A 144,179-nucleotide genomic window follows, 5' to 3' on the forward strand; every position below is an offset into this window, starting at 1 on the left:
CCCACCCACCCAAAGCTCGTGTTCTGTCCTCGCTCATGTTCCCAGCATGCCTGTAAAATCCCTTTCGCAGGATGAGACACCCCATGTCCCTGTAGGTTGACCCAATAACTCATTGCCAGCTGCTGTCTCCTAATCTGCAATGGCATATCCCCCATCTCCACCTGTAGTGCAGCCACTGGGGAGGTCCAAAACGCCCCACTACATATTCTGAGTCTTTGCCCCTGTATGACATCTAGTCTTTCCAATGAGGTCCGGGCTGCCGAACCATATGCTATACTTCCATAGTCTATTACAGATCGGATCAATGCAACATACATGGCCCTCAATGAGGAATGCCCAGCCCCCCACTCCTTCCTCGTCAGACAGTGCATCACATTGAGCACCTTCTTACACTTTCCCACCACTCTCTCAATGTGTTCTGCCCAGGTCAGTCTAGTGTCAAAGTATACCCCAAGGAACCTGAAGGCCCCCACCCTCTCCAAGTTTCTCTCATATAACCTCAAGCATACCTCATCTCCCACCTTCATCCTGGTAAAGAACACTGTCTGAGTTCTCTACAGAGAACCTGAATCCCCACATTAATGCCCACCGCTCTACCTCATCAATTGCTTCCTGTACCTTCCTGACTATGTATGGCACATTTCTTCCCCTCTTCCATAAGGCCCCATCATCTGAAAATAACGACCTCCCAATATCCGGCAGTACCTGAGAGTAAACATCATTGATCATGATTGAGAACAACAGAGGACTAATCACGCTCCATTGCGGTGTACCGTTATCCACCAGGTAGCTGACTGATAGACTTCCCCACCCTCACCTGGATAGACCTTCCAAACAGGAAATCCTTTATCCAGTTGTACGTTCTTCCTCCTAACCCCATAATATCAAGCTTGATTAACAACCCCTCCTTCCACTTCATATCATATGCCTTCGCCACATCAAAAAAGACAGCTACAACAGTCTCCTTGTTCACCTGAGCCTTCCTGACCTCCGCTTCTAAGCAAAGCACTGGGTCCATAGTTCCCCTACCCTTCCTGAACCCACTCTGATGTGGCGATACTAGCCCCCTGCTCTCCAGGAAGTAAGTTAGCCTCCCTGTAATCATACGTTCCATAATCTTACATACATGTGATGTTAAAGCTATTGGCCTTGTTGGGTCCTTCCCTGGCATCCGGATTGGTACCACTACTGCCTCCATCCAGCTGCCTGGTAGTTTCCCCTCCTCCCACACTCTGTTGTACATAACATAGCACACCTCATCTTTCCCATGTGAAGTTAACCCAGCCTTACCTATTGCCCTTTTCACCTCTGCCATGGTAAATGGTGTATTCAACGCATCATTTACATCCTCCCTCCTATCCAGCACTCCACTTCTCTCTCTCCCCCTCTGCCCCTCTGACAAATTTGCTGAGCTATGCACTTGGACAAACACTTTGGCCATCATCTCTGCCTCCTCATCTGTTACTGCCACATCCTCCCCACTCGTCAACACTGGATAATCCCACTCCCTTCTGATCCCACTCATCCTCTTAATCATCCCCCACACTTCTCCCACAGGTGTCGCCCTTCCAATGGTGTCACAGAACCGACGGCAACATGGCCTCTTTGCCTGACGGATAGTTCTCCTCACCAGGGCCTGGGCCTGCTTATACTGAATCAGATGTTGGAAGTTATGTGTCCTTTTCAGTACTCTAAATGCCCTGTTTCTACTCCTCACCATTGCCCCACACTCCTCCGTCCATCATGGGACTGCTTTCCTCCTCCTCCTCCCTGAACTCTTAGGTATAGCCTCAGTAGCTGCCCCCACTAAGGCTGTTCTCACCCAGTTATTCATACTATCCACATCCCCTCTCATATCCACCCGAGCCATCACCTGCTCACTCAGCTCCTGAAACTGATCTCACTTTGCCCTTCCAAACACCCACCTGCCTACTCCATCCACTGACACCTCATCCTCCCTCCGGCCTACTGTACATACTATGGGGCAATGACCACTTCCTACTGTCGACTCCTCCCATACCTCCCACTCACATATTCCTGCCATCGCACTAGATACCAGAGTGAGGTCCAAGGCAGACTCTTTCCCTGTGGCTACATCATTCCTGGTCCCTCGGCCATCATTCAGGCCCCCCGCAGAGCGTGTTGTGGGCATTAAAATCCCCTTACTTCTATGCTGGCCCTCCACCCTCTCCAGCACTTCCAGGTCCAATATCTGACAAGGATTCTAGTAGTTGGTGGTATGTAATAGTGGTATATTGGTGTAGGGTTAGTTGGTGGTATGTAATAGTGGTATATTGGTGTAGGGTTAGTTGGTGGTGCAACATTTTTCCCTTTCCCCCTTCCTTTTTATTTTTATATCACAAAATGGAATCTGTCCCTACGAACCACTACATATCCCTGTATGAAAAACTCCACAGTCGGTTTGAGCCATGTTTCCTGCACACAAATCACATCAGGCTTAGCTGGCATATCCACAATGAACTGCTTGAACTCCTGCCCATTAGCCAACAGGCTTCGAGCATTCCATTGTAGTACTACCACCATAACTTAGATCCAGTAATACATGACTCCACCCTCGGCTGATGGAGGTAATCTCGAACCTCTTCCCATGTCAACGCTGTCATACTCAGATGTCTCCCAGCCGCTTTCACTATTAGCTGAATCCTCTCTGTTTTAGACTCTACTTATAGCTCCTGCTATGAACGTCACCAGCTTTCTCTTTTCTATGTATACCATATCGCCGCCCACCTGTCCCGTAATCCCCGGGCTAGATGCTCCTACCCATCTCTCCCTTGAACCTGTATCTCCCTGGACCTGGACCACCCTCACTGCCCCAGCATATGACACCCTTCTCTCCACTCTCACTTGTTGCACCTCCACTGCCTGCTTCATTTCCTCACACCCACTGTATGCCACACTTTGAGCACCTCCACAGTTACAGCACTTTGGTTGTACACCATCTCCACACTTCCCATACTCATGCTCTCCTCCACACCTGGCACACCTCTTTTTCTCTTTACAGACTGTTGCCACATGCCCAAACCTCTGGCATTTATAACATCTTAAAGGCTTTGGTACATACAGTAAGCCCTCACATAATAACTCATATATCCTATGGTTACTTTATTTGGCAGTACCCGGTCCTTGAAGTGTAACAGAATAGACAGGTTATCTACCCTAACTCCACCCCTTGTTGCTTGCAATCTTTGAACATTCACCAGAACGGCTCCTCTCAAGTTGTAGCTTACCTCTTTAGTGCTAACACTCACAGGCACTCCAATTATCACCCCTTTAATCCACTGCTTCCCTGCTTGATCAGTCCAGCTGCTCAACTCCACCTTACACTTCCCTATTTGCTTCACTCTGAGAGTTTTTTCCCTCTGTGCCATGTCCTTACAGAACACCAACAAGCTCCCATCTCTTAACACTTTAGCGTTGACAACTTCCCCAATCAACTATGTTATCAAAGCCGTTAACCTTATCGGACTCATGCCATGTCCTTACAGAACACCAACAAGCTCCCATCTCTTAAGACTTTAGCATTGACAACTTCCCCAATCAACTATGTTATCAAAGCCGTTAACCTTATTGGACTCATCGCCCCAACTCTCCCTTCCTTCCTCCCTCAACTTCAGAATCACTTTATGCCCCTCCTCCCTTTCTCTCAAACCCCTCCACCCTTTCTCTCAAACCCCTCCACCCTTTCTCTCAAACCCCTCCTCCCTTTCTCTCAAACCCCTCCACCCTTTCTCTCAAACCCCTCCACCCTTTCTCTCAAAACCCTCCTCCCTTTCTCTCAAACCCCTCCTCCCTTTCTCTCAAACCCCTCCTCCCTTTCTCTCAAACCCCTCCACCCTTTCTCTCAAACCCCTCCTCCCTTCCTCTCAAACCCCTCCACCCTTTCTCTTTCTCTTTCTCTTCCACTTTCTTTTTCTTTTTCTCTTTCCTACTCCCCCCTGCATTTGTACCACTATGCTCCATACTTGCTTCACTTTCTTCTCCATCACTATCTCCTACCATCTCTGACCCAGTCACAGCACAGCCGCACCGAGTAAAAATTATTATAATATAAAAAAATGAACCACCCTTTTTCTCCCCAATTTCGATCTTGTCTCATCGCTGCAACTCCCCAATGGGCTCGGGAGAGGTGAATGTGGAGTCACGCGTCCTTAACACCCGCCAGCTTAACCTGGAAGCCAGCCGCACCAATGTGTTGGAGGAAACACCGTTCAACTGGCGACCGGGGTCAGCCTGCAGGCCCCCGGCCCGCCACAAGGAGTCGCTAGAGCGTGATGAGCCAAGTAAAGCCCCCCCGGTCAAACCCTCCCCTAATCCGGACGACGCTGGGCCAATTGTGCGCCGTCCTATGGTTGTGGCACAGCCCGGGAATGAACCCGGGTCTGTAGTAACGCCTCTAGCACTGCTATGCAGTGCCTTAGACCGCTGCGCCACTCCACACCAAGTAAAATTTGATTGGTTGTTTATCAACGATTGACACCGGAACTCCGATCAACCCACGTCCAAACAACCTGTTCGTTCCGGCCACCCTAACCCGCAACCTTCTTTTTCTTCTTTGGTATCATGGCTTTCGCACATTTTGTTTGTGCATGCCGCCAGCTACTGTGCGGGAGAGTGTGGTCGATCACGTTCCATTTTGTGATATAAAAATAAAAAGGAAGGGGGAAAGGGAAAAATGTTGCACCACCAACTAACCCTACACCAATATACCACTATTACATACCACCAACTAACCCTACACCAATATACCACTATTACATACCACCAACTAACCCTACACCAATATACCACTATTACATACTACCAACTAACCCTACACCAATATACCACTATTACATACCACCAACTAACCCTACACCAATATACCACAATTTTGTACATAAAAAAAAAAATGACACCACCCCATTCCACTATATTAACCCTAACTGATCCTACACCAGGCCGACGGCCTGGGGGACGGGACTCTTTCGTTCAACACACCTTGTAACTCTTCTGGTAAAACCTTGTACACCCAAGTACTTCTCTGCAGCTGCCACCACAATATCTATTGTCTGTGATTTATGTTCAATTTCTGCAGTACAGTTGATAACCATGGCAATAAATGCTAAGAAACCAATTCGTATCACTCTGTATTGGCCTAGGCCTACTACTCACCCTTAACCCATCATCCTCTACTCTCTTCACTGCCTCAGCATACAACACCTTCTGTTCTACTCTGACCCTGGCAACCTCAACCTGTCTCTCTCGCACCGGGCACTTCTGATCCCCAGAAACATGGGTACCCCCACAATTGACACACACAAGTTTTTCCACCGATACTACAAGTTCCTTTGTCCCATACCCTCCTGCACACTTCTCACATCTAGGAATCTCCCTCTGGGCGGAAGAAACACCGAAAATCATCACAAGTCCATTTCGAGCTACCTACACCAATTTAACAGTGAGACTACATATGGGTCAGCCAAAAGGAAGACCTCCACTTTCTCCAAAAATGTCACTCCCACTGGGCCAGAATCATCCTTTGCATGACCATCGGGCGAGGCTCGGACTCTGAGGTCTTTACAACACCTGCACCCTCACTTTCGTCAGGTTCAATTTCTGAGCCATCCGCTGTATTGTTTGGACAACCCACACTGATGGCCTTTCTCCAATACCCAATTTCTGTTCCTTAGCCCAATTTACTAGTCTGGCTATCTCTGGCCTCTCCATGCTCGTAAAACGTGGGCTATTCTGCATCTGAGAGTAGCATCCATAAGCATTCCAGTTTCCTGGAAGTGACATCAGCCAGTCCTGCCAACCCGCAACCTTTCGCGTGGAAAGATAAGTCTACCTTATCTGCTTTTTTCCTCAGGTGAAGTGCATATAGTAGTTAAGTAAATAATGTAATAGCAAAAAATATGATAAGGTATTAAACATTTATTAAGATAGGACATAAGGAAAGGAAGCAAGACTTTGTGTCACTTTGGTTGTATCTCAATCATATACGATACCTCAGTGAGCTCAATCAATAGTCTGAAAGGGCTCTTCTCCTTGTATTTTTAAAAAAATATATATTTTTTATTTAGCCTTTATTTAACTAGGCAAGTCAGTTAAGAACAAATTCTTATTTACAATGATGGCCTACCCCCGGCCAAACCCGGACGACGCTGGGCCAATTGTGCGCCGCCCAATGGGACTCCCAATCACGGCCGGATTATGATACAGCCTGGAAGCGAACCAGGGTCTGTAGTGACGCCTCTAGCACTGAGATGCAGTGCCTTAGACAGCTGTATCCTTCATCTGCAATTCAACACTGATCTGTAAGTGTTTGACAGGTTTAAGCGTACCTTTAGTAGGTCCCCCCCCGTAATGCAGATCAGTACAGATAAGGAGAGGAGGAAAAAAGGCAAGAGGTTATGTAGCTTACATGGTCAAATGCCCTCTGTAGACCTCTCTCTCTCTCTCTCTCTCTCTCTCTCTCTCTCTCTCTCTCTCTCTCTCTCTCTCTCTCTCTCTCTCTCTCTCTCTCTCTCTCTCTCTCTCTCTCTCTCTCTCTCTCTCTCTCTCTCTCTCTCTCTCTCTGCCTCTCCCTTGCTATCTCTCTTTGCTTCTCCCCTGTTCCTTCCAGTTCGCTTCTCCCCTGTTCCTTCCAGTTCCTACCTCCCTTCTATCTAGCTCAGTGATGAAGGAAAGGAGACAAGGAAGACATTTTCCAGTACTGAGACACAGCTCTGCCAGTGAGCCTGCCAAGTAGGCCACAATTCCAAGCGGTTGGCCAGGGGGGTTGAGGAGAGCAGCCGGAGCATATGCTGGAGGGATCAGTTGAATCCAAGGAAATTGGCTATATGGCAGAGCTTGGCTGTGGAAGATTTATGTAATAGCAAGCCACAGGCAGGGAGGGAGGGAAGTAGTGGTAGTTGGGAATTGCGTGCCACGCCATCGACTGTGAAGTCAGGCACCAGATTGCTATAACACATTATGTGGTTAGCTGATACGTCAAATACCTTTCCAGGCGTTGTAAGATCTGGCATGCATCAGCAACGTCTGAGCAGGGTAACACGACACTTGTCAGTCTCACAAGTCAATCCCCCAGACCAGGCAATTAGCCTACCACTTTTTGTGAATGTCAACAACCTTCTTTGACCCGGCTGTGAAAAAAGTTCCAAAAGGGCAAAAAAACGGGGAAACGTTGTACCAGCATGTGTGTAGATATTAATATTTTCTAAGGAATGATAAATCACTCTGGGTCCCGGTTCTGGTAAAAAGCCAAGGTTAAAACCTGTTGCCCAACATGACTTATGCTCTTTAAACCACAGCCAAGAGGCACACCTGTGTTCAGAAATGCTGCTTGACTAGTTCATAATGCTAGACACACCATAAGGCCTCATTATCAGTGAGACATCCCTGAACTTCACATCTCTGGATGCACCGTGCTCTGTGTGACCACTGTATGTGTATGTGTGTAGATGTGTTTAACTATACTTGTGGGGACCAGAAGTCCCCACATGAATAGTAAACAAACAAAAATTTGACCAACTGGGGACATTTTGTTAGTCCCCACAAGGTCAAATGCTATTTCTATGGGGTTTAGGAGCTTGGGTTAGTTTTAGGGTTAGGAGCTAGGGTTAGGGTTAGTGTTAAGGTTAGGTTTTAGGGTTAAAGTTAGGGTTAGGTTTAGGGAAAATATGATTTTGAATGGGACTGAATTTTGTGTCCCCACAAGGTTAGTTGTACAAGACAGTGTGTGTGTGTTTGTGTGCGCGCGCAAGGGAAGCTTTATCAAACACAAATTGATGTCTGCTAACGATTTGCTGTCATCTGCTGGACAGTCTGATTTAAAGCTGCAAAAAAACACGTGCCTACTGTTCCCATCAGCTATTTTACCGGAAGAAATCGGCTAGCTCGACCTTACACTTCCTCTTTCCGTCATCGGGGTTTAGGTAGGAGAATGGTGATTTTATTCTCTTCACAGAATCCGAGTTAAATCTTGTATAATATACTATCATCCACTCGGAAATACCCGTAGAAAACGTATAATAAACACTGCTAACTATAGTCTTTGTATCATTGAAGCGACAAGAAGTGATTTTTAATGCGTTTTAAATCTTTGATGATTGTGGTGTGTATCCGTATAGATCTGAAGTGACATGGGCTTCGTCTCGGTGTAGCAGTAATCACTAGCTGCCGGTAGCTCGGTTTTCTGGTTCTGTTATTTGTTCAGACGTTCCGTATTTATTATCCACGAGCGTAGAACCGTCGGCCAGTTTATTGTATAATTTAAAAAATATATATATATTCATGGTTAGTTTCTAGTTGCGTAGTGTAGCGAGTCAGCACTGAACTTTAATAGGTAACATTAGCTAGCTAGCGTTGTTGGCATGCTAGGAAAATCCGCATGTTGGCTAGCTAGTTGGCTGACAACTTTACAACTACATGCAAGTGTGATGTCCATTTTAATATTAATTTGTTAGTTAACAATTCACGCTTCTTGCAGAGCAGGATCCTTATTTGACATCATAGTTGGTTAGTTAGGTAGCTAACGTAGCTAAGTAACTAACGTTAGGTGTCTAGCTAAACGTCATCAATAGCTAACTGCTGCCAGTGGCAGGTATATGTAGCGAAATTCTGTGTACTTAACGTTACACACGCATTTATGAATGTAGCCTAGATTACTATCACGGCTTGTCAGTGCCTTTCTTGAACCGTTGAACTCGATATACTTTGAACCTGGCTGTAACTGAATTCTCATATTTTGTTTGCAGTCACGATGGGGCGTGTTATCAGGGGACAGAGAAAAGGTGCCGGCTCCGTGTTCAAAGCCCACGTGAAGCACAGAAAAGGTGCCGCTAAACTCCGACACATTGACTTTGCTGAACGTCATGGTTACATCAAGGGAATTGTGAAGGTAATGCTCTCACAATGGCTATTTTTCACGCTGTTGAACTATACAGTTTTCTACATTGTCCCAAGTTGGAGTTTGCCATGCATTGTTTTAAGTAGTCTGTGTAAAACTATCTGCTTTGGACCTGACTTGACCTTTATCTCCCTCAGGATATCATCCATGACCCCGGCCGTGGTGCTCCCCTGGCCAAGGTGGCTTTCCGTGACCCCTACCGATTCAAGAAGAGGACCGAGCTGTTTATTGCTGCAGAGGGCATCCACACCGGACAGTTCATCTACTGTGGCAAGAAGGGTGAGGAATGGAAATGGTCATGGGGTTGTTTACCTGTAGGCTGCTTAGTATGTGTCCAACACAGCAGTTGTCACCTCTTCTAGGATATTTTCCCCAACTAACTACAATACCTTAACCCCCTAACGTCGATATCCGTGCCCCCACAGATATCGAATTGGCATAATAATACAAATTCCCATCAAAATCCATCAGTTTGTCAGACCATGAGACATCCCAAAAATCTGTCTTCTCACGAAAACGTCTGAAGCTTCTGTAACGGTTTGGCCTCTATGACCCCCACAAGCGTCACGGGACTTGTCTGAGGTCGGTACTGCTGATCTGCCAACTTCTGTCTGTAGTGTCCAAACAGTTTGACGCTACACATTTACATTTTAGTCATTTAGCAGACGCTCTTATCCAGAGCGACTTACAGGAGCAATTAGGGTTAAGTGCCTTGCTCAAGGGCACATCGACAGATTTTTCACCTAGTCGGCTCGGGGATTAGAACCAGCGACCTTTCGGTTACTGGCACAACGCTCTTAACCACTAAGCCACCTGCCGCCCACATTATGATCCCTCTAAAGGTAACTCTCACAAACACGTCAGTTGTTATGCTCTAGGACGGTCACAACTTGTCTGAAGGTAGCCTGGTACCAGTTGTAAATGAATGGAAGTAGTTTAGTGCACAACATTTGTTAAATATGGGTTAAAATAAAAAATAATTTCCAGATCTTATCTCTATAGGAAAGATAAAACAAACTTCATTTTGATGTATTTTTTCTATGGTTTAATAGCAGTAAGGCCAAATTCAATGTTTCATCAAATCTTTTTACATAGAGATCCTAAAATTCAACATCTAATTGCTAAATGTTGGTGACTATCTTAAAATAATTCCATATGTTAGCATAGACTCTTAAGGATTAATAACAATATCCTCTCTCAGCTCAGCTGAATATCGGTAATGTCCTGCCCGTGGGCACCATGCCTGAGGGAACCATCATCTGCTGTCTGGAGGAGAAGCCTGGCGACAGGGGCAAGCTAGCCAGGGCGTCAGGGAACTACGCCACGGTCATCTCCCACAACCCAGATACCAAGAAGTCCAGGGTCAAGCTGCCCTCTGGCTCCAAGAAGGTCATCGCCTCTGCAAACAGAGCCGTTGTTGGTAAGAACATAAGATATGTTTCTCTTTGTGTATGTTAGTTAGCTGAAGGTTTCAGAGATGTTTTCTAATTAATGGTGGACTCATTTCGTACATTTTGTATCTTTGACCACAAACCTTTTTGACAGTGATGCTTTGGCGCAATCAGTGGGACATTGTTATTCTGTAGGTGGTATCTGTGTCCGATCTGGCTTGCCAACTAATCATACTACATACTATTTAGTACCCACAGTTTAGTAAAAATGAAGGCAGTTAGCAACATATTGGCATACTAGGCTCATTCTACTGAATGTCATCTAATGCGCAATTGCTTGATTCCCTCCATTTGTTCATTTTGGTACGTCGCGTCAGCGATTCTATGCGTCAGTGTGCAACGAATTCTACTAGAAGAAGACCCGGAATGAGTATGACATCCTGGCATTTAAAGCATACTCAATTTTCAAAATATCACATACAAAACTTTCTCCTTACTCAAAATGTATTTTTAGAATGCAAGTATGGGTATTTGGACACTGCCACTTTCTCATAAGCTGGGTCTAATGTCAAGTTTGTTCTGTCAAATTAACCCCCATGTCTTGAATCGATGAAATGGAGGGGATCTGCTCTGATTCCAGCTGCACTGTGCACAATATTTTGGATCGACGTGATAAGACTAATCATTTGTTCGCCAAGTTTGTAGGCAGATAGTTTTGCCAGAGACCAGGAAAACCAAAAAGTGGTTACTGTTCCAATTGCCATGTGACATGGTTGCTTTCAGAGCATATTGGCTGGTTAGGGAATCCTGTGCTACTGTTCACCGGAGTAATGGCTCTCTCTGGTCATCAGGTGTGGTTGCTGGAGGTGGACGTATTGACAAGCCCATCCTGAAGGCCGGTCGTGCCTACCACAAGTACAAGGCCAAGAGGAACTCATGGCCACGTGTCCGTGGTGTGGCCATGAACGTAAGTGGACATCTCTTCTGCATATTAGTTTCTTTTGGGTAGGTTCAGGTAAAACATTAAGGTTAGATTTGGATCTTAAAGTTATACCTCAAGCAGTTATTTTCCAGAGATATTGTGTGTTTCTCTGCACCTGATGTACCTTATTAGGTTTGTAGATGGTCTTACTAGGCTTGGGCGGTATCCAGGTTGTCATACCGACCTTGTGCCGTCATGAAATTCGGTAATACCAGCACTGAACACAAGGGATGCTATTTTCAAACCCCACTGTGCCTCTGTAATCCGAAGGTTAGCAATGCTAACAGGTACATGTAAAATCCAATAGCAAATGCAGGCTAAATGCTAAGGAGAGCATTGCAAACATTTTATAGTCTGACAAACTATTTGCATGAGACATCCCTGCTCAAAGTTATACAAGTAACTCAAATGCTAGTTTGCTGCACTCACAAAACAAATAAACAGCAAGGCTCTTGATCCATGAGGGGATTCTCACCACATAGCTAGATAACTAAATTAACAAACAAATGCACAACTGCAGCGCTTTTAGCACATTTTAGACGGTTAACTTAACGCGGCAATCGGCAGTAGAAACAACGGCCTCCCCACCCCTGGTTCGGTAAAAAGCTGAGGGATGGGGCTTGAGATTTACTCACTCTCAAACTGCTGTTGGTTACATTTTTTCATATTGCTCTTTTAAGTTTGCCAAAAAGGGGGGGAAACCAAACCAGTCAAGGGTTCAGAGGATGTTGGGGCGTAGGATCCATGATCAGTTATTAGAACGGCTTTGCTGACATTTTTCTTTCCCCCTCTAGCCTGTTGAGCATCCCTTCGGTGGTGGTAACCACCAGCATATTGGCAAACCCTCAACTATCAGGAGGGATGCACCCGCTGGTCGCAAGGTCGGTCTCATTGCTGCCCGTCGTACAGGCAGACTGCGTGGAACAAAGACCGTCTCGGAGAAGGAGAACTAGCCGTCTTTACAATAAAATGTTCCAAGGAAGCTGACCTGTGTTGACTCCTTTTGTTAGGTTAGTGCACCAGTGGAGTTGGACCCAAGAGGACTTGCTAACTGGTGAAATTATGTTGGTCCAGACTAATCAACAAATGCTGTGGATTTCAGTGTTGTACTTTCTTCCATATTTTGTTGCACTCACCTGAGGGATGTAATGAGTTTCATGGATGTGTAATAGATTTGACATTGTGGTTCAAATGGGGCCGCATCACCATAACAATTTGGCTGGTTACTGAAGTTAAATCTGTAGTATTGACTAATATTTACACATCTATAAATACAATTTTCTGAAGTGGTAAGTCAATCCTCCGACGTAGAGATCCATACATGGTTCATCAGTATGGCCAGTAGAGGAGCCTTAGTATGCAACCTGGAGTTGAATAGCAGAAGAGGATGACTGCATCACTAGGGCACAGAACTGAAATGTACTAGCGACCTATAGACTGCCTTTTAAAGGCCTGTGGAGGTGATCGTAACCCATGTAAAGCATGGAATCAGGATGAGTATGATCCTTTGACTTCAAGCTACCCATAGGTATTGGCACATTTACAGACCAAGTCTGTTTGCGCACCATCTTCAGTCCCAAGCAGTAGCCTACATATTTTCTCCTTGAGATAATACAGAAAGTAAATGTACATAGACATTTTTTTTTTACCAAGTTGGTTACATGAATACAATATTTCATGTTCTTTATTTGCTAAGGGCGCAATGCTTTTGTTATATTTCTGTGCACAAAAAACCTCAGTAAAAGTTCACATCGTGACTGTAGCTCCAGAATTCAACGTCACACCATGGCCAAAACAGGGTGCCGAACTCTGTACAGTCAATACCTTTAAAAATAAGACAAGGGACAAATGTTCTTAAATCAAATTCTATTCTTTGTGTGAAATACAAAATAAATTCTATAAAATAAGAGCAAAATATTACGATGGGCAGAATATTTGGTATTTTAGACAATCCCCAAAATACACACATTCAAGTTACCAATTAAATCGTTTTACTGATGTTTACCTTTTTAAATCTTAAAGAATTACACACTTTTACTTAACCATGTTGCAACATGACATGCCCCTTCTCCTGTCTGACACTGCGGCCCAGGATCAGTGACTTTCCCAGGCTGGTCCATAGAGTGGACAAACCTGGTGAGCTCCATGGAATAGGTCAGCCGTTTGTCCAAGACTCTACCAAAGAGAGACGGAAGCAAACCACACGCCTGGCAGAGAAAATCAGGTTTCACACATGGTGTTTTCTTTCTCAAAATTCCTATAGATGAAAACTAAGCACCCTATCCCACCAAAAATTGACTTGTGAAGTTGGAGGATTATAATGTGCAATTGAAAAACCACTTTTTTGCATTGGTTCAAAATACCGCCCTCAATGTACAAGGTGGATGAGCAAGAAAGAAAAGAGCCAAAAGTAATTGTCCTCTGTAGCTGTGGATTAAGGACAGCTGTCGAATCATATCACATATCTTCCCTTGAGCTACGCTATTCTGGTGAGAAGCCATGCTAAATGTTACAGCATATTAACTAGAGCTTCCGAAAGGTTTGAATTAAATTACCAGAACAAACAAAGGCAATGAGTTCCAGAACAATGTTGCATCACCGTTTTTTCACATCAACCAAAACACCATAAAAGTTCACCCAACCATTCCACGTCTCACACTAAAACCAACCGCAGCTCGTGAGTTGATTTGGCATGGGTCAAGAGGTTGCCAAGGAGCTCACTAATAATGTGTCCTCCTAAAGGTGAATGACCAGTAACCGTCCGATGGCAGACCAAATCTCACTGCTGAGCGGTGAAGGTGATAAAACAAAAAACGGTGTTGCTTTTTTCTTATTTTTTTCTTATGTCATCCATTTTTGTTTTTCGCAAGATCTCTCTCCCAACAGCAAACCTGACAAAGTTACGCTATTAGGGGGGGATTCATTTTTTGAACAGTCAAAACATTAACACACTATGTACACCTTTTCGTCATGTAGACAAGCGCATCAGCATCGTCAGGCCTGGGTAATATGTTTATTATAACACTATCCACTCCCCCTCTGCAGTCGACAGCAACCAGGCTCCAGTATGCAGGGCAGAAGAACCGAGGGGAGAGCCCCCCCCCCACCCCCCAGGCAGGCAGCACAGTAGCAGGAGAGATTCAGGGGGGCCTGGAGAGGAGCTGTGAAGCCTGGCCCTGCCCTGGAGACCCCAGAGAGAGAGTGTCCCGATCAGTTGCTTGGTCGGTCACCTGGAGGGGAGAGGAAAGAGAGAGCAGGAGGCTGGAGGCACAGCAGAGGGGAGGGCTGGTGTTACTCCTTAGGCGAGGTAGGGGCCTGGGTGGTGGAGGCGGGCGGGACCTCCTCAGTGCTCTCCCAGTTTTCTTGTGCTCTTGGGCCTGGGCCTGTGCCTGTGCTGGGGTCAGGGCCTGGGGTAGAGGAAGGGGCAGGGCCAAGGTGATGGGGGTTGTTCATGAGCTGGGCAGCGGGGCCTGTGTATGGCTGTCCGTGGGGGTGGTTGTTCTGCGGAGGAATGAGAAAACAATTAGGTTTTTAGTAAAACTACTGATGTAATATGGAACTTCTGACAAAATGTCTGTCATGACCTGTATTAGGTCCTTCATTAGTTTAGAAGCCTCCGTTTCCAGGGATAGTAAATAGTTGCAGGATAACGCTGCCTCTACAGTATCGTGTGTGTGTACCTGCTGAAACTGTGTGGTCGTCCCAGGAGATGAGTGTGGGTAGAGGGAGGTGTCCTCTGGAGGGGAGGTGTCCTGATCTTCAGAGGCTTCCTGGTCATCGGGCTCCTGGGAAATGAAGTCAAAAGATTTGCACCATTTTATTCCCAATGCATTTTTCAACCTAACATTCATACACAACTCAAGCCTATGGGCCCAATAGCAGACCAAAGTCTCTTAATATGAATATGCCTTTGCACTGGATGGGAACGTTGTCCTATTTTTGCCTATTTGAACTGAATGAGAAGGAAGTGAGTGACACGCTGTGTAGGAGTGTGTGACAGCTTTGGATGTTGTAATATCAACTGAGGGAGGTATAAATCTAAAATGTACTTTATTATGCGAGTGGGTGTTATTCTCCACAGCGTGGTGGGAGACATGCTCTAATGAGATCACGTTTCCATGTACACTACATGACCAAAAGTATGTGGACACCTGCTCATCGAACATCTCATTCCAAAATCATGGGCATTAATATGGAGTTGGTCCACCCTTTGCTGCTATAACAGCCTCCACTCTTCTGGGAAGGCTTTCCACTAGATGTTGGAACATTGCTGCGGGGACTTGCTTCCATTCAGCCACAAGAGCATTAGTGAGGTCGGGCACTGATGTTGGGCGATTAGGCCTGGCTCGCAGTCGACGTTCCAATTAATCCCAAAGTAGTTCGATGAGGTTGAGGTCAGGGCTCTGTGCAGGCCAGTCAATTTCTTCCACACCGATCTTGACAAAGCATTTCTGTATGGGCCTCGCTTTATGCACGGGGGCATTGTCATGCTGAAACAGGAAAGGGCCTTCCCCAAACTGTTGCCACAAAGTTGGAAACACAGAATCGCCTAGAATGTAATTGTATTCTGTAGCGTTAAGAGTTCCCTTCACTGGAACTAAGGGGCCTAGCCCGAACCATGAAAAACAACCCCAGACCATTAGTCCTCCTCCACCAAACTTTACAGTTGGCACTAGCCATTCGGGCAGGTAGCATTCGCCTGGCATCCACCAAAACCAGATTAGTCCGTCGGACTGCCAGATGGTGAAGCGTGATTCATCACTCCAGCCAATGGCGGCGAGTTTTACACCACTCCAGCCGACGCTTGGCATTGCACATGGTGATCTTAGGCTTGTGTGCGGCTGCTCTGCCATGGAAACCCATTTCATGAACCTCCTGACTAACAGTTATTGTGCTGACGTTGCTTCCAGAGGCAGTTTGGAACTCGGTAGTGAGTGTTGCAACCAAGGAGAGACGATTTTTACGCGCTTCAGCACTCGGCGGTCCAGTTCTGTGAGCTTGTGTGGCTTACCACTTTGCGGCTGAGCCATTGATGCTCCTAGATGTTTCCACTTCACAATAACAGCACTTACAATTGACCGGGGCAGCGCTGGCAGGGCAGAAATTTGACGAACTGACTTGTTGGAAAGGTGGCATCCTATGTCGTTGAAAGTCACTGAGCTCTTCAGTAAGGCCATTCTACTGCCAATGTTTGACTATGGAGGTTGCATGGCTGTGTGCTCGATTTTATACACCTGTCAGTAACGAGTGTGGCTGAAATAGCCAATTCCACTAATTTGAAGGGGTGTCCACATACTTTTGTATATATAGTGTAACATCTAAGGGACGGGGGCCAGAGACTTTCTCCCGAGTGGCGCAGTGGTCTAAGGCTGTGCCACTAGAGGCTCTGTCGTAGCCGGCCGCGACCGGGAGACCCATGGGGCGGCGCACAATTGGCCCAGCGTCGTCCAGGGTAGGGGAGGGAATGGCCGGCAGGGATGTAGCTCAGTTGGTAGAGCATGCCGTTTGCAACGCCAGGGTTGTGGGTTCGATTCCCACGGGGGGCCAGTATGAAAAATAAAATATAAATCATGTATGCACTCACTAACTGTAAGTCACTCTGGATAAGAGTGTCTGCTAAATGACTAAAATGTAAAATGTAAATAATGTTGATATGGGTTAATTTGCCGGGGCAAACACTAGATGGAAATGCACTGGATCCTCTGTTCAGAGAAAAACAGAGGGATTTCTACTTTCAGTGTGTTCCATCCATGAGAGTTCCGTGGCGGTTATGCCAGCGTTACCATCTTAGCATCTTTGTGCTGGGACCAATCAGATCAACTGGCCGTTTGTCTGTATGATTCAGTCTGCTCATAAAGACAGACTGACAACATCTAGAACACATTACAACATCTGAACAGACCAACTAGAGAACAGCCTGTGTGTTAGTCTGTGGAGGGGCTAGATTCATGATAACACAAGCCTATCGTAAACCTACAATAACCTGTGGGTAAAGTAGGTGCTGCCTGTCGTCAATTAGCGTTGTGGTCCTAAGACATCTAGCCCTTCTTTCTCTCCAGATAGTTATAAAATTGGTTTTACGGGTAGTTACAATTAACTATTCAAGGTGATGTTTCTGATTGAAACGATCAATAATAAGATGTGAACTAGTCCTGTTGACTAGAAACATTATGAACACATGCAATTTAAATGGCTGACACACAAACCACAGGTTTCCCCTATGTACCGACCTAGTCTCAACAGAACAACATCATAGGGGCGGCAGGTAGCTTAGTGGTTAAGAGCGTTGTGCCAGTAACCGAAAGGTCGCTGGTTCTAATCCCCGAGCCGACTAGGTGAAAAACCTGTCGATGTGCCCTTAAGCAAGGCACTTAACCCTAATTGCTCCTGTAAGTCGCTCTGGATAAGAGCGTCTGCTAAATGACCAATTTATTTTAATTTATCATCACTTGAACACATACCAATAAGTACACTACAAATACAACCCTAGGCTAGCACTTCATCATCCACGATAGCCATGGCTAAGAGTTTTAGATCAGTTGTGTCGCCATAGTTTCAGTTTGCTTTGGGGAGGTGGAACAAACAGCTTGATTGGATAAACAGTGTTACATTAAAGATGGAGGACCAACTGAACTAAAGGGAAGCCAGGAATTCCGTGTTGCTTTAGGTAACCAGTGGGACACTGCTACTGGACTGTAAAGAGGAAATGTTTGCGGCTCACAGTTTGATTTTTATTGTAATGTTTGGCGATGGTTCAACGTTACAATTGACATGTTGGATTTAGGTGGGGTTGGCTCTATATTATGGATAATCATAGGGATCTTTAATTCTCTATACTAGGATGCCCTCAGCTCTATCTATCCTGCCTATTAGGAACCTGGAGTTGGCTGCTTTGTCAGTCACTGGATACTGAGAATGGGCTATAGGTTTCCCAAAGACCATGACGGTCAAAACATTTGCACTATCACCAACTTTCATCACAAAATCACTGTTGTGAGCAGCACGCAAAACAGCCGAGCGGACGGATATCTGACCAGCTTGTCACTGCTATCTGTTATTGTCCAGCTCCTATGCTCCAGACTGTCTGTCTGTGTTGGTCCTACTGCCCAGGCTATTCTCACAGTGTCACTGTGCTAGTGGACAGACACCACTAACATAGCCCTGTATAGACACCTAGAGAGGACAGACACCACTAACATAGCCCTGTATGGAACACCTAGAGAGGACAGACACCACTAACATAGCCCTGTATGGAACACCTAGAGAGAGGACAGACACCACTAACATAGCCCTGTATGGAACACCTAGAGAGAGGACAGACACCACTAACATAGCCCTGTATAGACACCTAGAGAGGACAGACACCACTAACATAGCCCTGTATGGAACACCTAGAGAGAGGACAGACACCACTAACATAGCCCTGTATGGAACACCTAGAGAGGACAGACACCACTAACATAGCCCTGTATGGAACACCTAGAGAGGACAGACACCACTAACATAGCCCTGTATGGAACACCTAGAGAGAGGACAGACACCACTAACATAGCCCTGTATGGAACACCTAGAGAGAGGACAGACACCACTAACATAGCCCTGTATGGAACACCTAGAGAGAGGACAGACACCACTAACATAGCCCTGTATGGAACACCTAGAGAGGACAGACACCAGTAACATAGCCCTGTATGGAACACCTAGAGAGGACAGACACCACTAACATAGCCCTGTATGGAACACCTAGAGAGGACAGACACCACTAACATAGCCCTGTATGGAACACCTAGAGAGAGGACAGACACCACTAACATAGCCCTGTATAGACACCTAGAGAGGACATACACCACTAACATAGCCCTGTATAGACACCTAGAGAGGACAGACACCACTAACATAGCCCTGTATAGAACACCTAGAGAGGACAGACACCACTAACATAGCCCTGTACAGACACCTAGAGAGGACAGACACCACTAACATAGCCCTGTATGGAACACCTAGAGAGGACAGACACCACTAACATAGCCCTGTATAGAACACCTAGAGAGAGGACAGACACCACTAACATAGCCCTGTATGGAACACCTAGAGAGGACAGACACCACTAACATAGCCCTGTATAGACACCTAGAGAGGACAGACACCACTAACATAGCCCTGTATGGAACACCTAGAGAGGACAGACACCACTAACATAGCCCTGTATAGAACACCTAGAGAGAGGACAGACACCACTAACATAGCCCTGTATGGAACACCTAGAGAGGACAGACACCACTAACATAGCCCTGTATGGAACACCTAGAGAGGACAGACACCACTAACATAGCCCTGTATAGACACCTAGAGAGGACAGACACCACTAACATAGCCCTGTATAGATACCTAGAGAGGACAGACACCACTAACATAGCCCTGTATAGAACACCTAGAGAGGACAGACACCACTAACATAGCCCTGTATGGAACACCTAGAGAGGACAGACACCACTAACATAGCCCTGTATGGAACACCTAGAGAGGACAGACACCACTAACATAGCCCTGTATAGAACACCTAGAGAGGACAGACACCACTAACATAGCCCTGTATGGAACACCTAGAGAGGACAGACACCACTAACATAGCCCTGTATGGAACACCTAGAGAGGACAGACACCACTAACATAGCCCTGTATAGACACCTAGAGAGGGGACAGAGTGGAGGGGGAGGTTGCCAGGGGCTTGTGGCAGAGGTTGCCAGGGGCTTGTGAGGGCTTACAGTGTGTTGCTGAGGTCCTGTCCCTTCCCCTGGCAAAAGCTGCTGTGGCGAGGATGATTTCCGCATGGCAGCGTCGTCTTCAGACTCGGCCTCACCGGGCTTCGTTAAGTGACACTAGTTTGAAATGGCATAATTGATATCATTGCATAATATATACAAGTGTCAATAAACTATGCTTTAAGGTGGATTTTTTTTCTTTTAAGTAACGTTAGCATATATAATTTCTATCATATCGCCATTTATGGTAAGGATTAATACGGCTAAACATTGTAATGTACACTGAGCTTCAGCAAAGGAGACTAACACAAATAAGGGAATTAATAGGAAAAAGTAATATATAATATGTATCAACATGTTAGCTTAAAATGTGTATACACCATGGGGTGTGTAAACTGGAAATTAACATTTTCAAAAACTCAAAAAGCCCTACCTACAGTAAAAACACGCACAAATTCTGAAGATTCCAAAAATAACTAAGAAATCATATTCCAGCAGATAACGGCTTTCTAAAAGAACCTTAGCGTTAGCTTGGAACTCTCAACTTGAGCTTTAAAAGCATTCAGTTCCAGTATATTTGATAGTACAACTACAACACCTAACACTTGAAGAACTTGAAACACGAGAAGAGTGGAAGACCAGATGGTTATCATCAACATGTTAACCCCACATCACGAGGAAGAAAATAGTATAGTTTATGTATTGCTGCATGAGATTCAATATAACCAACACTACTCTGTTTAACAAATTCATTAAAACTAGTATTACAGGCAAGCTCCTTGTTTCCACATTACTTTGACTCTGTAGGTAAAAACCACCAATATTGAAATGGTGCATCCTTCCCAAAAGACATTCTCTGAGACTATCAATACTGACCTTTCACTACTACCATTTCAGTCACGCATCCATGTTAGATATTAGTGTATTACCTTTGGGTTGTATGCATGTGTGTCGTATTGTGCGTGTGTGTGTGCGCATCATTTGGTGCGAGTGTTACCTCCTCGGGGCAGAGTTCGCAGGCCTTGGCCAGGGTCATGCGTGCAGAGTGCGAGCGCTCCAGGAAGTACCCGTTGGAGGTCTCGTTGCTCTGGACGGGGGGAGACCAGTTGTTGTAGGTGTACTGGGGGTTCCCTGTGTAGGGCCTCCTCTCCAGCTCATCCCCCAGCCACTCCACCGCCCACGTCCACTTACGCTTCAGGTCCCCGTTACTCTACAGAGAGAGAGAGACACACACCATTAGTAAGAGTGCTTATGAATGACTTTTTCCTTGCATTGCAATTATGAATCCTGAAATGTGGATTTCATTTTTTCAAAAACATGTTTACTAAAACCACCTGCGGGCCAGATTTAATCGTCTCTTGGGTCGGATCGGACTTGAGTTTGACATGTGGTCTAGTGCATAGTGTCGTCACTGGTTTACCTGTAGTATCTGGTATGCCACAGAGCAGCTGCTGAAGAGGGCCACCATGCACTTGATACACTGGTAGGCCCGTTTCTGGTAGTGGTTCTTGGAGCGCTGGATGGTGTCAAACAGGCCGTCCCTGTCGTCTGGTATACCCTTCAGCACGTTGTGGATCCTACGCAGACAGACAGGGAGGTCAGTTACACATCAGATATAACAGGGATGAGGTTGGCTCACAACAACATAGAAAAAATAAGCCAGAGAGGAAACACCAACCAGGGAAACCGGCCATTCCTAGTCCTAGAGGGCCACAGTGTGTGCAGGGTTTTGTCCCAGCCCAGCACTAAGAGACCTGAAGCAGTCTGATGAGTCGAATCAGATGTGTTGGCACTAGATTGGGACAAAACCCTGCGTCCACTGTGTGACCTTTCCCAGACCAAAGTGAGGAGCAAAGATATGATAATGTACCCGTGTGTCTGCCAGGAGTCTGTCTCCTGAGTATGACGTACCCGTGTGTCTGCCAGGAGTCTGTCTCCTGAGTATGACGTACCCGTGTGTCTGCCAGGAGTCTGTCTCCTGAGTATGACGTACCTGTGTGTCTGCCAGGAATCCTCGATGAGCAGGATTTGCAGCAGCAGGTCCAGGTAAGGCCTCAGCTCGTAGGTGTAGGAATACGCCACCTGGGGGATAACAAAACACACACTATCAATAAGATCTAACACAGAAATATGAAAAACACCACTTGGGAGTTAGAGGACGAGACCAAGGGCTTCTGAGATGTAGTTTTCTAGTAGTGTTGGCTGCACACTGGGGTATATGGGGTCTGAGGTTGTTATTACCTGTCAGAGCAACTCAACTGAGTTAAAATGGCTGCCTTGCTTCTAGCTCTTAGGAAACTTTGCAGTATTTTGTTTTTTTTATGTATTATTTCCACAAGCATTTCGCTACACCCGCAATAACATATGCTAAACAATTGTATGTGACCAATACAAATCTGATTTGAGTATGTTGAAGATTACTGGGGGTTTATATATATATATATACAGTGGGGAGAACAAGTATTTGATACACTGCCGATTTTGCAGGTTTTCCTACTTACAAAGCATGTAGAGGTCTGTAATTTGTATCATAGGTACACTTCAACTGTGAGAGACGGAATCTAAAATCCAGAAAATCACATTGTATGATTTTAAAGTAATTAATTTGCATTTTATTGCATGACATAAGTATTTGATACATCAGAAAAGCAGAACTTAATATTTGGTACATAAACCTTTGTTTGCATTTACAGAGATCATACGTTTCCTGTAGGTCTTGACCAGGTTTGCACACACTGCAGCAGGGATTTTGGCCCACTCCTCCATACAGACCTTCTCCAGATCCTTCAGGTTTCAGGGCTGTCGCTGGGCAATACGGACTTTCAGCTCCCTCCAAAGATTTTCTATTGGGTTCAGGTCTGGAGACTGGCTAGGCCACTCCAGGACCTTGAGATGCTTCTTACGGAGCCACTCCTTAGTTGCCCTGGCTGTGTGTGTCGGGTCGTTGTCATGCTGGAAGACCCAGCCACAACCCATCTTCAATGCTCTTACTGAGGGAAGGAGGTTGTTGGCCAAGATCTCGCGATACATGGCCCCATCCATCCTCCCCTCAATACGGTGCAGTCGTCCTGTCCCCTTTGCAGAAAAGCATCCCCAAAGAATGATGTTTCCACCTCCATGCTTCACGGTTGGGATGGTGTTCTTGGGGTTGTACTCATCCTTCTTCTTCCTCCAAACACGGCGAGTGGAGTTTAGACCAAAAAGCTCTATTTTTGTCTCATCAGACCACATGACCTTCTCCCATTCCTCCTCTGGATCATCCAGATGGTCATTGGCAAACTTCAGACGGGCCTGGACATGCGCTGGCTTGAGCAGGGGGACCTTGCGTGCGCTGCAGGATTTTAATCCATGACGGCGTAGTGTGTTACTAATGGTTTTCTTTGAGACTGTGGTCCCAGCTCTCTTCAGGTCATTGAACAGGTCCTGCCGTGTAGTTCTGGGCTGATCCCTCACCTTCCTCATAATCATTGATGCCCCACGAGGTGAGATCTTGCATGGAGCCCCAAACCGAGGGTGATTGACCGTCATCTTGAACTTCTTCCATTTTCTAATAATTGCGCCAACAGTTGTTGCCTTCTCACCAAGCTGCTTGCCTATTGTCCTGTAGCCCATCCCAGCCTTGTGCAGGTCTACAATTTTATCCCCAATGTCCTTACACAGCTCTCTGGTCTTGGCCATTGTGGAGAGGTTGGAGTCTGTTTGATTGAGTGTGTGGACAGGTGTCTTTTATACAGGTAACGAGTTCAAACAGGTGCAGTTAATACAGGTAATGAGTGGAGAACAGGAGGGCTTTTAAAGAAAAACTAACAGGTCTGTGAGAGCCGGAATTATTACTGGTTGGTAGGTGATCAAATACTTATGCCATGCAATAAAATGCAAATTAATTACTTAAAAATCATACAATGTGATTTTCTGGATTTTAGATTCCGTCTCTCACAGTTGAAGTGTACCTATGATACAAATTACAGACCTCTACATGCTTTGTAAGTAGGAAAACCTGCAAAATCGGCAGTGTATCAAATACTTGTTCTCCCCACTGTATATACACATACAGTTGAAGTCGGAAGTTTACATACACTTAGGTTGGAGTCATTCAAACTCATTTTTCAACCACTCCACAAATTTCTTGTTAACAAACTATAGTTTTGGCAAGTCAGTTAGGACAAGTAATTTTTCCAAAAATTGTTTACAGACAGATTATTTCACTTATAATTCACTGTATCACAATTCCAGTGGGTCAGAAGTTTACATACACTAAGTTGACTGCGCCTTTAAACAGCTTGGAAAATTCCAGAAAATGATGTCATGGCTTTAGAAGCTTCTGATAGGCTAATTGACATAATTTGAGTCAATTGGAGGTGTACCTGTGGATGTATCTCAAGGCCTACCTTCAAACTCAGTGTCTCTTTGCTTGACTTCTTGGGAAAATCAAAAGAAATCACAAAGACCTCAGAAATTGTTTTTCAGACCTCCACAAGTCTGGTTCATCCTTGGGAGCAATTTCCAAATGCCCGAAGTTACCACGTTAATCTGTTCAAACAATAGTACGCAACTATAAACACCATGGGACCACGCAGCCGTCATGCCGCTCAGGAAGGAGACGCGTTCTGTCTCCTAGAGATGAACATACTTTGGTGCGAAAAGTGCAAATCAATCTCAGAACAACAGCAAAGGACCTTGTGAAGATGCTGGAGGAAACAGGTACAAAAGTATCTATATCCACAGTAAAACAAGTCCTTTAAAAACATAACCTGAAAGGCCGCTCAGCAAGGAAGAAGCCACTGCTCCAAAACCGCCTTAAAAAAGTCTGACTACCGGTTTGCAACTGCACATGGGGACAAAGATCGTACTTTTTGGAGAAATGTCCTCTGGTCTGATGAAACAAAATTAGAACTGTTTGGCCATAATGACCATCGTTATGTTTGGAGGAAAAAGTGGACCGCTTGCAAGCCGAAGAACACCATCCCAACCGTGAAGCACTGGGGTGGCAGCATCATGCTGTGGGGTGATTTGCTGCAGGAGGGACTGGTGCACTTCACAAAATAGATGGCATTATCAGGAAGGAAAATTATGTGGATATATTGAAACAACATCTCAAGACATCAGTTAGGAAGTTGGTCGCAAATGGGTCTTCCAAATGGACAATGACCTCAAGCATACTTCCAAAGTTGTGGCAAAATGGTTTAAGGACAACAAAGTCAAGGTATTGGAGTGGCCATCACAAAGCCCTGACCTCAATGCTATAGAACATTTGTGGGCAAAACTGAAAAAGCGTGTGCAAGCAAGGAGGCCTACAAACGTGACTCAGTTACACCAGCTCTGTCAGGAGGAATGGGCCAAAATTCACCCAACTTATTGTGGGAAGCTTGTGGAAGGCTACCCGAAATGTTTGACCCAAGTTAAACAATTTAAAGGCAATGTTACCAAATACTAATTGAGTGTATGTAAACTTCTGACCCACTGGGAATGTGATGAAAGAAATAAAAGCTCTACTATTATTCTGAAATTTCAGTGTTGATCCTAACTGACCTAAGACAGGGAATTTTTACTAGGATTAAATGTCAGGAATTGTGAAAAACTGAGTTTAAATGTATTTGGCTAAGGTGTATGTAAACTTCCGACATCAACTGTATAAAACACCTGTATAGTGTGTGTTTCAAGTTTTAATGTAATGTGCACAAGTACAGTTAAATGCCTTTCTTGCAAGCTCTAAACCCAACAATGCAGTAATCAATAACAATGTAATACAACAAATATAAGGAAGAACAAAAACATATGAGTAATAAAAATAACACGAGTAAGTAAGCATAATACACTGAACAAAAATATAAATGCAATCATTTCAAAGGTTTTACTGAGTTACAGTTCATGTAAGGAAATCAGTCAATTGAAATAAATTCATTAGGCCCTAATCTATGGATTTCACATGACTGGGAATATAGATATGCAGCGGTTGGTCACAGATAACTTTAAGAAAAAGGTAGGGGCGTGGATCAGTCAGTATCTGGTGTGACCACCATTTGCCTCATGCAGCGCGACATCACCTTTGCATAGAGTTGATCAGGATGTTGATTGTCCCACTCCTTCAAGTTGCTGGATATTGGCGGGAACTGGAACACACTGTCGTACACGTCGATCCAGAGCATCCCAAACATGCTCAATGGGTGACATGTCTGGTGAGTATGCAGGCCATGGAAAAACTGGGAGATTTTTTGCATCCAGGAATTGTTTACAGATCCTTGGCGACATTACATTATCATGCTGAAACATGAGGTGATGGTGGCGGATGAATGGCACGACAGTGGGAAATTATTCAGTTTCATCAGCTGTCCAGGTGGCTGGTCTTGGACAACCCCGCAGGTGAAGAAGCAGGATGTGAAGGTCCTGGGCTGGCGTGGTTACACGTGGTCTGCAATTGTGAGGCCGGCTGGAGATACTGCCACATTGTCTAAAACGACGTTGGAAGTGGCTTATGGTAGAGAAACGAACATTCAATTATCTAGCAACAGCTCTGGTGGACATTCCTGCAGTCAGCATGCCAATTGCACACTCCCTCAAAACATGAGACATCTGTGGCATTGTGTTGTGTGACAAAACTGCACATTTTAGAGTGGCCTTTTATTGTCCCCAGCTTCTTGATATGCAACACTTGTTAGGTGGATGGATTATCTTGGCAAAAGAGAAATGCTCACTAACAGGGATGTCAACAGATTTGTGCACAAAATATGAGAGAAATAAGCTTTCTGCGCATATGGAAAATTTCGGTGATCTTTTATTTCAGCTCAAGAAACATGAGACCAACACTTTACATGTTGTGTTTATATTTTTGTTCAGTGTATATACACAGGGTCAGTCAGTTGGAGTACCATATTTACAATGTGCAGGGATACTGGATCGATTTGAGGTAGATATGTATAGAGGTAAGATGACTAGGCATCAGGACATATGATAAACAGAGTAGCAGCAGCGTATATGATGATTGTATTTGAGTGGGTGTGTGTAGAGTCAGTATAAATGTATGTGCATATTATGTGTGTGTGAGCAAATAATGGTGTGTGTGTTTGTGTGTCCATCTGTGTGCGATTCACCAGTTTTAACCCTTACCTGCCAGAGCAGCTCTGACAGTACAGTAGAGGAGAACTGGGGGTTTTCCCAGCAGCTGAAGCGTAGCAGCTTGACCGTCTCCTCTGAGTTGCTGCAGTCCTCGATGATCTTCTTCACATAGCTGGTCCTAACAAACAGGATCTCTCCCACCAGCTGCTGCACGGGCATCACCGGGGTGGTCTGGTTGGCATCGCCGTACGGGTTAGGGAGAGGGGGGTTACCTGGATAAGAGAGAGAGAGAGAAAAGAGAGAGAGACCGAGAGAAAGAGATGAGGGCCTTTTCTCAATTGGATAGGAGAGAGGAGTATCCAATTGAGAAAAGGCTAATGAATACAACCCAGCTGATACTGGTTCGTCTTCGTCCGTTAACCCTGAGAACCAGAGGTCACCACCCCTGACCTCTGTGTGAACGCACCGTTGATGGACGACTGCATGCGTGCGGCCACGTCACAGCAGCGCACCAGCTGGGAGACCACGGTGTAGAGCTTGCCCAGCTCAGCATACTGGTACTTTATGGGAGGACCGGGTCCTTCGTCTAGAGCCACCAGCATGAAGGTAGCTGGGACACTCAGCTTCAACAACTGAGTCTTCTCTGCCAGCCCTGGAGAAGAGAGGGAGGGTGAGAGAGAGGGGCGGGAGGGAGGGTGAGAGGGGGTGGTCGGGAGGGAGGGTGAGAGAGGGGCGGGAGGGAGGGTGAGAGAGAGGGGCGGGAGGGAGGGTGAGAGAGAGGGGCGGGAGGGAGGGTGAGAGAGAGGGGCGGGAGGGAGGGTGAGAGGGGTGGGAGGGAGGGCGAGAGAGAGAGAGAGGGAGGGAGGGCGGGAGAGAGAGAGAGGGAGGCGGGAGAGAGAGAGAGAGGAGGGCGGGAGAGAGAGAGAGGGAGGGAGGTTGGGAGAGAGAGGGAGAGGGAGAGGGAGAGGGAGGGAGGGAGGGAGGGAGGGAGGGAGGGAGGGAGGGAGGGAGGAGGGAGAGAGGGGTGGGAGGGAGGGCGAGAGAGAGAGGGAGGGCGGGAGAGAGAGAGAGGGAGGGCGGGAGAGAGAGAGAGGGAGGGAGGGCGGGAGAGAGAGAGAGGGAGGGAGGGCGGGAGAGAGAGAGAGGGAGAGGGAGAGGGAGAGGGGAGGGGGAGGGAGGGAGGGGGTGGGCGAGAAGGAGAAAGTGAGGCAAGAAGAGAAATATGTCTGTCCATTGCTGTCCACTAAAGTGGAATGAATTGCCAGTGAGCCATTCACTCTCCCCATCAATCAAGGAGTTGTCAGAGCAGGTGTGCATGACAGGATGTGTGCGTGTTCCTTACCCAGGTTGGCGTACATGACGAAGAGGTTGAAGTACTGCTGCAGGTGTCGGCCGTGCTCTGACACCTCTCGCCTGAGGAGGTTCAACACAGCCCTCAACAGGTGGTCACTGAGACTCAGGTTATCACACGCCTGACAGAGAGAGGGGAAAACGGAGAGCGAAAGAGAGAGAGAGAGAAGTTTAACACATACTCCATAAGACCAGAGTAAAAGTGCTTTGTATGGGCCATGCCCAGTATGCACGACACAGGGGAAACATTTGAAAACAGAAGCCGAAAATGAGACAAATGTCTTATTTGACAATTCCAGGTAGTAACTGCTCAGTTTCACAACATTTCTCCTGTTTCATGCATACTGAACACCCCGCCTGATAGGCAGTTTGTGTTTTAGGATCAGGATAACCAGCCATTCACCAGTTTGTCTTTTAGGACCAGGACAACCAGTCATTCACCTGTGGTTGGGTGGAGGCTCCGGCGGAGGAGGCGGTGGGGGAGGGGCAGGGTCCGTCTTGAAGGGAGAAGTGTGCAATGAAGACGATGAGTTTGGCGAACGCGCCCCTGACCTCAGCGCTGGGGCACTCCAGCAGGTACTCAGAGAAGCGGTTGGCGTAGGCAAACAGGATGTTGTGTGCAAACCAGTAGCGTACATTCTTACTGTGTCTCAGCAGGACGCACAGCGCATCATACCTGGAGATGGAGAAAGAAACAGAGATACACCGGTGGTTAGAGACAGGGGGAGAGGGGAAAGAGGGATGCATCAATGGATAGAGAAAGAGGGGTGATTCAGATGGAGAGAGAATGAGGCAAGGGAGAGTGGAGAGAGAGTGAGAGACTGAGGAGACAGGGATAGATGCACAGACAGTTGTGAGAGAGGAGGAAGACAAAGAGAATAAGAAAACAGAAAGATGATTAACTCCGCTCAATATATGAGCACAGGTCAAGGTTGAAAGGTCAGACAGACCGACAGAACTCACCAGTCACTGGCGGGCCCCCTCACTACTTTCTTGGTGTGGAACCCAGTGCTGAAGAGGAACCTAGCAGCCAGCTGAACACTAATCATAGCTATCTCCTCTGCCTCGGGCAGTAGATGGTCTTGTCCTGATACAACCACACAACATAAACATTGGTTCAGACTTCAGTCACAACTTAACGTCAAACTTCCTACTGGAACATTTAAATAAAAACCTTGGTCATAAAAAAAGAAAAGAAAATGAATGTTTCCTCTCTGGATGCAAATGAGTGAAGGATTATGAAGGTATTGAAGAAAACTCGAGCGCGACTAGCCTATTCCCCACACAGGGAGTTTCAATTTCAGAGTTAATGCGTGAGTCAGTCACCGGAGCAGAATACCAGAATCTCACTGTTTAAACAGAGCCCTATGATCTCATCTGCTGCTTCCTCCTAAATGAAAGGCTGAAATTGGAGACATTAACGATAAGAGTTGCCCCCCCCCCCATCCCATACACATACATACATTATTGATGAGCTGAAGCATTTAATCCCAACCAAGTGCTTTTACACTGATGGCTAACCCTGCAGTGGTCAGTTCATTTCCCTGTGCCTGCCGTGCAGACAGACAGACAGACAGCAGTATACTGTGGCCTGGCCTGGCTGGCTGACTGCATTAATAATGCATTGGCTCATATTAACTTCAGAAGTCAGGAAATTGCTGCAGTTTACCGTTAGCAAATGTAATGTTCAGCTCTGCCATCATATACTTTCCCTCTCTATGCAACTCTCCAAGGGAGTGGTGAAACTGTATGCATCTCAAATACTGTATTAATAGTGGTAAGATCATTTTTTATCTTATTAAATATCGAAAGGAATGAAAATATCAGCTATTAAAGCATGGCAAAAGTCTATCGCTATTACAGTGATAAAAAGCCTTGTTATGGCACTACTTGGGCTACTGCAACAGGGCTGAGAGCTAGCTATACTAAGGAGTGAGGCTGGGCCATTCACAGTGGACAAATGACAAAAGCAGATCACAGTGAAAGCAATCTCTTCTTGGGTTGACCACAATAGAAGGGCTCTACAGTGAAAAAATGTCAGCGTAGAGCCATGAATAGCAAAGGCCAGAACAAGAGGGAACAAAGGAGACAAACAGACCTCTGTGTAGCATCAACAACACCTGCCTTGAAAATAGCTCTACAACTCAAAAGAAGGTATATTGAAGCCAGTGTGTGTGTGTGTGTGTGTGTGTGTGTGTTCCACGTACCTAGCGGAGGGTTTAAATAGACACTGTTACAGGTCAGAAGTTTCTTAACAAACTGGAAATACTCCAGGCTGTATTGCATACGGTTGTGCATGAACTGCACGTTCTGCTTGCGCACGCTGCACTCGATCACGTTGGGCATCTTGACCTGGTGCGACGGCTTGTTGTTGGACGAGGACGAGATGGTCAGCTCCTGGATGTACTTGATCAGCTCGCTGTCCTTGTCCAGTGAATCCATGCGCTCGTAGAAGAGGATGTAAGCGTTCCACCAGCGCTTCTGGCGCCGGTACGACATCCTCTTCATCATGTGGTCAAACACCTCGCCCATGTACTCCCCTCCGAAGCACTGGTTCTTCATCTCCTCCTCGTCGTCCATCTTGCACTCTGTCACGTCGCCGTCGTCAAACTTGTACCAGCGGTTACGCTCGCCGTCGGCCCCGCCCACGTTCCTCTGCGTGATGTAGGAGTAGTAGTGTCCGCCGCTGGCCTGGCCTGAGTGGACCAGCACCCCCACCAGACGGTACTTGGAGCTGCCCGGGGGCTCTGGATCAGAGGGCTCGTTCTGCTGGATCACCTGGTGGCAGGACACCCATATGGATGATCGGTTTAGTCTCGCGATAATTCAGTGTATCGCCATATCTGCAATTATCGCTATAATTGATGTTCAAGTGAACCACAATTGGTTAATTTAAAAAGGGACAGTTTAAATGTGGTCCCATCCATTTAAATGTGGTCCCATCTGAATCACATCAAATATTTCAAATGATAATGACCACTACGTCATTATGAACACATGAAAATATGGACATTTCTTCTGTATTTCTACACCCAATAATGTAATAATCTTTCTCTACATCATGCCATCCCTAACCTGGTTCTCTGGGTTGACGTCGTCCCCCTCCAGCTTGGCCACCCCGGCTACTGTGTAGGGCTCCATGTCCAGCTCCCTGGGGAACTCAAAGTAGTCGTTGAACTTAATGGCACACTCCCTTTCCCAGTCGTAGTCAAACCTCTTCAGCTGGATGGCAAGCACTGGAGGAAGCTTCTTGATCAGCAGACGTTTCACTGTGTCCACCTGGAGGGAGGAGGGAAAGAGGAGCAACCTGTTACTGCTACTAAGTTAACCTCCTCCTGGAGAGCTACAGGGCATGCAGGCTTTTGCTCCAACCCAGGAAATCCTACAGGAAAGTACAATGCATTTCTAAAGTATTCAGACCCCTTGACCTTTTCCACATTTTGTTACGTTACAGCCTTAAATATATATTTTTTAATCTACACACAATACCCCATAATGACAAAGCGAAAATAGGTTTTTAGACATTTCTGCAAATGTATTAAAAATAAAAAACAGAAATATCTTATTTACATAAGTATTCAGACCCTTTGCTATGAGACTCAAAATTTAGCTCAGGTGCATCCTGTTTCCATTGATCATCCTTGAGCTGTTTCTACAACATGATTGGAGTCCACCTGTGGTAAATTCAATTGACCCACAGTTGACAGTGCATGTCAGAGCAAAAAGCAAGCCATGAGGTCGAAGGAATTGTCCGTAGAGCTCAGAGACAGGATTGTGTAGAAGCACAGATCTGGGGAAGGGTACCAAAAAATGTCTGCAGCATTGATGGTCCCTAAAAACACAGTGGCCTCCATCATTCTTAAATGGAAGAAGTTTGGAATCCCCAAGACTCTTCCTAGAGCTGGCCGCCCGGCCAAACTGAGCAATTGGAGGAGAAGGGCCTATTCCCCCTCAGGAGACTAAAAAGATTTGGCATGGGTCCTCAGATCCTCAAAAAATTCTACAGCTGCACCATCGAGAGCATCCTGACTGGTTGCATCACCGCCTGGTATGGCAACTGCTTGGCCTCTGACCGCAAGGCACTACAGAGGGTAGTGCGTACGGCCCAGTACATCACTGGGGCAAAGCTCCCTGCCATCCAAGACCTCTATACCAGGCGGTGTCAGAGGAAGGCCCTCAAAATTGTCAAAGACTCCAGCCACCCTAGTCATAGACTGTTCTCTCTGCTACCGCACGGCAAGCGGTACCGGAGTGCCAAGTCTAGGTCCAAAAGACTTCTCAACAGCTTCTACCCACAAGCCATAAGACTCCTGAACAGCTAATCATGGCTACCCGGACTATTTGCACTGCCCCCCCACCCCATCCTTTTTACGCTGCTGCTACTCTGTTAAGTATTTATGCATAGTCACTTTAACTCTACCCACATGTACATATTACCTCAACTACCTCAACTAGCCGGTGCCCCCGCACATTGACTCTGCACCGTTACCCCCCCTGTATATATAGCCTCCCTACTGTCACTTTATTTTACTTCTGCTCTTTGTTTTTCTCAACACTTTTTTTTTTTTTTGTTGTTGTTTTATTCTTACTTTTTTTGTTTAAAATAAACGCACTGTTGGTTAAGGGCTGTAAGTAAGCATTTCACTGTAATGTCTGCACTTGTTGTATTCGGCGCATGTGACCAATAAAATTTGATTTGATTTGATTTGATTTGATTTGGTCAGAGAGGTGACCAAGAACCCGATGGTCACTGACAGAGCTCCAGAGTTCCTCTGTGGAGATGGGAGAACCTTCCAGAATGACAACCATCTCTGCAGCACTCCACCAATCAGGCCTTTATGGTAGAGTGGACAGACGGAAGCCACTCCTCAGTAAAAGGCACATGACAGCCCGCTTGGAGTTTGCCAAAAGGCACCTAAAGGACTCTCTGACCATGAGAAACAAGATACTCTGGTCTGATGAAACCAAGATTGAACTCTTTGGCCTGAATGCCAAGTGTCACGTCTGGAGGAAACCTGATACCATCCCTACGGTGAAGCATAGTGGTGGCAGCATCATGCTGTGGGGATGTTTTTCAGCGGCAGGGACTGGGAGACTAGTCAGGATCAAAGGAAAGATGAACGGAGCAAAGTACAGAGAGATCCTTGATGAAAACCTGCTCCAGAGCGCTCAGGACCTCTGACTGGGACGAAGGTTCACCTTCCAACATCCAAGACAACGCAGGAGTGGCTTCGTGACAAGTCTCTGAATATCGTTGAGTGGCCCAGCCAGAGCCCGGACTTGAACCCGATCAAACATCTCTGGAGAGACCTGAAAATAGCTGTGCAGCGACGCTCCCCATCCAACCTGACAGAGCTTGAGAGGATATGCAGAGAAGAATGGGAGAAACTCCCCAAATACAGGTGTGCCAAGCCTGTAGCGTCATACCCAAGAAGACTCGAGGCTGTAATCGCTGCCAAAGGTGCTTCAACAAAGTAATAAGTAAAGGGTCTGAATACTTATGTAAATGTCATATTCGTTTTTTTATTTTAATACATTTGCACACAAAAAAACTGTTTTCGCTTTGTCATTATGGGGGTATTGTGTGTAGATTGATGAGGGAATAAACAATTTAATCAATTTTAGAATAAGGCTGTAACGTAACAAAATGTGGAAAAGTCAAGGGGTCTGAATACTTTCCGAATGCACTGTAGCTGGTTGGAAAAAGGGCTATTGGTCTATTTCAATTGCAAGATCTGATTAGAATATATTGTTTGGAGTGGTTCAGAAATAGACTATACAGTAGACCAACCACAGTAGACCAACCACAGTAGACCAACCACAGTTAAACGATCAAACAGAGCAGGACTACCCCAGTTAGAGCCATCTCCGGCTCCTGAACAGAGTTCTGACAACAGACATTCATTTCACTTCCCTGACTAATTAGGCCAAAGTGAGTTGTGTCTAACCTTCTTGTTGCACTTCTCACAGTGGTATGCATTGGCTCCCTCCAGAAGGTCTCCTTTGACGTACTGCTCCATAGAGTCCAACAGGTTCTGGTGGTTCCTGATGTCTACATTCAGAGTGGTGAACGACTCCTCACACTCATACCTGGAGCACGCACACATGAACACACAGTATCCACATAAGTTACCACCAACACTGTAGCAGCCTCATATTAAACCTAGGGCTGGGCGATATATACAATTAATTCAAATTCATGTTTTATCGCGATATTCCAAATGCTTGAATCGCAAGAATCAAGGTTGTTATTTTGTATTTTCATGAGCGTTTATGTCCGCTTGTTTTCATGTTGTATTTTTGGTCTCGTCTACCTCACTCCTCTGTGCTGTGTGCACCTTCCCATTTACACCAGAGATCTGTATATAATGACGAGATGCACGTCTCCACCCTAATAATGGGAGTCGTTGTCCCAAAGGCGGGAAGGCAGGCGACAAGCTTAGATCCTAAATAAGCCCATAGAAACGCATTGGGCTTATTTTGGACAGATTTTAGTTGGCCTCTTCCTCTATGGTTTACACACACGCCAAGCCCCTCCCCCTGCCTCTCAAGCCAACAAAGTTGAAAGATCACATCTTCCTCTCTGACAAGCGGTTTCAACTCGCTATTTGCATTTGAGGTTTGGTCTAACAGAATCGGTCATATGGACACCAAAACACATTGAGACATTATTTTACTGTAATAGAGGAGAAGTTAACTTGTCTAACGATGCCCTTTTTATTTCTCAACTACTCAAATTGCGTGCAGAGCAGACACTACTAAAACAAGAGTATCAATGAACATTGATTCTGAAAAATGAATGCTCAGTTTGTCGCGTGCAGCATTGGGGTACCACGTACCGCTATCAGCATTTTAGCCAAAGACTGTTATAATAGCTGTCTAGTCTGTGTTTTATAAATGTGCAATAAGCATAAAAAACACTTATATAAGGAACTATCAACTCATTCTCATTCTGAGAAATAAGGTAGGCCACTTGATTTCAACATCTGAACAAAGTGGACAAGCTAACATGCTTTTCAAACAGTTGGAGGCAGACAGAAGGGTGTGTTCATAACAATTCAACTGTTCAACCTTGTTAGCTAGCAAATAGATCCAAGTTGGCTAAACTTGAAATAATAAAGATTAGCTGGCTAATCACTAGCACGTGGGCTTGTGAGATTGTTGATGAGACCTGTGTAAATGTTTTATAGCCTAATTCCTGCTACAAGAAGTTAGTAATTTATTAGTGAATGTGTTTATTCATGGTTCTGGTTACATTTTTAACAAAAGGGCATTTTCATAGACAGCCTTGAAAGCCAGATCAGTGATTATTATTGAAAAAAAAAAAGCAGGTTGAACTATTTTGATAAAATAATTAAATTATTAGTGGGTCTTATGGTTGTGGAAGACTTATATTTAGCCTAGGTGTAACTTCACAAGCCCTGAATTCATTAGATTATTGCTGACTGTTTGAAACGCAGTGTATTTGACCTTTAATTGTACAACAACGCTTATTTAGAGAAAACATTAAAAATACATTTTATTTTTATTTTTTAGATATATATTGTGAATCGCCCAAATCGAGATATGATTTTTAGGTCATATCTCCCAGCTCTAATTAAACCACTACAAATCTCTCTCTGTGCAGAAATTGACATTTTCAAATCAATTATCCTCAGGTGCGCTAACAATAAGTATTAGTCCATGTTGCCCCTAGACCTGATCTCAAGTCAGTTTCACATTCTCCACTCTAATGGTTACAGTTACGATTAGCGAAGATATAATTGATTTGAGATATTTTCCTAAGGTGCAGTGTGTGTGTTACCTATGCGGGCACCCCTGGCAGATCTTCTGGTCGGCGAAGGATCCCCCCAGCACCTTGCTAAGCGTGGCCGGGTGACCCAGGGCCTTCAGAGCCTCGTCCAGACTGTCCACTAGGGAGTTGAAGAACTCCAGGGCGTCGTGCTGCTCTCGCAGGTTCACCGGCTCACCCCATAACCTACAGGGGGGGTTACGTGGGTGAGATTAGAAGAGATGGTGGGAGAGAGGGACGGGAGATGGGGAGGAAAGGTGGGACTAAACTATTGGTTCCATTGTACAGGGCAAACTAAATCCAGCGTCGGTCAAGTGTTTGATTGTATTTAACATACTGGTACATATTTTACCCATCTTTTTCCTCCCAAACCAGGTAAATCAATCTCTCCCCTCCAGTCTCCACTGACCTGAACTGTTTCCAGAAGCCCCGGGGTACATAGTACTGCAGTCTGGAGGAGGCCAGGTGACCAAAGATGACCTGCAGGTGGCGCAGCACCCCAATGTTGTACTCCTTCCTGTCCTCTGACTTACTGAGCGATGGCTTGTCGTCAATCTGCTGGTTGTAGCTGAACACCTCATCCCGCGGGTCTGCGTTACTCTGTAGGGGGCCGAGGGACACACAGGGTTAAGCTGGGTCCTGTTCATTAGGACACAATGGGGAAAAAAACATTTTAAATGAAACACCCCACATTGATTATGATTAAACTATGAATGACAACTATGAATGAATGACAACAGTACCTATGAATGAATGAATGAATGAATGACAACAGTACCAACTGCAGCTTTTTAAAGAAGCAGACGAAACACGGATCAACCAACAAACAATTAAAACATCACTCCCGTGACCAAACCCGTTCCTTGTTACCTCTCTCTCCTGCGTTACCTCGTTCTCCTGCTTCTCATCGCCGGACATGTCATCGTCCACGTCGGTGCCGGTGCCCTCCACGGCCAGGACGCCGTTCCGGATGGGGGGGATCATGTAGAGCTGCTGGATGACCGAGTTCATGTAGCAGGTAGCCCCGGCGTTCTTCAGCCCCACAAAGCCTTTGGTGGGCCGCGGCCCCACTGGGGGGAGGTACTCCCACTCTGTCAGAGCCTCACAACCTGTTGATCAAACACAGACAATAAAATGTATATGTGGGCTTCACACCTGACAGGGGAGGGGAGGCAACGACCTGGGTCAAATATCTCAAATATTTGAGGTGGGCTTCACTTGGAGCTTCCATTGGTTCCACTGTACAGGGCAAACAAATCAATAAAATCAATGAATCAGTCAATCAATACCTAGGTAGTACATGTCAGTGAGCATGTCGACGATCTGCTTGAGGTTCCGGACACAGCTCACTGCCAGAGCCACCAGCAGCTCGAAGCCTGCGTTGATGGAGGCGGGGCTGCTGCAGACAGGGATGGCCTGCTCCGTAGGGAACTCCCCACTCTTCATGTACTGCAGGTACACGTTAGACGCTGGGAAGATGAAGTCGTCTATCAACTCCTGGAGAGAAGGGAGAGAGCGGAGAGAGAGAGTTAGTTAATACAGGGTAAGAAAGTAACATTTACTGCCTTGCAACACATTTATTATAGCCACATTCAGATATGAAGATCAATGCTAAAACAAGAAAAAACATTGTTTATCACTACATAAGATCCTGCTGGAAGCCTCTGGCGGGCCAAATCAAATGTTGTCAAGGGCCAAGTTGGTGAATAAGTAGAAAGATTCAATACAATACAAAATGGATGTGCCAGCCTACCTTGATGAGGTTGGCCCCTCCCTTCTCACAGCCGATGTAGTACTTCTTCTCTGGTGTTTGGAAGGCCAGCAGCTCCTTGGTAACTCCGATGTGGCCCTCCAGGATGGTCTCCTCAACGCCCGTCTCCCCTGTCCTCTTCACCTCATCCTGGGACACAAACACAGAGACACACACACACACGCACGCAGAGACACACGCACGCAGAGACACACACACGCACGCAGAGACACACACACGCACGCAGAGACACACACACGCACGCAGAGACACACACACACGCAGAGAGACACACACGCAGAGAGACACACACGCAGAGAGACACACACGCACGCAGATACACACACACGCAGAGACACACACACGCACGCAGAGACACACACACGCACGCAGATACACACACACACGCACGCAGATACACACACACGCACGCAGATACACACACACGCACGCAGAGAGACACACACGCACGCAGAGAGACACACACGCACGCAGATACACACACACGCACGCAGAGACACACACACACGCACGCAGGGACACACACGCAGAGAGACACACACACGCACGCAGAGACACACACACGCACGCAGAGACACACACACGCACGCAGATACACACACACGCACGCAGAGAGACACACACGCACGCAGAGAGACACACACGCACGCAGATACACACACACGCACGCAGAGACACACACACGCACGCAGAGAGACACACGCACGCAGATACACACACACGCACGCAGAGACACACACACACACGCAGAGACACACACACGCAGAGAGACACACACGCACGCAGATACACACACACGCACGCAGATACACACACACGCATGCAGAGACACACACGCAGAGGCACACGCATATTAGTCACAACCAGGGTCATATTCATTAAGCACCAATCAGAAGCAAACAGAGATAGGGGGACTACATGTACTTGTCGTATAACAACCGCTTGCTTTTGTTTTCCATGATTAACATTCTGCTAACGTGTGCCCTAATGAATACAGCCAAAGGCTGACCAACGACTAGAACCTCAGCCATGAGCTGCAATTAACTCTACACAAAGCTCAGGGCGGTTATTCATTATTACACAATGTCAGGCTGGAACAACATGGCCGTACCCTGATCCTCTTGAGCCAGTCGATCTCGTTGTTGAGAAGCACCTCTGCGTTGGGCAGGTTGATGTTGCTGTTGTAGGCGTAGTTCAGGAGGTGCCTGAGCAGGGTGAAGTAGTCCCCAGCATGCTTGGCCCGTTCCTTAGCTGTGCTCTGGAAGACATGTCAATTCACTTTAGTATAGGGTGTCCAATCAAAAACACCATATTTTGACCAATGGGTAAAATGTTAATTGTGTAGATAATCCTCTAAGAAAATCAATGGTCCAGACCTCATGTCGCTATCATAATCAGTTCAAAATTTATTGGAGTTTTTACCCTTGTAGGGAGGTCAAAATTAGGGCGACTAAATCAATGGCCAGAGAAAAAAGGTGGTTAAAAATCTGGAAATAGCATGGTGTCAGCTAGGCTGGATGCTGTGAGAGAATGAAGGCTACTGGCTACCTGACAGGCTCACTATTGAACTGGTCATCTTTCTACTGGCTACCTGACAGGCGCACTATTGAACTGGTCATCTTTCTACTCAAATCCAGTATAGAGTTAAGATATATATCATTGAGACATTACATGTAGTATTTTCATATTTTAGTATACGCTGTTCATGTTAATGCGAAGTTTGTTCTTTTTTCCGAGGTCGTCTTACAAAAACAAGCTTATCTCAGTGAAATGTCAACGGAACAGTGTATCGCAAGCTTTTTATTTTCAAAGCCTTTTCCATTTAATTAAGCTTGTGTCTTGCTAATTTTACTATCTGTCAACAGAGCTCGGTGCTTATTATCGATTCAGAACACGAAGAATCATATTTGTCTTGGTAAAATGTATTTAATAACATTAGGAAGTGAAATGTCATCACCAAGCGCATTTTCACCCACTCTGAGCAGAGTGGGTGGACACCCTAATAGTACTGTGCTTTACACATGTACAGTGGGGAGAACAAGTATTTGATACACTGCCGATTTTGCAGGTTTTCCTACTTACAAATCATGTAGAGGTCTGTAATTTTTATCATAGGTACACTTCAACTGTGAAAGACGGAATCTAAAACAAAAATCCAGAAAATCACATTGTATGATTTTTAAGTAATTAATTTGCATTTTATTGCATGACATAAGTATTTGATCACCTACCAACAAGTAAGAATTCCGGCTCTCACAGACCTGTTCGTTTTTCTTTAAGAAGCGCTCCTGTTCTCCACTCATTACCTGTATTAACTGCACCTGTTTGAACTCGTTACCTGTATAAAAGACACCTGTCCACACACTCAATCAAACAGACTCCAACCTCTCCACAATGGCCAAGACCAGAGAGCTGTGTAAGGACATCAGGGATAAAATTGTAGACCTGCACAAGGCTGGGATGGGCTACAGGACAATAGGCAAGCAGCTTGGTGAGAAGGCAACAACTGTTGGCGCAATTATTAGAAAATGGAAGAAGTTCAAGATGACGGTGAATCACCCTCGATCTGGGGCTCCATGCAAGATCTCACCTCGTGGGGCATCAATGATCATGAGGAAGGTGAGGGATCAGCCCAGAACTACACGGCAGGACCTGTCAATGACCTGAAGAGAGCAGGGACCACAGTCTCAAAGAAAACCATTAGTAACACACTATGCCGTCATGTATTAAAATCCTGCAGCGCACGCAAGGTCCCCCTGCTCAAGCCAGCGCATGTCCAGGCCCGTCTGAAGTTTGCCAATGACCATCTGGATGATCCAGAGGAGGAATGGGAGAAGGTCATGTGGTCTGATGAGCTTTTTGGTCTAAACTCCACTCGCCGTATTTGGAGGAAGGAGAAGGATGAGTACAACCCCAAGAACACCATCCCAACCGTGAAGCATGGAGGTGGAAACATCATTCTTTGGGGATGCTTTTCTGCAAAGGGGACAGGACGACTGCACCGTATTGAGGGGAGGATGGATGGGGCCATGTATCGCGAGATCTTGGCCAACAACCTCCTTCCCTCAGTAAGAGCATTGAAGATGGGTCGTGGCTGGGTCTTCCAGCATGACAACGACCCGAAACACACAGCCAGGGCAACTAAGGAGTGGCTCCGTAAGAAGCATCTCAAGGTCCTGGAGTGGCCTAGCCAGTCTCCAGACCTGAACCCAATAGAAAATCTTTGGAGGGAGCTGAAAGTCCGTATTGCCCAGCGACAGCCCCGAACCTGAAGGATCTGGAGAAGGTCTGTATGGAGGAGTGGGCCAAAATCCCTGCTGCAGTGTGTGCAAACCTGGTCAAGACCTACAGGAAACGTATGATCTCTGTAATTGCAAACAAAGGTTTCTGTACCAAATATTAAGTTCTGCTTTTCTGATGTATCAAATACTTATGTCATGCAATACAATGCAAATTAATTACTTAAAAATCATACAATGTGATTTTCTGGATTTTTTTTTTAGATTCCGTCTCTCACAGTTGAAGTGTACCTATGATAAAAATTATAGACCTCTACATGCTTTGTAAGTAGGAAAACCTGCAAAATCGGCAGTGTATCAAATACTTGTTCTCCCCACTGTATTACCTGCAGGTTGTTTTCTGGATCAAAATGAGGCTTAGGTGGTAGGCGTGGTGGGGGTGTGGCTGGTGCTGTGGCGTTCATGACATTTTGTCACCCGGTGATTGTCAAGCAAATAACTGGCGATCTCACGGTAATTGACATAAACACATTTAGCATCTCCTGGCTTCCACGCATAGCCTACAAGCCACTGATGTAGAACTTTGGAACATCTACATTAAAAAAAAGTCTAATAAATCCATTATTTGTTTTAGTCTACTTCAGAACAACAGAATAGCATACTCTGAGTTGTCCTTATGCTAGGCCCTGATCTGGCTATACCATATGGCTGTGGGCTACACTAGTTCATTTAGCAGACAAGATTTGCTTAGAATTCTGTGACATTTTATAGTATGAAGAATAAAATTGAACAAAGCTGAATAAAATAGAAAGGATATTTTCTCCAAACGATTTCAGGGAGGGCACTCATGCGGCTATTCTGTGTTAAGCGGTTAACACAGAAACAGGTATTCCTATATGCTTAATTTAGAGTTATTTATGTAACTTTAGTTGTGATACAAACGTTGGGCTATAGTTTGGATTTTTTATACATTATAAGGCTGCATTATGCGACTCTAATGATGATTTGAAAAAAGTTGCATGAAAGGCATGAGCTCTGCTTTGTTTTTTGCGCAGGCTGTACACACTTCATCAGTCTCTCATTCACAATTTGACAAGCACTTGATAATGCCTTGAATTTCCCAGCGGCATCCCGTGTGGCCGTAATGCCCCCTAAAAAAATCCATGCCTTTTGCGGCCAGTGGCCGTTGTGTCCGTTGTGCCCTTGGGCTGAATATAATACTTATAATTTCCTTCTCCCGGCTGCATGCTCCGAAGCACCTCGTTATCGGGTCTTTCTCACAGGCTACAAGTGAAGACAGACACATCGGGGACGCAACTGCGCGCGTCCTTATCTAATTCCGAGGCGCATATTGAAGATATTTTAAGAACTGTCCACATTTACTTTTCATCAGCCAACAAAATGAGTTTTGCACATTTTGCCAGTGTTCTTATGCTATCTGAGTGACTCAAACATAATTACAAAATCAAAATATTTTCTAGATACTTGATATTTTTTGTCATTTAAGTTTACATTGAAAACATTACCATTCAAAAAATTATTTACACAATTTTTTGAATAAAGCTGGTATCACTTCCTGAAAATAGTCTGAATGAATCTAAGATAACTCATGAAATCAAAATAAGTTTGACTTTTTTTCCCCGAGGAGGTTTTAGCTACACAATTTTACATCTAGCTAAGGTGTTTGGTGCAGTATTTCTCAAGTAAAAAAATGTGCGACGTGTTGTCTTATGTAAACAAAGTCAGATCTGCTGCGCTGATGGACAGGTCTGTCTCACTGTCTGTGTGTTGTGTTAGTGGGCATGTGAGCATTGACGAAATCAAAACCCAACCCTCAAGCAAGTCATGACGAACTCACAATACTCTGTTTTGGACGAGACTGACTTTATGACCAAAATAATCCTATTTACACTTTGTAGTAAATTTACACTAGAATAAATGTTTGACTAATATCGATGCCACATAGGCCGTTTTCTATCAGATAAGTGTATTGCCTTCCGTTGCGCTTTAAAGATCTGTTGAAAAGCCAGGAAAACCAATGAACAGCTTTCTAAACACCTACTTTATACATGCATACTTCCATCCTCCCCTTCATAGAAGTGATCAGTGCTCTGACATGGCTGGATAGGTGAAAGCTATGATAGAATAGACCCTTTGCTTATTATTATTTGGGATTTACTTCAACGAATGAAGACGTTAAGGGTACAAGTTCAATGTATTTGAACAGGGCCATAATTGCAGTGATCGTAATGAGCAGAGAGGTGCTGCTACGTACCCCCAGCACAGTGAACAGAGAGGTGCTGCTACGTACCCCCAGCACAGTGAACAGAGAGGTGCTGCTACGTACCCCCAGCACAGTGAACAGAGAGGTGCTGCTACGTACCCCCAGCACAGTGAACAGAGAGGTGCTGCTACGTACCCCCAGCACAGTGAACAGAGAGGTGCTGCTACGTACCCCCAGCACAGTGAAGAGGAGGGTGATGAAGAAGAGGAGGGGTCGGTGGCCCATGCAACACCTGGTGGCCATGAGGAAGAACTGCTCCTGGGCCATCTGACGAACTGACCTGGAAATAGATCAGAGAAGACAATTAAACCACAGACAAACTAATCCATCAATCTACCAACTGACCTGGGGACAGATCAGAGAGGACCATTATTACCATAGACACAGACAGCCCCATATGCTCGTCCACTACACAAAGCAGTTAGACAGAGACCAATGTGGTACACCAGTGGCAAACATCCTTGAGGAGTGGCAGGCTTTTGCTCCAACTCAACGCTAAAACATCTGATAGAAAGACAAGACAGACAGCGGGGGTACATACTTGCTGTGGCAGTGCAGTAGCAGGTCTATGATGAAGGTCTGCCAGGCCTTCTCCTTACTGAGTGTGTCCAGAGCGGTGGGCAGCAGAGCGAAACACAGGGTCATGACCTCCAGGGCCTCACAGCACACCTGCTCATCCTCCCCGTCCGGCTCCTTACCCATGTTCGTCTGTAGAGGGGGAGAACAAACACACCGCTGTGAGTTTACAACACACTAACCTCTTCTCTGTATTTCAGGAAGTAAACAGCAGGTGCACAGTGCACATAATCAACCTATTATTCACCTCAGTAAGCACCAACCAAGCACACACACACACACACACACACCTCGTCATCCCACTTACAGAACAAGTACGACAGACAAACACTCAACTGTGACTGTACAGGCCAAACACAACAAACAGATCTGTGACTGTACAGGCCAAACAAAAAAAACCAGCCTTATCAAGGAAGAAGATACACTGACGACAAAACACTTGTGTCAATACAAATAAACTCAATGAGTGGCAGTGGCCTACACACAACACCCCACTACAATGCTACTGTCCACTACAATCTCCTCAGACTGAGACCTAAATAAAAGTAGATAACATCAATTCATCAATGGACTGATGGTGGAATGATAAACAGCTACACAGTAGGTACCTTCTCATAGATCTTGCTGATCTCGTCGTTGGAGCTGAAGACCAGCTGTATGGTGCCACAGCCTGAAGCCCACACTATCTTCTGCACTGCCCGGATCACACAGATGTCAGGGATATACTTTGACGCCTGGAAGAAGTTCTGGGAGGGACGGGAGGGAGGGGGAGAGACTTAAATTAGAGGAGATATTACAGTCAATAACATAGTAGCCTACATAATGTCTCTCCTCCTATCTCCTCTTTTTATTCCTTATTCAGCTTTCTCTTCAGTCTCTCCCTCCCTAGATTTACCCCCCCCCTTCCCCTCTCACCTCGTCAGAGATCTGTTGGGCCAGGCGTATAGCTACGTTGCGGAGCATGCACTCAGAAGCAGGGTTGGGGATGTTCTGCAGGGCACTCTGGAGGACCAGGGCTTGGTCATGAGTGGCCTGGTTGATCTGAAGAAAGGGAAAGAGGATGTTAACATCGACACGGCTGTCACAATCCTAGTTCTACTTCACACGCATGCGTTTGTGTGTGTGTGTGTGTATGTATAACTGAGTAACTAAGTAACCGGTGAGATGGGTGTGGTCCCCTCAGCGTTGGGCTGGCAGGCCTCGGCCACGGCTTTGACGTGTCCGAACCCAACAGCGGTGAGTAGCAGTTTGCCGATCTTAAGAGCGTCGAGGTACGCCCCTCGCCGTGTCTCCATGTCGGCCGACGGCAGGAAGTTGTTCCGTGTGAGCATGCTCAGTACCAGCGGCAGCCCGCCACTCTTCAGGAAGTTGTACTGGAAGTCGCTGGCGTCCTCACCCAATGTGGAGCTGGCTGGCATGAGCAACACATACACCACCTAAGGTGGGTAGGGGAAGAGAGATGTACACACAGGGGAACTGGTCAACAGAGAGCAAAGTGTACAGCACCTGCTATGGTAATGATGAGACAGTCAATCAGCAGCGACCACATACACACACGATGAGACCCACCTCTATGAGGTAGAGGACTTGTGATGGCGAGGGGCCAAAGAAGCGCGAGTCCAGTGTGGGGCTGAGGCCGTTCTCTCCCAGCTTGGCATGGTCCAGACACACACCACGCAGGCTCTCCACGGTACTGTTATCTACACAAACACAAATCACCAGGCTCTCCACGGTACTGTTATCTACACAAACACAAATCACCAGGCTCTCCACGGTACTGTTATCTACACAAACACAAATCACCAGGCTCTCCACGGTACTGTTATCTACACAAACACAAATCACCAGGCTCTCCACGGTACTGTTATCTACACAAACACAAATCACCAGGCTCTCCACGGTACTGTTATCTACACAAACACAAATCACCAGGCTCTCCACGGTACTGTTATCTACACAAACACAAATCACCAGGTTCTATACTGTACTGTCATCTACACAATCAACAGGTTCTGTACTGTCATCTACACAATCAACAGGTTCTATACTGTACTGTCATCTACACAATCAACAGGTTCTATACTGTACTGTCATCTACACAAACACAAATCAACAGGTTCTATACTGTACTGTCATCTACACAATCAACAGGTTCTGTACTGTCATCTACACAATCAACAGGTTCTATACTGTACTGTCATCTACACAATCAACAGGTTCTATACTGTACTGTCATCTACACAATCAACAGGTTCTATACTGTACTGTCATCTACACAATCAACAGGTTCTATACTGTACTGTCATCTACACAAACACAAATCAACAGGTTCTATACTGTACTGTCATCTACACAATCAACAGGTTCTGTACTGTCATCTACACAATCAACAGGTTCTGTACTGTCATCTACACAATCAACAGGTTCTATACTGTACTGTTATCTATACAAACACAAATCAACAGGTTCTATACTGTACTGTCATCTACACAATCAACAGGTTATGTACTGTCATCTACACAATCAACAGGTTCTATACTGTACTGTCATCTACACAATCAACAGGTTCTATACTGTACTGTCATCTACACAATCAACAGGTTCTATACTGTACTGTCATCTACACAATCAACAGGTTCTGTACTGTCATCTACACAATCAACAGGTTCTGTACTGTCATCTACACAATCAACAGGTTCTATACTGTACTGTCATCTACACAATCAACAGGTTCTATACTGTACTGTCATCTACACAATCAACAGGTTCTGTACTGTCATCTACACAATCAACAGGTTCTATACTGTACTGTCATCTACACAATCAACAGGTTCTGTACTGTCATCTACACAATCAACAGGTTCTATACTGTACTGTTATCTACACAAACAAATCAACAGGTTCTATACTGTACTGTCATCTACACAAACACAATCAACAGCTTCTATACAGTATACTCACTGACCAGTTTATTAGGTACACCACCCAGTTTAAGAAAATGGATCACTCCTACAGACAGTGGGTCATATGGCCGTGGCTTGCTATATAAAGCAGGCAGACAGGCTTCGAGGCATTCAGTTACTGTTCGATTGAACGTCAGAATGGGCAAAACGAGTGACCTAAGTGACTGAGCGTGGTATGATCGTCAATACCAGGCGCGCCGGATCCAGTATCTCAGAAACGTCCGCCCTCCTGGGCTTTTCATGCACGATAGTGTCTACGGTTTACCGTGAATGGTGCGACAAACAAAAAACATATAGTCAGCAGCAGTCCTGTGGGCGAAAACAGCTCGTTGATGAGGGGGGTTCGAAAGAGAATTGCAAGAATCTTGCAAGCTAACAGGCAGGCCACAGACAGACAAATAACGGCGCAGTACAACAGCGTTGTGAAAAACAGCATCTCAGAACGCACAACTTGTCGATCTTTGTCACGGATGGGCTATTGCAGCACATGACCACACCGGGTTACACTCCTATCAGCTAAAAACAAGAAGAAGCGGCTCCAGTGGGCACACGATCACCAACACTGGACTATTGAGGAGTGGAAAAACATCACCTGACAGCGAGTTCAGTTTACTTGAGTGGCCTACGCAGTCCACAGACCTCAACCCAATAGAGTATCTTTGTGGTGAGATAGAACGGGTTGTTCACAGCATGAATGTACCGCCGTCCAATCTGCTGTAACCGTGTGATGCCATTGGGTCAGCATGGACCAACATCCCTGTGGAACGTTTCTGACACCTTGTAGAATGCCCCGAATAATTCAGGCTGTTCTGGAGGCAAAAGGGGGGTCCGACCCGGTACTAGATGTGTGTACCTAATAAACTGGCCGGTGAGTGAGTGAGACATTATTTTGTCTATCATGGCTAGAAGAGATCTCAGTGACTTTGAAAGAGGAGTCTCAAAGGATCAAAGGGGGTTTAAAGGGTGTGTGTGTGTTTCAGTCACTAGATCGCAACCCAACTGAACACTTGTGGGAGATTCTGGAGCTTTATTATCCTTATTTTGGCTGTTACCTGTATATCGGTCATATACACATCTCACATTTCTCCACCCGTGCAGGCTTGGTAAATATTCAGCCAAATTCACATCTTTGAGAAAAATATAGCATTTTCATGAAAGAAACCCATCTATGGCTTCATCCCAATTCTCCAACCTTCTCCTGAAATGTGTACTTGCACGCTTCCCATCATAGATTTAACAATGCCGGAAAACTATCCCAACCCAATATTTTTTAATCCATGACGAGGAGTGTGCAAGTGCACATTTCAGGAGAAGGTTGGAGAATCGAGGCATGGCCCATATGTCCCACAGAGAATATTGTACCTGGAGGCATGAGCTTCATGAGTACTCTGGCTCCGTCTCGCAGCAGATGCATGTTGAGGCTACAGCCCTGGTCTGCTACCTGCCACAGGAAGGAGATGTAGCGCAGGTGGAGAGACATGATCTGAAGACAGAGAGAGAGACCAGAGAGAAGAGACAAGGGGTTAGCTCTGGTCCATTTACTCATCTGCAATCATGCACCGATAGGCCAGACATCCACCTTTTTGAGACAAACTTGTTTTGATGACAGTAGTTACAAGTGTGGACTGTGGACTAGAGAACAGTATAAACTGCAGAGCCCCTGTAGCTGAATATGGCCTTTTGACAAAGGAGACTTTCTACTATCTGGATGCTTTCCTATCAAAGGCAACAATTTGAATTGTTTTCTAGGCAGGGACCAAGAGAGCCAGGCACCCTTCCCAAGTAACGGTGACTGACGAGATAACATGAGAGGGGTGACGAGCCACTCTGGGGAAGCAGCTGTGGAGAGTGTTTAAATTCACTCACCACTCCAGGGAGACAGCTCTCCACCTCGGGATTGGGCCCTTCGCTGAAGTGGTTGCCGTGGTTACCAGGTGAGCCAGTGGAAGAGTCCGAGGAGCTGTCTGGGCTGGAGGGCATGTTGGCACTCACCTGGGTCAGCTTGGCTGTGATCAACTACAGACACACATGCACATAGGAGAATATAAGACAGACAAAACATTTTGTATAAATAATCACAGAAACATTACCCAAACTCTAACCTACACAAAAAATAAACTGTCAAGACCAGAGGAAGAAAGAATGTGACTCGTCAAAACATTACGCTCACCGCTTTGTCTTTCAGGTTGAGCTGGCCAATCAGCTTCCTGTCGTCGGCCGGGTCGATGACCTCCCCGCCAATGAAGAGCTCTATCTTGGTGTGCGTGGCGTTGGCCTTGATGCGTGTGAGGATGCCGCGGCGCACCGAGCCAATGGTGTCGTTGGTGTGAGACCAGATGTCCAGGTCATCCACCTGACGGCCCTGGTTAGGGAAACGCACAATCAACGTGATGTGCTTCCCCCGGAACGCCCTGAGAGAAAGGAGAGAGAGGAGATTTTTATCAAACTTGTATTTATTCAGGGGAACCCATTGAGACCAGGGTCTCATTTCCAAATGGTGCCCTGAGGACAACAATACAACAAATTCAAAATGATCAGTAAAAATAAAATACAAATTACAGAATCAACACTACAGCTTCAAACACCACAAATACAATTATCCAATCCAAACAGTGGCAATTGTCATTCAATTCATACAACATTAAAGTCCTAAACTTCCCTAGCAGCACCAGGGTGTCAAGACGTAGGGAGTTTTATAAGCTATTCCAAAAACTGGGGCAGCACTAAAACTGAAAGCGGATTTACCTACAACGGTACGCACTAGTGGAACTTGGAGAGTTAACCATCCCTGTGAACGGGTTTGGGGTCTCATATTTTTTTATTTTAACAGTGAAATGAGGTAGGAAGCTTGTGTAGTAGCACTTTGTAAACAAAAACGGAGTAATGAAGACATCTACGGGACTTTAATGAGGACCAGCCAACCTTTTGATACATGATGCAGTGATGCGTTTTAAAACTGTAACCGGTGATAAAGCCAAGGGCACTATGATAAAAGGTGTAGTCATGAACTGGCAGGAAAGTTGACTGTACAATCTGCTTCCTGCTGTTTAGGGAGAGGCATGATCTATTTCTATTAGAAAAAGCCTACTTTAAATCTCAGCTTCTTAACTTGCCCATCGGTATGTTTTTTTTAAACTGCAAATTATTGTCAATCCAAAAGGCCAGATATTTATAGGCGGGAACCTGCTCGATGAAACACCCATCCAATGCATAAATGTGTAAGCCATCTGAAATATATTTCAATGAGAATTACAAAACAGCATACATTTAGTTTTTTTTGTATTTTTTTTTTTATCAGCAAGGCAACAAAATCAGATTGCAGCTACAACAATTGGGGGCAATTGCATAAATAGGGGTGTCATAGGGGCAATAGCGTACATAAGTGTCATCAGCATACATACAGATGAATGTTACAGGTTTTTGCAGATAGACCAATATTATTTATATAAATTGTAAAAAGGACAGGTCCCAAAATCGACCCCTGCGGGAGAACCTTTAGTAATATCAAGGTTACTTGACACCATCAGAAAGCACACAGTGTCCTGTCTGACAGATAGTTCCCAAACCACTTGCAAGACACCTGGTCGAGGCCAATTTCAGACAATCTTTGAATGAGTAGGGGATGGTCGACAGTATCAAAGGCCTTAGATAGGTCTACAAATATGGCAGCAGTGATTCCTATGATCTAAGTAATTTAATACACTACCGGTCAAAAGTTTTAGAACACCTACTCGTTTAAGGGTTTTTCTTTATTTTTACTATTTTCTACATTGTAGAATAATAGTGAAGACATCAAAACTATGAAATAACACACATGGAATCATGTAGTAACCAAAAAAGCACCTCCACACCATAACACCTCCTCCATGCTTTACAGTGCGAAATACACATGCGGAGATCATCCATTCACACACAGCGTCTCACAAAGACACGGCGGTTGGAACCAAAAATCTACAATTTGGACTCCAGACCATTGCTCGTGTTTCTTAGCCCAAGCAAGTCTCATTTCATATTGGTGTCATTTAGTAGTGGTTTCTTTGCAGCAATTCGACCATGAAGGCCTGATTCAAACAGTCTCATCTGAACAGTTGATGTTGAGATGCGTCTGTTACTTGAACTCTGTGAAGCATTTATTTGGGCTGCAATCTCTGAGGCTGGTAACGCTAATGAACTTATCCTCTGCAGCAGAGGTAACTCTGGGTCTTCCATCCCTGTGGTGGTCCTCATGAGAGCCAGTTTCATCATAGCGCTTGATGGTTTTTGCGACTGCAAATTTTCCGGATTGAATGCCCTTCATGTCTTAAAGTAATGATGGACTGTCATTTCTCTTTTGCTTATTTCAGCTGTTCTTGCCATAATATGGACTTGGTCTTTTACCAAATAGGGCTATCTTCTGTATACCCCCCCCCACCTTGTCACAACACAACTGATTGGCTCAAACGCATTAAGGAAAGAAATTCCACAAATTCACTTTTAGGAAGACACACCTGTTAATTGAAATGCATTCCAGGTGACTACCTCATGAAGCTGGTTGCGAGAATGCCAAGAGTGTGCAAAGCTGTCATCAAGGCAAAGGGTGGCTATTTGAAGAATCTCAAATATAAAATATATTTTGATTTGTTTAACACTTTTTTGGTTACTACATGATTCCATGTGTGTTATTTCATAGTTTTGATGTATTCACTATTATTCTACAATGTAGCAAATAGTAAAAATTAAGAAAAACCCTTGAATGAGTAGGTGTTCTAAACCTTTTGACCGGTAGTGTATATAATTTAAGACAAGCGTAGCTTGGTCTAAAACCAGACTGGTGCACATTAAGAATATCATTTGAAGTGAAAAAAGTTATTAGCTGAGAGTTTGCCAGTGATTCTAATATTTTTGCAAGGTAAGATAGTTTAGAAATTGGGCGGTAGTTATCTAGGCCAGAAGGACCTCCACTTGTGTAAAGGGGGAGGACATGCACCGCCTTCCAGGTCTTAGGGATAGCACCAGAAGCAATTGTTGAATAAAAAATGTGGGTAAAATATTCTACAATGAGGCGGGGAGAAAGCTGCAGTAGAAAGGGATGAAGCGAATCAGCTCCTGTGTATTTTTTTTTTACATACATTTTCCTGCAAATAAATGGTACAAAATTAATTAAAATAAATAGTGAGTGCCTGGAAGAGCATCATTCTCTGGTATCTGTTTAGAGTTGAATAAAGGACGAAAAGGGAGTAATGAAGGTATTTTCAGAAACCGTTCTTTCAAATGGATGGCTAGCTGAGGCAAAATGGCTATCAATTAGCACCACCAATGTCATTTTGATCTGTTATGGTACCAGAGGCTTGAAAAAGAAAAGGAAAGCCGCACACTCTAGGAGCTCAGAGATGCAATAATTTAATATCCTAATAACCAACATTTCCACAGACAAGCTGTCTTCATCAGGGTATAATTTATTTCGCCTCTATAATGGTACCAGAGGCTGTCATAACCTGCTGGGGAAATGAGGGGGGTCGTTTTTTTTTTTTTTTTTTTTAAGATTTGACCACTTTCCAGAATTTAGCTGGATTTCCACCACTCTCAGATACACAATTCAAGAAGTATGTTGACTTTGCCCACAGTAAGACATCTACTTCTCAAATGTCTGAAGGACTGACAGTCAGAGGTAGAATCAGTCAATCTAACCTTAGCCCAAGCTAAGTTTCTTTCATGAAATCTTTCAGACAATTCATGCGTGAACTATGGGTTAGATCTGTCCTTTACTCTTAATCTGTTATATGTGGCATTCTTACGCGCAACAGAGTTAAACAGAGGTAAAACATTTAAGGGCCTGATCTGAATCAGAGATGGAGGACACCCCCCCCAAATCATACAGCCCCAGGTCATACAGGAAATGTTCCTCATTGAAAGTTCTAAAATGTATCTTTGTAATAATGCCTGGACACGATTTAAGTAGCTTAGTATCTCTAATACATGCAATGGGACAATGGTCACTGAGCTCGTTAGCAAAGATTCTGTTTGACTGTATACTTATGTTAGAAGGATATCCAAAATACTCTATTTTTTCAGGGTGATTTAAGTTGGGGCGGGTTGGTTTAGTCATCAGTTGAATTAAATTTAGCTCAGTACAAATATCCTCCAGTCTATCTGATACTGGAATCAACCAATCCAGGTTAAGATCACCCAATATTAATTGAGATTTAGCATAGGTAGACAGCAAATCAGACAATTTGTTAAGGGCAATTGGGAGGGCGATAAACTCCCACTAACGTTAGTTGGGCATTATTACCAAGGCCCACATTTAGGACAAGACATTCAAATTGCTTGTGGATAGAGCTAGTAATACAGACAGCAACATTCAAGTTGTTCTTTGTGAATATGGCGACACCCCCACCTCTGCTAGCTCTGTCAGATCTATAAACATTATATCCATTCAGAGAGACACAGTCTAGCACAGACTTTTTTAACCAAGTCTCAGCAATTATCTAAATGTATGAAAAAGAGAGAGAGCAGAGAGGACAGACAGACGGAGAGAAAGAGAGAGAGGTGGACAGGACAAAATGGGAAAACATGTCAGGAAAACAGGCTCAATATCAGTGCTTCTGCGTGCATTATTGTCTGTCTGCCTATGTCCTCCCCTACCTGGACATGGGCAGTATGGTCCTCTCCTCGTGGTAGTCACTGTCACACTCGTTGATGTACTCCTTGAGCACGGTGAGCACACGGACCATGCGGACGGCCTCCTGCCGGGCCGAGTTGATGCTGTCCTTGTCCCCTTCCAGGACACACAGCGTATCATACGACGCCTTCAGACGGTCGAAACATGACTGGATGAAATCCTCGTGGATCTCTACCTGTATGGGGGGAGAGGAGGGGGAGGACAGTCAGAGGAGTGAGTTCAGGAGAAGGAGATTCATGTCTAATGGTTGACAGTGTTTGTATGGAACTAACTGCAGTGCGTTCCAATCCATCCATCAGGAATCAGGTGCTAGTACTGGAAATAGTACCAATTAGCGATGCACATTTCGGTCAATTCTGCTTCCGACTAACCAACCCTCATTAACCGGTCAACAAACGGTTATATTTTTCCAAACAGTAAAATGACATGACCAACAGAAAATACTATGCATGCATACAAGGAACAGACATTTTTCATTGAGCTTAATGAAAACATGCAACAATAGCAAGCCTATCGTCTTAGTCAAAAGGCTATAGCCTATTATTGAACATACAACTGCTTTAAAACCTCTTAAGGATCGGACCCTTTTTTTCAATTTTCACCTACAATGACATACCCAAATCTAACTGCCTGTAGCTCAGGACCTGAAGCAAGGATATGCATATTCTTGATACCATTTGAAAGGAAACACTTTGAAATGAGTGGAAATTTGAAATTAATGTAGGAGAATAACACATTAGATCTGGTAAAAGATGATACAAAACAAAAAAACATGCGTTTTCTATGATTCTTTTTGTTCCATCTATGAAATGAAAGAGAAAGGCCACAATATGATATTGCAGTTTAGGCACAATTTAGATTTTGGCCACTAGATGGCAATTTAGATTTTGGCCACTAGATGGCAATTTAGATTTTGGCCACTAGATGGCAGCAGTGTGTGTGCAACGTTTCCGATTGACCCAGCGAAGCATTGCAATACTGGACTATTATGTATCAAGTCTGCCCAAATGTGCCGAATTGGTCAATTGATACATTTTCAAGTACATAACTATAGAGAACATACAAAAATGATATGGTAATACAAAATGTAAAAATGTAAGTTTACACACTCCCAGGAATGTCATACATGATGGATCATTAGCTTATACACTAACTTTCACACATCTAGATGGCCGGGCGGGGTGGGTGTGGAACCAGAGACCCAGTTCCTACATTTGAATATAAAAATTGATTTTATCAAACAAAACTATGCTACATTTTATCTCTGGGACCCTTAGGATGACAAAGCAGAGCAAGATTACTGAATGTAAGTACATTATTTACCTTCAGAGGTGAATGTATCAAACCAGTTGCCTTGATAAGTTTTTTGTTGTTGTGCACTCTCCTCAAACAATAGCATTGTATTCTTTTACTGTAATAGCTACTGTAAATTGGACAGTGCAGTGTAACAATAATTTAAGCTTTCCGCCCATATAAGACTTGTCTATGTCCTGGAAAGTTAGCTGTTACTTACAACAGTCATGCTAATCACATTAGCGCCCGTTAGCTCAACCATCCCGTATACAGGACATCGATCCCGTAGAGGTTAATGAAGCAGCTAATAAAACGCAATTTTCAAACATTCGCCAAAATGCAATTTGTGGGGAAACACTGTTCTAAACAGCGCACCTAATGCGAACGATTCCATGTGACAGAGATTAAAATCTCAGTTAGAAATTTAGAAAGAGGGGGAATCTAATAGCAACAACTGGGATGGGTTACTAATATGACTAGGATTGTGCCTTTGGATTCCAGATAACAACAAAAAAGTTAATATGAAAACCAATAGAACAGGAGAGAAATGCTGGTTAATGGCACGAGGAAGTCTTTTCTAAAATAATTGCCTCAACATTTCTAGGGCTGAATTTTGTCTAGGCTACTTTGAAGCAAGGTAAGACATTCCTCATTATTTCAAGTAAAGTAAAACATTCAGGTTTCAAACAATTATACTGCCTCAAGCTCACATTGTAAAGCGGTGGGTGACGCGCTGATAGCCTGCCTACCGGTGACTATATCCTATGCACTCGAATGGCGAATGGGAGGAGCGTTTTAATTATGAGTTGAGATTGAGAAATAAAAATAGTAGCTCTTTTTAATTGTGGCCGTCAAAACAGTTAACACGCGATTGCATTTAGAATTGTTATTTGTTGTGCAACAACTGGGCTTAAAAAAGCACATATCACTCCAGTACCAGCTTTTTGAGAAGATGCTCTCGTGCTGTCTGACAGGTGATAGGCCATTCCACTCCTCAAACTAGGCTCTGTATGCTGTGCGCGTGTGATAAATAAGATACATGACGACTAACGAAAATACACGCGTGCCAATTTAATTCCACTAAATTATTCAAATGAACCTATAAACAGATAAGCATGACTGGTCAAATGTATTTTCACCGGCTAACCGGTTAACGTCCCTAAAACCAATATGTGCAACGGGGCTCGCAGAGGAAGGGATGCTGTAGCGGTGTTTCACACGGACTGTCCCCGTCTAAATTATAATCAACTACAATTGATTGGCAATACAATCACTATTCTATTCATGACTGTGTTTATATGTAAGTGGTTGTCTCAAAATGGCTAGATGATTTAGGATGACCTAACAGCAGATTGAGCCGTTATTGTTACCGGGACAGCGGACACCCAGGTTACCTGATTGACTTGTAGTTTTGGTCCGAGGTTGGTGTAAATCTCTTTCAGCAGGTCTATGGCTCGACTGGCGATGTCATCGCTCCCTTGAATTACGACCTGGCAGGAGGAAATAACAGACGGAATCAATGGACGCCTCCGGCCCCCTCTCTCTATCACACAGCCCTGGAGACAACACTGAAAAGTGTGTGTGTGTTATGACTCATCCAGACTAGAGGAGGGGGCCATTAATAGGTACTCAGCAACAGCCCACAGAATCATCACCAGTCACTACCCGCTGACCCTGAGCAGGTCTCACACACTAACAGCACTTACAGCAGTGCACTAACCCAGCCTCAAATACTGTGTGTGTGTGTGTGTGTGTGTGTGTGTGCGCACGCTAAATGTGTACCACGCACGGCTTACCAGCCAAATCAATAACATCAGTGCTGTAAAATGAGCTTTGCTTAGGATGCAAAAAAATACATAATTCGCAACCAAACATTGCATATGAGAAAATCCAATGAACTCAAAAGTAGCCTAGACTCATACCGTGCAAAAAGGCTGAATACCCAAATATACAATAACACAACTCCTGAATCAGCTATGCATAGGAAGTGAGAACAAGGTTTAGAAATCCCACATCTAAAACAAATGAACTTGTGAATTATCTAATATACCCAGAGCGTGAATAACAAGGTTAGAAGAACACTTTGAACCAACACAGGTTTCATCATCATCAGAAGCCATTGGTCAGACTAAGGGTGTAATGGTTCGCAAAACCCACGGTTCGGTACGTATTGCGGTTTTGGGGTCACGGTTCGATTACCGTACAGCAGAAAAATGAAATTCCAACAGTTACTGTAGTTAAATGTTTGTTTACTGGCAAAATACGCACAATTTAAAAGCACCCTATTTGTGGCCCAAGTCCAGTTTCTGTGACATCATTCACAATGTTCCTGGCATTTTCTGTTGTGACAGGGATTGTTATGTTGGGCCTCAAGGACCCGTTCCGAAATGGACCTGGGGCTTTCCCACCCTGACAAATATGCATAAATACATTTTTCAATATAGAGACCCGTTCCGAACGGACCCGAGGTCGACAAGTTCCGTATAGACGTGGTCGGATCCGAGTGAAGGAAGCAGCAGAAAAGACCATTTGTAAGCTACTTTATTAACCAGAGCTGATACAACGCGAGGGAGAGCAGGCGGAGGAGAGACCTTGCGGTGTGTTTGCTGTGAGCGAGTGAAACAGGAGCAAGGAGGGAGGGAGGGAGCACCCAACCGAGAAGACTTGCGCTAGTAGACTAACTTCTAGCTTGTCATAGCTAGGTTATTTATCATCCAATATGATTACGTAGTACCTGTCTTGACTGCATCAACCCGAGAGAAGCTAGTTGGCTAAAACAGCTAGCTAAATTAGATGCTAATTGAGTCTGCATGCGCTTTCGTACTGTCCTACAGTTACAAATAACACATCCATTCAGATGATTAAATAGCAGCCTAACTGTTGGCTCTTGTTTGTTGTAGCATATACTTTTCATTTCACTTTTAATTCCATCTTCCATTAATTAGATAATCTCCTAACTTGGTTTTCCACACAAGGACGCTCCATGACTGTAGTGGCGCTTCGATGACAACAAGCTACACGCGCCACTCTGCATAGGCTATTCTCGTTGAGCAGTGGAGAACATGCTATTAACGTTTTATCCACAACTGTCCATCGCCGTTTTAAATCGACTATGAAGCCAAAATGTTCCTAAACTGGAGATTTAAACAATGATGAAAAGGATAGTTTGAAATCCGGCAGTTAAGATACGAATTCTGATTACAACGGGCGCATGGGCTGCAGTTGTTTTAACGGAATAGCCTACAATGTTTTCTCAGCTCAGATTTCCTCTCTAGGCAATGGCATACAATGCAGCGTAGGAATAGCCTATTGGCCTAGTGTTAAAAAATTAATCAATATTGGTTTTATGTACTCATTCAGGTTCACAGTGCGGACCGAAGTCTCCGTACCGAGCGGTTCAGTACCAATACCGTTAAAGCCCCAACTACAACATCATCAGAAGCCATTGGACTGACAGACTCTACAACATTAAACAGCCCTCCCTCCTCAGCACCACAGAAGCTGATGTTCGGTTTAGCAGCATCCAGAAGACTTGTCTGTTCCTCTGTGATGTAAGGACTGCATTTAACAACACAGAGGGATTACAGGCCATGTAGGTCACTAAACACAAACAGCTAGGCTGCTAACTAACTGGGTCAGCCACCCACCGCCCCCTCTCTCCCATACAGACATACTCACTGAATCTATCCGTTTCAGCTGCTCCTGAAACAATCCCACAGAACCCAGAGGTGTATAGATGCATGGAAATGACTAATGATCATCACCTCAAATAGCAGCATTCTTGAATGTGGGCTTGGTGAGACAGAAGACAACATGATCAAGAAAGAAGGATAGTAAAATGCTTGAGCAGTTCAATAGTGCTCATACTGTAGGCCAGACATGCAGTCAGTCATTTCACCCTTTGTTTCAGACACAGAGGTCGCTGCACAGCTATTTTCAGGTCTCTCCAGAGATGTTCGATCAGGTTCAAGTCCGGGCTCTGGCTGGGCCACTCAAGGACATTCAGAGACTTGTCCCGAAGCCAGTGGTGTAAAGTACTTAAGTAAAAATACTTTAAAGTACTACGTAAGTATTTTTTTTGGGTATCTGTACTCTATTTATATTTGACAACTTTTACTTCACTACATTCCTAAAGAAAATAATGTACTTTTTACTCCATACATTTTCCCTGACACGCTAAAGTACATTTGACATTTTAGTCATTTAGCAGATGCTCTTATCCAGAGCGACTTACAGTTAGTGAGTGCATACATTTTTTTTTCATACTGGTCCCCCGTGGGAATCGAACCCACAACCATGGCGTTGCAAGCGCCATGCTCTACCAACTGAGCTACACGGGAGTACTCGTTACATTTTGAATGCTTAGCAGGTCATGTAAATGGTCCAATTCGCGCACTTATCAAAATAACATCCCTAGTCATCCCTACTGCCTCTGATCTGGTGGACTCACTAAACACAAATGCTTCGTTTGTAAATTATGTCTGAGAGTCGGAGTGTGCCCCTGGCTATCCGTAAATTTAAAAAACAAGAAAATGGTGCCATCTGGTTTGCTTAATATAAAGAATTTGAAATGATTTATACTTTTACTTTTGATACTTAAGCATATTTTAGCAATTACGTGTACTTTTGATACTGAATAATATTTAAAACCAAATACTTTTAGACTTTTACTCAAGTAGTATTTGTTTGTTTGGGTGACTTTTACTTGTGTCATTTTCTATTAAGGTATCTTTATTTTTACTCAAGTATGATAATTGCGTACTTTTTCCACCACTGCCCGAAGCCACTCCTGCGTTGTCTTGGCTGTGTGCTTAGGGTCGTTGTCCTGTTGGAAGGTAAACATTCGCCCCAGTCTGAGGTCCTGAGCGCTCTGGAGCAGGTTTTCATTAAGGATCTCTCTGTACTTTGCTCCGTTCATCTTTGCCTCAATCCTGACTAGTCTACCAGTCCCTGCCGCTGAATAACATCCCCACAGCATGATGCTGCCACTACCATTCTTCACCGTAGGGATGATGCCAGGTTTCCTCCAGACATGATGCTTGGCATTCAGGCCAAATAGTTTAATCTTGGTTTCATCAGACCAGAGAATCTTGTTTCTCATGGTCTGAGAGACTTTAGGTGCCTTTTGGCAAACTCCAAGCGGGCTGTCATGTGCCTTTTACTGAGGAGTGGATTCAGTCTAGCCGCTCTACCATAAAGGCCTGATTGGTGGAGTGCTGCAGAGATGGTTGTCCTTCTGGAAGGTTCTCCCATCTCCACAGAGTAACTCTGGAGCTCTGTCAGAGTGACCATCAGGTTCTTGGTCACCTACCTGACCAAGACCCTTCTCCCCCGATTGCTCAATTTGGCCGGGCGGCCAGCTCTAGGAAGAGTCTTGGTGGTTCCAAACTTCTTCAAATTAAGAATGATAGAGGCCACTGTGTTCTTAGGGACCTTCAATGCTGCAGAAATGTTTTGGTACCCTTCCCCAGATCTGTGCCTCGACACAATCCTGTCTCGGAGCTCTCCAGACAATTCCTTCGACCTCATGGCTTGGTTTTTGCTCTGACATGCACTGCCAACTGTGGGACCTTATATAGACAGGTGTGTGCCTTTCAAAATCATGTCCAATCAATTGAATTGACCAAAGGTGGACTCCAATCAAGTTGTAGAAATATCTCAAGGATGATCAATGGAAACTGGATGCACCTGAGCTCACTTTCGAGTCTCATAGCAAAGGGTCTGAATACTTATGTAAATAAGGTCTGTTTTTTATTTTTGAATGCATTTGCAAAAATGTCTAAAAACCTGTTTTCGCTTTGTCAATATGGGGTATTGTGTGTAGATTGATGAGGATTTTTATTTAAGCAATTTTAGAATAAGACTGTAACGTAACAAAATGTGGAAAAAAGTCAAGGTGTCTGAATACTTTCCGAAGACACTGAATGTAGTCCAAAGGGAGTTCAAGGTTTAAAAATATGGTTACAGCTGTCTGCTAAAACAGCTGCATAACCACAGTGCTAAGAGGCTTTATAAACCCCACCCTCCAGAGGAAGTCCAGCCTAATGTGCCCTCAAAGAAAATGAGGCACTGAGCAAATTTCAGGTCTGCTGAGCGCAAACTTGAACTTTGTGAAAATTCAATTCAACTTCCAGCGCGCGTTTACTGTGAACACTGAGGCTGAACCCGCTTTAACTTACAATTTTAACAGTGGTCAAGTAGGTTACTGTGGCTATTTGATCATAATGTAGGCCTACCAGAATGGCCTACCATCAAAAACAATGGAGAAATTGCATCCCATAACATTTCAACATGGAAATAGCTGTTCTATCAGTCAGCCTACAGTAGCAGCCAATGTGTGGTGTTCGATGTAGGCCTACATTCCATGAGACTTGAAAAACAACATGCAGGGCTTGACATTAACCTGTTTATCCACTTGTCCTTCAGACAAGGAGGTGACTGTTGTTTGATGCAAGAAACCACTTTACAAAATAAAATGCATCATTATTCCCATACCATTATTACAGAGAATCAGCATCAGCATTCTGCCTACAACAAAATCTCATGCATAGTTAGTTTTGCATACCAAGTCTTGCATAGTTCGTTTTTGTTTCGGTATGTTGCATTGAAAGTGGCTAATACTGCGTTGATTCGATCACAATTCCCACAGTAAAGGGAAACGTTGATAGTGTTAACTAACGGGGAAAACTCTAGAAAGTTGAGTGAAGTTCAATCTCGTGCGTCTCTGCATGGGCTGATATTTGTTCTGGGCAGCAGTCCCGGGGGAGCTGCGCGAGAGGGAACATTGGTCCAACAGCTGCCAGTTATAACAGCTTCATAACAGTGATAAGAAGGCTAAATAACTCACCCTCCAGAGGTAGTCCAGTCCTATGAGCTCCAGGTCGTCCATCATGTAGGCCCTGCGTTTGGCCACCAGCTTGCCCTCCCGGCAGTTGACGGCCTTGAAGAACCTCTCAAAGCACTTCATGCCGTTCTCCGTGAGCAGAGACGGATCCAGCTGCAGAACGTTGTTCTCAAAGAAGTCCTTGTTGATGTCCGGGTCCAGGTCTGGCTCGTCTCCCATCAGCTTGGAGTACCTGGGGATGAACAACAGAGTTGACTTGGTGTTTCTCGTGTTGAGAAAATTGAGAACATTTGAGTTGTTCTCTATGAATGAGACAAAGGAAATAGAAATATGTTGTAGCCATATTCACCCTTTCGAGGTGATAATAATATTGACGATGGCAGCGTACCATTTGAAGCAGGCCTCTCGGTCACAAAGAAAGACTGCGTTCTCGGCCAGACACTTCCAGATCTGTTTTGCCTGAGGAGCACAGAGCCACAACTGGCCGTCCTTCAGCAAGAACCTGGGGACAACACAGACGCATACATGAACCATTATGATCAGACTACAGTGGCTCAGTTCACCGTTCACTTCCATTCATTGAATCCATGAAGATGAAGAGCTGGGTCGTATTCATTAGGTTACGCAATGGAAAACGTTTTAAAGGGCTTTGCAATGGAAAACAGAAAAGAGCGCGTCGGTCTCTGCCGGTTACAGTCTTTTCTTCTGTTTGGTGCCTAATGAATACTGCCCTGCGGATGTGATGTCATACCTCAGGAAGTTGAGTCTCTCCTGGACTTCCTGTACGTGGCTGTAGCGGCTCCCTACCCTCACCGTCTGGGGGTCAAACTCCGTCTGCTCGGCTACACGACAGACACAATCATCTATGTGAGGGCTCAAGGTGCATCTTTCAATTGTACCCAACTGCTGAGGTTTTTCCAAATGGAAATCTAACATGCTAATTGCCCCAGGGTTAGAAAAAGAGGGTAGAGAACATAGAGAAATAGTATTTAAGATTTTCTGCTATCAGAAAAGTCAAGAATGAGGCAATCGTGATGAATGAGAAAATGTCCCCTCCTGTGTGAGGTGGTCCATACCTTTAGAGAACTGCCTCATGGTCTCCATGTAGGCAGAGAGGTTCTCAGCCACCAGCGTGACCAGGGCATGGTTGTGTTGCAGCTGGTTGATCAGGTCATGACGATAGAACACATGAGGACTCCTCTGGGTCTGACTGTAGAGTAGAGCAGAGAGAGCGAGAGAGCGAGAGAGCGAGAGAGCGAGCGAGAGTGGGTGGGAAGGAGATAGACAGAAAGGTTCAGAGACTTTAGTCACCATGTCTATGACAGGCCGACAACATCAACTTTTACCCCCACTCCTACTAATGAAATTATTACAATAATTTATCTGCAGAATAAGTGGAATTTTGTTGCTTCCCATGATCTGTGTGTGTGTGTGTGTGTGTGTGTGTGTGTGTGTGTGTGTGTGTGTGTGTGCAGAAAGAGAAATGGTGAGGAATTTCATTCTTAAAATCACTACGATGTGTTTAGGAAATGTGAGTAAGCAGTGCTCCCAGAAATGCCCCCAAAATGTCACCCTGCAAACAGTCGGTGATTGAAGCTAAGAGGAGCCGGTGCAGAAAGAGACGCTTTTGAGTGCATCTCAAATTACACCCTATTTCCCATGTAGTGCACTACTTTTGTATGCAATTCCCCATGTAGTGCACTACTTGACAAGAGCCTTTTGTGGCTCTGGTGAAAAGTAGTGCACTATTTGGAGTCATTTGTGGCTCTGGTCAAAGGTAGTGCAGTAGTGTATATGGAATAGGGTGTAATTTGAGGTTTACCTTGAGAAAGGTTTGCTAAAGCAGATTTATGAATGAAAATAAACATTACAGATCTGTTGTACCATCTGAGAGAAAGAGTGAATTTAGACATTTTTTACAATTTCAAATAACAAAATGGCCATAATATCCCCCAAATTAGCTGTCAACTTACCCCACTAAGTTCGTTTGTATGTTAATAGGCATTTTCTTTCTGAAAAACAACAGGCATGTGGTGTGCTACATATTTGCTGCATTTACCAATGCTACTTCAGTCAGTACAACTGCATGTTATTAAAAGCAGCACCTAATTCAACAATATCTATGCTACTTTGAGAACTCAGCGTTTAAGAAGCAAGATACAGTACATTCGCTCGGTTTTAGTCTAAGAATGTTCACTGTTCGATCAAACTGGATGGCAAGGTCAAATCTCAGACTGTTAACAGAAAATGCCTGTTTACAAAAGAGTTGGCATGCTTCAGCCCCTCTGGAAATGTGATTAAAATGCCATTCTTTAAAGGCGTAGAGAAAACGTATAACCAAGCATAGCATCCTGAGCAAAACAAAAATTAAAGTGGGGTGAATATCTAAAATGTTGCAGATAGAAATCTAAAGTATAGAGCTGACAAAGAAGCATGGCTGCTATACAGTGTACATTTCTTTCTGTTATGTCCTTCTGAATTATCCTAAATTTGTACTCATTCCGTTTCTATATCTTTGTAAATCACAAGCATGTTCAACAGAGTTTATAAATGATGTCTCCCTCCCAGCCCGTAGTTGAACTCTGACCCTGTCCATTCCTTTACCTGAGATTCTGAGGAGCCTCTCCGAACAGGCTACAGATCTCTCGGATCTGCTTTAGTGCAGGAATCACCCATTTGTCATTGGTGCGCAACTCTTCTATGAAGCGATCGATCCACTGGATCTTCTGCGTGTCTCTATCCTGAAATGAACATCAACATCAACAGTATTCAAGGAACACACACACACACACACAGCCATAAGCCAGTCCTTGCTAGCACCCCAACATACCCCTAAAAACATTGGCTGGTTCTCAATACCTTGAGCCGTGTGGGAAAGCAGTCGCCTGGCTCTTGACTGGTACCTAGTATTACCTGAGAGCAACTGTAGTCCAGTATCTTGATGTGAGCACTGAGGGCCTGGTCCATGATGTCTACAGGCACGTCGTCGCTGTGAGCCAGGTTCCACAACAGGTTCAGCACCTTGTGGTGAGAGGAGGAGAGGAACCTTCAGTACTCATATCCAAATGGAGCAGAGGAGGAGAGGAACCTTCATTACTCATATCCAAATGGCGCACAGGAGCTAGAAAAATACATCTCTTTAACCCATGTTTACCTTGTGGGCCATCACTCCATCCTTGTCGTCCTCCGCCAGACGACGGATCAGCTCCAACAGCTTCTCACGCTGCTTCTTACTGGCGTTCGTCCAACTCGCCTGCAGACCGCAAACAAACCACCACAGGGGTTAGGAGAGCAAAGTGTGTGTGTGGGCTTCCTCGTTGGTACCGGAAAGTCCCCACAAGGATAGTAAAACAAGTAAAATGATCCCTCGTGAGGACATTTCCCAGGTCCCCACGAGGACAAAAGCTATTTTAGGTTTAGGGGTTACATTTCGGGTTTAAGTTTAGGGTTAGGAGTTAAGGTTAAGGGAAATACATTTCTGGTCCCTACAAGGATAGTGAAACGTGCTGTGTGTGTGTGTGGAGAGAGGTCTCACCTTGAAGCAGTCAAAGAGGTGGTCAAGCTGCTCAGGAGAGAAGTCCCAGGCCAGCTTGGCCAGAAGGTCGTGGACGTTCTTCACGATGGCCTCATGTTTACCAGCCTGCCGGTGGAACAACGTGTCAACAAAAAATGTCAACAAACAACATGTCAACAATCACACTGCTGGATTATCTGTTTTCAGCCTTACATTTCACATGGGGCACATTAACGCCATTTCATGGACCGAGCCATGCTTAGGTAAGGGCGTTTTCAGCAAATCAACCCCAAAGACCTGGAAATGCCCCAGGTAAGACGAAGGATTTCCCATTCTGTCGTAAGAGCTGTTACGGGTCATATCCCCTTCACCTGAACCATGCACAATATGTGTGATCATCAATGATTTTCTCTCTTCAAACGCATGCACTAACACACGCAGGCACTGTACCTGTGCAGCCCAGATGTTGTCCAGATCCTGCATGGTAAGAGCTTTCTCCTTGATGACGAAGCGGAGTATCTTCTCTAGTTTCTCTACGTACTGAGGCTGGTGGAGGCTGTCCCTCAGCACAATGGACAGGATGTGGTTCTGCTGGATCCACTCCTGACAGATAGACAGACATCTTTCAATCTCCATCAGTTCTGCCGACTACGCCACCACAAACCACACTACGGTATACTCTCTGTACTACACACTTTGTGAAAAGGCGCTTGTGTAGCGTTAAACAAATACATTTAACTTCATTTTGTATGTGTGTATTCATGTTCGCTGACAATTATTATTACTAAATAAAAAATACATAGATTTGATTGATTGATGGTTAACTCACCGCCATGCGTTCTGCAGTTAGCCACTCCTCCTCCTCGGGGTTGCCATGCCGATGTGTGTAATAGGACACACTGGAGATTACCTTGTTTACTTCGTTTAGTGCATTCATTTTGCCGTTAAAAGAGGAAATTTGCAATAACCTGCAGATGAAAACATAACCACCACAGATTACTATCAACAAATAGTTCACATAGGGGCAATTCCTAACTAAAATCCACAAGCATTACTCAAATTTTTACATTGACATCAATACACGATGCGTGCACGTATCTCAGGTTAGCGTTCAGCCAATAGTTACCAAGACAGGTGTTTTAAAACAAAACCTTTAGGACAGTTTGGCCTGAAGCGAACTCACCTAAGAATCATTTTTAACCTAAATATTTCTAAGTTCTTGACAGTCTCCTCCTGCCCAGGCACCTTGGAAGCCAGGTTCTTCAGGGACTTGATGATCATGGACAGGGCATCGTTTTTGGCTTCGTTCTTGGCTTCCTTCTTCAGTTCCTCGTCCGTCAGGTTCTCCAGGAACTGAGGAACCATCTCGATGACGGGCAGGAAGTACTTCTTCACCGTGTGCAACGTGAGGAACTCGTAACACTGCCCGAAAGGCCTGGAGGACAAAACAACACAGTCACAACACATCCAGTAGACCATGCTGTTCCCATAGCTCTATTGGTTGAAGCATGACTCTTACAACACCAGAGTTGTGGGTTTGATTGCTCTATGGGCCACATTAAAGTGTCCGCTAAATGACCACATCTATCTAGTCATGAAGACAGACCCGTCACAGCAAGAGCCTGAGGCCTTCTTTAGCGATGGCACGGTGGGATGTTACACACTGGTGGTGAATGGTGTGAGTTAGCCCCATATAATGTAGAAAGCACTGAAGAGCTAGTGAAACATGCTCTTTAAATGTCATCCATTAAAGTGTGTGTGTGTGTGTGTGTGAATACAGTGGGGGGAAAAAGTATTTAGTCAGCCACCAATTGTGCAAGTTCTCCCACTTAAAAAGATGAGAGAGGCCTGTAATTTTCATCATAGGTACACGTCAACTATGACAGACAAAATGAGAAAAAAAAATCCAGAAAATCACATTGGAGGATTTTTAATGAATTTATTTGCAAATTATGGTGGAAAATCAGTATTTGGTCAATAACAAAAGTTTCTCAATACTTTGTTATATACCCTTTGTTGGCAATGACACAGGTCAAACGTTTTCTGTAAGTCTTCACAAGGTTTTCACACACTGTTGCTGGTATTTTGGCCTATTCCTCCATGCAGATCTCCTCTAGAGCAGTGATGTTTTGGGGCTGTCGCTGGGCAACACGGACTTTCAACTCCCTCCTAAGATTTTCTATGGGGTTGAAATCTGGAGACTGGCTAGGCCACTCCAGGACCTTGAAATGCTTCTTACGAAGCCACTCCTTCGTTGCCCGGGCGGTGTGTTTGGGATCATTGTTATGCTGAAAGACCCAGCCACATTTCATCTTCAATGCCCTTGCTGATGGAAGGAGGTTTTCACTCAAAATCTCACGATACATGGCCCCATTCATTCTTTCCTTTACACGGATCAGTCGTCCTGGTCCCTTTGCAGAAAAAAACAGCCCCAAAGCATGATGTTTCCACCCCCATGCTTCACAGTAGGTATGGTGTTCTTTGGATGCAACTCAGCATTCTTTGTCCTCCAAACACGACGAGTTGAGTTTTTACCAAAAAGTTCTATTTGGTTTCATCTGACCATATGACATTCTCCCAATCCTCTTTTGGATCATCCAAATGCACTCTAGCAAACTTCAGACGGGCCTGGACATGTACTGGCTTAAGCAGGGGGACACGTCTGACACTGCAGGATTTGAGTCCCTGGCGGCGTAGTGTGTTACTGATGGTAGGCTTTGTTACTTTTGTCCCAGCTCTCTGCAGGTCATTCACTAGGTCCCCCCGTGTGGTTCTGGGATTTTTGCTCACCGTTCTTGTGATCATTTTGACCCCACGGGGTGAGATCTTGCGTGGAGCCCCAGATCGAGGGAGATTATCAGTCTTCCATTTCCTAATAATTGCTCCCACAGTTGATTTCTTCAAACCAAGCTGTTTACCTATTGCAGATTCAGTCTTCCCAGCCTGGTGCAGGTCTACAATTTTGTTTCTGGTGTCCTTTGACAGCTCTTTGGTCTTGGCCATAGTGGAGTTTGGAGTGTGACTGTTTGAGGTTGTGGACAGGTGTCTTTTACACTGATAACAAGTTCAAACAGGTGCCATTAATACAGGTAACGAGTGGAGGACAGAGGAGCCTCTTAAAGAAGAAGTTACAGGTCTGTGAGAGCCAGAAATCTTGCTTGTTTGTAGGTGACCAAATACTTATTTTCCACCATAATTTGCAAATAAATTCATTAAAAATCCTACAATGTGATTTTCTGGGAAAAAAATCTCAATTTGTCTGTCATAGTTGACGTGTACCTATGATGAAAATTACAGGCCTCTCTCATCTTTTTAAGTGGGAGAACTTGCACAATTGGTGGCTGACTAAATACTTTTTTCCCCCACTGTATATATACGGGCCGACTCACTTGATAAGGGCAGCGATGATCTGGACGTTCAGTGCTTGGCCACTTATGAAGCGATCGTGCAGCGTTTGAAACCCGTTTAACGTGCCAAATTTGTTAATTAAATCCACCAACCAGCCCTGTGAACGAAGAGGAAAAAACAACAACACACTTGTTAAAAATAAATCAAAAAAGTTAAGAGATACTCACCATACTATCCACTCAAGCTGTTCAGTTATACAAATACATCCCTCAAGTCTCACAGCTGTTACACAGAAAAGCTTGGTTGAAGGGAAAATCAGAGGAAAACTGCCTGGCTTTTGATTCAACCCACAGACTCATATCAGAGGCTGCAGCAGTGTTTGTATTGGGCATCTACAGCAGACAGTGTTCACATTGACCACCCCCGGCCCACGCTCCATTCATCGCGCTTTTCATAGAAAACTCACTCACTCTCTCTCCCTGGCAGCACCTAATCTAATTTAAACTCCACAACAGTCCAGACACCTCGAGTGCAGCCATTTGTTCTATTTCCATCTCTCTTATTTCCTACCCAGTCCACGGAGGGATCATCCTTTGTTTATGTGCACTGGCCCTAAGGCAAGGCCAGAGCAAAGAGCGCATTCGTTCAAAGAAAATAAATTGCAAAATAAAATAAAAAATAAAGCCTGTTCTCTGCATTTCTGTTGCTATGGCATCCAGAGGATATTTAATTTAGGCTCAATCCTAAAAATGGATTCAGACATTTCACACTGTGCCTATATGATGAGATTTGGCTGGGAAAGACAGACATTTACATAGTATAGCAAATATCACATCAGTCCCAGGACATAGTTTATTAAAACATCCTCAGTATATATTTTTGTTGATCCACCTTGTTACAAGAAAAGCCTCAACAGTAAATAGGGGAATTGTCCTTGAAGGTAGAGGGTTATATATTTAGCAAACTGACGATATAGACAAACTGAGTCAACATTTCTTTCCTTGGGAGAGTACTGGAAAATCAGAAGATCGATTATAGGGTCTTGGGGAAAAGTGGGGTTTATTAGTGATTTTGGAAAAATATATTGGGGGGGGGGGTGGGGGGTTAAGTTTGGGGCCGATGTGTTGCAGTCAAATATACGACTCCACGCCGGAGACCAGGGTTCAATTCATGTATCCACCCTTCCCGCCGTTTGTCTCCCCCTCTGACTTCCTGTTTCAATAAAGTGTCAATCGCTGAAAATATATATTTAAAAACAGTTTTGGGTCCTAAATAAGGAGTACATTGATAGAACAGGTGGTTGACCAAAGTGAGTAATAAAAGATCTTTGGGGGGCCTACCTTGAATTCAGACCCTACCTTTGGAGAGCGAGGGTCAGGGGGGCGGGCGAAGAGCTCGTCGTCTGCTAGCTGCGCCCCTGCGGGCACTGTCTCAGAGGGCCGCGTGCCATTGTAGATGTGGAACTTGCAGTGGGGGTTGAAGGCCATGGCCAGCAGCTCCAGCAAGGGGAACCAGTCCTGAGAGAGCTTGGCCACACACAGCTCCACCAGCCGGTGGGTGTTGTTGATGATACACCTCTGTGGATGGAGAGAGAGCGAGATCAGTGTAAGCAATAGGATGAAGGCTCCACATAGCCTCACTGAGGGCTTAGGGGGAGCTTCCTCCATATTGCTTACAACTACCCTGTTCCTTCAGAACACATTCCGAAGTCTGCGGTAGCAATGTATCAACTCAAAAGAGCCATCATATTTGCAGGGATGCGAATGGCCAGGAACTATGTCTATTGCAAGGTTTTCGTTAGGAAAATGTGGCACCGGACAACTTGACCGGGAAGATTTAAATATACCGGTCATTTGAGTTTTGGTTTATTTCATGACCATCATTTACGAGATTTGTAAATGTTTTCATTGTCTTTTGTTTGGAGTGCTCCATGTGAGTCCCATGTAGCTCAGTTGGTAGAACATGGCGCTTGCAACGCCAGGGTTGTGGGTTCGATTCCCACGGGGGACCAGTATGAAAATGTATGCACTCACTAACTGTAAGTTGCTCTGGATAAGAGCGTCTGCTAAATGACTAAAATGTAAATGTGTCTGGTTTCTCTGTCCTGATAATGTTGAGGGAGCGCGTGTCTCAGCATGCATAGAAGTAACTGGCCTGCTGCGCGGAAATGTAAGAGAGTGTTTTTTTTTACATCCATTGCGAATGATAAAATATTAAAAACTATAGTTTCTCATAGTAAGCTATTTTAAAACTCTTTCCAACAATCTCCCCCTCGATATTCACAATCCTCAGTGTGAAAGAGCTTATAGGCCTACTGCTGCATTGGCCTATAGGCTAGGAGTTCCATGCGCTCATTTCTTTAGCAGCCAATGGACCACGGTGTATCAGGCTGGTGATCTCGCATTAGTTGACTAACTTTTCGATTTTTATCATTTTAATTCAGATTTGTATGATTAACCACGTGACAATGACTTTCAGAAACTAAAACTTTATTATTGAAATTAAACTGTTCCATGAAAATCCTCATAAAAATCATAATTGGCACGCAGAACGGTAGAAATGGTACGATACATTGTAAGGGGGGCACAGCAGTCAGCTGAACCTGGGGCTAGAGATAGGGCTGGGCTGTCAAGAGTGGGTGACTCACGCTCCACTGAGAAAGGCTATTCAGTATCAATGTCACCGAGTTAAAGAACAGAAGAGCCAAGCCAGAGCCACTTCCTCCGATGAAAAGAGCATTGATCACCGCTGGTGTTCTCCCTGTTCATTCTCCCTTCTTTCCTCCACCACAAGGGCCCAGATAGCAAACTGAATTTAGACTGAGGCAGAGAAATGTAAGCCACCTGCTGAGCTTTCAACAGAGGACAGAAATCATCGATCAGATCTCAACAGCAGGGTGCTTCTGGTGACATCACTCCCCTTACCAAGGCCCTGTTTGAATACTTCTTCAGAAATGCATCCTTCCTTCCTTGAGTTAATCACACAATTAACACAATTGGATGGGCGAAAATAGGAGTTCCACTGAATAGGTTTCACCAATCCAATTGTGTCAAATGAGTGATTAGCCTAAGGAAGGGACTAGGAGGAGGATGGGTTTTCAAAGTATTGGAAGAGGGCCCATGACTCCTTGAAAAACAGTGGCCATTGCTTTTGAAAGCACAATCCTGATGAAATCAAATGGAATAAAAGAAAGACTCACATGTATCTCAAACTTCCACCCACTGACGGCCTCGTCTGTGAGGATCTTGGTGAAAGAGATGGTCAGGCCGTCTCTGAAAAACCTCTGGCACGCCTCACACTTCACATCAAGTTCTATACAGACAGAAAACAGACAAGAATTAAGTGCATGGAGATATTGTACTACCACAGATATATTTTTTCAAGGGCTGCAGGTCAAATATCAATCTAAAGAGAAACTACGCGGCTGACATTTTAATGAGTCGTTGACAAAGTGCAAGTACGCTAAAAGAGAGTCGGCTATCAAGCTAGTCTAAACTCCATACAACGTGGTTGAAATACATTGCTGTCAATGCGATTTCAGATGTGTACATAGCCAAGGACAAGCTTTCTATACCATCTTGATTGCCTTAGTTCAAAAAATGTAGTAGTGATTTGAGAAATAGAATTAGCTAATATTCTTACCCTTTTTACTAAGCTCTATAGCAGCTTCTAGAAGAACCTCTAACTCTCCCTTTGGCAGAACTGGAACCACCCAGCGGGGTCTGGAAACACAAAACATCCACATGAATACAGAGATACACATTCCTCCTCACAATCACACAGCACTTAGTATCACACACTGCGTATTGCCGCTTTCCATGTTATCTGTTGTCTTTAGCTTGTGAGGTGTGGAAACCCTGTTTGTTGCTTTTATGGATTTTGTTTTGTTGCTTTTTGTGCTATTGCTCTGTGTCTGCGTGCTACGTGTTGCTTGTCCAATGTTGCTGTCTGTCTGTGTGCTACGTGTTGCTTGTCCCATGTTGCTGTCTGTCTGCATGCTACGTGTTGCTTGTTTTAGGTTGCTATTTGTCTGCGTGCTGTGTGTTGCTTGTCCTAGGTTGATGTTTGTATGCGTGCTACGTGTTGCTTGTCCTTTGTTGCTCAGTCTGTCTGCATGCTACGTGTTGCTTGTCCTATGTTGCTCAGTCTGTCTGCATGCTACGTGTTGCTTGTCCTAGGTTGCTGTTTGTCTGCGTGCTACGTGTTGCTTGTCCTATGTTGCTCAGTCTGTCTGCGTGCTACGTGTTGCTTGTCCTATGTTGCTGTCTGTCTGCGTGCTACATGTTGTTTGTCCTATGTTGCTGTCTGTCTGCATGCTACGTGTTGCTTGTTTTAGGTTGCTATCTGCATGCTACGTGTTGCTTGTCCTAGGTTGCTGTCTGTCTGCATGCTACGTGTTGCTTGTCCCATGTTGCTGTCTGTCTGCGTGCTACGTGTTGCTTGTCCCATGTTGCTGTCTGTCTGCGTGCTACGTGTTGCTTGTCCTAGGTTGCTGTCCGTCTGCGTGCTACGTGTTGCTTGTCCTAGGTTGCTGTCTGTCTGCGTGCTACGTGTTGCTTGTCCTAGGTTGCTGTCTGTCTGCATGCTACGTGTTGCTTGTACTAGGTTGCTGTCTGTCTGCGTGCTACGTGTTGCTTGTCCCATGTTGCTGTCTGTCTGCGTGCTACATGTTGCTTGTCCTATATTGCTGTCTGTCTGCGTGCTACGTGTTTCTTGTCCTAGGTTGCTGTCTGTCTGCGTGCTACATGTTGCTTGTCCTATTTTGCTGTCTGTCTGCGTGTTACGTGTTTCTTGTCCTAGGTTGCTGTCTGTCTGCGTGCTACGTGTTGCTTGTCCCATGTTGCTGTCTGTCTGCATGCTACGTGTTGCTTGTCCTAGGTTGCTGTCTGTCTGCATGCTACGTGTTGCTTGTCCTAGGTTGCCGTCTGCGTGCTACGTGTTGCTTGTCCTAGGTTGCTGTCTGCGTGCTACGTGTTGCTTGTCCTAGGCTGCTGTCTGCGTGCTACGTGTTGCTTGTCCTAGGTTGCTGTCTGCGTGCTACGTGTTGCTTGTCCTAGGTTGCTCTGCATGTGTTCACTGCTCATTGTTTGTCTGTATGTTATTGGAATAGTTTTTAATAACCTGCCCAGGGACTGTGTTTGAAAATCAGCCGGCTGGCTAAAACCGGCACTTTTACTGAAACGTTGATTCATGTTTCACTGTTCCTGTAAATTTAAACTCAATAAAATTAAAATAAAGTCCAGCTTGGCCGTGTGTGTAAGCATGTGGGTGTTTGAGTGTGTGTGTGTGTTTACCTGTTGATCATGTCGTCCAGCTTGGCCAGGTCTGTGTGAGGGAAGGCAGGCTCCTCCTCCTCCTCCAGCTGGGGGGGGGCATCCCCCTGACCCTGCTCATCCGGGGGGCTCACTGGAGAGTTCTCATTGGACGAGTTAGGGGATGACGTCTGAAACACACAATCAGAATATAGGGCAGAAATTCACAAACAATAGGGTTGGACGATACGGTATTTTACTATATACACCGGTATTGATGAACGGACCGGTTTGAGTCAATGTTAGTTTGTTAAATGTGATACACAACTCTGGCACGTGTAAATGTCCGTTTTTATAGTTTACTCCCTCTCCTGCATGCTGCTTCCCACACCAAGCCCCCTCTCACTCAACGAGAGCATGTTGTTGCTCGACCATTGGGTCACGAGCACTTCACTAGCCGTTCACTCTGCACGGTCAGACGCAACACGATGCTGGTGACACGGATGCTGCTTTCAAAGCGTTCTACAATCACACTATTAGTTTGTGCATCTTACAGTCCGCAAACAGCTAGTTTGTTTTATCTTAGCACGTCGTGGCTAAAATAAATCCTGTTAGCCGCTAATGCTAATCGCTAGTTAGCTAGCTGTTAGTATGAGCAGCAGTGGTAGCGGCAAGTGTGTGTGTGTCTGTTTTGTGCATAGCTGAGCTGCAGAACTTGGGAAATGTGGGGGTGTGTAGAGAATGCTCCTTCTGCTTGGATGACCTACATAGCCAGCTTGCCTCTCACGTCTGGGTACGACTCATCTCTAACACTCTCTCTGTCTTTATCTATCACTCGGGAGCTTGTGTTCATTGTATCCTTCCGCCTCCCTCCCAGTCTGCCTCTCTTCCCCTCCCTCCCTCCCTCCCTCCGCTTAGGTGTGAGCACTGACTGTTGAAGGAAAAACTGTGCTGTAGTGTTTCCCACACACACACACTCTGTCATAACCTGTGGAGGGAGGAGGAGGGATAACTCAACTACATGCGTCTCTGTGCTGCTTCTGTGACTGTGAGCCGTTGGTGCAGTAACACAGTGTCACAGACCAACACTCAGGTCTAAACAAAACATCATTACAGTATTCGTCAAACATATCCTGTGTTATGGTTTCAGAGGCTAAAACAGGTTGGATTCATATTTGGAGTTACCGTTCAATGATTCAGGAGAGCTTTTTACCCCAGAGGAGGGAGTTAGTCTCATACTATGTGTTTCAGCAGAAAGACGAGCACAGGATGAGGGGAGGGGGGGCAACAGGGGAATGAAAGGGAGAGAGGAGATAACAGGGCTCCAGACTGTGACCATTTATTAAATGTCCTATTTTTGGGGCAGATAAAATCATGAATTTGTTCCACAGTAAAGTGCATTATCACATCAAATCAATTTTTATGCCACATGCGCCGAATACAACAGGTGTAGACCTTACATTGAAATGCTTACTTACAAGCCCTTAAACAACAATGCAGTTAAGAAAAATAAGTGTTAAGTAGAAAATAGATATGTAAAAAATAATTAAAGAGCAGCAGTAAAATAACAGTATGGAGGCTATATACAGGGGGTACAGGTACAAAGTCAATGTGCGGGGGCACAGGTTAGTTGAGGTAATATGTAAATGTAGGTAGAGTTAAAGCGACTATGCATAGATAATAAACAGAGAGTAGCAGCAGCGTAAAGGGGTGGGGTGGGGGACAATGCAAATAGTCTGGGTAGCCATCCTCATGATTCCTGTAATAAAAGTGTCTGCCCTGCCGCTGTGCCTGCCTGTTTGCTGGACCCGGCTGCTGGGATAAGCGAGCTGCTCACACTCCCTCTCCCCCTTCCTGTGCCCCTCGTGACTGTAAAATGCAATTGCCGGGGGGGATTTGGAAGCAACTAGCTATCCATATTAAAGAATGGATGGTCTCAGCTTTCTGTAGGTATCATTTTATATACAATCAAGATATCTGATATGGCTTTGAAATACGGAGCTCGCAAAATTGCGCATCCGCTATCGCAAGTGCACTAGGCCTCATAGTAAAGTTTACTGTTCGATTAATACATGGCTACTAGCAGTAGGTATTATATTTAAAGTTAATGATCAAGCTAATGTGTTTTGAGTTTCACTTTTTCAGATGGTGAATTAGCACCAATTGAATTAGCCCTATACATAATATTAGCACAACTAAAGATTAAGGCAAATTCATCTCTATTGAAAATAAAATAAAAATAATATATATATATATATACACATACACACACACACACACACACACACACACACACACATACATACATACACATACATACATACATACATACACAACCGGTCAAAAGTTTGGACACACCTACTCATTCAAGGGTTTAACACATATGGAATCACGTAGCAACCAAAAAAGTGTTAAACAAATCCAATTATTTTATATTTGAGATTCTTCAAATAGCCACCCTTTGCCTTAATGACAGCTTTGCACACTCTTGGCATTCTCTCAACCAGCTTCATGAGATAGTGACCTGGAATGCATTTCAATTAACAGGTGTGCCTACTTAAAAGTTAATTTGTGGAATTCCTTTCCTTCTTAATGCATTTGAGCCAATCAGTTGTGTTGTGACCAGGTGGAGGGGTATACAGAAGATGGTCTTTTACCAAATAGGGCTAAGTCCATATTATGGCAAGAACAGCTCAAATAAGCAAAGAGAAACAACAGTCCATCATTACGTTAAAGACATGAAGTTCAGTCAATAGGGACAATTTCAAGAACTTTTAAAGTTTCTTCAAGTGCAGTCGCAAAAACCATCAAGCGCTATGATGAAACTGAATCTCATGAGGACCGTCATAGGAATGGAAGACCCAGAGTTACCTCTGCTGCAGAGGATAAGTTCATTAGAGTTACCAGCCTCAGAAATGGCAGCCCTTCACAGAGTTCAAGTAACAGACACATCTCAACATCAACTGTTCAGAGGAGACTGTGTGAATCAGGCCTTCATGGTCGAATTGCTGCAAAGAAACCACTACTAAAGGACACCAATATGAAGAAGAGACTTGCTTGGGCCAAGAAACACGAGCAATGGACATTAGACCGGTGGAAATGTGTCCTTTGGTCTGGAGTCCAAATTGGAGATTTTTGGTTCCAACCGCCGTGACTTTGTGAGACGCGGAGTGGGTGAACAGATGATCTCCGCATGTGTATTTCCCACTGTAAAGTATGGAGGAGGTGGTGTTATGGTGTGGGGGTGCTCACTGTCTGTGATTTATTTAGAATTCAAGGCACACTTAACCAGCATGGCTACCAAAGCATTCTGCAGTGTTACGCCATCCCATCTGGTTTGGGCTTAGTGGGACTATCATTTGTTTTTCAACAGGACAATGCCCCAACACACCTCGAGGCTGTGTAAGGGCTATTGTACCAAGAAGGAGAGTGATGCAGTGCTGCATCAGATGACCTGGCCTCCACAATCCCCCGACCTCAACCCAATTGAGATGGTTTGGGATGAGTCGGACCGCAGAGTGAAGGAAAAGCAGCCAACAAATGCTCAGCATATGTGGGAACTCCTTCAAGACTGTTGGAAAAGCATTCCAGGTGAAGCTAGTTGAAAGAATGCCAAGAGTGTGCAAAGCTGTCATCAAGGCAAAGGGTGGCTATTTGAAGAATCTCAAATATAAAATAAATGTTGATTTGTTTAACACTTTTTTGGTTACTACATGATTCCATATGTGTCATTTCATAGTTTTGATGTCTTCACTATTATTCTACAATGTAAAAATAAAGAAAAACCCTTGAATGAGTAGGTGTGTCCAAACTTTTGACCGGTTGTGTGTGTGTGTGTGATATATATATTACAGTTGAAGTCGGAAGTTTACATACACTTAGGTTGGAGTCATTAAAACTCAGTTTTTCAACCACTCCACAAATTTCTTGTTAACAAACTATAGTTTTGGCAAGTCGGTTAGGACATCTACTTTGTGCATGACACAAGTAATTGTTCCAACAATTGTTTACAGACAGATTATTTCACTTATAATTCACTGGAAAATTCCAGAAAATGATGTCATGGCTTTAGAAGCTTCTGATAGGCTAATTGACATAATTTGAGTCAATTGGAGGTGTACCTGTGGATGTATTTCAAGGCCTACCTTCAAACTCAGTGCCTCTTTGCTTGACATCATGGGAAAATCAAAAGAAATCAGCCTTCTGTCTCCTAGAGATGAACGTACTTTGGTGCGAAAAGTGCAAATCAATCCCAGAACAGCAGCAAAGGACCTTGTGAAGATGCTGGAGGAAACAGGTACAAAAGTATCTATATCCACAGTAAAACAAGTCCTATATCGACATAACCTGAAATGCCGCTCAGCAAGGAAGAAGCCACTGCTCCAAAACCTCCATAAAAAAGCCAGACTATGGTTTTCAACTGCACATGGGGACAAAGATCGTACTTTTTGGAGAAATGTCCTCTGGTCTGATGAAACAAAAATAGAACTGTTCGGCCATAATGACCATCGTTATGTTTGGAGGAAAAAGGGGGTAGCTTGCAAGCCGAAGAACACCATCCCAACCGTGAAGCACGGGGGTGGCAGCATCATGCTGTGGGGGTGCCTTGCTGCAGGAGGGACAGGTGCACTTCACAAAATAGATGGCATCATGAGGAAGGAAAATTATATGGATATATTGAAGCAACATCTCAAGACATCAGTCAGGAAGTTAAAGCTTAGTCGCAAATGGGTCTTCCAAATGGACAATGACACCAAGCATACTTCCAAAGTTGTGGCAAAATGGCTTAAGGACAACAAAGTCAAGGTATTGGAGTGGCCAACACAAAGCCCTGACCTCAATCCTATAGAAAATATGTGGGCTGAACTGAAAAAGCGTATGCGAGCAAAGAGGCCTACAAACCTGACTCAGTTAAACCAGCTCTGTCAGGAGGAATGGGCCATAATTCACCCAATTTATTGTGGGAAGCTTGTGGAAGGCTACCCGAAACGTTTGACCTAAGTTAAACAATGTAAAGGCAATGCTAAGAAATACTAATTGAGTGTATGTAAACTTCTGACCCACTGGGAATGTGATGAAAGAAATAAAAGCTGAAATAAATCACTCTCTACTATTATTCTGAAATTTCAAATTCTTAAAATAAAGTGGTGATCCTAACTGACCTAAGACAGGGAATTTTTACTAGGATTAAATGTCAGGAATTGTGAAAAACTGAGTTTAAATGTTTTTGGCTAAGGTGTATGTAAACTTCCGACATCAACTGTGTGTGTGTGTGTATATATATATATATATATATATATATATATATACACACACACACACACACATATACAGTGGGGGGGGGAAGTATTTAGTCAGCCACCAATTGTGCAAGTTCTCCCACTTAAAAAGATGAGAGAGGCCTGTAATTTTCATCATAGGTACATCAACTATGACAGACAAATTGAGAAAAAATAATCCAGAAAATCACATTGTAGGATTTTTAATGAATTTGTTTGCAAATTATGGTGGAAAATAAGTATTTGGTCACCTACAAACAAGCAAGATTTCTGGCTCTCACAGACCTGTAACTTCTTCTTTAAGAGGCTCCTCCCACTCGTTACCTTTATTAATGGCACCTGTTTGAACTTGTTATCAGTATAAAAGACACCTGTCCACAACCTCAAACAGTCACACTCCAAACTCCACTATGGCCAAGACCAAAGAGCTGTCAAAGGACACCAGAAACAAAATTGTAGACCTGCACCAGGCTGGGAAGACTGAATCTGCAATAGGTAAGCAGCTTGGTTTGAAGAAATCAACTGTGGGAGCAATTATTAGGAAATGGAAGACATACAAGACCACTGATAATCTCCCCTCGATCTGGGGCTCCACGCAAGATCTCACCCCGTGGGGTCAAAATGATCACAAGAACGGTGAGCAAAATCCCAGAACCACACGGGGGGACCTAGTGAATGACCTGCAGAGAGCTGGGACCAAAGTAACAAAGCCTACCATCAGTAACACACTACGCCGCCAGGGACTCAAATCCTGCAGTGCCAGACGAGTCCCCCTGCTTAAGCCAGTACATGTCCAGGCCCGTCTGAAGTTTGCTAGAGTGCATTTGGATGATCCAGAAGAGGATTGGGAGAATGTCATATGGTCAGATGAAACCAAAATAGAACTTTTTGGTAAAAACTCAACTCGTCGTGTTTGGAAGACAAAGAATGCTGAGTTGCATCCAAAGAACACCATACCTACTGTGAAGCATGGGGGTGGAAACATCATGCTTTGGGGCTGTTTTTCTGCAAAGGGACCAGGACGACTGATCCGTGTAAAGGAAAGAATGAATGGGGCCATGTATCGTGAGATTTTGAGTGAAAACCTCCTTCCATCAGCAAGGGCATTGAAGATGAAACGTGGCTGGGTCTTTCAGCATGACAATGATCCCAAACACACCGCCCGGGCAACGAAGGAGTGGCTTCGTAAGAAGCATTTCAAGGTCCTGGAGTGGCCTAGCCAGTCTCAGATCTCAACCCCATAGAACATCTTTGGAGGGAGTTGAAAGTCTGTGTTGCCCAGCGACAGCCCCAAAACATCACTGCTCTAGAGGAGATCTGCATGGAGGAATGGGCCAAAATACCAGCAACAGTGTGTGAAAACCTTGTGAAGACTTACAGAAAACGTTTGACCTGTGTCATTGCCAACAAAGGGTATATAACAAAGTATTGAGAAACTTTTGTTATTGACCAAATACTTATTTTCCACCATAATTTGCAAATAAATTCATAAAAAATCCTCCAATGTGATTTTCTGGATTTTTTTTTCTCATTTTGTCTGTCATAGTTCACGTGTACCTATGATGAAAATTACAGGCCTCTCTCATCTTTTTAAGTGGGAGAACTTGCACAATTGGTGGCTGACTAAATATTTTTAGTATTTGATACACTGCCGATTTTGCAGGTTTTCCTACTTACAAAGCATGTAGAGGTCTGTAATTTTTATCATAGGTACACTTCAACTGTGAGAGACGGAATCTAAAACAAAACTCCAGAAAATCACATTGTATGATTTTTAAGTAATTAATTTGCATTTTATTGCATGACATAAGTATTTGATCACCTACCAACCAGTAAGAATTCCAGCTCTCACAGACCTGTTAGTTTTTCTTTAAGAAGCCCTCCTGTTCTCCACTCATTACCTGTATTAACTGCACCTGTTTGAACTCCTTACCTGTATAAAAGACACCTGTCCACACACTCAAACAGACTCCAACCTCTCCACAATGGCCAAGACCAGAGAGCTGTGTAAGGACATCAGGGATAAAATTGTAGACCTGCACAAGGCTGGGATGGGCTACAGGACAATAGGCAAGCAGCTTGGTGAGAAGGCAACAACTGTTGGCGCAATTATTAGAAAATGGAAGAAGTTCAAGATGATGGTCAATCACCCTCGGTCTGGGGCTCCACGCAAGATCTCACCTCGTGGGGCATCAATGATCATGAGGAAGGTGAGGGATCAGCCCAGAACTACACAGCAGGACCTGGTCAATGACCTGAAGAGAGCTGGGACAACAGTCACAAAGAAAACCATTAGTAACACACTACGCCTTCATGGATTAAAATCCTGCAGCGCACACAAGGTCCCCCTGCTCAAGCCAGCGCATGTCCAGGCCCGTCTGAAGTTTGCCAATGACCATCTGGATGATCCAGAGGAGGAATGGGAGAAGGTCATGTGGTCTGATGAGACAAAAATAGAGCTTTTTGGTCTAAACTCCACTCGCCGTGTTTGGAGGAAGAAGAAGGATGAGTACAACCCCAAGAACACCATCCCAACCGTGAAGCATGGAGGTGGAAACATCATTCTTTGGGGATGCTTTTCTGCAAAGGGGGCCAGGGACGACTGCACCGTATTGAGGGGGAGGATGGATGGGGCCATGTATTGCGAGATCTTGGCCAACAACCTCCTTCCCTCAGTAAGAGCATTGAAGATGGGTCATGGCTGGGTCTTCCAGCATGACAACGACCCGAAACACACAGCCAGGGCAACTAAGGAGTGGCTCCGTAAGAAGCATCTCAAGGCCCTGGAGTGGCCTAGCCAGTCTCCAGACCTGAACCCAATAGAAAATCTTTAGAGGGAGCTGAAAGTCTGTATTGCCCCGCGACAGCCCCGAAACCTGAAGGATCTGGAGAAGGTCTGTATGGAGGAGTGGGCCAAAATCCCTGCTGCAGTGTGTGCAAACCTGGTCAAGACCTACAGGAAACGTATGATCTCTGTAATTGCAAACAAAGGTTTCTGTACCAATTATTAAGTTCTGCTTTTCTGATGTATCAAATACTTATGCCATGCAATAAAATGCAAATTAATTACTTAAAAATCATACAATGTGATTTTCTGGATTTTTGTTTTAGATTCCGTCTCTCACAGTTGAAGTGTACCTATGATAAAAATTACAGACCTCTACATGCTTTGTAAGTAGGAAAACCTGCAAAATCGGCAGTGTATCAAATACTTGTTCTCCCCACTGTATATGGAAATTCTGGAGCACTATTTTGACAGTAAAATATAACAAAAATAGCCTGTCAACCCAAAATTCATGTCAATCACTGGATTAGGTTGCATTAAAAAAATATTTTGATTCATGCATTCCAGCTTGGATATGTTAGATGTAACAACATATTTATTGAATAGCATCTTGGTAGTCTATTACACTTCTTAATAAAGCATTGTGAATTACTGTATAAGATGACTCAAATGTATTCTATTGTGTGACACCGCGAAAAGAAAAATAATTGGGTGTGCCAACAAATCATGGGCTGGTGCAACCAAGTGAAAAAGTTAGTGGCACCAGTGCCACCAGGGGAAAATGTTTTTCTGGAGCCCTGGATGAGGGGAGAGAGAAAGACAGAAAAAGGAAAGAGGACTAGAAGAGAGAACATGGTGAACACATGATGTTGAGGTGAAGGACAGAGATGAGAGGGTGGGACAGACAGACGGACCAGACAGACAGGTTCCTGACCTGGTTCTGTGGCAGCGGGGGCTGGCTCTGGCTCGGACTCTGACCCTGGGCGTCGGGCGCCTGGCCCTGGCCCTGGCCCTGGCCCTGGCCCGACTGGCTGTCGTTGCCCCCCACCGGAGAGCCACGCGTGGTGGCCGTCATGCTCGTCACGGGGCAGATCTTGGCCTCTTAGGGAGCACTGGCCAGGAGGGAAATCACAGGAGGCGCCTCAGCAACCTCAGAGGCAGAGCAGAGGGAGGAGAGCAGCGGGACAGAACCACCTGGAGATCTGGACAGGCCGCTGAGACCATTGCATAACCTGGACAAGAGAGAGGAGAGGACAGGGTTAGGGTGTATCATTGGGTTAGTTGTCAGACCATCAAAATACTGCATGGTGGTCCCCACTCACAAAAACGAATGAACGCGATAGGAGATATTTTAACGCAGGAAAATTCAATCAATGGATCACTTCTACGTTCTGTGTTTGTTGTGTTATATACGGTACGTTTCTTTTTATAGTCATCATGAGTTATCAAATAAGTTGCTTGGTGGTGTCAGTGACCATCTGTCAGGTGAGCCTGGCTCTCTGTCTGATAATAAAGTAGACACTGTACACTGAAATAGAACTAATGCATTTACATTATATAACGTTGTAGGGGTAAAGATAAGCCTTCAATTCTTAACAAACACTGTCAGTCAAGACACTTTGGGACGTTTAACAATGGAAGGGAACAATCTTTTGTATTTTCCCCAGACACTTCCTTGCGTTCCGTGTGTGCAGTTAAAAAGCAGTATTGTAGAGGCAATGTGCGGAGGTGAGACTGATAAGCATTCGAGCGCTGACGTGATAAGGAGTAACGGTAGGCAGAGGAACCGGTTAGGCAAACACCATCTCTGGCTGGCTGCTGCCAAGTCTGGGTCTTTTATTTCCCATCACATCAGCTGAGAGCGTCGCATGGGCTGGCCAGGTCGTCAGCATGACCATCAGTGAAACACGTTATGACTTGGCTGCAAACTCAGCACTTGTTGGCACCACTTATGCGAGACGTCATAGGAAAGACATACACTAGCATTCTGGGCCGGTGTAATCTAGTATAACACCAAGCCATAGCTACTCATGCAGGCATTGGAATCAATCAAATGTTTGGTTGTTTTTAAGTCTGTGACAAGAGGTGAAAATAAAAATAAATAAATGTACTACAATGATATTGCTACTAACAACATACAGCGGTAAGAAAGTGGAAAATATATTAAGATATCAATCCTCAACAGATGGAAAGAATATCTCATTCAGCAGTGAGGCTGCCAACGAGCACTTTCCAAGGGCTGTAGTAAAGTTACAGAGAGAGTAGGCAGCAGCGTCTCCAGTTAAAACAGCATGACATTAACACTGGAGAGGAAGAGGCCTAGACGACCTCAGACTGCTAGTACGGCATAGATACAATGAAGGCTAGTAGTGGAAATGCCCTCTATTGTATAAGGAAATGCCAGGGTTAGGGTCAATTCCATTTCAATTCAAAAAGTGAACCAAACTTCAACTCTAAATTTTCCTCATTGAAACAATTGTCTCATGACGGCCTCCCGAGTGGGCAGCGGTCTAAGGCACTGCATCGCAGTGCTAGAGGCATCACGACAGACCAGGGTTCGATCCCAGGCTGCGTCAAAGCCGGCCGCGACCGGGAGACCCATGAGGCGGCGCACAATTGGTCCAGGTTAGGGGAGGGTTTGGCCGGGATGCCCATGTCCTATCGCACTATAGCGACTCCTTGTGGTGGGCCGGGCCCATGCACGCTAACTTTGGTCCCCAGGGTCGTGTTTCGGAGGACGCATGGCTCTCGACCTTCACCTCTCGAGTCCGTACGGGAGTTGCAGCGATGGGACAAGACTAACTACCAATTGGATATCACGAAATTGGGGAGAAAATAGAATAGTTTGGACACACCTACTCATTCCAGGGTTTTTCTTTATTTTTACTATTTTCTACTTTGTAGAATAATAGTGAAGACATCAAAACTATGAAATAACACATATGGAATCATGTAGTAACCAAAAAAATTGTTAAACAAATCCAAATATAGTTTATATTTGAGATTCTTCAAAGTAGCCACCCTTTGCCTTGATGACAGCTTTGCAAACTCTTGGCATTCTCTCAACCAGCTTCCTAAGGTAGTCACCTGGAATGCATTTCAATTAACAGGTGTGCCTTGTTAAAAGTTAATTTAATGCGTTTGAGCCAATCAGTTGTGTTGTGACAAGGTAGGGGTGGTATACAGAAGATAGCCCTATTTGGTAAAAGACCAAGTCCATATTATGTCAAGAACAGCTCAAATAAGCTAAGGGAAACGACAGTCTGTCATTACTTTAAGACATGAAGGTCAGCCAATATGGAAAATGTCAAGAACTTTTCAAGTTTCTTCAAGTGCAGCCGCAAAAAAACATCAGGCGCTATGATGAAACTGGTTCTCATGAGGACCGCCACAGGAATGGAAGACCCAGAGTTACCTCTGCTGCAGAGGATAAGTTCATTAGAGTTACCAGCCTCTGAAATTGCAGCCCAAATAAATACTTCACAGAGTTCAAGTAACAGACACATCTCAACATCAACTGTTCAGAGGAGACTGCGTGAATCAGGCCTTCATGGTCGAATTGCTGCAAAGAAACCACTTCTAAAGGACACCAATAATAAGAAGAGACTTGCTTGGGCCAAGAAACACAAGCAATGGACATTAGACCGGTAGACATTTGTCCTTGAGTCTGAGGAGTCCAAATTTGAGATTTTTGGTTCCAACTGCCGTGTCTTTGTGAGACGCAGAGTTGGTGAACGGATGATCTCCGAATCTGTGGTTCCCACCGTGAAGCATGGAGGAGGGGGTGTGATGGTGTGGGGGTGCTTTGCTGGTGACACTGTCTGTGATTTATTTATAATTCAAGGCCCACTTAACCAGCATGGCTACCACAGCATTCTGCAGTGATACGCCATCCCATCTGGTTTGGGCTTAGTGGGACTATCATTTGTTTTTCAACAGGACAATGACCCAAAACACACCTCCAGGCTGTGTAACGGCTATTTGACCAAGAAGGAGAGTGATGGAGTGCTGCATCAGATGACCTGGCCTCCACAATAACCCGACCTCAACCCAATTGAGATGGTTTGGGATGAGTCGGACCGCAGAGTGAAGGAAAAGCAGCCAACAAGTGCTCAGCATATGTGGGAACTCCTTCAAGACTGTTGGAAAAGCATTCCAGATGAAGCTGGTTGAGAGAATGCCAAGAGCGTGCAAAGCTGTCATCAAGGTAAAGGGTGGCTACTTTGAAGAATCTCAAATATAAAATATATTTGGATTTGTTTAACACTTTTTTGGCTACTACATGATTCCATATGTTATTTCATAGTTTTGATGTCTTCACTATTATTCTACAATGTAGAAAATAGTAAAAATAAAGAAAAACCCTTGAATGAGTAGGTGTGTCCCAACTTTTTGACTGGTGTGTGTATGTGTGTATATATATATATATATATATATATATATATATATATATATATAATGAAGATCTGTGAAGTTATTTAACAATCCAAATAACTTCACAGATCTTCATTGTAAAGGGTTTAAACACTGTTTCCCATGCTTGTTCAATGAACCATAAACAATTAATGAACATGCACCTGTGGAACGGTCGTTAAGACACTAACGGCTTACAGACGGTAGGCAATTAAGGTCACAGTTATGAAAACTGATCACTGATCTAGGAATCAACAGCTTACAGTGGCCAAAAGCCACAAGACGGAAACTCTTACAGTTTGTAATTTGCTTATAAGACTAAAAGGGTTAAGGATGGAAATCATATGGGATGGATGTGATTCATGTATCCCATATCATTGGCCATCCAGATACAGTGGGGGAAAAAAGTATTTAGTCAGCCACCAATTGTGCAAGTTCTCCCACTTAAATAGGTAAGTTCAAACAGGTGCCATTAATACAGGTAACGAGTGGAGGACAGAGGAGCCTCTTAAAGAAGAAGTTACAGGTCTGTGAGAGCCAGAAATCTTGCTTGTTTGTAGGTGACCAAATACTTATTTTCCACCATAATTTGCAAATAAATTCATAAAAAAATCCTACAATGTGATTTTCTGGAGAAAAAAAATCTCATTTTGTCTGTCATAGTTGACGTGTACCTATGATGAAAATTACAGGCCTCTCTCATCTTTTTAAGTGGGAGAACTTGCACAATTGGTGGCTGACTAAATACTTTTTTCCCCACTGTAGATCTCTCCTACCGTTTCAGATTGGGCAACAACAAGCAAAACGAAACAAAAGCCATTGTTCTGTGATGAATCCCCAATCTAATATTCATCTGATTGAGATCAGAAGGAAAACCAAAAGAATAGGCCTAAGCACTTGACGCTGATATTTACATTTTTAGTCATTTAGCAGACGCTCTTATCCAAAGCGACTTACAGGAGCAATTAGGGTTAAGTGCCTTGCTCAAGGGCACATCGACAGATTTTTCACCTAGTCTGCTCGGGGATTAGAACCAGCGACCTTTCGGTTACTGGCACAATGCTCTTAACCACTAAGCTACCTGCCGCCCCGTGCTATCACATGACGCTGATAGCAGGTGAAGCTGATATCATGAAAACTGTTAGGTAAAATTGGGAGCAGACTGAAGATTTCATGTGACGATGGAAATGTGACATACTGTACTTGCTGCTCGCTTTTCCTACTACGATAAACACCTGACCAGATGGAAACTTGTCAATTATTCTACAAACCACATATGCTGGAATTGGAAATGAATCATACACCATTTAGAGTTGAGTCTTATTCTTGACATGTACAGAGGTTGTGGAGGCACACAGTGTTTTAGTATTTGAACACCATAAAGCAAAGACAACACAACTTTCTCAGTTTCAGACAAGAGGGGATTTCCTGAAGTAACCATGGGATCGTTTGGCCAGGAAGCAGGAGAGATATTTCTCATCCCTTTCGCTTTCACTCTCCTTTACGATTCTGTTCCAGACCAGCACAGAACATCTGGATGAAATACAAATGTATGCTTTTTTCCCCTCTCAGTCTTTGGGAAACCTGCTCAACCACTTCCCAATTTAAAATAACCTTCCTTGAAAATGAATGCCAAATCAGCAGCATCTTTCTTATCAAAATATATAGTTTCAATATCTAGCCTACAGAAACACAAAGCCTCAACTTCATATAAAGTATATGAGAAAGTCAACACCATAACTTATATTCTCCCTCCAGCTCGAAGGTACAATCTGGTTTATAACCACACCATGCACACTGAGCTTGTATGAGCCAACAAAGGCCAGCCGCAGCTCCAGAAGACACATAAGGCCATGAGCCATAAGGATGAGTATTATTTACTCTCTCCACCCACCTGAAAGCCTGGGCTGCGTTCAGTCTGGAACAACACTCCGATATAAATATTTTGAGTACAATAGATAGACATTCCTCTCTCTGACATGACGAGTAGAGAATTGTGTCTGATGATCTATTCATGGCATTTCTATCTGCAAAGTTCAGTATGTTGCATCCTGCTGAACACATATGTGGCTGCAGTCAGTTGGCTGTAGGGACGACACCAGTCTTGCCTGGCAGAGATAGACAATATGACTGGAAATCCAATCCACCCCAGTTTGGAACAAGAGGGTTTGATCATATATTCCCTACACATCATATTTCCTTCATAGGCCTTGATGTATTCAGCGACATATTTAAATGGTTGGATCTGGCAATGGACTGACTGTGACTAAGTTTGTCATTAAAGAAACCACAGCAGCTGTGCTGTCTGGTAGGCTGTGTGCTTGCGTCCGTGCGTGTTCTCTGACCAACACCTGGCTGCTGTATTCTTTGATGTTAGGTAGCTATAATGAGATACTGGTTCAAACAAAAAAAAAGATTGAGAACAGTGTTATCATTCCAGAGAGTACATCAGTAACATGATGATTCAACAGAAAACTAAATCCAGACTCAAGCCCTGCAAAACACAATCTGATCAGACAGTGATTAGGCGCAACCCTAAAAAAAAACAATAGTGATTCTGCCGATATGTCATCTTCAGGGGATGCCTGAGTGTGGTAGTAGTAGGTCTAAATTATCTGCAGCACTATGCTCACATTTGTATCCATCTGCTAGTGGACCATTCAGTAAGGAAACAAATTGAGGTACTGAAACATACATTTCCTGTCCTTAGCAGGTGGCCACTGGCATCACAAACACGCCATTAAAATGCTTCTACTGCAAGACAATCCCTAGAGAGCCCAGCTCAAAACCACACTATTAAGTAGGCTACAGTTGGATTCCCATAAGTGATGAATGCATTTAGCCACTGCTGATTAAGCAACAGCATACTGCACAAAGAAAACACCAGTCAGTCAGTGATCATTCATTCTCATCAGTAACTGAGAATTGAAAATGAATCCATACTGAATGGCATTGAGAGACATGGGAGGTCATCCTCTGTTCAACATCCTTCAGTCTAACAGGACAACTAGCTAATAACACATAAATATTGTTGCGGCCTGTCGGGCTAGCTAGCCCTTTAAACATCACTGGCTGGCTATGTCATGTGAAATGGGCCTTTAACTATAGCTGTATCCCTAATGACAGGGGCCACAAAACAGTATTGGCCAAACCTGAGAGTCGAGTCCTAAATCAGACTCAGAAATAAGCTATGTCCATGACGACATTGGAGGTGACAACTATATATATGCCATTGATCTAGCTATTTATATTTCTTCCATCATTCTGATAAGATCACTATGAAAACAGTCACTGACTACCGTTAGTTAGCATTATGCAAGGATGTTGTTAGCAAGTAATTGATAGGTAATAGATTACGCATTCGTTTACAAGTTATGAAAAATAAATCAATATAATATTACAGTCCACCAAACAGGTCCATGATTATGCAGCTCCATCTTCGCTAGCTAAATAAAAGACATCCAACACGGGTGTATCTGTCAACTTAACTAGATAGCTAGCTACAGTTGTACTTCGCTAACGTGACGTTAGGTTGGCTGTGTGATGTGCTTGCATTCATCATCAAGGAAAGAAAGATCGTATAACAAAATCAGAAATGGCATATCATTACACTTCGAAATATCAAGACAATCGACTTTTGTAAAAACAGTTAGCCATCTCAATTTGAAAAATAGCTAGCTAACAACAACCGTTTTAAGCTTGATTTCGCAGTGCGATCCGTCACTTGAAGGCCTAGTTTCCAGGCCTTTGACTGATCCGTTCCTGTAACCGTTGATACAAGTTCGTTAGGGTAGTTGTAGTAGGTTGCTAGTTATCTGGCAACATTTAGAGACACATACCACGAATTCGTCGTTTTGAAACATTTGCATTTCTGTAGACAATGCGCTAACGTTAGCTAGCTAACTGTAGTTAAGGAGCAGGCCGCGCAACCACGTCCATACTAGTCAGATATGTTATTGTGGTGTTAGCTAACCTTACAGTTCATCTAGCCAATATTGACTAGTTTACTGTAGATACGTCTAACTAACTATGTCACGGCGCGACATTTCTGGATTGAACCCCTATTAAAACAACAACTCAGACATCGGGTTCAGGGGTGGGGAACCGCCTTTCATTACGTTACTTAGCTAAAGACCTCGACAGCTAATTTAAACGTCAACTAGTTAGCTAGCAAGCTAAAATTACTAGTTGGCTGATATCGACCCGGCTTTCAAAAACGTTAATGTTCACGAGCTAGCTAACTAACTATTAGTTTAGCTAGCCAACTCCACATTGACCTGCTCCCCCTCTGTCAGTGGGTGAGTCAGACAGTAACTTGGCAAACTTAACTAACGTACAGTAACGTTAGCTAACTACATTAGCTAGCGTTAGCTACCTAATCTATTCTGGCAGAACTAGTACCTAGCTAGCTAACATTCCCAATCCAAGTTAAATTATGTAATGATTGACGACGCGTATCAACGTATTTCAGTCCAATACATTTCTAACAAAATAAATAACGTTAGAGCTAGCTAACGTTAGTTACCAAATCAGCTGCCATACCTGCATCCACCAGCTGACGCAAATGTTAACAGTGCAAGCTAGTTGCTATAACCACTTACCTGGAATTTGATCGGACTTCTCCTCTATTCACGAGCTACTCCAGCCTTGACGAGTGTGTCGTTGTTTATTACATAAATGTGCCCTATATCTTGCTATTTCTTATGAAGTTCAACTGTCATTTAGAATAATCTGGTTCCTTGTAATTTTTGTCAGCTCTTGGGTGTTTTTCCTGCGTCACCAGCGCGCTAGCAGCCCCCCCAACTCTATCTAGAGTCTGTCTAGTCCGATCTCTTCTCAGTTCAGTCCTGGCCAGTCAGTCACAACTTGCTGCTAGTGAACCGCTTCAATATGGCGGAAGCGCAGTCCTGGACAACGTGAAAACAGATGCCAAACGGCTTTCCAAACTCTAACCGGCAACATTAGTTAGCGAGCCAACTAGCTCTTCTGTGGAGTACAACTTCACAAATGGAACCTGTGCTGAATGGTAACAAAAATCAATACAATGAAGAATAGATGGTTGACTCCAGCCCCGATATTGGATTCACTTATCCAGGATTTTCTTCAACTCCCATATTCATTGCTTGCTGAATCAAAAGGGGGTTTGTAGGGCTACATATCGCCTCCTACTGTCATGGAGCTGTTGAGTCTGTTGGTTAGATATTCTATAACAAAAATGTATCAGTATGCAATAGATAAATATGATCTATGATAAATTGTGTATTATTGGGCTCCTAAGACAGTTCATATTTCAGTTGGCCCAAGGACAAAAACGAAGGTTCTGTTCAAATACCAGTAGGACAAAATGAGTCCCCTTCTAGGGGTAGGCGGGTCCCCTTTGCCCTTCCCAACACTTCTCTGTAGAACTGTGAGGAGTGTGCTGGTCCGTCAACTGATAGACAAATGAGGAGGGGTCAGATTACTAATCTTTGTCTCTCTGACTCCAGCAGCACTGTTGCCATGGCATCAGCACACTGTCCATCCCTCCTGCTCCTCTCTCTCTCTCTCTCTCTCTCTCTCTGTGTGTGTGTGTGTGTGTGTGTGTGTGTGTGTGTGTGTGTGTGTGTGTGTGTGAAAAATAAAAAAGGTTTAGAATGTTCACTTCATTTGGTTGCCATATTGAGCCCCTCTAAATTGCTGAAAACCGCTAGGCCATTGATTCTGTATGGGAGATGATGAAACAAAATACAAAGTCCAGTGTAATTTGGTTAAGATCAGAGACCTGCACAGTACCAGGGGAGTGGATATGAATGAATTAACTATGAACTACTGTTGGGAGACTGCACAGAGAGCGAGACAGAGACAGAGCGAGAGAGACAGAGAGAGAGAGAGAGACATAGAGAGAGAGACAGAGAGAGAGAGAGAGTGAAAGGGTGCTCAACTGCTGACTCACTAGACAGCCATAGTCCAGCGGCTAAAGTGGGATTAACCCCTGCACACACATTTCCCCTCTACAGTTGTGTGTGTGTGTACACAGTTGAAGTCAGAAGTTTACATACACTTAGGTTGGAGTCATTAAAACTCATTTTTCCACCACTTCACAAATGTATTGTTAACAAACTATAGTTTTGGCAAGTCGGTTAGGACATCTACTTTGTGCATGACACAAGCAATTTTTCCAACAATTGTTTACAGACAGATTATTTCACTTATAATTCACTGTATCACAATTCCAGTGGGTCAGAAGTTTACATACATTAAGTTGACTGTGCCTTTAAACAGCTTGGAAAATTCCAGAAAATGATGTCATGGCTTTAGAAGCTTCTGGTAGGCTAATTGACATAATTTGAGCCAATTGGAGGTGTACCTGTGGATGTATTTCAAGGCCTACCTTCAAACTCAGTGCCTCTTTGCTTGACATCATGGGAAAAGCAAAAGAAATCAGCCAAGACCTCAGAAAAAAAATTGAAGACCTCCACACGTCTGGTTCATCCTTGGGAGCAATTTCCAAATGCCTGAAGGTACCACGTTCATCTGTACAAACAATAGTACGCAAGTATAAACACCATGGGACCACGCAGCCGTCATACCACTCAGGAAGGAGGCGTTCTGTCTCCTAGAGGTGAATGTACTTTGGTGCGAAAAGTGCAAATCAATCCCAGAACAACAGCAAAGGACCTTGTGAAGATGCTGGAGGAAACCAGTACAAAAGTATCTATATCCACAGTAAAACAAGTCCTATATCGACATAACCTGAAAGGCCGCTCAGCAAGGAAGAAGCCACTGCTCCAAAACCGGCATAAAGAAAGCCAGACTACGGTTTTCAACTGCACATGGGGACAAAGATGGTACTTTTTTGAGAAATGTCCTCTGGTCTGATGAAACAAAAATAGAACTGTTTGGCCATAATGACCATCGTTATGTTTGGAGGAAAAAGGGGGTAGCTTGCAAGCCGAAGAACACCATCCCAACCGTGAAGCACGGGGGTGGCAGCATCATGCTGTGGGGGTGCTTTGCTGCAGGAGGGACAGGTGCACTTCACAAAATAGATGGCATCATGAGGAAGGAAAATTATGTGGATATATTGAAGCAACATCTCAAGACATCAGTCAGGAAGTTAGCTTAGTCGCAAATGGGTCTTCCAAATGGACATAGACCCCAAGCATACTTCCAAAGTTGTGGCAAAATGGCTTAAGGACAACAAAGTCAAGGTATTGGAGTTGCCATCACAAAGCCCTGACCTCAATCCTATAGAAAATATGTGGGCTGAACTGAAAAAGCGTGTGCGAGCAAGGAGGCCTACAAACCTGACTCAGTTACACCAGCTCTGTCAGGAGGAATGGGTCATAATTCACCCAATTTATTGTGGGAAGCTTGTGGAAGGCTACCCGAAACGTTTGACCTAAGTTAAACAATTTAAAGGCAATGCTAAGAAATACTAATTGAGTGTATGTAAACTTCTGACCCACTGGGAACGTGATGAAAGAAATAAAAGCTCTACTATTATTCTGACATTTCACATTCTTAAATAAAGTGGTGATCCTAACTGACCTAAGACAGGGAATTTTTACTAGGATTAAATGTTAGGAATTGTGAAAAACTGAGTTTAAATGGATTTGGCTAAGGTGTATGTAAACTTCCGACTTCAACTGTATGTATGTATATATATATATATATATATATATATATATAATGTGTCTGTGTGTGTGTGTGTGTGTGTGTGTTGTAGCACTTTCCCTTTATCTCACCCTCATGCCCTTCCTCTGTCCTGTCAGTGGTTTGAAATGACAGCAAGGGCATAGCTGTTCTTGAAATCTACAATAGGTGAAGCACTCTGGTAAAGCCATAATGTGACCATACACTGTTTTCTCTGTTCTCCCCAGAGCTATGTCACTATTCCAGACAAGGCAACCATGTAACACAAAGAGTTTGACCAAAAAAAAGACGATTGTCACTTGTTTGGTTCACAGTCAGATTCTGTGTTAATGTTTTGATTCCCATGTTATTTTGCAGGCATGTTATATTGACATAAAGCTACGTATCATCCTGTAAAAAGGAAAAGGAAAGTATGGGAAAATAATTCCTATTACCTGCCTCTGGGAATTGTGGAGTCAGCAGGTATTCCAATCGGAATTCCACCCTAATACCGTTACCATTGACTCTGGCACTGCCAATATATTCTATGGCTTTAATTGTTTTTCTTTACCAGCCATTCAGGTCTATGGGGAGTTGAAATGTATCAAATCGTATACTGAAGTTTCATTTAATTTATTTGACAGGGACAACGCACATCAATCCTGAAATATATCATATTTACACCAGTGTATGTGTCTATTTGTTTTGTCCTGTATTTTGTTTTGTCTGTATGTTCTCCTCAGGGACAAATAATGTAATGTCATGCACAATTTCCCATACGAAATGACAGGAGGACATATTATAAAAGCCGAATAGACATGATAAATGTGGTGGATGTTTCAAACTGTGAGGAAAATATGTTATATAGTTAAAATACCACTGATTGGTTACATTTATTATCACTCACAGAACCACTGGCGCTGATCAGGAACAGTTTAATTGTTTCTGGCCTGAACTAATTGACAAAGAACCTAGTGAATGAATACTGATCCTGGAACAGCAGAGTAAACACGAACGACTCCTTCCGTTTGGTTATTTTAATGATTGTTTCTCCAATCCATGTAATCCGTGTACGGGTATTCCTTTCCACCTAACTGTGATCACTTCCCGTCAGACAGTAAAGATGGCGGTTGAACAGCATTGAATATTTTCTGTAATAAGCCATTAAAACGCGGGTATTTTCCGACGTTTCTATGGGGCGAAGACGCCGAGCCCTTACTTAATAATTACATCGCGCGAAATGGTGTAGAATACGTGTAAAATTTGTTCCAGTTTGAAGTAATTGCGAGTCGGTAGTTTTTATTTTTTTCGGTGTCCATCGGTGGCGCTTACCTTGTTATTTTAAAATGGCTCCAGTGCAGATTGGATCAGATGGGCAATTGGTCCCTATCGGGGGTCCCACCTCGGCCACCCAACCGCCTTCATCCGGACCTTCGGCGACCCAAGGGGTCCGGCTGAGCCTGCTGATTGAGTTTCTTCTGCAGAGGACCTACCATGAAATCACCCTGTTGGGTGAACTGTAAGTAACTAATGACGAGACCCCGTCAAGTGGGATGTTAATGTTGACATATCTGATCCTGGTCCCTCAGGCTCAAAATAGTGGTTAAGATGTGTTTTGTTTCATGGCAAAATGATTGGAAAGTAGCTAGTTGTGCAAGTAGCCTACTTGGAATCTTTTATTTCACCCATTTCTTTCACCCTTGCGTCCATATTAATTGAGATTCCTTTATTTTCTGTGTTCATATGATGTGGTAAAATGACGTTGTGATATCTGAAAGTTACCCATAGTGTTTCTGTCTTTCTTGCAGTCTACCCAGAAAAACAGACATGGAACGGTAAGTGTGTCTCTTGGTTCACTCTGTGTGCTCACTGATGAAATTGACTTGTCAAAATGGGAATGTTGTATGTGACAGGCAAATGTTTGCCTCTTCTTTGACCATTGGTGCCAATGAGTTTGAAAACTTTTCTACTGTACTTTTCTACTGTTTCTGACAGAAAAATCGAGATTGTCCAGTTTTCTAGTCGGACCAGGCAGCTGTTTGTGCGTCTCCTTGCCCTGGTGAAATGGGCCAGCAATGCTGGGAAGGTGGAGAAGTGTGCGGTATGTAGGCAAGACTACAGTACTCTACTACACCAATCATATTCTCACAGTGGGCATACACAACCAGATACTAGCTTGAGTTATGCACATACAACTCCAACCTTCTCACCATTTTCCCCACTGACATCAATGCATTGTTTACGTGAAACTTTGAGTTAGAACTACTTGCACATTATTCAAATTAGTACTACTTAGTAGTCATTAAAAGTCGTACGCTAACCCTACCTCTAATCCCTAACCTCCGGTTTCCACGGTAACAGATGATCTCCAGCTTCCTGGACCAGCAGGCCTTCCTGTTTGTGGACACGGCTGATAGGCTGGCATCACTGGCGAGGGATGCCCTGGTGCACGCCCGCCTGCCCAGCTTTGCCATCCCGTTTGCCATCGATGTGCTCACCACTGGGTCATACCCGCGCCTGCCCACCTGCATAAGGGTAAGACACCCCTAACTGGTCTGTGTTGTCCATCTTTCTGTTATTTATTCTTATTGTATTGGTGTGTTTTGGCCTCTTGACCAGGCCTCTTTATTATAAATGATAGCTGGTTCTCTGTTGACTTGCCTGGTTAAATAGTGGTCATTGGTCAAATATAATGAGGCGCCTGATGCCTCTGTGTTTAAATATAATGAGGCGCCTGATGTCTCTGTGTTCATTAGCTACTGTGGCTGAAGTAGCCATGGTGTCTGGTTGTCTGGTTTAGCCAGCAATTTTGTCCTTCATGTACTCTTCGTTTGTGTGCGTGATGTACATATGTGCACAAACACATATACCGTTAGTAGTGCGTTACCACCACCAACTGGACGGGAGTGTGGAATAGGGACGGATAAATCTGAAGCCCTATTTGGGCCAGTGCATTGACAGCCATGTGTGTGTGGTGTGTGTGTGTGTAGGATAAGATCATTCCTCCAGACCCCATCACTAAAGTGGAGAAACAGACAACCCTGAACCAGCTCAATCAGATCCTGCGACATCGTCTTGTCACAACAGACCTACCACCTCAGCTAGCCAACCTCACCGTGGGTAAGAAACACACGCACAACCACACACACACACAGGCTTCCATTGAAATCCTTGGGCGGGCCACCTAGGCATCCCGAAGAAATGCTTAAGTTCAAACAGTGTAAAAAATATATATAGATATTGTGGACACCCCTTCAAATTAGTGGATTCAGCTTTTTCAGCCACACCCGTTGCTGACAGGTGTTTAAAATCGAGCACACAGCCATACAATCTCCATAGACAAACATTGGCAGTATAATGGCCTTACTGAAGAGCTCAGTGACTTTCAACGTGACACCGTCATAGGATTCAACCTTTCCAACAAGTCAGTTCGTCAAATTTCTGCCCTGCTAGAGCTGCCCCTGTCAACTGTAAGTGCTGTTATTGTGAAGTGGAAACATCTAGGAGCAACAACGGCTCAGCCGCAAAGTGGTAGGCCATACAAGCTCACAGAAAGGGAACGCCGAGTGCTGAAGCGCATATCGCATAAAAATGATCTGTCCTCGGTTGCAACACTCACTACCGAGTTCCAAACTGCCTCTGGAAGCAACGTCAACACAATAACTGTTCATCGGGAGCTTCATGAAATGGGTTCCATGTCCGAGCAGCCACACACAAGCCTAAGATCACCATGCACAATGCCAAACGTTGGTGTAAAGCTCGCCGCCATTGGACTCTGGAGCAGTGGAAACGCGTTCTCTGGAGTGATGAATCACGCTGCACCATCTGGCAGGCCGACGGACGAATCTGGGTTTGGCAAAGGCCAGGAGAACGCTACCTGCCCCAATGCATAGTGCCAACTGTAAAGTTTGGTGGAGGAGGAATAATGGTCTGGGCTGTTTTTCATGGTTCGGGCTAGGCGCCTTAGTTCCAGTGAAGGGAAATCTTAATGCTACAACATACAATGACATTCTAGACGATTCTGTGCTTCCAACTTTGTGGCAACAGTTTGGGGAAGGCCCTTTCCTGTTTCAGCATGACAATGCCCCTGTGCACAATGCGAGGTCCATACAGAAATGGTTTGTTGAGATCGGTGTGGAAGAACTTGACTGGCCTGCAGAGAGCCCTGACCTCAACCCCATCGAACTCTTTTGGGATGAATTGGAACTCTGACTGTGAGCCAGGCCTAATCGCCCAACATCAGTGCCCAACCTCACTAATGCTCTTGTGGCTGAATGGAAGCAAGTCCCCGCAGCAATGTAGTATTGACTTTGCTGTTATGTTTGCGCGTAAGATCACAGCATTAGCCATGGCAAAATGCATAGAATAGGACAGTAGCATTAAAACTGCAAAATGTTTTCTGTTCCATGGCAGAATATGTAGAATCTCAGGAAATTAGCTTTAAAAATGAAACAATTTCTCTCAGCTCCATGGAGAAATTTGTAGAATTGCAGAGAATTTGCTTTAATATTCCAAAAGTTCTCTACACCGCCAAAATCCAGTGGCGCCGACGGGTGGACCACGCCCCTTTTTGTTCCAGGAAAAAAAAACTACACACACACAAAGCTGGCCAACCTCTCCATGGGTAAACATCACACAGCAAGACAGTTTCTGGCTATTGCAAAGGTGGCAACCATTATATATTGTGTGTGTGTTGTAGTTAACGGGCGTGTGAAGTTCCGCGTGGAGGGGGAGTTTGAGGCCACTCTGACAGTGATGGGGGATGACCCAGATATTCCCTGGAGACTGTTGAAGCTGGAGATACTGGTGGAAGACAAGGAGACTGGAGGTAAGATACACAACACCTGAATGACCACACACCAAACACACAGAACCCACTGCTAACACACAGAACCCACTGCTAACACACAGAACCCACAGAACCCACTACTAACACACAGAACCCACTACTAACACACAGAATGCACTACTAACACACAGAACCCACTACTATCGCACAGAACCCACTACTAACCCACAGAACCCACTACTAACACACAGAACCCACTAATAACACACACAACCCACAGAACCCACTACTAACCCACAGAACCCACTACTAACCCACAGAACCCACTACTAACACACAGAACCCACTAATAACACACACAACCCACAGAACCCACTACTAACACCAAGCACACACAACCTACTACTAACTGGTGAGATGAAGGAAGGTTGGAAATGAAAGGCCCAGTGTTCAACATTTTCAATCTTTTCCCCTCCATCCTCCCCCCGCCCCCTCCTTCCAGACTGCAGAGCTCTTGTCCACAGTATGCAGGTGAACTTCATCCATGAGCTGGTGCAGTCGCGCCTGTTTGCAGACGAGAAACCACTGCAGGACATGTACAGCTGCCTGCGTATCCTTTCTGTGTGTGTGTGTGTGTGTGTGTGTGCTGCTTCTGTGCAGACAGTGAGCTCAGGGCCAAGTCTGGCTTGAGCTGCTGCAGTGAATGTAATTGTGTGTGTGCGTGTACTGTATTGACCGGTAGTGATCATGCATACAGCAGGCCCAGACACCAACAGCATTCCAATGGTCGAGGCCTCGGGGTCAGGGACTGCCTCAGCCAAACAGCCACACAATGTCTTTCGGTTCATCAGGTTCCATGAACCAAGCAGAAATATTATACTATTTAGTGTGAAATGAGAAAACAATCCAACACATGAACACACGCACCTGCATATATATACAAACACACACATTCAAGATTGAGAAAAAACTGGTGTAGTGTTATGGGCCTGTTGCTCAGTGGGAAATGTGGACCTGGGACATTTTTCAAGATGGCAGTAGTTATGGCAGAAATGCATCTGGCAACCCCCAGCAGCTGCTAGTTACCCTCCCATGTTTTCACTGCACTGTCCATCAAGATAATGGGGTTATAACACCATTAGATATAACGCTGTCACACACAAAAAAAATGCTACATGTATTTATAATACCGTTATGCCCAATAGACCACCAATAATTAAATAGGTTGAAAGATTTGTTTCTATCAGTCAAATTAACCTTAACACAACTCTGTAGCAAGTGTGTTTTTCCCATTTTATATATTTTTCATTAGTTTTGCTCCGTAGCAAGTATAACCGCCAGCTGGATCCTGCCAGCGTCCATACACCACACACATACACAGTCAGCATGGGTGTATCTGCATTTGTGTATCTGTGTGTATTGTGAATATGTGTGTATGCCATCCTCCTGGCCCAGCCCTTCCTTGACCCCCTCCCGTCCAGACTCTTTCTGCCTGTCTCTGCAGCTGGAGGTGCTCCACTCCCAGACCCTCATGCTGTACCGAGAGCGCTGGGGAGACCTGGTGCAGGTGGAACGCTACATGCCTGCCAAGTGCCTCACACTGGCCGTCTGGAAGTAAGAAACACTTGATTGGTTGGTTAGTTAGTTGAATGAATAGGGAAATTGGTCCATCATCATTTCACCCCTCGCTCTCCTCCTCTCTCTCTCTCTCTCTCTCTCTCTCTCTCCCCTCTCTCGCTCTCTCCCCTCTCTCGCTCTCTCCTCTCTCTCCCCCCTCTCTCCTCTCGCTCCCCCTCTCTCTCTCCCCCCTCTCTCTCGCTCCCCCTCTCTCTCTCTCTCCCCCTCTCTCTCTCTCTCCCTCTCTCTCTCTCTCCCCCTTTCGCTCTCTCGCTCTCTCTCACCTCTCTCTCTCCCCCCATCTCTCTCTCTCTCTCCCCCCTCTCCAGCCAACAGGTCCTGGGCAGAAAGACGGGCACTGCGTCGGTCCACAAAGTCACCATCAAGATTGATGAATCAGACGGCTCCAAGCCTCTGCAGATCTCCCATGATCCCCCGCTCCCCGCCTGTGACTCCAGACTGATGGAGAGAGCCATGAAGGTGAGCTAACGCCTCGTTTATCACAGCTACAGTGCTCTACTATTATTTTGTTGTGATGATGACCTCATTTCCTGTCTCTGTTCCTGCCCCCTCCTGTAGATTGACCACTTGTCAGTGGAGAAGCTTTTGATTGACAGCGTGCACGCCCGCTCTCATCAGAAGCTGCAGGAGCTGAAAGCCATCCTGAAGAGCAGCAACCCCAGCGACAGCTGTGAGTCTCTCTGTCCTCTCTGACTTATCAGTACACTAACTGATCCAACGACACTGACCCAGAATGAAATGAACAGTGTTGTGGAGAGAAACAACCATGTTGTCAGTGTGTGACATTATTGTTGTCCCTCCTTGCCTGTGTTTCAGCGTTCATAGAGACCGCTCTGCCCACCCTGGTCATACCTATCCTGGAGCCCTGCGGACGCTCTGAGTGCCTGCATATCTTCGTAGACCTGCACTCTGGGATGTTCCAGCCCATGCTGTATGGGATCGGTAAGCAGAGAGTAGCAGACACTCATACACACACTCCTATACACACACACAACACATCGGTAAGCAGGGAGACACACACACACACACAAACGTACACATACACTGTACTGACTTCCACTGTCTGTCTCTGTCTCCAGATCAATCCATGCTGGACGACATCGAGAAGACCATCAACGACGACATGAAGCGCATCATATCCTGGCTACAGCAGCTCAAGTAAATCCACCTCCTGTCTCTGTCTCTCTCTGTCTCTCTCTGTCTCTCTCTGTCTCTCTCTCTCTCTCTCTCTCTCTCTCTCTCTCTCTCTCTCTCTCTCTCTCTCTCTCTCTCTCTCTCTCTCTCTCTCTCTCTCTCTCTCTCTCTCTCTCTCTCTCTCTCTCTGTGTCAACTGCCTGTCATGTGGCTTATCACTCCTCCTCAGAAGGCCTTCATACCTCCATATCCACACTGGGACACTATTTAGTATGCAAAGTGCTTCACCCTAGTACATTAGTAGTCTATACTTTGTAGTATACCTATATGAATACGAGAACAGATATTGTCCCGTTTCCTCCTCTTCTGCCCTAACACAGTGTTTAGCATTGTGTCTGTTATGTGTGTGTGTGAGAATAAACTGTATTTTCATTAAAATGTGCTTCAATGCAGGCTAAGAATATCTTAAACATGCACTATCCAGAAATCGCTACGCCATTTCCTGGTTACAAAAATTTGAATAGTTCGCTTCATTTCAGTTTGTGACAAACAAGCAAGTATAGTGTAGAGAATCATTGTAAGGGAAAGGGTACCATCTAAACCGCTGTGAAATATATTTTCCATAACCGAAACTATTGTTTCAGCTGTTTTGAAGCTGGTGTATAAAACTGAAAGTAAAAGACGCAGGAAGGAAACTTAAGAACGGGAAGCATAGAAATAGCGCACATAGCACAGATTTAGAGCTTCTTGCTTTCAATGAGAATGACAGGTCTATAACTCACATCTCTATGTGAATTTGGTCTATCGCCTGTAAGCGCTGCCCTGTCATAGTGTGATATGCATAGAAATAGAATTACTAGAAAGGGTATTGCGTTTAAGTAAATGTTCTGGGATTCTAGTTCTATGATAGGATAATCTGGCCAGGAAATGGCCTGTTTGTATAGTGCTACTGATGTGTAAATGTAGGACCGTGATATAGCTGCTCGCTGGCAGAGTCTGGCCTATTTGGACAATGTGTCAAATTTCTGTCTCCACTCTTCTCCCTCCCTCCAGGTTTTGGTTAGGAGAGCAGAGGTGTAGACAGTCTGTGAAACACCTCCCAACTATCTGCACAGACTTACTACACCTCTCCAACTCCGCTTCGCACCCTGCTGGCAGCCTGTCAAAACACAGGCTCTTCATCCAGCTGACCCGCCTACCACAGTATTACATTGTAAGCCCCTCCCACCTTATGCCTATTATTTGTCACAAAGAAGCAATTAGTTTGTAGCAAACAAGAAAATGTGTGTATATATATATATATATATATATATATATATATATATATATATCCAGTCACACCTACTCATTCTTTATTTTCTACATTGTAGAATAATAGTAAAGACATTAAAACTATAAAATAACACATATGGAATCATGTAGTAAATAAAAAGGTGTTAAACAAATCAAAATATATGTTATATTTGAGATTCTTCAAATAGCCACTCTTTGCCTTGATGACAGCTTTGCACAGTCTTGGCATTCTCTCAACCAGCTTCACCTGGAATGCTTTTCCAACAGTCTTGAATGAGTTCCCACATATGCTGAGCACTTGTTGGCTGCTTTTCCTTCACTCTGCGGTCCGACTCATCCCAAACCATCTCAATTGGGTTGAGGTCGAGGGATTGTGGAGGCCAGGTCATTTGATGCAGCACTCCATCACTCTCCTTCTTGGTAAAATAGCCCTTATACAGCCTGGAGGTGTGTTGGGTCATTGTCCTGTTGCAAAACAAATTATAGTCCCACTAAGCCCAAACCAGATGGGATGGCGTATCGCTGCAGAATGACTTGAAAAAACTTTCAAAGTTCTTGAAATTGTCCGTATTGGCTGTCCTTCATGTCTTAAAGTAATGATGGACTGTTGTTTCTCTTTGCTTATTTGAGCTGTTCTTGCCATAATATGGACTTGGTCTTTTACCAAATAGGGCTATCTTCTATATACCATCCCTACCTTGTCACAACACAACTGATTGGCTCAAACGCATTAAGAAGGAAAGAGATTCCACAAATTAACTTTTAAGAAGGCACACCTGTTAATTGAAATGCATTCCAGGTGACTACCTCATGAAGCTGGTTGAGAAAATGCCAATAGTGTGCAATGCTGTCATCAAGGCAAAGGGAGGCTATTTGAAGAATCTCAAATATATTTTGATTTGTTTAACACTTTTGGTTACTACATGATTCCATATGTGTTATTTCATAGTTTAAAACTATGAAATAACACATATGGAATCATGTAGTAACCAAAAAAGTGTTAAACAAATCAAAATATATTTGAGATTCTTCAAATAGCCTCCCTTTGCCTTGATGACAGCTTTTAACACTCTTGGCATTCTCTCAACCAGCTTCATGAGCTTCCTGGAATGCATTTCAATTAACAGGTGTGCCTTCTTAAAAGTTAATTTGTGGAATCTCTTTCCTTCTTAATGCGTTTGAGCCAATCAGTTGTGTTGTGACAAGGTAGGGATGGTATATAGAAGATATAAACAAGACTTGTTTGATTACTACATGATCCCATATGTGTTATTTCATAGTTTTGATGTCTTCACTATTATTCTACAATGTAGAAAATAGTCAAAATAAAGAAAAACCCTTGAATGAGTAGGTGTGTCCAAACTTTTGACTGGTACTGTATATTAACCATGCACAACTTTCCCACTATTTAATTTTTCTCCTTCCCCTATCTCCCTTCTTTTGCACCCGTCTACCTTTCCCTCCCTCCCTAGGTGGTGGAGATGCTGGACGTGCCTGGCTGTCCCACAGAGCTGCAGTACAAGTACTCCTTCCTGTCTGTGTCTCAGTTGGAAGGTGAGGAGGGACCTCCATGCGCCCAGCTCCTGCAGCACTTCAAGCCCAACCTGGAGCAGCTCGTCCTGGACAATTCCGCTGGCCGAGGGGCCCGCCCTGGAGCTAAGAGAAAAGTAGGAATGGATTGCGAACTGCTTGTATGGGTTACAATTATTTATATATAGACAATCTGAAACCATGTCCTAAAAGGAGTAAACCGAGGAAAAATCCTTATAACATACATATAAACCTTGATATTTTCAGAGCGCGTGTTATAAATGAAATGTATTATTATTTATCGTCATTAGGTGTTGGGTCATCTCCTCTCTCTCTCTTTGTCCTCCAGTTATCAGGAGACCAGGGAGCTCTGGAGCCCAAGAAGCCCAAGCGCTCGGGGGAGATGTCTGCCTTTAACAAGGAGCTGGCTCACCTAGTGGCCATGTGTGACACCAACATGCCCTTCATAGGCCTCAGAGTGGAGGTATGGATGGAGGGAGTACACCCTTTTATTCTCTCTCTTCTCTACATCTTACAACTCTCTTCCTCACTTTTTACTTTTCCACCACTCCGTCTCCACCACGCCGTCTCCACCACGCCGTCTCCACCACGCCGTCTCCACCACGCCGTCTCCACCACGCCGTCTCCACCACTCCGTCTCCACCACTCCGTCTCCACCGTCTATCTTCATCATCCCTGTCCTCATCCATCCCTCCTGCTCTCTGTTTCTCTCCTCTGTCCAGCTATATTTTATGGAGATTCCTCACGTCTCCTCTCTCTCATCTACATTCCTCCTCTGTCTAACATGTGTCTCTCCTCTGTCCAGCTGTCTCAGATGGAGATTCCCCACCAGGGTGTGCAGGTGGAGGGAGATGGCTGCAGCCACGCCATCCGCATCCTCAAGTAAGACTCCACATCCCACGATACCATGCAAATCCAGATGTCAATGGCACTGCCTAATAATATGGAAGTCAATTGGAATTTTTAAAGAAAATTCTAATATGATTCTAATATGATTTTCTCGCAGTGAACTAACATGCCCCCAAAACAAAGATGATAGATAAAGATGATGGTTTTGTACCCTTTATTTTAGTGATTGATGTACAGTATGTACTATGTACCTGACCCCATGTGGTCCTCTCCCCCTCCCTAGGATCCCACCCAGTAAGGGTGTAGGGGAGGAGACGAGGCTGGCTTTGGAGCACTCTCTACTGGACTGCACCTTCCGTCTGCAGGGCCGGAACAACCGCACATGGGTGGCAGAACTGGTTCTGGCCAACTGCCCACTCAACAGCACACACAGCAAAGAGCAAGGTACAAACACACACAGAAACACACACATATGGACACCCAAAAAACACCACACAAAGAAACGCACATACACACACACACACACACACTCTACCCAAACTGTGCCCTTATCTCTCCCTGTTCTGTGTGTGTTTCCAGCCTCTACGCGCCATGTGTATCTGACCTATGAGAACCCTCTGTCTGAGCCTGTGGGAGGGAGGAAGGTGGTGGAGATGTTCCTCAACGACTGGAGCGCCATCAACCAGCTCTACCAGTGTGTCCTGGTGTTCTCACGATCACTACCAGGTGTGTGTGTGTGTGTGTGTGTGAGAACATTTGCAGTACGAGAGTGGGGAATAAATCATACAGTTAAAAGGTGAGTAACACATTACCATTTGTATTGACCTACTTTACTAATATGTTTTCTCCCTCTCTTAGAGATGCCTTCCTACCTGAGTCTGTTCAGTGAGATCCGGCTGTATAACTACCGCAAACTGGTTCTGTGTTACGGCAGCACCAAGGGCAGCTCAGTGAGTAGCATTACACCAATGCCCTGTCTGAACTCTAGCCCGCCGCTAGTTCCTCTCAAGGTTCCTTCCCAACTAGGGAGTGCATGGTCCCTTGTAGGGGTGTGAACGTTTCAACTGAATTGAATCGTTAACGTATAGAAAAAAAATCCACACATGAAAAACAGTTTTTTTTTTTTTCTCATAAAATTGCCACTAACAAGTCCCCATCATCATCGTCATCATCGTCATCATAACGGGAAACATTTTAATTGATCAAATAGGCTGTAAAGTTAGTAAGAGGTGATATGCATCTTTCAAATTGCTTACCACGTATATAAAGCACTCCGCACATCGTAGTCGTTAACAGTTTGGGGGGAAAGCTGATTACAGAAATGATTGCAGTTGAAATGCAGCCAGTATCAATGGCCTACTTGAGTTGCTTGGTAATTTGCTAAATGAAGGGCTGCAAGCGCCGTTTGAGCCGCGACTCGCACTACTGAAACAGGTGCATCTTCCTCATCAATTTCACTGTTCACTGTTTACTCCAGTTTCAACAGGGTGTTATTCCCTTTATAATGGGAGTTGAGACATACAGTTAACATCATTAGAAAGCTACAATTCTTCCCTTTTTTTAGCCAGTAGAGACCCACATTTGGCATGTGTTTTTCTTTTGTCCTGTTTTTGATTAGTGAGCTTAAACTTGGCTTTTGTTAAACATGAAACAAAGTTTTTATTTATTTTTATTTAACCTTTATTTAACCAGGTAAGCCAGTTGGGAACAAGTTCTCATTTACAACTGTGACCTGGCCAAGATAAAGCAAAGCAGTGCGATAAAAACAACAACACAGAGTTACATATGGGGTAAAAAAAACAAAGTCAAAATATACAACAGAAAATATATATACAGTGTGTGCAAAAGTAGCCCCTAGACTAATGAATACACCATTTGCCTTCATCTAAACAATGTTTTTGTTGCATATTTCAGTCTGAAACCTGCTTATAGTTGAAGTCGGAAGTTTACATACACTTAGGTTGGAGTCATTAAAACTCGTTTTTCAACCACTCCACAAATTTCTTGTTAACAAACTATAGTTTTGGTAAGTCGGTTAGGACATCTACTTTGTGCATGACACAAGTCATTTTTCCAACAATTGTTTACAGACAGATTTTTTAACTTATAATTCACTGTTTCACAATTCCAGTGGGTCAGAAGTTTACATACACTAAGTTGACTGTGCCTTTAAACAGCTTGGAAAATTCCAGAAAATGATGTCATGGCTTTAGAAGCTTCTGATAGACTAATTGACATCATTTGAGTCAGTTGGAGGTGTACCTGTGGATGTATTTCAAGGCCTACCTTCAAACTCAGTGCCTCTTTGCTTGACATCATGGGGAAATCAAAAGAAATCAGCCAAGACCTCAGAAAAAAAATCGTAGACCTCCACAAGTCTGGTTCATCCTTGGGAGCAATTTCCAAACGCCTGAAGGTACCACGTTCATCTGTACAAACAATAGTACCCAAGTATAAACACCATGGGACCACGCAGCCGTCATACCTCTCAGGAAGGAGACGCGTTCTGTTTCCTAGAGATGAACGTACTTTGGTGCGAAAAGTGCAAATCAATCCCAGAACAACAGCAAAGGACCTTGTGAAGATGCTGGAGGAAACAGGTACAAAAGTATCTATATCCACAGTAAAACGAGTCCTATATCGACATAACCTGAAATGCCGCTCAGCAAGGAAGAAGCCACTGCTCCAAAACCGGCATAAAGAAAGCCAGACTACGGTTTGCAACTGCACATGGGGACAAAGATGGTACTTTTTGGAGAAATGTCCTCTGGTCTGATGAAACAAAAATAGAACTGTTTGGCCATAATAACCATTGTTATGTTTGGAGGAAAAAGGGGGTAGCTTGCAAGCCGAAGAACACCATCTCAACCGTGAAGCACGGGGGTGGCAGCATCATGCTGTGGGGGTGCTTTGCTGCAGGAGGGACAGTTGCACTTCACAAAATAGATGGCATCATGAGGAAGAAAAATTATGTGGATATATTGAAGCAACATCTCAAGACATCAGTCAGGAAGTTAAAGCTTAGTCGCAAATGGGTCTTCCAAATGGACAATAACCCCAAGCATACTTCCAAAGTTGTGGCAAAATGGCTTAAGGACAACAAAGTCAAGGTATTGGAGTGGCCATCACAAAGCCCTGACCTCAATCCTATAGAAAATATGTGGGCAGAACTGAAAAAGCGTGTGCGAGCAAGGAGGCCTACAAACCTGACTCAGTTACACCAGCTCTGTCAGGAGGAATGGGCCAAAATTCACCCAACTTATTGTGGGAAGCCTGTGGAAGGCTACCCGAAACGTTTGACCCAAGTTAAAAACATTTTAAGGCAATGCTACCAAATACTAATTGAGTGTATGTAAACGTCTGACCCACTGGGAATGTGATGAAATAAATAAAAGCTGAAAGAAATTATTCTCTCTACTATTATTCGGACATTTCACATTCTTAAAATAAAGTGATGATCCTAACTGACCTATGACAGGGAATTTTTACTAGGATTAAATGTCAGGAATTGTGAAAAACTGAGTTTAAATGTATTTGGCTAAGGTGTATGTAAACTTCCGACTTCAACTGTAGGTTTATGGGGGGTTGTAACCTACAGTATTCTAAATGGCACATTAGAGCAGTTCGCAAAAAAGCTTAAGACTCATCTATTATTCCTCAACCGCGGCTTGTGATTGGAACACATATTTCCCTACTTTAATCAACCAGCCTATTTTGAATTTGTGATAAAGCTGTTATGATTTGGCAAGGAGTGTAGCTTGTCTACAGTTTTGGTTGTGTATCCCATCAGTTAGATATGTTTTTATAGGCAGTTATTTCTGTAGGCCTAATGGGAGCTTGGGTGCGCAGTATGCGTGTGTGTAGAGGGAGGGGTCGGATCGAAATTGAATGAGAGACCTGTAACGGAGGTGAAAGGCAATGTAAGGAGAAGAACTGTGATCACCTAGCTAGGTTCATTGTTTTGTTGTGAATTGCTAATGCACATAACAAATGGAAGGAACACTAGAGCCAACGTGAATTTACGGTTGTCTTCCGTTCGGGCAGCCTCAAACAGATTCCAGATGACTACGCTAGAGAGAACTGAATTGCCCACTAGCCGTCATACCCAATAGGATTTCCTGTGGAATTTTATGAAAGGTTCTTATTGAAAAAGAAAAACGTTTTATTTATTTTTTTGCTGTTTAAACGTTTAAGACAATTTTTACATTTGTGCCACATCCCTAGTGCCTTGTATGTTCCGTCGTTTGCATGCTGTTTGTAAAAAGTACTATATGAATATATGTGATTGATTGAGACGCTTGCGTGCTCTCTCTCTCTCTCTACCTCCCTCTCTCTACCCCCCTGTCTCTCATTCCCCCCCACCCCTCTCTCCCTCTCTCTCTCTCTACCCCCCTCTCCCTCTCTCTCATTCCCTCCATCTCCCCCTACCCTTCTCTCTCTCTCCCTCTCCCTCTCTCCTCTGTCTCTCCTATAGGTGACCATCCAGTGGAACAGTAGCAGCCAGAGGTTCCATCTCTCTTTAGGGACAGTAGGCCCTAACTCGGGCTGTAGTAACTGTCACAACATTATACTGCATCAACTACAGGAGATGTTCAACAAGACCCCTACTGTGGTCCAGCTACTACAGGTACTGCGCACACACACACACACACACACACACACACACACACACACAACCTAACTATACAGGGGCCACATGCACTGGTACTAACACAACCTCCACCAAAGGAGCCTGAATTCCATTCCATTACTTTTCCATTCATTTTCTAACTTCTCTTTTCTCCTCCCTCCTCACCAGGTGCTGTCAGACACCCAGGCCCCTCTGAATGCCATCAACAAGCTGCCCACGGTGCCCATGCTGGGGCTGACCCAGCGCACCAACACGGCCTACCAGTGTTTCTCCATCCTGCCCCAGTCACCCACACACATCCGCCTGGCCTTCCGCAACATGTACTGCATCGACATCTACTGCCGCAGCCGTGGGGTGGTGGCCATACGAGATGGAGCCTACAGCCTCTTCGACAACACCAAGATCGTGGAAGGCTTCTACCCCGCCCCGGGGCTCAAGGTACGAGGGAGAGGAGAGGGCTCGGGGTGTGGGGATAATTTGTTTCAGGAATTTGAAAGTGTCTAGTTTCAGTTGAATGAAAGTATCTGATGTTGGGTTCAATTATCCCTTTATCTCTCTGTCTGTCTCTCTCTTTTCTTTTCTTTATGTGCCCCCCCCCCCAGACGTTCCTCAACATGTTTGTTGACAGTAACCAGGACGCTCGGCGACGCTCCGTCAATGAAGACGACAACCCGCCCTCGCCGGTGGGAGGCGACATGATGGACACCTTTATGAACCAATTACAGGCCCAGCAGCAGCAACAGCCAATGAGAGGGGGTCCTGGGGGGGTGTACCCTCCCCTCACCTCCCCTCCCACCTCTTACCATCCCAACGTGCCTACACAGTCCCCAGGTGATTGGGAGTGGTGTGGGTGTGCTGGCGTGTGCCCTTTTTGTGCCATGTGTGCTTGGCGTCCCTCGACAGAGCAGAAGAAAAAGACCAAATGCTCTCTGGTCCTCTCCTCACCTATCATCCACCCGCTAAGTGATGTCACTCCGTGTGTGTGTGTGTTCACCCTTCCGGTGCGGTCATGCACATGCTGAATGGCAAACTGAGTGTGAGAGAGTTGAGACCAGAAGGGAGGAAGCATTATCCAGTCCTGCTCACCCATCTCAGCCCTAGAGCCTGCGTCTGCTGCCCAACTTTAGCTTGTGTGTGTGTGTGTGTCTGTGTCTGTGTAGGAGTGTGTGTATGAATGGATGTATGTGAGTGTGTGAGCTGATCCTATTGGCCCGTGTCTGACAAGTCTTTTTGGTCTGTGTGTGTGTGTGTGCTCGCAGGGACCATCCATGCGTAGAGGGCCCCCTCTCCCTTTGGGCCGACCCCGTCTCCCTCCTCTCTGGGCATAGCTATGGGCCCGACCAGCTTTGGTTTAACTGTGGAGAGATTTAATTGGGGAGTAAATGGGAGAGAGAAAGTGTTTCACTTTGTGAGTGTTTGAGAGCGTGACAGTGTGTTTATGTGTGTTTTAGTGCGTCTTGGTTAATGTCTGACTGTTTGTCTGAGTACACTAATGGGTTCATGACAATGTAACTGGCCACTTGTATTAAGAAGATTATTTTTGACTGTGATGTTGAGGAGGAGGATGATGACAATGACAATATCAGTGGACACTATATTGATGATGATGAAGATGATTGTGTGTGTGTGTGTGTGTGTGTGTGTGTGTGTGTGTGTTAAAAAGACAAAGGTTTAGAATGTCTGTCTGTATGTTTCCCAGGTGCTCTGGACCCCAGCTCCCCCTATGCTAGGGTGTCTCCCAGCCAGAGGGGCCAGTGGCCAGGCTCTCCCCAAGTCTCAGGGCCCTCTCCTGGGGCTCGCATCCACGGCATGTCCCCTGGAAACCCCTCACTCCACTCACCCACCCCCGACGCCTCACACTCCCCGCGCGCTGGCTCTAGTGAGTACCACACACACACACTGTAGAAACTCTCTACATCCCCATACATGACTCTCTGACTGGGTTGGCGCCGGACATTTGACCGGCAACATTTTAATTTACCGGCCATTTGAGAAATTTACCGAACCCATATGCATTGGGTGCGTAACCTAATTAGGGCGTCCACACACTGTGCTCAGAATGACAAATCACATTTAGAATATGATAATTCATATTAGCAGAACATGCAAGTCGAGGATGCAACGATGTGCTGTCCTTCTTACCGAATTCTTATGTGCACTTTGAACATGTTAGAATAACTGTCCACATTTACTTTTCCTCAGCCAACCAGACGAGTAACGAACAACAAAATCACTAGCCTATGTCAATCCATTATAGTAGAAAATGTTAGGCTACCTATTCTATTAGTCAGCTTTTCGAGATGGAAATAGCCTCTTCCAAACAGACTCTGGGACTGTTGTGGGACGATAGATCCTAAATCCATCCAACCAGTAGGCCTAGGCTACATGAGTCTGATGCAAAAGATCAGAACGTTTAGCTTAAAATGTTGATAAACTATTATTTCTTAGTAAAGATCAAGAAGGCCCACACACTGTTAAAGCTCCCAATTCACCTCTTTATTAATAACGTTTCGATCCGTAACGGATCTTCGTCAGGTCAAGAACTATTATTTCTTCACATTATAAGCGCAGCAATGCACACAAGGCCGTAGGCTATGCACGAATGTTCGTTCCATAATTCAATTAGCGGGAAAACACTTGTCAAAAGGGAACTGCACATGCGAGCGGTTTCATGTGACAGAAATTAAAATATCTGTTAGAAATGGAGATCTAATAGGCTATGTATTAAAATGTTCAGCTTTCAAACAATTTAAGTATATGTTTTCATAATGCATACTGCCTCCAGCTCATTGAAAAGAGGTGTGTGACACGCTGATGAACAACTCGGAAATGTCCGACTTCAGTGCGTTCAAGACGACTGGGAACTGGGAACAAGAACTATCTCCGACTGGGAAAAATAGTTTTGAACGGTTATCCAACTCGGAATTCCAACTCGGGAACTCTGACCTCTTTCTAGAGCTCTGACTTTCCGTCCTGAAGATCACTGACGTCATGATTTGACCTCGTATTTTTCAGAGTTCCCAGTTGTCTTGAAAGCACCTCAAGATGCTGCTGCAGCAGCTCTCCCGCTGTCTGACAGACTTTCCACTCAAAGGCTCTGTATCTGTATGTTCTATGCGTGTGATAAATAAGATACATAACGTATATACTGTAGCCTACACGCGCCAATTTAATTCCACTAAATTATGCAAATTAACCAATAGACGATAAGCATGACCAGTCAAATGTATTTACAGTACATCAACTGGTATTTCCATCATTCAAGAAGCTAAAAAGCATTATTTCATAAATGGGATTTTGTTCTTCTTCTCCCGGACAATGGGCCGGCGGCAATTTTATTTATCGGCTTTTCAATTTTTTTATCGGACAAAAGCCGGCTATTACCGTATAGCGCAAACCCTGCTCTCTGAATAACAATCCACTCCATTGAAAATCAGATCTGTTTTCCAAATATTGAAGATGTTAAGACATCTTCATGAATGTGTATAAAAAATACATATTTTAAAAAATCTGTATAGAAATGGCATGTCTGTGTGTCTCCCTCTACAGGTTCCGGGGCAATGCCCAGCAGTATGCCCCCGCCCCGTAAGCTACCACAGCGCTCCTGGGCTGCCTCCATCCCCACCATCCTCACCCACAATGCCTTGCACGTGCTGCTGCTGCCCTCGCCCACCCCCTGCCTGGTTCCGGGCCTGGCAGGAAGTTACCTCTGCTCTCCGCTGGAGCGCTTCCTGGGCTCGGTCATCATGAGACGCCACCTGCAGAGGATCATCCAGCTAGAGCCCAACGTGAGTGGTGATCTGTGGTCGAGTCATCTCTGAGTTTAGTCCATCTCTGTCTTTCTTGTTTGGTGTCTGTGTCGCTCTCTCTGTCTTTCTTGTTTGGTGTCTCAGTGTCGCTCTCTCTGTCTTTCTTGCTCCTCTTCTGTCCCTTCCTCACTCACCCTCTGGCTTTTGTTTTCAATGTATTTCTGTCCTTCTCACATCTTCTTTCCCTCTCTCCATTTCATCCCTCCATCTCTCTCTCTCCATCTCATCCAGCTGGAGGCTAACGTGAGTGTTAACTCTGTCCTGAAACATCTGTTCATACCCTATCTCTCCTCAGCTTAACCATCTATCTCTCATCCCATTTCTTCATCCCATTTCTTAATGTCAAATGAAGCCCAATTTACAGTGAAATCCTTACTTACAAGCCCTTAACCAACAATGCAGTTTTAAGAAAAGAATAAGTGTTAGTAAAAAATAGATAAGTAAAAAATTAAAGAGCAGCAGTAAAATAAAATAACAGTAGCGAGGCTATATACAGGGGGTACCGGTACAGAGTCAATGTGCGGGGGCACCGGTTAGTCGAGGTAATTGAGGTCATTTACATGTGGGTAAAGTTAAAGTGACTATGCATAGATAATAACAGAGTAGCAGCAGCGTAAAGGAGTGGGTGGGGTCGGGGGGGCAATGCAAATAGTCTGGGTAGCCATGATTAGCTGTTCTGGAGTCTTATGGCTTGGGAGTAGAAGCTGTTAAAAAGCCTCTTCCTCTATGGTTTACACACACGCCAAGCCCCTCCCCCTGCCTCTCAAGCCAACAAAGTTGAAAGATCACGTCTTCCTCTCTGACAAGAGGTTTCAACTCGCTATTTGCATTTGAGGTTTGGTCTAACAGAATCGGTCATATGGACACCAAAACACATTGAGACATTATTTTACTGTAATTAAGGAGAAGTTAACTTGTCTAATGATGCCCTTTTTATTTCTCAACTACTCAAATTGCGTGCAGAGCAGACACTACTAAAACGAGAGTATCAATGAACATTGATTCTGAAAAATGTATGCTCAGTTTGTCATTGGGGTACCACGTACCGCTAGCAGCATTTTAGCCAAAGACTGTTATAATAGCTGTCTAGTCTGTGTTTTATAAATGTGCAATAAGCATAGAACACAATTATATAAGGAATTGGCAACTCGTTCTCATTCTGAGAAATAAGGTAGGCCACTTGATCTCAACATCTGAACAAAGTAGACAGGCTAACATGCTTTTCAAACAGTTGGAGGCAGACAGAAGGGTGTGTTCATAACAATTCAACTGTTCAACCTTGTTAGCTAGCAAATAGATCCAAGTTGGCTAAACTTGAAATATAAAGATTAGCTGGCTAATCACTAGCACGTCGGCTTGCAAGATTGTTGATGAGACCTGTGTAAATGTTTTATAGCCTAATGCCTGCTACAAGAAGTTAGTAATTTATTAGTGAATGTGTATTATACATGGTTCTAGTTAAATTTGTAGCAAAAAAGTGCATTTCCTAGACAGACTTGGAAGCCAGATCAGTGATTATGGCAAAAGAAGATCAGGTTAAACTATTTTGATAAAATCATTAAATTATTAGTGAGTTTTATGGTTGTGGAAGACTTTTATTTAGCCTACATATAACTTCACAAGCCCTGAATTCATTAGATTATTGCTGACTGTTTTAAATGCATTGTATTTTACCTTTAATTGTACAACAATGCTTATTTAGAGTAAACATTTTTTTTAAATAGAGATGGTTTTTAGGCCATATCGCCCAGCCCTAGTCTAATCACTTAATCTCTGTCTAACTCCTTGGTAGAAGCTCTCTGCAGGGCTGTCCCTTATCCCCACTGCTTTTCCCCAACCTTCAATCTCTTGAACCTTCAGCCCAAGCATTAGTAGATAGAGGCTAGTTTCCTTCCCCCATTAAAATGTGATCTTTCAAAAATGACATATCTCTCCATGTAGATGTGTTACTTTATATAGCTAATGTGGAACAATCTTTCTATTTTTCTTCTACTATACATTTTTACATTTACATTTTAGTCATTTAGCAGACGCTCTTATCCAGAGCGACTTACAGTTAGTGAGTGCATACATTTTTTAAAATTATAATTTTTTCCATACTGGCCCCCTGTGGGAATCGAACCCACAACCCTGGCGTTGCAAACGCCATGCTCTATCAACTGAGCTACATCCCTGCCGGCCATTCCCTCCCCTACCCTGGATGACGCTGGGCCAATTGTGCGCCGCCCCATGGGTCTCCCGGTCGCGGCCGGCTACGACAGAGCCTGGATTCGAACCAGGATCTCTATTGGCACAGCTAGTACTGCGATGCAGTGCCTTAGACCACTGCGCCACTCGGTAGGCAATAATAAACCTTCTCTCTCTCCTCCCCTCCTCCCTCTCTCCAGCTGTCTATTGTGAACTCAAACGAGCCGGGTGTGATCATGTTCAAGACGGAGGTGTTGAAGTGTCGCGTGGCGCTTAACCCAAAGACCTACCAGACCCTGCAGCTCAAAGTAACCCCCGAGAACACTGGGCCCTGGTCACAGGAGGAGATACAGGTCCTGGAGAAGTTCTTTGAGACTCGGGTAAGACCAGTGACTTGTACTAGACTAGTGACTAGCGTCTTTGGGTTCTTGAAAAATGCTATAAAACCTGTATATATATTTTTTTATTACACACTCATTAACCAGTATGCTAAATAACTCCACCTTTATCAGTATTTGTTGTTAGAACTGCAATCACTTAATGGTAAAATGTCAATGAAACAAAAGAGAATCGTGTGGCTTTTTATTATGCTTATTTATTGGTTAGAACAGTGTGGGCCTGTTGACAGCATTGAGTTCATTACGCTGAGTTCATTACAGCATTGGTGGTGTGCTCTTCACATTGGGAAGAGCAGGAAGCCACTGAAGGTGTCGTGGTTACTAGAAGTATCGTAGAGCATCCTGCCTGAAGGGAGACGCATGTAGACCACATCTCTTCCAGCTCTAAAGTCAATGCATTAGACATATACTTAAAATAGCCATGGTGGTGAAAGTATTCCTCATTGTCCATAATTCTCTGGTCATTATGGTTTAGGTATATATGAGTAAGATGACCCATGGCAGTAAATCTGAAGTAGTAGACTCCTCTCACTGATGTTGTGAAAATATCTGCATCAGAGAAAAGCAAGGAGCATTTTCTGTCTCTTTAAGACATGGTTACAGTGAGGGGAAAAAAGTATTTGATCCCCTGCTGATTTTGTACGTTTGCCCACTGACAAAGACATGATCAGTCTATAATTTTAATGGCAGGTTTATTTGAACAGTGAGAGACAGAATAACAACAAAAAAATCCAGAAAAATGCCTGTCAAAAATGTTGTAATGTAAATTGATTTGCATTTTAATGAGGGAAATAAGTATTTGACCCCCTCTCAATCAGAAAGATTTCTGGCTCCCAGGTGTCTTTTTATACAGGTAACGAGCTGAGATTAGGAGCACACTCTTAAAGGGAGTGCTCCTAATCTCAGCTTGTTACCTGTATAAAAGACACCTGTCCACAGAAGCAATCAATCAATCAGATTCCAAACTCTCCGCCGTGGCCAAGACCAAAGAGCTCTCCAAGGATGTCAGGGTCAAGATTGTAGACCTACACAAGGCTGGAATGGGCTACAAGACCATCGCCAAGCAGCTTGGTGACAACAGTTAGTGCGATTATTCGCAAATGGAAGAAACACAAAAGAACTGTCAATCTCCCTCGGCCTGGGGCTCCATGCAAGATCTCACCTTGTGGAGTTGCAATGATCATGAGAACGGTGAGGAATTAGCCCAGAACTACACGGGAGGATCTTGTCAATGATCACAAGGCAGCTGGGACCATAGTCACCAAGAAAACAATTGGTAACACACTACGCCGTGAAGGACTGAAATCCTGCAGCGCCCGCAAGGTCCCCCTGCTCAAGAAAGCACATATACAGGGCCGTCTGAAGTTTGCCAATGAACATCTGAATGATTCAGAGGAGAACTGGGTGAAAGTGTTGTGGTCAGATGAAACCAAAATCGAACTCTTTGGCATCAACTCATCTCGCCGTGTTTGGAGGAGGAGGAATGCTGCCAATGACCCCAAGAACACCATCCCCACCGTCAAACATGGAGGTGGAAACATTATGCTTTGGAGGTGTTTTTCTGCTAAGGGGACAGGACAACTTCACCGCATCAAAGGGACGATGGACGGGGCCATGTACCGTCAAATCTTGGGTGAGAACCTCCTTCCCTCAGCCAGGGCATTGAAAATGGGTCGTGGATGGGTATTCCAGCATGACAATCACCCAAAATACACGGCCAAGGCAACAAAGGAGTGGCTCAAGAAGAAGCACATTAAAGTCCTGGAGTGGCCTAGCCAGTCTCCAGACCTTAATCCCATAGAAAATCTGTGGAGGGAGCTGAAGGTTCGAGTTGCCAAACGTCAGGCTCGAAACCTTAATGACTTGGAGAAGATATGCAAAGAGGAGTGGGACAAAATCCCTCCTGAGATGTGTGCAAACCTGGTGGCCAACTACAAGAAACGTCTGACCTCTGTGATTGCCAGCAAGGGTTTTTCCACCAAGTACTAAGTCAGGTTTTGCAGAGGGGTCAAATACTTATTTCCCTCATTAAAATGCAAATCAATTTTTGTTGTTATTCTGTCTCTCACTGTTCAAATAAACCTACCATCAAAATTATAGACTGATCATGTCTTTGTCAATGGACAAACGTACAAAATCAGCAGGGGATCAAATACTTTTTTCCCCTCACTGTATGCCGGGATTCAATTTTGATCGTGGGTTGTCGACAATGCAGCTTTTAATCACAATGTTCCCGCATTTGTGGAGCATTCACAGTAAACGCTGCAGATTTTGTGTTTTTGTACCCCGCTGATCTTAACTTTTTTTGTACATAATGTTTCGGACGTAGTTTACTGTGATCGAAAAGAGCTTCTGGACGTCAGAACAGCGATAACTAAGCTTGATTTTGATTAAGATTTCTACTACAACGAGTCGGTGGAGCACGACATACTGCTAACCCTGGACAAGTCCCTAATCCCAGACACTCTGAAGAGAAAGAGACGGTGATATAGAGGCCGATGTGTGGGCATAATACACATTTAGCTGGTTTTTCTATGCATTGGCAGGACAGAACGGCAGTAAGCTCAAGGGGGGTGGTGTGTGTCTCTTTTGTTAACAGCTGGTTGGCGATCTCTAATATATTAAGGAAGTCTCGATAAGCTGTAGACCATACTATTTACCAAGTTTTCATCTATATTTTTTGTAGTGGTCTATTTACCACCACAAACCGATGCTGGCACTAAGACCGCACTCAACCAGCTGTATAGGGCCAAAAGCAAACAAGAAAATAGTCATCTAGAGGCGGCGCTCCTAGTGGCCATTGATTTTAATGCAGGAAAACTGAAATCCATCTTACCTAATTTTTACTAGCATGTCACCTTTGCAACTAGAGGCGAATAAGCTCTAGATCACCTTTACTCCACACACAGAGATGCATACAAAGCTTCCCTTGCCCTCCATTTGGCAAATCTGACCATTACTCTATCCTCCTGATTCCTGCTTACAAGCCAAAAATCAAACAGGACGTACCAGTGACATGCTCAATACAGAAGTGGTCTGATGAAGTGGATGCTAAACTACAGGACTGTTTTGTTAGCAAAGACTGGAATATGTTCCGGGACTCATTCAATGGCTTTGAGGAGTTTACCACATCAGTCATCGGCTTCATTAATAAGTGCATCGACAACGTCGTCCCTACAGTGACCATATGTATATATCCCAACCAGAAGCCATCGATTACAGGCAACATCCTCACCGAGCTAAAGGCTAGAGCTGCCGCTTTCAAGGAGCGGGACACTAACCCGGACCCTTACAAGAAATCACGCTACGCCCTCTGATGAACCATCAAACAGGCAAAGCATCAATACAGGACTAAGATCGAATCCTACTACATCGGCTCTGACACTCGCCTGATGTGGCAGGGCTTGCAAACTATCACAGATTACAAAGAGAAACCCAGCCACAAGATGCCCAGTGACGCGAGCCTACCAGACGAGCTAAATGCCTTCTATGCTAACACTGAACAATGCGAGAGCACCAGCTGTTCCGGACGACTGTGTGATCACACGCTCCATAGCCGATGTGAGTAAGACCTTTTAAACAGGTCAACCTCTCCCTGACCCAGTCTGTTATACCTACATGTTTCAAGTAGACCACCATAGCCCCTGTACCCAAGAACGCGAAGGTAATCTGTCTAAATGACTATACTCCCTGTTCACCCACGACTGCGTGGCAGTGCAAGACACTAACACCATCATAAAGTTTGCTGATGAAATGACGGTGGTAGGTCTGATCACAGCGGAGTGAGGAGACGAGGAAACGGCCCTTGCCTTAATTGTCTAAGAAAGTTGAGGAGAGAGGCAACACCAACTGAATTAGCTCTATAATCATAGCCTAACTGTTAAACGTGCCTGGCTTTTTAAATCATCCATATATACAGTACCAGTCAAAAGTTTGGACACACCTACTCATTCAAGCGTTTTTCTTTATTTTTTACTATTTTCTACATTGTAGAATAATAGTGAAGACATCAAAACGATGTAATTACACATATTGGAGAACCACGTAGTAACCAAAAAAGTGTTAAACAAATCAAAATATATTTTAACTTATAGATTCTTCAAAGTAGCTGGCACTCTTCTACTGGCGTTTCTTCATGTTCTGCATCAGATAGTGTTTCAGATCGTCCTCCCAATGTTCAAAGTGGATGGCCCTTGATAATTTCTCTCACCTGAGCCACCACTGTCCTTTAAGAAAATACCAACATTTCTAAGACAAATGTCAAAGAGCATATCAATACACTTGTTGAAACCATTTTGCACATTTGCTTATACTCCCTTATCATACTGGCGACCTCACCGCTGAGTTACTGGGTCAGGGAGTTAGAGAGCTAACCCTTAGGGAGAAATCAGGACCATACAGCAAACCCCATCTGGTGAGATTTGTATCGAAAACAAAGACAAGAACAACCAAAACAACAACAGCAATACACTTCTTCATATTATAATTAAATCTCACCCAATGTCTGTATCATTTCTAGTGAGGTTGATCAGGCCTCACCAGAAAGTCAGGACAAAGGTCATTTAACACCATTAAGTATTTTCTTTCCCTGTTCTTTCCCTGTACTTCTGGAACCATTTCAAACATTTCCATCATTCTGCTTACCTGGTTTACAACCACACAATAAATAAAACACGGTATTAACACCACTAACAAATATTCATAATCTGTGAGTTGTGTATGTGTGTGTGTGGTAAAACATAGGGCAAAAACACAAACAAATGGCTTACTTACTTATTTGGGAGCTCCCTCTACGGCTGGATCCGGATACCTTTATAAAACTGCTGAATTTCACTAACTGTTCTCCCAAGACAACAACCTCGAGAAACATTTCAAAGAGAGAGAAAATAAACGTTTTGTTAGTCCAAACAATTTAAAATTTGAATTCTTACTTTCCAATTAACTTCCCGTTTCCTTTGTTACCTTCACTAGTCTACATATCTGTTACCTTCAACTCAGAAAGCCCTCTGTCTTTCCGTCTAACATTACTTTACCAGGTGAACAGAAAGTTTTAAATTATAGACAAAACATGATCATTTCTGTTCACAGGGAGGCCACTGTCATCCCTCCATTCATTAATCGTTTGTTTTAATCCATCCCAATGTTTATGTACCCTTTATGTAGTCTATACAGTATGAAAAATGTATGCACTCACTAACTGTAAGTCGCTCTGGATAAGAGCGTCTGCTAAATGACTAAAATGTAAATATACTACACTTAGACATGGAGGCTAACGATCTACTCCCGTATATGACTGGTCTCTCTTTTCCCCCCATGATTTTACGTAACCACCGCACTCCAATGCCCTTCATGTTTATGAACAAACATTTTAAAAGGTAATTTTAGGTTTGGCAACCCCAATGCTGCTGCCTGACACAATTGCTTTTTCAAAACTATACAAACAATTACTCACAATATTAACTCCACTCTAATCTCTTGTGACCCCTCCTCCCTTTCGTCAATTCTATAAATCTATTTCAGAATAAGACAGAATAAAGTGTCTCACAAGATAAATAAAAAAACAAGGTTTTCTGAGCTTGCAAGCAGTGTTTGGTCTGGTAATTTTAACTTGTTACCTTTTTAGAATCCATTCCCCTGGCATTTCGCATAGATTCTTCCAACCCCAAAATTGGTTCCACACCCATCGCCGTGTAACATTATCTGGGTATTGTTACTGGTCCTATGGTCAGAGACATGGTTAGTAGTCGTATCGCTTTTGATTCTGCCTGTTACCCTGCTGAATGTAAATACTTTTACCTTGGGGTAAATGTAGCCTATTTCGAGCTCCCTTGCCCCGCTACACTCACACTTCCAACGGCCCCACACCTAAAACAGGGATCTATCGTTCTACCCTTTGGTATTTTTCCGCTACCCCCGCAATATCCGTTTCGATAACAGGTTTCAAACCTGCCATCAAAGCATAAGTACACATTCTATCAACATACTCACATACCCAAGCTGTGTTCGAATACCCATACTAACATACTGTATACTACATACTTAATGAGTGTATATACTACATACTATCAATTCATTTTAGTATACTGTAAATGAATGGTAACCTTTCAGTTGAGCTTCGCTTGTCTACCGGAAGTTGATGCTGTTGCTATGCAACCTCTTGCTAGCTTGTTAGCATAACAAATGACTAGCTAGACATCTTACGACTTCGTAAATTCAGACTGTTCAGAGCGCACACTGCCCGCTCAGGCCGATGAGTAGGATTGATCCGAGCGTTCTGACCTCACAACGGCATTCAAGCACCCAAGCTAACTGGCTAGCTTGCTAGCTACTTCCAGACACAAATGAGAGAACACCTCACTCTGACCATTTTACTCGCCTAGCAGAGCTGGTTAGGCTGTTTTCATGTTATCCAGAGCGTTGGTGACTGTAACTGTGCTGCTGGCAACAATTTAATTATGCTTTTTTGCTGACGTTTACTGCCCCCGGCCATATTCAACGGGTGTTGAGTGTTCGTAAATTCAACAGTTATTCTGCGCTCTGGCACATTCAGACGAGAGTGCTCTGAAATCGGAATAGATAGCCAGAGCGAATTTACGAACGCACCTGAATTAACAATGTCCATTGCGAACGCACAACGACTATACCATTTAGCTAAGCTAAGAATGACGTGAATAAATGAAGTCAATAAACGTTTGCTCGTTAGATAGCATATAGTTAATATACTGGCAAGTTTGATGTATTAGTAGCCAACTAACGTTAGGTAGCTAGCTAACATATATTACCGGTACATACTGCTGTAATGATATGCTATGCGGTTCATAAGGATAGCGTAACTAATAAATTGTCAGGCAACATAATGTGTAACGTAACTTATTTGAAAAAGTCTTTACTTTATAACATTGCTCAACATTTTCTTAACATTTGTCATAATTAGTTAAAGCAATGAATTTATATCCGCTCGTTGGACTTCGGATAGATATTTTCCGCCGTTTTCTTCAAATCTGAAAACGTTGTGAAGCCATGCCCATTTTCTGAAGAATTGCATTATGGGCCCTAAAAGCACGGAAATAGTGTCCGCTGCTTGTATACTTCAAATTTTGCAGACTGTAGTACGACATCCGGGAACATTTGGCATACTAACTATCCATACTATGACCAATAAGCATACTACATACTCAATTTACGTAAAAAATAGTATGATTTGTGCAGTTATGCTAAGTATATAAAGTAGTTTTGGTTTTATCGGTTTTGCTTTTCTTGTTGATAGAACGCTAACATCAAAACGCTGGTGTATTGAGATTCTGATTTGTATTTTATGTCATTGTGCCAACTCACAATAGCATCTCTGAATTCTTTATTAGTTTGGAATTTTCCGTCAGCGGGAAATGCTGCCGTTACAAGCGCCATGCTCTACCAATTGAGCTACAGAGGCCTCTGGCTTTGCTATAGTTTACCTCTTCTATTCCCACACAGTGCAGCCAGTTGGGCCTGATAGGATCCATCGTTCGTCCATAATATAAATCTCTCGTCAATACACACACATACTCAGGAAACAAAAACAAACACACAAAACAAACAGTATTTGGTTAGGAACGTCTTCCTTTCTTATAATTTAAAAAGAGTAATTTCTTCTCCATCAAAATATTTTTTAATTACTCTATGTAATTTTAAATGTTGTACCCACATGGTAGTTCCTCCTATGCACATTTCTGTGTAGGGTTTAAATGTATAGCTGGTTTCCCAATCATAACCAACTGTCTTTTACAATGTTTTTCTAACCTGCAGGAATATTTTTTTACTTCTATATTAGGATCCGAGTTCGGAATGACATGACACATGCATTTACATCTCACGATAGTAACGCATGGCATATTACTTTAGGACCTTGTCCTGGAACACTTTCATCAGGACCCTGTGCTGGTATCTCTAACACACGTGACCTATTCCCAGAACAGGATTTTCTAAAAGTTTACTTTCCCCAATTGGAGGTTGCATTTAAGAAAATCACTCTCACCCTTAACTCTGTCTGTTCGGGATGGTGTATACGTCCACTGATGCTCCCTGCCGGGTCTGAGGCGGGTCCCTTTCTGCTCCGCTTAATCGGAGTGTGGGCTCCCCTGAGCCACGTCTACTGTAGCCCCCTGCACGGTTAACCTCTGTTTCCACGGGAGCGATCAGCAGGCGGAGTTAGCCATCCCATCCTCGTCGCCAAATTGTTGTGGAAATTCTAAAGAGAGACTGTAGATTCTTAAAACAACAACTTTATTATAAGATTTGCAAAAATGGAGCCGTTAACAATCACTCAATGCTGCAGAGTTAAGAGCCCAACGAACAGAGTTGGCTCTCTGCTTTTATAGAAAGTACAACATCTTTGTCTTCGTGGCAGTTTAGCAGATGTGTGGAAAAAAGGGGCAGAACAGAGTGTGTAAAAGGCGATTGGTTTGTCTGTACAGATTAAGATAGCACGAGTGCTCAACCGTCTAACTCCATTTGTCACAGTTCAAACTATAATGTGCTCCTTCCTGCAAGTTTCCATACAGCTGACTTCCAGCAGATAGTAAAACCACGGGATGTGTCACATGCTGCGGTCGCACCCAAACGGATCTTAGCTATACGCCCAGTGGTGGCTCAGGTGAGAGACATTATCAAGGGCCATCCACTTCGAATATGTGCCATTGGAAGGACGACCTGAAACACTATCTGAAGCAGAACATTAAGAAATGCCCTTGAAGAATCTATGCTACTTTGAAGAATCTAAAATGTTAAATATATTTTGATTTGTTTAAAAACAAAATTGGTTACTACATAATTCCATATGTTATTTCATAGTTTTGATGTCTTCACTATTATTCTACAATGTAGAAAATAGTAAAAATAAATAAAAAACCCTTGAATGAGTAGGTGTCCAAACTTTTGACTGGTACTGTATATGTACATACATACATACATACATACAGTGCATTCGGAAAGTATTCAGACACCTTTTCTTTTCCACATTTTGTTACAGCCTTATTCTAAAATGGATGTTACTTTTTTTTTTTTTCTGATTAATCTACACACAATACCCCATAATGACAAAGCGAAAAAATAAAAAAATAAAAACGTATTTACGTAAGTATTTAGACCCTTGGCTATGAGACTTGAAATTGAGCTCAGGTGCATCCTGTTTCCATTGATCATCCTTGAGATGTTTCTACAACTTTATTGGAGTCCATCTGTGGTAAATTGAATTGATTGGACATGATTTGTCCCACAGTTGACAGTGCATGTCAGAGCAAAAACCAAGCCATGAGGTCGAAGGAATTGTCCGTAGAGCTCCGAGACAGGATGGTGTCGGCACAGATCTGGGGAAGGGTACCAAAAATTTCTGCAACATTGAAGGTCCCCAAGAACCCAGTGGCCTCCATCGTTCTTAAATGGAAGATGTTTGAGCTGGCCGCCCGGCCAAACTGAACAATCGGGGGAGAAGGGCCTTGGTCAGGGAGGTGACCAAGAACCCGATGGTCACTCTGACAGCGCTCCAGAGTTCCTCTGTGGAGATGGGACAACCTTCCAGAAGGACAACCATCTCTGCAGCACTCCACCAATCAGGCCTTTATGGTAGAGTGGCCAGACGGAAGCCACTCCCCAGTAAAAGGCACATGACAGCCCGGTTGGAGTTTGCCAAAAGGCACCTAAAGGACTCTCTGACCATGAGAAACGATATTCTCTGGTCTGATGAAACCAAGATTGAACTCTTTGGCCTGAATGCCAAGCATCACGTCTGGAGGAAACCTGGCACCATCCCTACGGTGAAGCATGGTGGTGGCAGCATCATGCTGTAGGGATGTTTTTCAACGGTAGGGACTGGGAGACTAGTCAGGATCAAAGGAAAGATGAACGGAGCAAAGTACAGAGAGATCCTTGATGAAAACCTGCTCAGGACCTCAGACTGGGGCGAAGGTTCACCTTCCAACAGGACAATGACCCTAAGCACACAGCCAAGACAATGCAGGAGTGGCATCGGGAGAAGTCTCTGAATGTCCTTGATTGTCCCAGCCAGAGCCCGGACTTGAACCCAATCTAACATCTCTGAAGAGACCTGAAAATAGCTGTGCAGCGACGCTAACCATCCAACCTGACAGCGCTTTAGAAGAATGGGAGAAACTCCCCAAATACAGGTGTGCCAAGCTTCTAGTGTCATACCCAAGAAGACTCAAGGCTGTAATCGCTTCAACAAAGTACTGAGTAAAGGCTCTGAATACTTATGTAAATGTCATATTTCCGTTTTTTGCAAAAATCAATCTAAAAACCTGTTTTTGCTTTGTCATTATGGAGGTTTGTGTGTAGATTGAGGGGGGGGGAAACAATTTAATCCATTTTAGAATAAGGCTGTAGCGTAACAAAATGTGGAAAAGTCAAGGGGTCTGAATACTTTCCGAATGCACTTTATGTCTCTGACGGAAAACGTGGAACTAAAGCCAAGAACTCTGATAAAGAGTAACGCTGGGTGAACTGACCTCATAGCAGGTCATTTGAATCTGAAGCTGGAAAAGGCTGTGGGAAAGCTGAACCTGTTAATTGGTTGGAGGTCTCTCTCTACCTTCATAAAGTGCAGGAATATACAGCTCTGGAAAACATTAAGAGACCACTGCAAATGTTTCTTAAATCAGCATATCTACATGTATGACAGCCATTCCATTCCAGTGTCTGTTGAATTCCAACACAGGCACACCTCATTCTACTGAATTAGGTACTGATTAGGTGATCGCCTGAACCAAATGTTATTTAACGAGGAAAAGTATAAAAACCACTGCTGTGGTCATCACTATCCTCTTGCAATAGGACCAGCAGGATGGCAAAAACAGTGCTAATAGTACCTCAAAAGTAATATTAATCAAAAAATAACTATTGACCATGCCAAAAGAGTTGAAAAGGAAAGTTTTGATTGAGGAAAAGAAGGGTTCAATTCTGGCTTTACTGGCAGAGGGATACAGTGAGCGTCAGGTTGCTTCCATCCTTAAAATGTCAAAGACATCGGTTCATAAGAACAAGGTCAAGCAGCAGACATTGGGGACAACAAAGCTACAGACCGGCAGAGGGCGAAAACGACTCTCTACTGACCGGGATGACCGCCAACTCATTCGAATGTCACTCAACAACCGTAGGATGACATCGAGTGACCTACAAAAAAGAATGGCAAACGGCAGCTGGGGTGAAGTGCACGGCGAGGACGGTTCGAAACAGGCTCCTAGAAGCAGGGCTGGAGTCGTGCAAAGCTAGAAAAAGCCCTTCGTCAATGAGAAGCAAAGAAGAGCCAGGCTGAGGTTTGCAAAAGACCATAAGGATTGGACTGTAGAGGACTGGAGTAAGGTAATCTTCTCTGATGAGTCCAATTTTCAGCTTTGCGCAACACCTGGTCGTCTAATGGTTAGATGGAGACCTGGAGAGGCCTACAAGCCACAGTGTCTCGCACCCACTGTGAAATTTGGTAGAGGATTGGTGATGATCTGGGGTGCTTCAGCAAGGCTGGAATCGGGCAGATTTGTCTTTGTGAAGGACGCATGAATCAAGCCACGTACAAGGTTGTCCTGGAAGGACACTTGCTTCCTTTTGCTCTGACATTGTTCCCCAACTCTGAGGATTAGTTTTTCCAGCAGGACAATGCGAGTCACAGCCAGGTCATTCAAGGTGTGGATGGAGGACCACCAGATCAAGACCCTGTCATGGCCAGCCCAATCTCCAGACCTGAACCCCATTTGAAAACTTCTGGAATGTGATCAAGAGGAAGATGGATGGTCACAAGCCATCAAACAAAGCCGAGCTGCTTGAACTTTTGCGCCAGGAGTGGCATAAAGTCACCCAACATCATTGTGAAAGACTGGTGGAGAGCATGCCAAGACGCATGAAAGCTGTGATTGAAAATCAGGGTTATTCCACCAAATATTGATTTCTGAACTCTTCCTGAGTTAAAACATTAGTATTGTGTTGTTTAAAAATGAACATGAACTTATTTTCTTTGCATTATTTGAGGTCTGACAACAATGCATATTTTTTGTTATTTTGACCAGTTGTCATTACAATATTTTTTATTTGGAATTTGGAAGAAATGTTGTCAGTAGTTTATAGAATAAAACAAAAATGTTAATTTCACCCAAACACATACCTAATAAATAGTAAAACCAGATAATTTTTGCAGTGGTCTCTTAATTTTTCCTAGAGCTGTATGTGTGTGTTGTGTACTGTTAGGCTCTGCCTGAAAAGTTAAATGACTCACTCTCTTTCCTCCCCACGTCCTTTTTCTCTCCCTGTCCCTTTATCCTCCCCCCCTCCCTCCTCCTCTCTCCAGGTGGCTGGCCCACCATTCAAGTACAACACGCTGAATGCCTTCACCAAGCTGCTGGGGGCCCCTACCAACATCCTCAGGGACTGTGTCCGCATCATGAAGCTTGAACTGGTGAGGTCCTTTTCCTCTGGCTGTGTGTGTGTGAGAGAGAGAGAGAGAGAGAGAGATATGTGTAATGATTGTGTAGCTCTCTAACTTCTGTCCTCTCTCTCAAGTTCCCTGACCAGGCCACCCAGTTAAAGTGGAATGTCCAGTTCTGTCTGACCATCCCCCCAGCGCCCTCCCATTGCACCCCCAGGAACCATCGCTGTGGTGCTCAAGTCCAAAATGCTCTTCTTCGTAAGTACTGGTTTTCCCCTGCTTGCTAGTTTTATTAATTAATTAAAGCAGTTGATTGGCCAAAGTGTCCACTCACCTGTTGTCCCTTAGTCGGAGTCAGTCTCTGTTTGCTGGCTTTCATCCTTCCCCCTGTAATGTAGTTTAGTCAGTTGTCATAGCTGCATATCAGTTAGGTAGGGGCGGCAGGTAGCTTAGTGGTTAAGAGCATTGTGCCAGTAACCGAAAGGTCGCTGGTTCTAATCCCGAGCCGACTAGGTGAAAAATCTGTCTGTGCCTTTGAGCAAGGCACTTAACCCTAATTGCTCATGTAAGTCGCTCTGGATAAGAGCGTTTGCTAAATGACTAAAATTTTAAAAATGTAGGTGTCACAACCTATCTTACAATTCCATTGAAGTGCACTGAAGTTGTGACATAACTAACCCTGTACTCTCCCTGTATTCTCCCCTTCAGCTCCAGCTGACCCAGAGGCTGACGCTGCCCCAGGAGCCGGTCAACATCATTGTTCCCATCGTATACGACATGGCCACAGGCCTGACCCAGCAGGCTGACATCCCCAGACAACACTCCTCCTCTGGGGCAGCAGCACTTATGGTCTCCAACATCCTCAAGAGGTTCAGCGAGCTGCACCCAGCACGACAGGGTCAGTGGGATTTTCTGCACACAGAAATAGAAGATAGACTGAAATATTTGATTGGGACTCTGACAGAAAAGCTAGAAATACAACATTGGTTTAGATGGGTTTTTTTTCTTCGTATTATATTGATGTTTTTGTCTCCTCAGGTGAGTGCACTATCTTTGCCTCAGTTCACGAGCTCATGGCCAACCTCAACCTGCCCCCTGGTGGTCGCCAGTAGCAACCGCACCTCCCTAGCCGGAAACGGAAACGGAACCAGAACCGGAACACGACTCAATACGGTTCCATTCTGGAACAGGGAAAGGTTCCTTTCTGGAGTCTCATGAACAGGAGATGACGTGTGCCCACTGGATTTCCTAATGCAACATATCTCCTCTCTGCCTCAGCCAACTGACCTAAAACTGATGTACAGTTAGTTATTTTGTCAAAAAAGGGAGCAGAATTATGCAGAACCATCAGTTTTTATTCTTGATAAAGAACACATTAATGACCCAAATAAAGGAACAACTGCAGGTGTGAGTGTATCTTGAAAGAGAGACAAGTATTCATTGTAAGAAGAACTTCAAAAATATTTTTATTTTTTCCTCCAGATGCACTTCTTATCAAAGGATTCACAAATTCAGAATATAGGTGTTTACCTAAAGATGCACATTGTTGTATATTTCAGCATTGAAAAGGATAATAAGCCAGTTGGATGAGTAGGACTTTTGCTAGAGCGTGAATTCACATTCGTTCTTTTTTTATAACGCAAGATATCAATACTGTTGTGGTACTGGGGCTGTATTCTATCTTAGTACACTATTTAAATGTCTTATTCCCTTGATGTCAAACCTAGTCCCTTCCTAGTTCAAACGGGTCACTTTGAACACTGTAAAACTGTGACAAACTTTATAAGCCAGCTGTATTGTATTATGACTGCTTTTGAGTCCTGAATGAAGATCCAGTCTGTCTTTGATTACTATTTAATAAACCAATTTAAAAAATGATTTGGTTTTGTCAATTTGTGTATTTTTTTTATTTTTATTTTTTTAAAGTCCATTCTCTGTGGTGATTCACAATGAGACTGAAAGCTGCTGGATCGAAAATGGGCGTTATATATATGTACTGAACAAAAATATAATATACGATTTTGTACGTTTGCCCACTGACAAAGACATGATCAGTCTATAGTTTTAATGGTAGGTTTATTTGAACAGTGAGAGACAGAATAACAACAACAAAATCCAGAAAAATGCATGTCAAAAATGTTATAAATTGATTTGCATTTTAATGACGGAAATAAGTATTTGACCCTCTCTCAATCAGAAAGATTTCTGGCTCCCAGGTGTCTTTTATACAGGTAACGAGCTGAGATTAGGAGCACACTCTTAAATGGAGTGCTCCTAATCTCAGTTTGTTACCTGTATAAAAGACACCTGTCCACAGCTCTTCTCACTGTGACTACCATAGACCTGTGTCTAATGTCCCTTTTATTTATCCAGGGGCAGAGATTATTATCCAGTACATAGAGCACCTGCCAGAACCTATCCCGCAGCTGGAAGTACTAATACATCACAGGAGGCTGCTGAGGGGAGAACCACTTAAGATGCCACCAACCTCCTGTTTAGCACATATAATAACAATGTCACATCTGTTGACCTATGTATATTCTCAAGTATTTTTAGGAGATGTTCCATTTTTTCATTAATGTGATTTTTCAATGTTGTGAAAGATGTCTGGTTTTCCCAGGACTATCTGGACATGCTGGGTATGTTCCTCATCCAGGGCAGCCCAGTAGACATGCTGGAGAAACCCTCAATGGACGGTAGGGTCAGGGGTTAGAACAACCCAGTGGAGATTCCCCTATTGGTGGGTTAAGGGGTCAGTTCAGTTCATCTTTATTTAAACAGGATGGTCCACGCCACTCAGCAATACTTGTCCCAATAAGGGGTTTGGGAGCCCTAACAGACCAAGCACTGACACCTGATTCAACTAATCATGGGGCTCGATTCAATCCGTAGCGCTGAAGATCCGCACTGTAGTGCGATTTAAATGTAAAGATGATTTCCGATTGAGCCGACATATGCAGCGTTTACAGTGAATGCAGTCTCCGTGAACGCGGGAACATTGCCATTAAATTTCTGTTGTGCTGTAGCTTGGCTCTTCAGCGCTATGGAATTAATTGAGCCCATGCATGGTCTTCAATTTAAACCACAATTATTTGAACCAGGTATGTTAAAGCTGGTCTGGAACAAAACCTGCCCTTCAGGGCCAGAGTTGCCCATACACAGTTTGCCAGTGATTTAGGAACTTTATCTTACATACATGTGTTGCAGCAAGTGCTCTGCTCATTCCAAGGCTTCCAGCCGATGTCGGTCCTGAAGAAAGAGTTTGAGGCCATCTTCAGAAGACGTCTCTGGTGGCAGAGGAGGGCTCCAGGCTGGAGCCTCATTTCTCAGCACACCACATCAGCTGGTGAGAGCAGAAGCTCCTGCTCTACTTCATGGACTGCATTAATTCATCACTGTTTCCATAACCCAAACCCAGTTGTGATTCATCAGTTTAATGTTATAACTTTACTGTGACAATCATACTCTGCTTTCTTGGAATACTTATGTTTGTGTGTGTGTGTGTGGGGGGGTGTATGTCTGCCCCTACAGGATATTGGAGCTTAAAGAAATCAGTATAAAGTCGAACAGCGACCTCACTACCAGAGGAGCTCCCTGAAGACACAAGTCCAGCCATTACTTTTGTGTCCTAGCTATGACATCACACCTGACCTCCACCTGGCTGCTTCACGACACATAACAATGTGTTACCTACCAACCTGTGGAGAGGAGGGTCAACATTTTATAAATGTTTTGAATTTATTTCCAACAGACCCAGACAGTGAATAAAAAATGATGTTACAAGTGTATTGGGGAAAGGTGGGTTGGGGCAGTGTGTAAACTGAGAAGTATAGATGGGTTAGCTGACAATGTCACGGAAACAGTGTTGTGATTCTGGATGGATAGATAAGCTAGGAACAATGACAAGAAACTGCGATGTGGGGAATCATGACTAATTTCAGCTAGTTTAATCTTGTTACTGATACCATGTCTTGTTTTGATGGATTTCATATCAATGCTAATATTGCTAAAATTATCTAGCTAGCAAACCAACAACTGTAACAATGTATTTGAGAGACAAGTGCTCATTGTGCTAATGTATTTATATAGTTTACGCATTGTCAACAATCTATGCCAACACCGTCTGTTGTGCCCAATAGATGCTCACACTTCTATAATAAGAGTCTGGTAGAAGCAGATGGTCAATCCAGTTCAAAAGGCAGGGTGGCGAGGTCAGAGCAGATTCCCTACTATCTCTTGATTGAAGTTTCAGCGCGGCATATATAGCTTGTTGCATTTCACAAAATGACTTTTCCACAAAATGATAACAATGCTTTGCTAAAACAAATGTTTCCATCTTTTGATTATTTGTCAAATTTGTCCACAAAGTCACTTTCACGACTGATTTTGAAGAAATCCATAAGCGCGGCACAAGGTCAGTTGACAAACAACATCCTCAAGCAACAGTTTATCATAAAACAAGACATCAGGGGAGAGCGCGAACGCAGTCCCCCACATTCAGAACTTATGCAATCAAGATTTCCACATTTTGGAACTTCGCATGAGTCAGCACAGCCAGAGCACAAAGGCTTGACCTTGTTGCGTTTAACAAAATGAAGTTTCCACAAAATGATAACAATGCTTTGCTAAAACAAATACTTCCACCTTTTGATTATGTGTAACATTTGCCCACCAAGTCTATTTCACAGCTGATTTCCCCCACTACCAGAAATTATGCAATCGAGATTTCCACATTTGGGAAAATCGCAGGGGTCAGCACAGCCGGAGTGCAATGGCTGACCCTCACCCTGGGTGAACCGCCTTCATGATCACGGTATCTCCCTTGCCAGGTACGTATGACTTGTACACGTCGGTGGAGGGCAGGTCTTTCCAGTGCCAACCTTTTCGGCTGACGGTAACCACTTTTAGTTTAATAATATTCCACAAAGTCACTTTCACAACTGATTTCAATTATAAGCGCAGCACAAGGTCAGTTAATGCACAACAATCTCAAGCAACAGTTGCTCATTAAACAAGACATCAGGGGAGAGCACGAACGCAGTCCCCCACTACCAGAAATTATGCAATCGAGATCTCCACATTTGGGAAATTCGCAGGGGTCAGCACAGCCGGAGTGCAATAGCTGAGCCTTGCCCTGGGTGAACCGCCTTCTTGATCACGGAAGAAACACAAAAGAACTGTCAATCTCCCTCGGCCTGGGGCTCCATGCAAGATCTCACCTCGTGGAGTTGCAATGATCATGAGAACGGTGAGGAATCAGCCCAGAACTACACGGGGAGGATCTTGTCAATGATCACAAGGCAGCTGGGACCATAGTCACCAAGAAAACAATTGGTAACACACTACGCCGTGAAGGACTGAAATCCTGCAGCGCCCGCAAGGTCCCCCTGCTCAAGAAAGCACATATACAGGGCCGTCTGAAGTTTGCCAATGAACATCTGAATGATTCAGAGGAGAACTGGGTGAAAGTGTTGTGGTCAGATGAAACCAAAATCGAACTCTTTGGCATCAACTCATCTCGCCGTGTTTGGAGGAGGAGGAATGCTGCCAATGACCCCAAGAACACCATCCCCACTGTCAAACATGGAGGTGGAAACATTATGCTTTGGAGGTGTTTTTCTGCTAAGGGGACAGGACAACTTCACCGCATCAAAGGGACGATGGACGGGGCCATGTACCGTCAAATCTTGGGTGAGAACCTCCTTCCCTCAGCCAGGGCATTGAAAATGGGTCGTGGATGGGTATTCCAGCATGACAATGACCCAAAATACACGGCCAAGGCAACAAAGGAGTGGCTCAAGAAGAAGCACATTAAGGTCCTGGAGTGGCCTAGCCAGTCTCCAGACCTCAATCCCATAGAAAATCTGTGGAGGGGAGCTGAAGGTTCGAGTTGCCAAACGTCAGGCTCGAAACCTTAATGACTTGGAGAAGATCTGCAAAGAGGAGTGGGACAAAATCCCTCCTGAGATGTGTGCAAACCTGGTGGCCAATTACAAGAAACGTCTGACCTCTGTGATTGCCAACAAGGGTTTTTCCACCAAGTACTAAGTCAGGTTTTGCAGAGGGGTCAAATACTTATTTCCCTCATTAAAATGCAAATCAATTTTTGTTGTTGTTATTCTGTCTCACTGTTCAAATAAACCTACCATCAAAATTATAGACTCATGTCTTTGTCAGTGGACAAACGTACAAAATCAGCAGGGGATCAAATACTTTTTTCCCCTCACTGTATGCCGGGATTACATTTTGATCGTGGGTTGTCGACAATGCAGCTTTTAATCACAATGTTCCCGCATTTGTGGAGCATTCACAGTAAACGCTGCACATTTTGTGTTTTTGTACCCCGCTGATCTTAACTTTTTTGTACATAATGTTTGGACGTAGTTTACTGTGATCGAAAAGAGCTTCTGGACGTCAGAACAGCGATAACTAAGCTTGATTTTGATTAAGATTTCTACTACAACGAGTCGGTGGAGCACGACATACTGCTAACCCTGGACAAGTCCCTAATCCCAGACACTCTGAAGAGAAAGAGACGGTGATATAGAGGCCGATGTGTGGGCATAATACACATTTAGCTGGTTTTTCTATGCATTGGCAGGACAGAACGGCAGTAAGCTCAAGGGGGGTGGTGTGTGTCTCTTTTGTTAACAGCTGAGATCTCCACATTAAGGAAGTCTCGATAAGCTGTAGACCATACTATTTACCAAGTTTTCATCTATATTTTTTGTAGCGGTCTATTTACCACCACAAACCGATGCTGGCACTAAGACCGCACTCAACGAGCTGTATAGGGCCATAAGCAAACAAGAAAATAGTCATCTAGAGGCGGCGCTCCTAGTGGCCATTGATTTTAATGCAGGAAAACTGAAATCCATCTTACCTAATTTTTACTAGCAATGTCACCTTTGCAACTAGAGGCGAATAAGCTCTAGATCACCTTTACTCCACACACAGAGATGCATACAAAGCTTCCCTTGCCCTCCATTTGGCAAATCTGACCATAACTCTATCCTCCTGATTCCTGCTTACAAGCCAAAACTCAAACAGGACGTACCAGTGACATGCTCAATACAGAAGTGGTCCGATGAAGTGGATGCTAAACTACAGGACTGTTTTGTTAGCAAAGACTGGAATATGTTCCGGGACTCATTCAATGGCTTTGAGGAGTTTACCACATCAGTCATCGGCTTCATTAATAAGTGCATCGACAACGTCATCCCTACAGTGACCATATGTACATATCCCAACCAGAAGCCATCGATTACAGGCAACATCCTCACCGAGCTAAAGGCTAGAGCTGCCGCTTTCAAGGAGCGGGACACTAACCCGGACCCTTATAAGAAATCACGCTACGCCCTCTGATGAACTATCAAACAGGCAAAGCATCAATACAGGACTAAGATCAAATCCTACTACATCGGCTCTGACACTCGCCGGATGTGGCAGGGCTTGCAAACTATCACAGATTACAAAGAGAAACCCAGCCACAAGATGCCCAGTGACACGAGCCTACCAGACGAGCTAAATGCCTTCTATGCTAACACTGAACAATGCGAGAGCACCAGCTGTTCCGGACGACTGTGTGATCACACGCTCCATAGCCGATGTGAGTAAGACCTTTAAACAGGTCAACCTCTCCCTGACCCAGTCTGTTATACCTACATGTTTCAAGTAGACCACCATAGCCCCTGTACCCAAGAACGCGAAGGTAATCTGTCTAAATGACTATACTCCCTGTTCACCCACGACTGCGTGGCCGTGCAAGACACTAACACCATCATAAAGTTTGCTGATGAAATGACGGTGGTAGGTCTGATCACAGCGGAGTGAGGAGACGAGGAAACGGCCCTTGCCTTAATTGTCTAAGAAAGTTGAGGAGAGAGGCAACACCAACTGAATTAGCTCTATAATCATAGCCTAACTGTTAAACGTGCCTGGCTTTTTAAATCATCCATATATACAGTACCAGTCAAAAGTTTGGACACACCTACTCATTCAAGGGTTTTTCTTTATTTTTACTATTTTCTACATTGTAGAATAATAGTGAAGACATCAAAACGATGTAATTACACATATTGGAGAACCACGTAGTAACCAAAAAAGTGTTAAACAAATCAAAATATATTTTAACTTATAGATTCTTCAAAGTAGCTGGCACTCTTCTACTGGCGTTTCTTCATGTTCTGCATCAGATAGTGTTTCAGATCGTCCTCCCAATGTTCAAAGTGGATGGCCCTTGATAATTTCTCTCACCTGAGCCACCACTGTCCTTTACAGTCCGTTATGTCTTGTCCATTTTCCTACCAGTACACCAGCAGTATGAAAGAAGTTTGGATGGGATCTCTCTCCATGCTCACTCCATGTGGACTCATGTCACACTCCTGAGAGAAAAGGAATGAGAGAAAAGGCAGTTGATAGCTTCGACTGGATGCTGTGTACAGGTTGCTGGCTCGGACACAGGTCTCACGGTAGAAGTGGTGAAGGACAGGGCCCTATTGAATGCCGGTTAGAGGGGGTGAAGTTCACTGTTCTCCAGACCAACTATTCACCGTATGACAAATTATTACATTCCCAATTTTCTTAATACCAACATTTCTAAGACAAATGTCAAAGAGCATAACAATACACTTGTTGAAACCATTTTGCACATTTGCTTATACTCCCTTATCATACTGGCGACCTCACCGCAGAGTTACTGGGTCAGGGAGTTAGAGAGCTAACCCTTAGGGAGAAATCAGGACCATACAGCAAACCCCATCTGGTGAGATTTGTATCGAAAACAAAGACAAGAACAACCAAAACAACAACAGCAATACACTTCTTCATATTATAATTAAATCTCACCCAATGTCTGTATCATTTCTAGTGAGGTTGATCAGGCCTCACCAGAAAGTCAGGACAAAGGTAATTTAACACCATTAAGTATTTTCTTTCCCTGTTCTTTCCCTGTACTTCTGGAACCATTTCAAACATTTCCATCATTCTGCTTACCTGGTTTACAACCACACAATAAATAAAACACGGTATTAACACCACTAACAAATATTCATAATCTGTGAGTTGTGTATGTGTGTGTGTGGTAAAACATAGGGCAAAAACACAAACAAATGGCTTACTTACTTATTTGGGAGCTCCCTCTACGGCTGGATCCGGATACCTTTATAAAACTGCTGAATTTCACTAACTGTTCTCCCAAGACAACAACCTCGAGAAACATTTCAAAGAGAGAGAAAATAAACGTTTTGTTAGTCCAAACAATTTAAAATTCGAATTCTTACTTTCCAATTAACTTCCCGTTTCCTTTGTTACCTTCACTAGTCTACATATCTGTTACCTTCAACTCAGAAAGCCCTCTGTCTTTCCGTCTAACATTACTTTACCAGGTGAACAAAAAGTTTTAAATTATAGACAAAACATGATCATTTCTGTTCACAGGGAGGCCACTGTCATCCCTCCATTCATTAATCGTTTGTTTTAATCCATCCCAATGTTTATGTACCCTTTATGTAGTCTATACAGTATGAAAAATGTATGCACTCACTAACTGTAAGTCGCTCTGGATAAGAGCGTCTGCTAAATGACTAAAATGTAAATATACTACACTTAGACATGGAGGCTAACGATCTACTCCCGTATATGACTGGTCTCTCTTTTCCCCCATGATTTTACGTAACCACCGCACTCCAATGCCCTTCATGTTTATGAACAAACATTTTAAAAGGTAATTTTAGGTTTGGCAACCCCAATGCTGCTGCCTGACACAATTGCTTTTTCAAAACTATACAAACAATTACTCACAATATTAACTCCACTCTAATCTCTTGTGACCCCTCCTCCCTTTCGTCAATTCTATAAATCTATTTCAGAATAAGACAGAATAAAGTGTCTCACAAGATAAATAAAAAAACAAGGTTTTCTGAGCTTGCAAGCAGTGTTTGGTCTGGTAATTTTAACTTGTTACCTTTTTAGAATCCATTCCCCTGGCATTTCGCATAGATTCTTCCAACCCCAAAATTGGTTCCACACCCATCGCCGTGTAACATTATCTGGGTATTGTTACTGGTCCTATGGTCAGAGACATGGTTAGTAGTCGTATCGCTTTTGATTCTGCCTGTTACCCTGCTGAATGTAAATAATTTTACCTTGGGGTAAATGTAGCCTATTTCGAGCTCCCTTGCCCCGCTACACTCACACTTCCAACGGCCCCACACCTAAAACAGGGATCTATCGTTCTACCCTTTGGTATTTTTCCGCTACCCCCGCAATATCCGTTTCGATAACAGGTTTCAAACCTGCCATCAAAGCATAAGTACACATTCTATCAACATACTCACATACCCAAGCTGTGTTCGAATACCCATACTAACATACTGTATACTACATACTTAATGAGTGTATATACTACATACTATCAATTCATTTTAGTATACTGTAAATGAATGGTAACCTTTCAGTTGAGCTTCGCTTGTCTACCGGAAGTTGATGCTGTTGCTATGCAACCTCTTGCTAGCTTGTTAGCATAACAAATGACTAGCTAGACATCTTACGACTTCGTAAATTCAGACTGTTCAGAGCGCACACTGCCCGCTCAGGCCGATGAGTAGGATTGATCCGAGCGTTCTGACCTCACAACGGCATTCAAGCACCCAAGCTAACTGGCTAGCTTGCTAGCTACTTCCAGACACAAATGAGAGAACACCTCACTCTGACCATTTTACTCGCCCTAGCAGAGCTGGTTAGGCTGTTTTCATGTTATCCAGAGCGTTGGTGACTGTAACTGTGCTGCTGGCAACAATTTAATTATGCTTTTTTGCTGACGTTTACTGCCCCCGGCCATATTCAACGGGTGTTGAGTGTTCGTAAATTCAACAGTTATTCTGCGCTCTGGCACATTCAGACGAGAGTGCTCTGAAATCGGAATAGATAGCCAGAGCGAATTTACGAACGCACCTGAATTAACAATGTCCATTGCGAACGCACAACGACTATACCATTTAGCTAAGCTAAGAATGACGTGAATAAATGAAGTCAATAAACGTTTGCTCGTTAGATAGCATATAGTTAATATACTGGCAAGTTTGATGTATTAGTAGCCAACTAACGTTAGGTAGCTAGCTAACATATATTACCGGTACATACTGCTGTAATGATATGCTATGCGGTTCATAAGGATAGCGTAACTAATAAATTGTCAGGCAACATAATGTGTAACGTAACTTATTTGAAAAGTCTTTACTTTATAACATTGCTCAACATTTTCTTAACATTTGTCATAATTAGTTAAAGCAATGAATTTATATCCGTCTCGTTGGACTTCGGATAGATATTTTCCGCCGTTTTCTTCAAATCTGAAAACGTTGTGAAGCCATGCCCATTTTCTGAAGAATTGCATTATGGGCCCTAAAAGCACGGAAATAGTGTCCGCTGCTTGTATACTTCAAATTTTGCAGACTGTAGTACGACATCCGGGAACATTTGGCATACTAACTATCCATACTATGACCAATAAGCATACTACATACTCAATTTACGTAAAAAAATAGTATGATTTGTGCAGTTATGCTAAGTATATAAAGTAGTTTTGGTTTTATCGGTTTTGCTTTTCTTGTTGATAGAACGCTAACATCAAAACGCTGGTGTATTGAGATTCTGATTTGTATTTTATGTCATTGTGCCAACTCACAATAGCATCTCTGAATTCTTTATTAGTTTGGAATTTTCCGTCAGCGGGGAAATGCTGCCGTTACAAGCGCCATGCTCTACCAATTGAGCTACAGAGGCCTCTGGCTTTGCTATAGTTTACCTCTTCTATTCCCACACAGTGCAGCCAGTTGGGCCTGATAGGATCCATCGTTCGTCCATAATATAAATCTCTCGTCAATACACACACATACTCAGGAAACAAAAACAAACACACAAAACAAACAGTATTTGGTTAGGAACGTCTTCCTTTCTTATAATTTAAAAAGAGTAATTTCTTCTCCATCAAAATATTTTTTCATTACTCTATGTAATTTTAAATGTTGTACCCACATGGTAGTTCCTCCTATGCACATTTCTGTGTAGGGTTTAAATGTATAGCTGGTTTCCCAATCATAACCAACTGTCTTTTACAATGTTTTTCTAACCTGCAGGAATATTTTTTTACTTCTATATTAGGATCCGAGTTCGGAATGACATGACACATGCATTTACATCTCACGATAGTAACGCATGGCATATTACTTTAGGACCTTGTCCTGGAACACTTTCATCAGGACCCTGTGCTGGTATCTCTAACACACGTGACCTATTCCCAGAACAGGATTTTCTAAAAGTTTACTTTCCCCAATTGGAGGTTGCATTTAAGAAAATCACTCTCACCCTTAACTCTGTCTGTTCGGGATGGTGTATACGTCCACTGATGCTCCCTGCCGGGTCTGAGGCGGGTCCCTTTCTGCTCCGCTTAATCGGAGTGTGAGCTCCCTGAGCCACGTCTACTGTAGCCCCCCTGCACGGTTAACCTCTGTTTCCACGGGAGCGATCAGCAGGCGGAGTTAGCCATCCCATCCTCGTCGCCAAATTGTTGTGGAAATTCTAAAGAGAGACTGTAGATTCTTAAAACAACAACTTTATTATAAGATTAGCAAAAATGGAGCCGTTAACAATCACTCAATGCTGCAGAGTTAAGAGCCCAACGAACAGAGTTGGCTCTCTGCTTTTATAGAAAGTACAACATCTTTGTCTTCGTGGCAGTTTAGCAGATGTGTGGAAAAAGGGGCAGAACAGAGTGTGTAAAAGGCGATTGGTTTGTCTGTACAGATTAAGATAGCACGAGTGCTCAACCGTCTAACTCCATTTGTCACAGTTCAAACTATAATGTGCTCCTTCCTGCAAGTTTCCATACAGCTGACTTCCAGCAGATAGTAAAACCACGGGATGTGTCACATGCTGCGGTCGCACCCAAACGGATCTTAGCTATACGCCCAGTGGTGGCTCAGGTGAGAGACATTATCAAGGGCCATCCACTTCGAATATGTGCCATTGGAAGGACGACCTGAAACACTATCTGAAGCAGAACATTAAGAAATGCCCTTGAAGAATCTATGCTACTTTGAAGAATCTAAAATGTTTAATATATTTTGATTTGTTTAAAAACAAAATTGGTTACTACATAATTCCATATGTTATTTCATAGTTTTGATGTCTTCACTATTATTCTACAATGTAGAAAATAGTAAAAATAAATAAAAACCCTTGAATGAGTAGGTGTCCAAACTTTTGACTGGTACTGTATATGTACATACATACATACATACAGTGCATTCGGAAAGTATTCAGACACCTTTTCTTTTTCCACATTTTGTTACAGCCTTATTCTAAAATGGATGTTACTTTTTTTTTCTTTTTCTGATTAATCTACACACAATACCCCATAATGACAAAGCAAAAAATAAAAAAATAAAAACGTATTTACGTAAGTATTTAGACCCTTGGCTATGAGACTTGAAATTGAGCTCAGGTGCATCCTGTTTCCATTGATCATCCTTGAGATGTTTCTACAACTTTATTGGAGTCCATCTGTGGTAAATTGAATTGATTGGACATGATTTGTCCCACAGTTGACAGTGCATGTCAGAGCAAAAACCAAGCCATGAGGTCGAAGGAATTGTCCGTAGAGCTCCGAGACAGGATGGTGTCGGCACAGATCTGGGGAAGGGTACCAAAAAATTTCTGCAACATTGAAGGTCCCCAAGAACCCAGTGGCCTCCATCGTTCTTAAATGGAAGATGTTTGAGCTGGCCGCCCCGGCCAAACTGAACAATCGGGGAGAAGGGCCTTGGTCAGGGAGGTGACCAAGAACCCGATGGTCACTCTGACAGCGCTCCAGAGTTCCTCTGTGGAGATGGGACAACCTTCCAGAAGGACATCCATCTCTGCAGCACTCCACCAATCAGGCCTTTATGGTAGAGTGGCCAGACGGAAGCCACTCCCCAATAAAAGGCACATGACAGCCCGGTTGGAGTTTGCCAAAAGGCACCTAAAGGACTCTCTGACCATGAGAAACGATATTCTCTGGTCTGATGAAACCAAGATTGAACTCTTTGGCCTGAATGCCAAGCATCACGTCTGGAGGAAACCTGGCACCATCCCTACGGTGAAGCATGGTGGTGGCAGCATCATGCTGTAGGGATGTTTTTCAACGGTAGGGACTGGGAGACTAGTCAGGATCAAAGGAAAGATGAACGGAGCAAAGTACAGAGAGATCCTTGATGAAAACCTGCTCAGGACCTCAGACTGGGGCGAAGGTTCACCTTCCAACAGGACAATGACCCTAAGCACACAGCCAAGACAATGCAGGAGTGGCATCGGGAGAAGTCTCTGAATGTCCTTGATTGTCCCAGCCAGAGCCCGGACTTGAACCCAATCTAACATCTCTGGAGAGACCTGAAAATAGCTGTGCAGCGACGCTAACCATCCAACCTGACAGCGCTTTAGAAGAATGGGAGAAACTCCCCAAATACAGGTGTGCCAAGCTTGTAGTGTCATACCCAAGAAGACTCAAGGCTGTAATCGCTTCAACAAAGTACTGAGTAAAGGCTCTGAATACTTATGTAAATGTCATATTTCCGTTTTTTGCAAAAATCAATCTAAAAACCTGTTTTTGCTTTGTCATTATGGAGGTTTGTGTGTAGATTGAGGGGGGGGGAAACAATTTAATCCATTTTAGAATAAGGCTGTAGCGTAACAAAATGTGGAAAAAGTCAAGGGGTCTGAATACTTTCCGAATGCACTTTATGTCTCTGACGGAAAACGTGGAACTAAAGCCAAGAACTCTGATAAAGAGTAACGCTGGGTGAACTGACCTCATAGCAGGTCATTTGAATCTGAAGCTGGAAAAGGCTGTGGGAAAGCTGAACCTGTTAATTGGTTGGAGGTCTCTCTCTACCTTCATAAAGTGCAGGAATATACAGCTCTGGAAAACATTAAGAGACCACTGCAAATGTTTCTTAAATCAGCATATCTACATGTATGACAGCCATTCCATTCCAGTGTCTGTTGAATTCCAACACAGGCACACCTCATTCTACTGAATTAGGTACTGATTAGGTGATCGCCTGAACCAAATGTTATTTAACGAGGAAAAGTATAAAAACCACTGCTGTGGTCATCACTATCCTCTTGCAATAGGACCAGCAGGATGGCAAAAACAGTGCTAATAGTACCTCAAAAGTAATATTAATCAAAAAATAACTATTGACCATGCCAAAAGAGTTGAAAAGGAAAGTTTTGATTGAGGAAAAGAAGGGTTCAATTCTGGCTTTACTGGCAGAGGGATACAGTGAGCGTCAGGTTGCTTCCATCCTTAAAATGTCAAAGACATCGGTTCATAAGAACAAGGTCAAGCAGCAGACATTGGGGACAACAAAGCTAC

At 44.1% G+C, this 144,179-nt stretch overlaps 3 protein-coding genes, 2 non-coding genes and 1 pseudogene across 11 annotated transcripts; 2 read left to right on the plus strand and 4 right to left on the minus strand.

Annotated features, from left to right (window-relative positions):
• Positions 1-8,728: 8,728 nt before the first annotated feature.
• On the plus strand, positions 8,729-12,266 carry LOC121536579 (60S ribosomal protein L8). Its single transcript, XM_041843959.2, has 5 exons — positions 8,729-8,902; positions 9,049-9,190; positions 10,113-10,331; positions 11,154-11,269; positions 12,079-12,266. Exons 1-5 carry the CDS (start codon positions 8,765-8,767, stop codon positions 12,235-12,237), a joined length of 774 nt encoding a protein of 257 aa, XP_041699893.1. The 5' UTR covers positions 8,729-8,764; the 3' UTR covers positions 12,238-12,266.
• An 869-nt stretch (positions 12,267-13,135) lies between these two features.
• On the minus strand, positions 13,136-91,474 carry LOC121536578 (probable ubiquitin carboxyl-terminal hydrolase FAF-X). Of its 7 annotated transcripts, none has more exons than XM_045211637.1 (50): positions 91,065-91,474; positions 82,985-83,282; positions 74,029-74,177; positions 72,377-72,456; positions 71,934-72,046; positions 70,075-70,311; positions 68,776-68,891; positions 66,570-66,821; positions 66,216-66,354; positions 65,837-65,989; positions 65,408-65,512; positions 65,027-65,125; positions 64,786-64,893; positions 64,477-64,613; positions 63,846-63,884; positions 62,949-63,082; positions 62,624-62,714; positions 62,261-62,374; positions 61,876-62,104; positions 56,423-56,518; positions 53,699-53,910; positions 49,245-49,485; positions 48,941-49,090; positions 48,437-48,557; positions 45,681-45,811; positions 45,269-45,547; positions 45,027-45,152; positions 44,720-44,857; positions 44,077-44,243; positions 43,707-43,815; positions 39,124-39,270; positions 37,995-38,141; positions 37,531-37,738; positions 37,112-37,350; positions 36,651-36,841; positions 36,254-36,427; positions 34,398-34,539; positions 31,525-31,728; positions 30,657-31,227; positions 29,413-29,536; positions 28,891-29,125; positions 28,442-28,571; positions 27,566-27,751; positions 27,151-27,371; positions 22,040-22,125; positions 21,467-21,623; positions 21,044-21,256; positions 20,050-20,163; positions 14,965-15,069; positions 13,136-14,785 (listed from the first exon to the last, which is right to left on the minus strand). In XM_045211637.1, exons 2-50 carry the CDS (start codon positions 83,123-83,125, stop codon positions 14,576-14,578), a joined length of 8,010 nt encoding a protein of 2,669 aa, XP_045067572.1. In that variant the 5' UTR covers positions 83,126-83,282; positions 91,065-91,474; the 3' UTR covers positions 13,136-14,575. The 7 variants fall into 7 exon arrangements, with proteins under 7 accessions (XP_045067572.1, XP_045067574.1, XP_045067573.1 ...); XM_045211639.1 differs by having other exon boundaries at positions 22,040-22,128; positions 70,093-70,311; positions 91,065-91,473; XM_045211638.1 differs by having other exon boundaries at positions 22,040-22,128; positions 37,130-37,350; positions 91,065-91,473.
• A 3,707-nt stretch (positions 91,475-95,181) lies between these two features.
• On the plus strand, positions 95,182-130,639 carry LOC121536577 (mediator of RNA polymerase II transcription subunit 14-like). The gene is given in 30 exon segments (XM_041843958.2): positions 95,182-95,596; positions 95,886-95,912; positions 96,073-96,178; positions 96,439-96,612; positions 97,068-97,197; positions 98,777-98,905; positions 99,369-99,476; positions 100,348-100,480; positions 100,813-100,963; positions 101,063-101,174; positions 101,321-101,446; positions 101,584-101,662; positions 102,692-102,851; positions 104,404-104,598; positions 104,811-104,945; positions 105,288-105,364; positions 105,615-105,775; positions 105,911-106,057; positions 106,190-106,281; positions 109,806-109,958; positions 110,130-110,399; positions 110,564-110,792; positions 111,661-111,840; positions 113,511-113,749; positions 116,158-116,337; positions 128,684-128,791; positions 128,896-128,957; positions 128,959-129,019; positions 129,470-129,659; positions 129,800-130,639. Coding segments are annotated over 30 exon segments (4,161 nt in total). The 5' UTR covers positions 95,182-95,423; the 3' UTR covers positions 129,874-130,639.
• Positions 130,640-133,227: 2,588 nt separating this feature from the next.
• Positions 133,228-133,374, minus strand: LOC121537176 (annotated as a pseudogene).
• Positions 133,375-133,433: 59 nt separating this feature from the next.
• Positions 133,434-133,598, minus strand: LOC121537172. The gene has a single exon (XR_005995027.1). It is a non-coding gene; the product is annotated as a U1 spliceosomal RNA (small nuclear RNA).
• A 183-nt stretch (positions 133,599-133,781) lies between these two features.
• On the minus strand, positions 133,782-133,942 carry LOC121537173. The gene has a single exon (XR_005995028.1). It is a non-coding gene; the product is annotated as a U1 spliceosomal RNA (small nuclear RNA).
• Positions 133,943-144,179: the final 10,237 nt, after the last annotated feature.

This window comes from Coregonus clupeaformis, chromosome 37 (assembly GCF_020615455.1).
Source record: "Coregonus clupeaformis isolate EN_2021a chromosome 37, ASM2061545v1, whole genome shotgun sequence".
In the NCBI taxonomy this organism is placed as follows: Eukaryota; Metazoa; Chordata; class Actinopteri; order Salmoniformes; family Salmonidae; genus Coregonus; species Coregonus clupeaformis.

What these genes read in the sequence shown, in the direction of transcription:
- LOC121536579 (XM_041843959.2), top strand. Translation starts at nt 8,765, where the DNA reads ATGGGGCGTGTTATCAGGGGACAGAGAAAAGGTGCCGGCTCCGTGTTC. An exon ending in ACATCAAGGGAATTGTGAAG is followed by an intron (nt 8,903 to 9,048) that starts GTAATGCTCTCA and finishes TATCTCCCTCAG; the next exon opens with GATATCATCCATGACCCCGG. An exon ending in TGCAAACAGAGCCGTTGTTG is followed by an intron (nt 10,332 to 11,153) that starts GTAAGAACATAA and finishes TCTGGTCATCAG; the next exon opens with GTGTGGTTGCTGGAGGTGGA.
- LOC121536578 (XM_045211636.1), bottom strand. Translation starts at nt 83,125, where the DNA reads ATGACGGCCACCACGCGTGGCTCTCCGGTGGGGGGCAACGACAGCCAG. An exon ending in GGTGGAAGTTTGAGATACAT is followed by an intron (nt 70,312 to 71,933) that starts GTGAGTCTTTCT and finishes CTCCATCCACAG; the next exon opens with AGGTGTATCATCAACAACAC. An exon ending in CACTGACATGTACTACCTAG is followed by an intron (nt 37,351 to 37,530) that starts GTATTGATTGAC and finishes TTTGATCAACAG; the next exon opens with GTTGTGAGGCTCTGACAGAG.